Raw genomic sequence first — 109403 nt, 5'->3', positions numbered from 1 at the left:
ACTCAAGCCCGGCCATGGCCGGCGCTGCTGCGTTCGGGACAGCGCCCCCGCCAATCCCAAGTACCGGCTGGCAGAATATCTAGCTTCACTCTTTCTAGAGCCGCGTATGTGAATTCAAGTGACGTCGCATGTGGAATTGTTCTGGGGGTCGTTCACAGCTTTGCTTTGCAACCACCTTCACAGCGCGGATTGGAGCCAATTTCCTTTTACAGTGGGTTGAAATGCGAGAGTCCCAGCTGGGATTTGACGAAAATGTCACACCCAGAATTTTATACTGTACGTCTCCGGCTTTTGGCGAGCGAGACGACAGGAGACGTATGGAAAAGTAAGAAGCGTACTTTGTGGCACATTTCTTTCTCACATTTTATTTATTTTTACGCCCGTACTTATTCCCGGGGAGTAGCATACGGGACTCTTGGCGTGTATGTGCGCACCATAGCCCGATAGCACAATTATCAGTCGCACTGCGCCGACCAGTGGTGCGGAAAGGAGAAATTGTAACAAGGTAGCAAACTGGGCGAGTTGGATAGCATTCATGGTGGTCAACGCGGACCGAAACAACACACAGAGAAGAGAAGAGACGACACAGGCGCTGTGTCATCTCTTCTATTCTGTGTGTGTTTCTCTATTCTCTTCTCTGTGTGTTGTATCCGTTCACGCTGACCACCATGAATGCTATCCAACTCGCCCAGTTTGCTACCTTGTTACAGTTCATTACTAGTTCAACGGGCTCTTTTACATGTGTTAACCTCGACTTTACTAATCCTGCAGTAATGTCTTCGATCATCGCTGTGTGCGAGTGCCGAGCACGCGTGGCATCTTGGTACGCGAAGCGGCCGTTCAGTGCCTGTGTCATTTATTCACTTCTCTGTGTGTTGTTTCCGTTCGCGCTGACCACCATGGAGAAATTATAGGCATCATCCATCTCCCATGATCATCGTCAAGTGGACAGCATACTCCGCCGAGGGCATCCAGAGACAACTATTTCCACGGAAACACCAACGTCCCTTTCTTAAAAGAGAGATGGTTACAACACGAAGCTTTCACTCATGCAACCTGAGTCAAAGTCAAAGTCCAAACTACAAACTGCCTCGATCGTGTGGCAATGGCGCGTCCAGACAGACGTCGGTTACGTAACGTTAGGGACGCAGGTTCGACTACCACCACGAGAAGCGTTTATCTTGTTGAGGCGCTTGATGCGCCTTCGCTTATCATCATCATAGCTTTGTGAAACATGTTAAGTAAAGTTAGCTTTCCTGCAGTGCATTTTGGTGAGGGGACGATCGCCATAATGAGACACATAAATCTTCGCTTTATATACATAAATAAAAGTACGCTTCCTGAATGCAAAATCTTGTTTTCCCGCATTAGTACTCTTTCTGCTGTGGTGCACCCTTTACAGGCGAGAAGCGCGCGCCAGGTACCACAAATGCCAGTGCAGCAGCCACGCATGCTACTTGAGGTGTAAAGACCGCATACTATAATAGCGAAGCTGTCTAAGCTTGAGGGACGTCCGGTGGCATAAGCAAAAAAGTACCACAAAAAAAAAATCACGCCATATCCACGGAATGAATGATGATAAGTGGGGCGAAGCTCGAGAGGGGGAGATCATCGGTAACCGTAACTCTCCCGTGAAAGTTCGCCCATTACATCATTAAGAAAGACGTAAGACTGTGTGCGTACATTGTACAAATCAACTTTTATTTTGTTCTTGTTCGTTTGTTGTTGTTGTTGTAGGGTTCGTGAGGCTGCAAGCAAGCGCTCGTATCGGCAGGCAAACCCCGATGCAGTGAGAGCTCGCGAGGCGGCTGCAAAACGCATCAAGCGAGCTCAGCACGAAGCTGCCGACGCGCGGTTTAAGCGCGACTTTCTAGACGAGATGCTTCGGCCTCTCTTTCGCGCATGGCGGGATCCTGTCGGCGAGCGCGCGCTGCCGCCGTCCTGCGCGCCCTGCCGCCGTCCTGCGCGCCCTCCGCTCCGCAGCCTTGTCAACAACCACCTCCTCCATCCGGTGACTCGTTGCGAAAGAGGAAGCGCGTCAACAGCGATTGCCTTTTATAGTGTCAGTCACGTGCGAGTGACGTCATCATGACGTCACTCACACCAGCGCCACCTGTGAGTGAGTCATCGAACTAGGCAGTCACGTAGCGCCACCTGCGAGTGAGTCATCGAACTAGGCGGTCACGTAGCGCCACCTGCGAGTGAGTCATCGAACTAGGCGGTCACGTAGCGCCACCTGCGAGTGAGTCATCGAACTAGGCGGTCACGTACCACGAGACACAAGGGTCACGTACCACGAGACACAAGGGATGGACAGACCCACTGCTTTAGGAGCTTCGCCCCTAAAAGGCTCACGCGGTACCTCCGGGCGAGGAGGGACAGCGCGAAAGCAGCGCGCGCCAGATAACAGCAGAGGCCCCGCACTAGCCTCCCGGCATAGCCTCCCACCAGGGCTCAACTGTAGTCGAGTCCAACTCGCAGCAGCGTCGAGAGCTAGCCTTGAAGTCGGGCTCAGCTCTACTCGGGGAACGTGCGGCATAAAATAATGTGCGCGGGCGACACACAGCGCCTCGCGACTCCGCGCCGAGCACATTGTTTAGGCTCACGCAAAACATGGGTCCATCGAAGAAGTATGTAACTCCCGACGGTGAAGAAGCGCAACGCGAACGCCGTCATGTCGCTGTTCGAGAACATTTTGTGAAATCCGGCTAAACTTGGCCTCACCCTTCAACACTTAGCGTACCCTAAGAACGTAGCAAAACCAAACAACGCTTAACAAACTGGAAGAAGCCAGCTCGACCCCCGGGGTCACTGTTTCTCCAGCCTTTCACCGCTTGTGAAATCTGCGCCTTTTTTTAAGTGCAGAGCACTTTAGGGGGGCTCGCCTTGTCGTCGTAGCTCGCTGTAACGGTCGATGTCAAACGACTGCCGGAATCAGGCGGTGCCGCGAGATAACGGACCCAAGTAGAGCCCGGCGTTCTGTCGTAGGTCGTCCCGCAGAGGGTTCGAAAACCAAGCGGATGAAATAGGCATAACAGTTGGAAACTCGTGAAATGCTGGCACTTGTCTTGCATCACCCCGTTGTTTAGCGCAAAAAAAACTTTAGGTATATTTATTTATTTATTTATTTATTTATTTATTTATTTATTTATTTATTAGATGCGATGCTTAGAGCATCTCTTGTCGGCGGCCCTGTCCTTCCTGCGTGCGTCCGTTGTTGTCCGCAGCCACTCTCCAGCTCTCCTCTCCGATAGCGAACACTCTCTCGCGAGGGGCGTTGGATTGGATTCCATTGGCTTGGCTTGGCTTGGCTTGACTTGGATTGGATTGGATTGGATTAAAGTGGATTGTGTTGGATTGTGTTGCGTCATAGCCGCGGCAGACGCACTGGCGCCGGGCGTGCCCAGGTGAGAGCGTGTGCGGCCCAGCGCGCTCTCACTCCACCGGTGGGCAGCGCTGCGCGCGGTGCTGCGCATGTGCAGTACTTTCTCTCTCCGCGGTCTCCTCTCCTTCGGGCGCGCTGCGCATATAACCGGTGTGCCGCTCTCCGGCGGCCTTTAGGTTGATGGTTGCTCTCCGCTTGCGCTTGAACCCCCCTCAGCGTCGCATCACACCAGTGTTCCCGCGAGGGGAGGTGGGCGTAATTTTTTATTTATTTATTTATTTATTTATTTATTTATTTATTTATTTATTCTGCAAATCCCAATTACGAATTATTGCAGGAAGGGCACATACATTGTGAAAGGACAAGATTTATACAAAGGGTACTCACGTCACAAGTGAACTATTACATTAACGAGTGAGACAAAACTGACAGCAATACATTTTATGACTACGCCAGTACCATACCAATTATAACTACATCAATACCATAGGACATCAATACCAACTAGTACTGAAATATATATATTTGACGCAAATGTATTTGACGCAAAATATACGTAATTAACCGGCAGCACCCACCTTCATTTAGTTCAGAACACTCGTTGGGCTGTTTTTCGCCATAGTAAGCGAAAAAAGTCGCAGTGCAACGCCGGCACGTGCGGGAGGAAATGCAAGGACAAAAAGAACAGAACTCCCGCTGGCGCTGTTTTAGGCAGCGGCCGCGCGAGCACGAGAAGGCGGGAAATTTGAATTGCTTTGGGTGGTTGCAGGGAGTGGATAACGACGCTGCAGCCCATTATGCTGAATCACTTTCTTTGCACTTCCGTCAGCTTTCACGTTGAGTGGAGCGGCTTTGATGATTTTTTTTTGGTGGGTGAGGGGGAGAGGGTCCGTTTTGTTTTATTATCGCTGTTTTTCTTTTTCACTTTTTGTCGTTTCAACGAGCGCCTTCTCGTTCCCGGTGTTCCTACGAGCTGTCTTGCCCTATCGGCTACCATCTGTATTTCTCCGTCGCCCGAATCACTGCTCATTAACTTCTGCCTCAACGCAGGACTACAAGCACGTCATGGAGCTCCTGAAGCAACTTTGAACCAAATCTGCACCGCCAGCATGGCAGGGATATGCCACTACGGGTGATGAGCACCGTGGCTGAATTAAACCGCAACACCAAAATTTCTGCAGAGTTTTTGTTTTTTTTCAACGCGAAGAATTCAATGTGTGCCGGTGTTTTTGTCCTAATAATTTCATCGTACTTAAAAAGTAGTCTTTGGTAGCGAGTGTCACAGTGACTATCTGTTAGTGGAAATCTCATCAAACACTGCCTGCCTGATTTTCGCCGAGGAAAGAAATTATCCCATTGACGCAACACTGTTTTCGAAACAAAGGATTGACGAGAAGGATAAATGTAAGCCTGCATGCCACCACATATCTTGTATCTTTTTATAACGCCTATTCGCTGCGTCTACTTCGCGTCTCCGGCAGTGAATGGCGATCGCTGAGGGTGCGCGGTGATTGTCCTTAGGGTCCGACTCTAATATCCGGTCTACTCCTCATAAGGGGAATTATTCGAAAAGCAAAACACGATGCGTAATGCGTAATATTGAAGCTAGTGTTTTTTTTTTTTTCTCTGTCCCCATGAACTCGAGGGCAACGAGGCAGCACACGCCGCTTCCCGCGCTCATTCCCACCGGGCCGTTTCACACAAGGGACGTGTGCCCCATCTGAAGCAACCCTTAACGGGGCCATGCAGACAAAACACGTTTGGTTCATTCGAAAGATTCCCCGTTAGAATCATGCTGATACCACTTTTAACGCACACTTCGCTCAAATAAGCTATATAATTAGGAAAAAAGGGAATGGCCATGGGACCCACTAGCTCATTTTCCGCTACAGAACCTATGATGCCATATTCCAACGACCTCGCAAGCCAACGACGACTGGGCATGGATGGCCGGCGTGGACCAGGGCATCCCGGACTAAGGACGCCTTCCACAGGGTGGGAGCACTAACATCAGCCCCTCCACTCAGATCATCAAAGTTTATTCATCATCATCTCCCCATGACGTGCCTCCTTGGCGTATTTGCTCGAGCTAGCACTTACAAAAAATGTTGAATTTTTCTCTTTATAATCCAGATATTTCCTTGTTAAAAGAAATTCCTTTCCACGAGGAGTAGCCAAAACGACTTGCAGAGTCAACAAGTGCTCCGTAAGCGTCAGTTTTCCTTGTGTGTCGTCTGTTGCGCGAAGTATTTTGAATTGCATGACAGCGATCATGCGCCGACTTACATTGCAGTGGATGGGCTCTCGGGCTCTCGTCCCCAGCGTGTGATTTGCTCCTCTGACTGGGAGGCATTTAAAACTGCGGTGGAGGAAGCCGTGGACTCGGTGAACTCATATGAAGCCCTCGTGGACACGATGTCAAGAGCTCGAAAGTCAAGCAGCAAAGTACTGAGGCTTCCGCATAGATACAGCGCCGCCGATTCGGAGTATGAGAGGCTTCGCGCGGTGCGTCGAAGAGCAGAAAGACGAGCGCGCCGGACACAAGCGCCTGAAGATATCCGTGCGTCAAGACGAGCCCAGAAGACGATTCGGAGGCATATGAATAAGCTCGCCAAGCGTGAGTGGGAATCCTTCTGCTCCAAGCTCGACCTCCGGAAGCCGCTCTCCAGAATATGGCTCTTGCTCCGAAGTTTGCGGACCCCGCAGATTCAACTGCACCTGTTCAAATCCATCTCACTGAGCACGAACGCCAGTGACCTCCAAGTCGCTGACGCCTTCTGCAGGAGAATTACTGCAACGCCAGCAGCTCTTCTTCCTCCACACTCTCCCCCCAACGAGGCATGCCCAGGCCCGGTGTCCCCAATGGACGAGCCATTCTCCGCGGCAGAATTTCTCTCTGCACTGGCTTCTGTAAAGAAATCCATCTTCCCAGGCCCGGATGACATCATCTACACAACCCTCTCGCATCTAGGTGAAGAGGGAAAAAGTTGCCTCCTGCATGCCTTCAATCTTTCGTGGGAAACTGGTCGTCTAGAGCCAAGGTGGAAACACGCTCATCTTGTCCAAGTCCTAAAGCCAGGTAAAGTTCCCACCGCCATCCATCGAGTCTTACCGACCCATAGCGCTCCTGAGTTGTGTCGGGAAACTGAAGGAAAAGATGGTGCTGCTCCGCTTGGACTGGGATTTGACCATCCGAGATATATACCCGGCACGTCTGGTTTCCGTAAGGGTCGTAGCAGCCTCGACAACATCATCGCCCTTGCAAATAGCATACGAGAAGCAAAGTGTCGGCAGAACATTGCTGTTGCCGTGTTCCTCGACATCAAGTCAGCGTATGACTGCGTCAAGCATGAAGCCATCCGCTCGGCGCTGAAGTCTTTGGGCATCAGGGGCCGCATGTACGCATGGCTATCGGACTACCTCTCCGATAGGTATGTGTACATGTCTACCGACATGGGCGACTCATCGCTACATCAGGTGACCCGAGGTGTTCCCCAGGGTGGGATGCTGAGCCCTACACTCTTTAACATTGCCGTGGTTGGCCTGGAGAAATGCGTGACACAGTCGGTAGAAATCTCTCTGCACGCCGACGACATCTGCACATAGAGTTCTGGCCGCTATAGGCGAGTGTTACGGTCAAGACTGCAGCGAGCAATTGACTCCATTGCGGCATTTCTGGCAACTAGAGGATTAGTGATTTCAGGAAACAAATATACTGCGATAGCCTTTACAAAGCGTGACCTTACGCGCTACGGCCTCACTGTTTGAGGGACCGCAATTCCATACGTCCCGACCCACAAGTTCTTGGGAGTGACATTGATAGTAATCTCACCTGGTTGCCTCATGTTCGCCACCTCAAGGACAAGATTACTTCGTTCGCCCGCATATTCCGCATGCTCTCCACCAACACTGGCGGTTGTTCAGTCAATTCTCTTCTACGGGTATAAAAAGCGCTTTGCGTTGGCCTGAGGAGTTACAGCATCCCTGCTTTGGCCCCTCTGTCAAAAGGAACTGTCAAAGCGCTAGAGAGCATGCAAGCACAAATCCTGCGGGTCTGCATTGGTGTTCCAAAGACAACCTCTACCATCGGAACGCTTACAGAATGCAGGCAGCTCTCACCACTCGCTCTAAGCACGCAGGAGTTGCTTCGTGCGCGTCTGCGGATTGTGGCAAGACAGCGGGGCCATCCTCTAGCGGCAAGCTGGGCCAAGTAAGTGCGTGAATTTCTGCCAAAGGTGTATCAAGAGCCTGCTCCTCCTGAGCATTCGCCCTGGATGTTCCTGCCCATACCGGTCACTACTACTGTGCCCGGTATCACAAGGAAGGAGCATACTCCGGCTCCCACACTAAAGTTATTCGCTCTGGACTACATTTCGTGGATATACAGAGACCGCACTTATGTGTACACTGATGGGTCGGTGTCATCAACATCATCCACTATCGGGGTGTGGATACCGTCAAGTACCACCATCAGTCCATGCTCAGTCCCAAAACGTCAACAACGGCTACCAAGCTTGCAGCTCTGAGGGAGGCTTTTGCTCATATCGTCAAGCAACCCGCACGAGAGTGGGCCATCTTCACAGACTCAAGGGCTGCCCTTCAATGTCTACCGTCTTTTCCAAAAGACCAGCTTGTGTCTGAAACACGCGCCTTACATCTACAAGCTCTACAAGCGCACCATCACATTGCAGTTCAGTGGATTCCAGCCCACTGTGGGATAACTGGCAATGTGAAGTCGGACATTGCTGCATCCGTTGCGCGTAAGCGTCGTGCATCGGCAATAGCTATACCATTCTCCAGGAAAGATGCATCTGTCCTTGCATCCAGCGTGGCATGGAACATGCAGCATACAGCCTGGGATGATGTATCACGTCATTACGCGCCGCTATCTTTCATCGATTCCAACTGCAAATTTAAAATGCCACCAGGTCTCTCCAAGCGGGTAGAAGCAATTCTACATCGCATGCGGTTGAATGTCGCATACACGCGCAACTTCCTCTTTACGATGAAACAAGCTACGTCGCCACTCTGCCCACACTGTGATGTGCGAGAAACCTTGCAGCACCTGCTCTGTGAATGTGCTCGATTCAGTGCTCAGAGTGTCCCTCGCAGTGGCTTTGGGACTGCCACTTTCCGTGGACATGCAGCTCAAGGACGTTTTGGGACCATGGGCTTGTCCCAAACGTGCTTTGAGGGCTACCAAATCTCTGATAGAGTAACTGCAACACACAGGTCTAGACCAGCCGCTGTGAATAACTCGCCGTTTCTGTGCGCATCAAGTTCTTGAACATCATGCCATCAACTACATCTCGACAGCAACTAGCGTAGCAAGTTAGGCGTTTTAGCTCAGCTAAGGTCGCCAGACTTCATTAAAGATCGTTCTCTCTCTCTCTCTCTCTCCCTCTTACTCACCGCAAAAAACGCGCAACGAACAGCCGTGAGCCTTGAAGTTGTTTATATATATTTTCCAATTTTCTACCTTGGTGCTGCGATGGTTTGGCTTTGTGTACGTGTTTAAGAACCGCTTTCTTCCTCCCAATAAAGCACCTGAAGCCAATAGGTAGACCTTGGAGATCTCTTGGTGGCCAAAAACATAAAAACGCATCAAAGTGTTTGTGCATCATATACAACCATTATAACACAGAGATCCGTCGTTATAACCAAGAGAACCTTTTAAAGAGAAGCTCTCAGCCTCTCGGTAATTATATCCGCGCGCACAACGCACTGCAGCAGAGCCAGCTGCTTTCTCTGACGATAATGATGATCGTGAAGTAAGAGTATCAAAATTAAAACGCTTCCCTGTTAGCCTCGACGACAGGTCCGTTAGGCCCCCTCCGCTAAAGGTTGAAGTGCAGCAGAGGGAGGGGGTGACACAGGCGTGCGACAGCGTGACGTATTTAGGCCTAACCTCATGTTCAGATGTGAATGTCGACAGCCGTTACCCACAGCTAGACGTACGATGCGAATGACGTTGCTGTGCATACCGCAATGTTCTTAGCCTTAGGACGTTAGGCCTAACGTCGCATTTTGAGGCTTGAACTTTGGGGCTCGAACCTTGAACCGGCATCCACTCCAAAAAGAAATATTGCGCCCCTCCGCCTTACGAAGATGATGGTTAAACGCGGAGCTTTCTCGTGATGAACTCCTTCGTTGGCCAATCCCACACTGCGAATATGCGCTGCTCTGGAAGTATGCACTACATTTCTGGAATAACCGCAGCAACTCTCGAGTATGCACTCCGTAGGCCTAACATTTGGGTTTGGGGTCTACGACGTGAGTTGGTACCTTCTGCTTGGACAGACCGTATTTTGGAGCGTACAACCCGCACCAAAAAAGGGCCCATCTCCCCGCGAGGGGGACTCGAGTAAATGCGTCGCATAGGGGGTGGGTTTATTGCGTTCACGTTTAGTGTTTGGAGAGTTGGTGGTAGTGAATGCGTTGTATCAGCAGCTTCTTGACGTAGTTTGAATGAGTCAAGGATATAAGGCGCGTTCGTAGCCTTTCATTCTGTGTCGGTTTTGTGGCGCAGTTGGAAGAGCACCATGTACCTCGCGTTCCGCCCACAGGTAGTGAATGCGTTGTATCAGCAGCTTCTTGACGTAGTTTGAATGAGTCAAGGATATAAGGCGCGTTCGTAGCCTTCCATTCTGTGTCGGCTTTGTGGCGCAGTGGGTAGAGCACCATGTACCTTGCGTTCCGCCCGCAGGGTCGTGGGATCGAAACCAGGAGCCGATAAGTATTATTTTCTTATATAGTGTAGGGGGAGGGGTGCGGACCTGTTGTTGAGAGCGAGGAGGGTAGCGTGATGCGGGAGAGGAGGAGTGGGAGAGAGGGCGCAACTGGAACGGCTGTTGCGGACGCCAAGGCACGCCAACGCCGACAACGCCGGGTGACATCGTGAGTGAAAGAAATGCTCTGCATTTAAAACGCGAAAACTTAGTGGCAAAGTAGGGGTGCGGATAATACGCTGGGTTTTCCCTTTAGTGCAGCTTCACGGCAATGCGCGTTGTGCTGTGAAGCTTCTACGCAGTAACACTGACTACGCCTTCCATGGCGGCGATTGCGCAAAACATACAAGGACAGGGAAGAAAAAACAAGGACGAGCGCACTCTAACTTATTAGTTAATTGTGACTCTTGCCTTGCAGGCAGTGTATTCTACTTGCTAAATACGGTCTTTCTGTCTACATAGTGTGTGATGTGTTGCTTGAGCAGTAGCTTTGGTGCAGCCTTTCGTGTATCAAATGTGCGGACAATACGGGAAGATTTTTTTTTTTTTTTTTTTTGCTTTTCCGGTGGGCTGAAAGTGGGGGCGCGGATTATATGCACGGGTGGGTTATTCGCCCCGAGCACGAACACAGTCGGCCCCTGGCGGCGGCGGGACGAACCGCTCCTAGTGTGGATGGCGCTCTCGCGTCGTCTGCCTTTTCACGTTGCGTGCGGCGGAAGACGCGTGCTGCACACGACAAAACAACCAATATGTGTGCTCGTTTGGCAGTAAGCAATGACATAGTTACCTCTGCTTGCGCATTTCCTCTAGAAACGTAATAATTAGCGGCCGTTGCGGGTTAATGCGCTGGTTTAATTCCACGAAACATCTTCGCCCTGGTCACCGCTTGAGTGTGAAACGTGTTATAAACATTGCTTCCACACATTGCACTTTTCTTATTGTTGAGTGCAGTCGTCTGCCGTTTCGGGAACGTCGAAGGGTGCTTTTTGAAGGTGGCGGGGTGATTATTTAAAGGATAAAAGTTTAGTACGCGAAGCGGGTAAGAAGCGACAAGACCTGTGCATACGCGTGCAAATTCCACACCCTTGTAAAATTGCGCTGTGTCCTTACAGAAAGAAGAAACAAACAAAACCATTTACACTGCACACGACCCGTGCGCTATCGCCCGTACATTACCGGACACGTATTTTACACCCGCAAGCGCCTGTGTGATCGAATTCTTCCCGTACTTTTTCTAAAATAAATATCATTTTTGGACAGCGTTGTTTATACTAGGAGGAGGAATAAATATTTATTCAACTGTATCGAGTTGCTAATTTTACGTATTATTTAAAATACGTTTCTATGGATGCGCAAGAGTATTTAGGGGGGATTTTTCGGCAAAATTAAGCAGTTGTGAGTTTGCGTCTGTCATGTGGCATTTCGTGTGTCATTTTCATATATATCATTTTCAAATCCGACATGAATCACCTTGTCCAGGAACGTGTCTCACTCAGCATAACCAAATGCCTAATATGGTCACGTCTTAACCTCTAGAGGTGGACCTAAGTTTAAAGAAAGAGGAGAAAACGCGCAATAGAATGCACGTTGTTGCCCACATGTGTGAGGGGTGTGTGCCATGACTCTTTTTTCCCACAATGCTTGCTTTCAATACAATTTTGAAAAAGGCGAGCCACAATTCCTGGACAATCCCAGACCAAAAGGGGGATTAATCAGTTTTGAAAATACGTACTGCTTTTTCACCGCTACAGAACACGACGCCTAGTGTAGTTTCGATTGTAAGTAATACTGATAATCATAGTCTGGCTTTTCGCGTTACATGCGTTCTCTTCTCGCTGCTCTTGCAACGTTGGCAGGAACCCCCCCCCCCCTTCCCGCCCTTCCTTCCCGAAAAAAAACTAAACGGAATTTCATTTTTTTAACCAATCCTCAAGAATTAAATGCCAAGACAAATGCGATGTTCACTTTACAAAACGAAGTATTAATCGGGAACCCGTTGCGCTGATTCGCAACGAGAAATAAAAAGGAAATGTTTTACTACATCTGCAACAGCGCAACCTCATTTATTGCCATCTTTAGGGTTCGTAAGCGACCTTATACGCAAGAATGCAAACACTACTCGCTGTTGCAGGCACCTGTTAGATTTTAAAAGGAACGCAAATGGTCAACAGAGCAGCCTTAACAGAAACTTTGTGCTCACTGTGAGGTCCCAGAAGCTTGGTTTGCACACTGTAAACCTGCTTGTCACTTTGCGAAAACCTAGCTAAACATGAGATGCTGAATGTACTGCGTGCGTTGACAATTCAATTCGCAAGTTCACTTGGGACGAAAGCCGTAAATAAGTGATCCGAAACCGTTATTCATCAAACCTTCCTTCAGAGTCCTCAAAATTTCATTTAAAAGACCCGTTAGAGCGGTTACATTTATATCTCTGCGCTGATCAAAATTCAGTAATTTTATGTTGCCTTTTGAACACACAAAAAAATATCGTAAGCTATTAGAAAGAATTTCGGGGCAGTTAAGTAGTGTTACCATTTCAGGGCATCCCACAAATGCAAGAATGCGTCATGCTACCAGTGAAAGCGATTGAGATTGCCGTTGTAAACTGAATTTCAGAGATCGAGGCTTCCTGATTTGTTTCTATTTATGCTTTTATTAAAGGCTTAAAGCCATAGTCTGGAAAGATCGAGCTTGCTACGAGCCACAACGTACAAGTTCATTGTCACAATTATAGCCATTCTGAGATTCACGATGAGTCGTCGCTTTTTTGGCGTAGTAATGAAAACTGACTGCCGCTTCCATGTTGTACATTGAACGTTGAGGAACCGAACGACAGCATACCACTCTTTTTTGCACCTTTCGTGCGCACATACGGCGGGAAAAAGGCACGAAGCGCGCCCACAGTGTGCATTCTTATGGGCCGCTCAGCGGAGTATCCACACTAGCAGCGCGACGCTGTCGCCACCTACATGTCGAGCTCGCGGCGAATACGGGCGAAAATACGGTAAGCAGACTAATTGCGATGGTGATAACGAAGAATTTTGTTCGTTTTGTTTCGTCAGACAAGAACGCCGTCTGCGTACAAGCCTGCTACCACATGCGATCACATGGCGTTTGAGGTGACGGCGGGATGAGTGAAGGCGGAACTGCCAGCGTCTCTGCCATCGTCGAGGAACTGGCCCGGGCAGCCCTCGACGAGCACCAGCAGCAAAATGAAGACACCCGTCTTCATTTCACCGAGGTGACAAACGGCAACCACGGCGCAACGGCGGCTCCTGCAGATTCAGGGCCTGAAGATGTCTCTCGAGCACCGACCCGCTCCAGCACTGCAACGACTCCCTTGGACGGGCCTTGGCGACGTCCTCGAAGCCTTCGTGTCGTCGTCGCTTGACCTCTCGTGGAGTGGCGTTTTTCTTCGGCTCCAGCTTGTACAGTTAAACGTGGATATAACGAAGTGGCCGAAAATTCGCATGCAACCCCAGGCTGCATGTTGCCAGGACAGGTCACTAGCGGCCGACCAAGTCGTCAAGCGCTGTGTGCCTTAGAGAGAAAGACTGCGCTTTGTGAGGAAAGGAGCCAAGTTTCTGTTTGTAGGTGCGGAGAACCTTAGGACCGCACAATGTCTGTCCGCGTCCGTGCGCATAGCATTTACAATCGCAAAAAATCACACAGGCACTGGCAGGATTCGAGCCTGTGTCTGGTAGACCAGACAGAGTTAGTGTCAGTCGTCTCACCCATTGGACCACGACCGTGACTTAGTACCCGACAGTCAAACAGCTTACTCCCTCGCCTGTAACGGTGCAAAGTACCTTAGGACCCCCCAATGTTCGTCCGCGTCCATCCGTGCGCACACCACCATCGAGCGAAAATCAAGCGAAATTCAATTTGAGATGTGATTTGCAGTTTCAATTTAGGGAATAATCAAGGCGCAAATTGGATGTTACTCGGGGCGCAACTTGGATGTCATTTCGAGTCCCTGTACTCCGCACCCTCGCCGTTTTTTTCCCACCAGTTTCCAGGGATGAAGACGAGAACAGTACAGCGGCCAACTAACAAGAGGAGCCCGGGTTCTCGTGTGCCAACTTCTCACCATTTTCGACCTATTTCATGGCCGTGGCCCGCAGCAAGAGACTCCTCATCTAAAAACGGCGCAGCTATGGTGACTGGGTGGTGGTTTCCCAAAGGTGAGCTGACGTTTTTATTTATTTATTTATTTGTAAAAACTGCAGTCTCTTTCGAGACTTTTGCAGGGTAGGTACCGGCAGAGTCCTTCAATGCTTTACTGGTCACGAAACTTCGGCTCTCGGTTCATATAGGGACCGCGCGCGCCGCTACAGGCGCCACCTCCGCACGAAGGTCATCCAGCCGCCGCGCGTGCGGCGTATTGGCCAGCTCTTGGCGTGCAAACGATCGCTGCTTTTGGTGTCTGCACGCTGATTAACTGCGTTTTTTTTTTCGTAGTTAGCGATGAATAGTCCGGTTATTGTATTAATCACCTTCCTTCAATGGGGTTTTATTTTTCGAAATAAGTTACCGTAAACTTCGGCCGCGAACGGCAACGGCTTCTGTGTGCTCTGGCACAAGCGCTGCGCCGTCGTGTTTACGGATTTTAAATCTATATTGCTTCTTTTCTTACAGCAAAGTTGTAAATACCACACATACGGTAGCTGTCTAGTCACGGACCGCTGCGGGCCTATCGATAATACAATAAAAAAACTGAAAGAAACCAAGTACGCGTCGTTCAGACTACGCTTAATGAATCCGTTTATTGCTCTGGAATGCACAGAACGCTAAAAGAGATAGCCCAATAGTATTGTCGTTTCGATGAGTGTGTACATACTTGAAAACATCTAAAAACGCTGCAGAAACGCGAAGGATCAACACACGAAGAGATACAGGGTGTTTCAGCGAACACTTTCAAAAATGCTTAAAAATAGGCTCTTCGAGAAAAAAAGAAATCCTCTTCAGAAGGAGATTGCTAGCTGCGGCGGACGCCAGATAGTATCAAGGGTGTGCACATTAGTTAGGTGGGTAATTAAACTCTACTAATGAACTTCTTAATTAGCGGAGTTTGGTGGTTGTTGGCAATGGTGATTTTGTGGCCCCAGAGAAGGCGATTTCATATCAGTTTTTAAAACAACGAAAAAGTTGGTGTTTAAAGCCCTGTAGCGTGAGGAAACCTGCCGTTGTTTTCCGCTCAAAAACGAAACTCGGCGCTGAAGGAGCGCTAAAAGTCTTGAGCGAACGCAATGTCGGCTGGTGACGTGTTTCAATGAATGTGGCGGCCAATTCGAAATGTAAGTGCAATTTTCCCTAGCTAGGAAGCCTCAGCAAGCAGCCACAGCCGCGAAAGCCCTCCTCGCCCAGCAAACAAACCTTTCCTTTGTCTGATGCGCTTTCTAACACACAGCGATTACAAACGAACAGCAAATAAACCTAACGAAAAAAAAAAGGGAACGGATGGTGACGTTTCACATCTTGCACGTCTGGTAGCCACGTCAGATGTGGTCGAGACAATAATAAAAAAAGAAAAGCAAAACTGTCACCAACGCCCACTAGGGCTGTCGAAACGGGCGACCGTGTTGTGGGCAATGGCTAGCCTCTTTCTTGCGCCTACCAACGAAACAAAAGATAACGCTAGCCGTGGTATAAGGTGAGCGTTGATCATTGAAAAAATACAAGAGGCGATGGAGTTGATATCAGCTGATTCCCTAGCGTGGGGAATCACCAGAGCCTTTTTCAATTGGGCGACACAGTCACTGCAACACGTCATCAGCGGATGTTGCGTTTGCACTAGACTTCTGGCGCACCATGTGCGCTGCGTTTCGGTTTCATGGGGAAAAAAAACTTGACTTTTGCGGGCTGCAGGGCTCTACAGAGTGCATTTTTCTTTGCTTTAAAAACTGGTCCGTTATCGTCGTCTCCGTGGCTACAAACTCGCCATTGGCAATAACCACCAAACTTCGCTAATTAAAAAGTTCATTACAGAGTTTTAGTTAATTAACTATGTAATTCGCATGTTTCTCATAACTTCTGACGTCCGCCGAACCGGATAGCTTGTTCCTTAAGAGAATTCCTATGTTTCTTGAAAAGCCTACCTTCAGGAATTTTCGAAAGTGTTCACTGAAACACCCTGTATATGTTGCACCGTGTGTCCTTCCGCTTCCACGCTTTGCAATCCTTGCAAAAACAGAAAGCGAAAAAAGAACAATGAAAATGATTTTGTCACACGCAACAAAAAATTTCAATGTTACGAAGGGAAACAAAACAGCGTGGTCCAGCGTACAAAAATTTATTTTTTTCGCGCTGCGATGTGCAGCACACGGAGGAAACAGAATATTGCCACGTAGCCAAGAACGACGCAAAGCTTTTCTGAACGCAGCGAACTAGCGATCTCCTGCACTACAAAAGACTAGAATAAAACACAAACGTCAAAGAAGCAGTCCGCAGTGTGACGTGAACAGATGAACGTAGATAAAGTGAGTTGTGCGGAGTTTGCTATGCATGCATTACTCTTGGAACGTTATTAATTTCAGATCCATGGAAATGGGATCGAGTACATTGTCGGAGAAACAAAAAATCAATTTAGCGACAAGGTATCAAACAATATTGCCCGACGGGACGTACGACAAAAAGAGCAAACGGGCGCTCTGGTTGAAACGGCAGATAAGAAACCGGAATCGGCCACGCGCGGTTACAAAACAAACAAAACGAACCCTAAGGGATAATTCGCGGAAATATGAAAAGTAAAACCACAAGGACGTCCCAAAGCTTTTTTACACGCGAGCCTGAGCGCAAGGTAATACAAGTTCGCAAACAGGCAGTGAAGCACCGCTACAACCTGACTGATATGACACAAATCCAGCTTTAAGGGGGGACGAGGGTCTTAAAACTAACTTTTTTATTTATGGGTAGAAACTTATGAAAATTTGCACACTGATGTGCTTTTCTCTGTAGATTTCAAATATGCAATTATATTTGAGCTGGTGCTGTTAGTTCAAAAGTTATCATACAAAGTCTAAACCGCAATTAGGTAATTTCTTACGCAGCTTTAATGAACTTTCGCATTGCATTTTGTCGCTTTTAATTACATGAATGGATAGCCAGAGAGTTCCCATACCCGATGACATTCTTCGTTTTTCTCTAAAGTCACGGCATCCTAAAAAAATATGTCAAGTACACAAAATGGCAGTATTGGATATTTTGGCTCATCAAAATAACTGCAAGTCATCATTTATGCGTAGCCTAAACAGAAAAACTAAGAATGTCATCGGCTGCCTCAGGCTGTACTGAAAAAAATGGTACCAAGATTGACCTTATGAAGCAAAAATAAGTTTCCAAAAAGCTGCGTAAGGCTGAGGGAAGTGACCAAAAATATGAAACTGAGAAAACTGCATTTGAAGTTTGGCCATGTGTTATGAGATGAACCATCAGTAGTGTAGCTTCAAAATTTCCCAGTAACAAAGACATGTTCTTCCCATTTTCAAATCTGTCTTTGGATTCCAAAAATGTCAACTAGAACTGGAGATACAAAAGGCCAAGTAACGGACCCCAACAGGAATTTAGCAAAATTTATCGACTTCGAATCTGTTGGCATTTTGTTAGCGTTGTGAAATCTGGTGGTGTCTTGCTGGCGTCGTGAAAACTGCAACAGTCCTTCGTGAAGTGCCATCATCAATTACAGTGCACTGTGGTACCCAGAATATTGTGTACGGCAAAAGTGTGAGGGTGAAACTTGGTTTAGGTGCCCCCCTTTTTTGTTCTTTGGTGAGGCTATTTCATTCGCGGTTTTTATGCTGGAAGTTTGAGAGGATACAGGGGTGGGACACTGCGCAGTGCGTTTTCCCCAAATGCATCATGTTGTTGGCCCTCAAAAGAGTCTTTTGGGGAAAATAAATGTAGCTGGAAGGCAAACTTTCTTGGCCTCAGGGGATAAACCCATAGACGCCTTTTTCCTTCAAGCCGTGCATGGTGCGGCTATCTCCATCGGACATCACGGTTGTGTACTGCAGCCCATTCTTGGAGAGCGAGCGCTTGAACATTATCAGGGCTGCCTCTACCTCCATGCGTCCTGCACCACAGTCAATGTTTCGCTGACACTCATGGTCTGCCAGCCAATCTTCGTAGCCCTCATCTGAAGCTTTGGGTCTGATGGTGCAACCTAAGCAAAAGTTAGAGAGGACTACATGATCAATCACCAAGCCGGTGTACACTCCAATGATGCAGCCCACTCCAATGTGTGACAACCGTCCCTTTGTCATCCACGTGCCATCAAACATCACATCTATGTTGTTTGGCGGCAGACCAAGGTGTACAAGTCCTTGATGGCACGCACACTATCAGCTTCAGAGGCTGCTGCAGTGTCCTCGCAAACCTGAACCACTTTCCTCAAGTGCGCTTGGAATGTCTTGTGGTGCAGGCCTCTGTGGGACAAGTTCATACCAGCACAAAAATCTGAAAGAGCAGTCACCCCCTTCCCCATGCTTTGAATACTTTTCAAAGCCCTCATATTCACTTCAAAAAGAGTGATATTGCCAGATCCTTCGGTCCTTGGCGAGGAAAAACGTTCCACACGGTGTTCACAAATCGAGCACGTCACCTCGAGCTTCATGGCGAGGCCGTACTGCCGGTCAGGCTTCCTCAAATCCGGCGCCGCCAGCCCGCACTTGCCGCACCTGACGTGCGCGAAAAGGTCCTTCAGCATTGCAAAATCCACTAAGACAAAATCTGTGCCGGATTCTTCCTCTGAGTGCGCCAAATCCACTTCAAGGAGGTCGAATTTCCGCTGCGTTGCTGACTTAGTCTCCGTTCCGCGCTTGACCTCGTCCGCGTGTTCCGTACGCGCGGCGATCTCCTCCGCCGTGTAATACCTCGTGTCAAGCCGGCAGGACGTGCTTGGACCAGGTATGGATTCCGGAGGTGGTTGGTCAGGTGATGGGGCAGGCGAGGCAATACGAGGCGGCGAACGATTCTCATCCGGCGGAGTCGAGCGGCCCGAAGTCGCACCACGCGACCTTGGGATAGGCGGACGACGCTTTCGCTTCCCGTGCGCATGAAGGGTCGTCTTCTTCAAACGTACGTCTCCTGGCATCATTCACGAAAGTACGCGATGGAAGAATTAGAAGAAACTGTAAAAAAAAACTGCTCTAAGCGAGCGCTGCGCCAGAAGAGCGGACTCCGTCAGACGCGCGTAGCAGACGCCATGATGGCGACCGCCATGACAGCAGTCGCGCCGACCAATGGGAGGGGTCGTATGGCGAACTCAAACCGCGCGCGCCCGCTCTAGCCAATCAGCGGCCGAGAAGGTGCCTTCGGAAAACTGGCAAGGCCGGTCGTTCTACTCAAGCGACGCCATTTTGAGATATCGCAAAATGCGCACAAAGAAACAAGCTTCAAAACAAGACCAAGATGGCGGCGATCGGTCGGCTGCTTCGCCCGCGGGGCGCGCGGGAATTTGAAGCAACTTTTGCCCAATTCTGGGCATTTCGTGGCCCTCGAGGCGTTTCAAAACATGATTTTAGAGTATTTCCAGATGGAATTTCGCGTTGATATTTTGAAGGCAGGTGCTTGAAGGTACAATAATTCCAAAAATTGGATTTTCTCAAAATCGATATTTTGGCCATTTTTGACCATTCTAAGACCCGCGTCCCCCCTTAAGTTAGCCTTGTACAATTCTAGGTCCACGATGCTCTCAAAAGGGTACATTGCATTTTCCATTCTCACACACAGTGCATTTCCACACACTGTCGCACACTTATAATCGAAGCTGAAATCTCCCGTTGCTTGCCTTGGAATGGCGCCCCTCCATTTGCCACACAGCTGCCCGTCGCTCGGTCAAAAGAACAAGCAAACATTTTCTGTTGTATTGTTGTACAAGGAACGACATCCCGGGACGCAACTGATGTTCGACATTGTCGTTGCACTACTTAAGTCGCATCACAAGAGCGCGATATGCACGTTACATTTTTTTCCCGCACAAAACAAACACAACTCGTCGCGGCTCCGCCGTTAGAGCCAGCGCAACGCCGCCCGCGGAGTGACCTCAGTGAGAGGGTGGCGCCACCGCGCGGCGGCCAAACGCAGCATATGAAGCTCTCCCATTGAGTTACGGAGCAGTTTCGTGACCAGTAAAGCATTGAAGGACTCTGGTACCGGTAAGTAAATACAAATACATGCAAGACAAGGCAAACAAACAATACAACACAAAATGCGCAACAATAAAAAGACATATCTCATTACAAACGCTTTTCAAATGAAGACAATGACTGCTGCGTAACCGCTTTGTTAGCGAGATCGTTCTATTCAACAATAGTTCGAGGGAAAAAAGAATATTTGTAACAATTATTGCGAGGGCTCAAGGGGGTTATAGAAAATGCGTGGTGGCATCTTGTGTTATAACCGGATGAATATTTTAAAATACAAGAAGTGTCAATGAAGTAATGCGCTCTAATTAATTGAAGGAACAACTTCAGGCGGCTAATTCGGTTTTTTTCTGGGACAGCTCAGCATCCCGCTTTGTTCAAGGAGAGCTGATCTTGAAGTGCGCCCATATGAATTGTCAAAAGATCTTACAGCCTTTTTTTGCAACCTTTTTTGGGCCTTGACTGGGCATGGCAACCGTGTCTGGGACAAGTGGGCACTGCTGTTTGAGAAATGTCATTGGGTGGCATGGATTCCAGGCTTTGGATGCTAAACAGACTGTAAACGTTCAGATACATGCTATGCACCTACAGGGCCTTTGGCATTGTAGAGCCATTTTGGTGTTGCACTGTGTTGCCATATCACTGCTGTCTTACGGCTCTAAATGTGAGCTCTAAACTTGGGACCGCTGCAGAAGACTAAGCGTGTTGTGCACCAGATTCCGCTACGTTGCAGCGAGGTTTATGTGGGGCAATTTGGCAGATGCCTGAACGAATGCTTAAAGCAGCATAGCTACAATGTTCCTAAGCAGAACGGGGGCTTTCTTGATTTACACTGCAGAACGTGTGGCTGTTCTCTCCTCGTTGAGAAGTGTGTTGTTCCCAATGTGCGCTGCTATTTCCTGTACCTCTCAATTTCCTGTGCCTTGCAATGCGTTCCGTGAGATGTGCAGATCAGAGGCTTTTGTCTTAAATGTGTTCCAATAATAATTCTCTCCACTTTGTAGCACAGACTATTACTGCTAGCAGCAGGCTTTAAGCACTGATTGGCAGCGTGCCAGAAACTTGGAGGGTCAAAGAAACACAGTGTGCTTGGTGGTCGCATTTTCCCTGCTGAGCACTGAAATCTCGTATAGAAGGGGAGGATCCTTTCACATCTGTCTGTCTCGTCGTTTCTTCGCATCTGTCTCATCGTTGTTCGCTTTTTCTGTCCTCGTTTGTAGCGCTCGTTTTTCCTTTCACATCCATTGCAAGATCTGTTTTAGCTGTTTACTTTATAGCCTTTAGCTGTTTTGCAAAAACAGTAGTAACTCTCGAATCAAGGTAGCTGACATGGACGTCTTCAAAGAGGCACGTTTATTTTCTCTCTCGTTGCCAGTGCTTTCATATCTGTTTGTTTCTGAGAGAACTTACCAGCTCTTTTCTTTTTTTTTTTTTTCGAGGTTCCCTCCCACTTGCAGCTACGGCTGATTCTGCGGTTTATCTAGCTCGGTTCTCAATCAGTGCAGCTTCAGCTGTGTCTGTTAGAAGCACAAAGTCACTCAAAAGTGTCGTTCACCTTTTCTTTTACTGACTGCGGCTTGGTTTCTCAGATGTCACCCAGTCCTTCCCCTCACAGTCCTGTCACGATCACTGTTAGGGGCTTGGGCTGTCGTCATCTCCTGTCGTCTCCTGTCGTCTCGTGTAGTCACGGTACTAAAGCACCGGGACACTTGTTTTCCAGTGCCTCGCGCTAGAACGGTTCGTGCTGCAAAGACAGGAGACATTTACAGCAAAGCTGTATACCTCTACCCCCCGACGGCTTCATCTCTGTGGGCAAAAACGCCAAGGTGCCAAGAATACATTTATATACACTGCATGCTTCGCCCCTCCCCGGGTTTTCCGTTAGTGGAGATGGCCCGGGAATTTTTCCTTTTCACCTTGCCTAGGGCCTCAACAGGGTGGGCTGTGTTCCGCATTCAATGCTTGTTCCGTTTCCCCATCCCTGTAGGGAGCATCCTCGTTGCGGAGGCTTGCACTGCCACATTTAATGTAGTACCGTGCGTTTCAAGTGTGACCGAAGTGTGACGACACGTAGACGAATGGGGGTGATGCCTTTGGAGGTTTTTTTTTTTTTTTTGAGTTTGCCTTACGGCATAACAGTTATATATACAGTGTCACATTTGTTTCACGCAGAAACGTCAGCAGAGACCGGTACTGAGGGCACCAGATGCCTTTAGAGTGACGATGATTGCAAGGTATTTCTTCCTGTCCACATCTTAGCACCTCCTACTCAGCTTGATCAGAGCTGCCTCTCGTTTGCACTGCATAACTCCTGCACGTCCCCTCTATGCCTTTGTGGGTCCGGGACAATACCCCATGCGCGGTTCCTTCTGTTCTGGATGACCTTGGTGTCACAGTGGGCCAGTGTACAACCACTTTAATATCCTCACCAGTTGTTCTACAGCATTTTGTTTTACTGCCGGAAAGCTCTTGCAAGGCAAAGCCACCTGGTGTGCAACGGTGCGTTGCAACGGTGCCAGGTTTTGGGGGCGGTACATTTGGAAGATCGGATCTGGAGTTTCTTACCCTCAGTGAAGGGGGTGTGGCGAAGATGGTTGTGATCTTTTTATCCTAGTATCCGTCTGGTTTGCACATTGTACCCTACATGCTGAGGGTTTGAACTGCTCCAGGTGATCGGAGACGAAGACAGCTTTGTGGCTGTGTCGGACCGCGATGAGAAGATCCAAGTGTCGTGCTTCCCCAGCGGCTACAACATCCGCACTGTCTGTCTGGGCCACAACCAGTGAGTGCTCGGGGTGGTTGGGGGGGTTTGGGTGCCACTGTTCGGGCTGAGATCTGCCTCTGTACTTGCGTGCCCAGCTTTGTGATCTCCCTGGCGCTGTTGCCCGGTCCTCAGCAGCTCCTGGTTTCCGGCTCTGGGGGGAGTGCGCCCGATTGGCTGCAGTGCAGGCAGCAAGGGTGGGAGAGGGCGTTTTTAAGGGAGCCATGAAAGCAAAACACAACTTTGGCTCAAACCCTTTCACAGCCAAGTTTTGCTTATGGCTGGCCCTCATTCCCCACCAGGTGTTTTTTTTACCCCCCGAGGTTTATTCGGTGGAAATTCTATAGGCTCGTAATGCACTATAATGCCTTACAGAGTGTGTAAACACCTTAGTCAGGCTTCCCTTATCCAGCAGAAGTGTTGTACAGAATACAAACAAATTAAGACTTTTCTGAAGTTGAGTAAACCCTGCGTTTTGTCTTTTTTATGTATGGATTACACACTGCTTTACTGCTTCTGATCGTTTTCCTCTTTTTTTTTCTTCTCTGCTCTCGTTTCTTTTCACCCTCACCTTTCTTTTCTTTCCTTTTTTCCTTTTTCTCCTGCTGTAAGTTATAGCATCCTGACACTGGCTTCTGGGTACAGCCCGACAAGCCTTTTTGGCTTGGACTGACCCGTCATGTACAGAGGGCAACAAACTTGTCTATAACACAGGTTTCGTACTTATAGCGTTATCTTGCCTCAGCCACAAAGCATTTGAAGAAAACTATTGCGTCATTCTGAAGTCTTAACGACATATTTTGACCTCGACGCTTTTTGTGAAAAGGTTGAGTATGCAGTTTTGACAGGTAACTAGTTGAAGTTGAACTCAGTGTTGCACCGCTTGCACTTGTGTACGCCAGATGGCGCTAACAATGTATACTTGCGGCCGGCGTCTGGTAACTTCACGCGGTCGTAGGTATACGTAACTATGAAAATGTTACCGCACGCTTGTTTGGGTCAAGTTATTTGACACAATTTGTGGCATTAGTTGAAGTTGTCCCCTTCTGTGTCATTACTGAGCGGGGACGAGAGTATCGCCGCTTTCGTTCGATCGCGCTTGAGAAACCAGGATTCAGTTCGAGCGGGATCGAGCTCGATCGCAATTGAAACTTCCGTGTAGCATGCGCACGATCCGGATTGAGCTCGATCCGGATCGACTCAATCGCGATTGAAAGTCCCCGTGTGACAGGGGTATTATAGACAAGGGTGTTGCGCACTGCACTGTACTACGACAAATAAGAACGTTTATTATTATTATATTTATTATAACACTTAACTATTTACAAAAGTAATTACCTGCTAATTGGGAAGTGTTGGGAATTTTACAGCTCATTAAACCTTAGTGGCACCAGTAGCTGAGGAACCATTTCGAATGCCCATTTCAAAAACCAAATTTTAATGAGCTGTAAAATTAGTTCCAAGTGGTGCATCAGAAAACCGATTCTCTTATTGCACTCATCCAGGGTTCATATTATATTGGAAAATATAAAGATTACAGTTTTATGGCTAACACTGTTTTGTGTATTGTTCCTCCAAAAATGGCTAATTATCTCTAATTATCTTGGTAACTAATTGACTGACTCAAAAAATACTGCCATATTTGAAATCAGCGAGAAAAAAAAAGCAGCAAGACTGACGAGGTTTACAGTTTACTTAAAAATTAAAAGAATTTGTTTTAAGAGCCACGTCCCCCCTTAAAGTCAACAAAGTGAAGACAACAGGCTTCAGACTAGTGTGAATGTAGAGGTCGCAAGGATCTCATTCTCCTGCCTTGAAGGGTCACCAGATATAATTTGAAAAACACTAAAAAATCGCCCACAAATCCAAATCTGTTGACTTTAAGTCAGCAGACTTAAGCCAACAGGCTTAGTCAAGAGACTAAGCAAACAGCCTTCATACTAGTCTGTTGACTAAATTAACAGTTAGGTCTGTCGACCAAGTCATTGGACTTAATCAGCAGACTTAGTCAACTATTCCCCTGTGGCACAGCACTGTGGAATTCGTAAAACGGGTGAATCGCAGGAAAAGGCCAGCAGTTACTTCTCTGTAACCTCATATGTGCATGAAACTTTAGCCACTTTGTGCGCACTATCAACAATGAAAAAGCCCCAGGAACCGCACACGAAGTACTGCATGCTGTGCAAGATGTCATGTGGACAGTTCATACAAGTTGGTGTGGCAGGTGGATAAATGGGTGCCTTTAGGAGTGCACTCCCTGCACAGTGCGCTGGCCAACCACTGCGTTAAATAGAAATGCTATCCGAAACATTACAAAGCCTGGTGTTTTTGTGACGTACGCTCCTGTGAGCTTTGCAAGGTGCTAACGTTCTGTTGCACTCTTCGAACAGGAGATTTCACATTCAGCGGATGAAACTGTGGGGTGATAAGAGGTACTAGTCATGGTCCTCTGCACCTGTTGCCGGTCGCCTCAAAAACAAGCCTGCTTGGCCCATCTTGGTTTTTGCTTGCATAATCACACTGACAATAGCTTACGTCACGTTTTTTGTAGTGTAAGGAGGCTTAGCGCTTAGAATGAGAAGACCTGCCTATAAACACGGAGACTACATTGCAAGGCTGATTAAGGTGTTAATCAAAATATACCACAAAATGCAACCTTCGTGTGAAGTTTGACCTTGGAACGGAGAAGTGCTTTGCTCAGGAAAAATTTATTGTCGTAACACTCTGTGTTTATTAATTGTCAGTGCTGGTCCCTGTTCTTCGTGCTGTTTTGCAAAGATGCACAGTCCCGCTTCTATCGTTGTCATGATTGGGGAAGGTGGTTGTAAAGGTGTGGGTGAGTCTGTGCAGCCCTGACGCTGGTGGTGGTGAAGAGACGATCTCGCCCACTTACTGAACACGCCGTTGCAGGGTCCCGGAAGTGCTTCTTCTCTCCTGGAACGAGCCCGAAGCCGGCTGGAGTCGGCTACAGAGCCTGGATGTTCCCTGCCCACCGGACGATGTGGCCTTTGAGGAAGACGGGCAGCTCTGGGTGTTGCTCAGCAGTCCAGCTTCTGTACAGCTCTTTCACCGCCTGGCCGGGGTGCGTGTCACTTTGCACTGCTGGCCATCTGGAGGGTTTTCTTTCCCTACCACTGCACGCAACTTTGCACGAGGGGAGGGCTTTTCACACACGGCAGCTTAGGGCAGTGTATTTTTGTGGAATAGCCCACACAAATCATTTCTAAATCGAAAGAGTAAAGTTAGCATGCAGTCCAATCCTGCGACAACAAAATTCACGAGGTGAGTACATACTTTGTCGTGGTGGAAAGGATTGGTGGGGGGGGGTCACGGGCTGTACCAACAAATGAAATTTATTTAGGAAAAAGTAGTGTACATTTGAACCCCTTTACAAGAGAAACTTACCAGGGAGCAGTTTCTGTCTCTTATATGAGATGTCACTCATAAGCAGGGAACCATGTTAATTCACCAGCTGATCAACCCCTGTGGGCACCGTATGACTAAAATAAGCTCAGAAGCATGCTACAGCATGTTGCAAAAGGTTTACTGTAATTTATGTTTTGCCCCCAGAATTTATAAAATAATTCTGAATCTCTCCGTTCGCTTCATGACAGTCTTTGCACTGTTTTTTACGACAGCTTCTACAAGCTTTCTCTGCTTTCCCTGTTTGTGGAAGGTGAATTGTAAATGTCAAGTTCACGAGCCTGATGAATAGCCAGAGCACACAGCTTATCCTGCTGTGTGCTCTGGCTCAGGACTCGACATCTGCAGCGCTCCTTGATTGGGAGCTACGCGATTGGGAGAGCCCACTGCGCACTCCCGGTATTCTTGGCTTGCGCAGAAAGCCCGGTCGCGCTCGAAACGCATGGTCGTAAGCTCCACTTCTGTACGTTGCAGTGCCATTGGCAGGGCTCCTCGTCATCCTTTCATAGCTGACTGAACCACTGTGTGTTTGTTGAAGTTATAATAAATAGCTACTGTGGGCATCTGTCATCATCCCCTTTGATTCCACAACGCACGAAACTGCAGTCAGTGACTGGTGGCACCACATCTAAAGGTAAAATGTCTGTTACAGGCGAGATTGTTGAAAGCGATTCAAGGACAACTTGTCCTTTATAATCAAATATCTTCTACATCCGATGGCTGTTAGAGGTCAATTTAATGGGAAACATAGGGTGGCCATCCATGTGGGTAAATAGTGTCTCTTATTATTATACCCAATTGCCTCTTACATCCATGCGTCATAGAACGAGGTTCAACTGTATTAACAATAAAAACCAAGAAATTGACAAAGAACTTTCGTTTTGACCTTCTCGTTGTTTCGTTCATCGTTGCTTTTCGTTGGGGACATTGAAAAATGGCGTGTTGTCGCAGTGAGAGCAGACATGAAAGCTGCAAAAGGTTCGTGCGCCAACAGAAACAGAAAGACGATTATCTGTAGTAATAATCTGATGACGCAAAGTTGATGACCTCGTTAGTATATTTCACAAAGAGTTCATCCCCCCTCACCTCCCCAACTCAAAAATTTCGCAAGGGGTACATAGCCCCGTCTGCGTGCAATAATGCTCTAAAATCTCGGCGTGAATGTGCATTAGGACTGGTTGGTGAGATGAAACCGCTGCCTGTTTGACCGCAGGGCTGTTGGCAGCAGCGGCAGGAGGCATTGACCGAAGGCCGTCCTGCTTGGACGGGGCTACTTCTGGAAGACGTCAGCCAGGCACTGCGTGGGAGCCTCCAAGGTGCTGCCCTTGCCCCGTCACTTTTCCCGCATGCATTCTTGTTCCCTTTGTGCAAGGATAGTATTCCAAACAGCACATTCAGGCAGGTCGCGGTTACCAGTGACGGCATGTGTCATCCTGATATAGTTAAACCCCCAACTCATATACATAATACTAGAACTGGGTGAATGCACCTTGTAGGGGGTGGGGGCAGGGGCTTGGTTCTCGAAAAAAAGACGTGAGAAAAAGCCTAACTGAAACTTTGCTCATCTTGAGTCGGCACACAACAGGGCATTTTATGCGTTCAAACCCAACGAAAGTGAAGCTTGTTCACTGTCACGTCCATTTTAATGCTTTCGGCCAAACTGTTGCGTTCTCGAGCACATTCTCATGCTGTGCGTGTTCGCAGCTTTGGGAGCGAACGCAATTCTCGCTGCAGATCGGAATGACTGCGCAAAATTAGAATTGGGAGGTGCCGGGAATCAAAATGAAATTGTTGAAGTGACACAAGAAAGCCTTCAAACTTCTTGTGGAAAAAAAGTTTGTGCAGCTGAAGCACCTATGAGGAGGGAGGAATTTAAAAAAAGTTTGATTATCCTGAATGCGTGCGAAAGTTAGGTAGAGTCTGGGGCACATTTAGGATAATCAAACTGTTTTGAAATTGCCCCCACTTGCCCTAACGCCAAATGAAGTGGAGTTAAGTGAATTAGGGCAAGTTGGTATTAGGTGGTGAAAGGAAGGGGATTTGGCACTGACACCATGGTGGCAGGGCCCTGAAAGTCAGGGTGCGGCCTCTACACATATTTCTCAAGTGGTTTTTTTTTCTTCTGAAATGTGGCGTCCACAACTTTGGGTGCACAGCCCTTGCATGCGTTTTTATGTCGTAATCGAATGTGAACCCCACCTGCTACAACAAGAACATTTCAAGGAATAACAATAGCGTGCAAAATATTTCTGAAGTGGGAAAGCACCTAAACGTTGAAAAAAGGGACGCAAAGATTTTAGTTCGTGTGTTCTAGAGACTGATGTATGATTGCATTAAGGGAATCCCCATTCTGTCCCTTAGCTTACTGTGCAAGTCTTTTGAAGGAGTACTGACACGAAATTTTCGTGTTACGTTTTTTTTTGCTGCTATGGGTGCCTGTTAGCCCACTCATCACAGAATCGCATATTAGACGGTGAATCTGTAATCCTCTGCCCCAATTCCCACACCAGCAGGCGTTCCGGTGTCCACCCCTAGGTGTGACAATTTACGCCTGCTGGTGGCCTTTCCTTTCCTTTTTCTTGACAATAAATTCATTCATTCATTCAATCACAATGTAAACAATCATTTACGGCGTCGCTTATTCGTGTCAGTTTCGGTTTCGACAAAACGAACACCGAGCGGCTGCCATGACAGGAGGTAGCACCTCACGTCACCATTCTTGTCGCACCGCTGACGGTCTGGATGGGCGCGCGAGCGAGCGCACGCACGTGCCCAGACCGGCCGAGGCTTTCACCATCCCCACGCGCCCGCGGGCAGCGCGACGTCAGTCCCAAAACCATGACGTGTACACACGGCGTAGCAGCACGCGCCAACCGCAGCCAGCACGTCGGCCACGTCACGGGAGCCCCGACATCGGCAGTTTGGGGCAAGGAGCAGATGATGTCGTGTCAGTCCGCTCTGGGCTTTCTCGTGCGGGCAGAGATTAAAATGGATTTAAAATATGTTATACTGAACGGCTACTGTTGAAACTTGCTGGGAGATATCTCCTGATAAAAAGGAAGCATCTTACGTAGTTATCCCAGCTTTGAAATTTCGTGTCACTACTCTTTTAAGAAAACCACTTTTGGGCGCCAGACTATTTTGAGGGTTGCAAAGAAACATCTGGTAACGCTAACAGGATGAAGGAGTAGCTTCTGTCATACCCAAGCATAGCTGAGCTTCTCTACTGGAATACACACTGGATCGCAATAACAACATTGCACTGTTGAACCAAAAATGAGTTCGGAGTACCAACTCGCCCAACTTACTGACCTCTTGTTCAACAGCGGTCACTTTGTCACTTACAACCACTGTAGCAAAGGGCATAGAGTTCTATACTAATATATACAAGAGGGACATTTGGCACTAATGTCCAGGTGAGCTGCACTTTGGTGAGGTTGCCATCAAGAACCACGGAGAAGCATTCCATCGTTATGCTTTTGACCACACTGAAAAGTTGTCCGTGGCTGCAAAAATCTCCAATATTATAGTTCAAAGATTATTGAAAAGCTGCTTCATTAATATCAAAGTGGAGCTCCAGGAGAGGTCTTTGTCAGGGATTATTTAGAAGCTTCACGCAAGGCGAGCAACAATAAAATGTCACCCTTTGTTGTTGAGTTTGGGTCACGGTGTTTTTGGGTTCAAAAGCGAAAAGTAGCCGTGAGGGTATTTTAAGAGTTTACAAAGCTGTCCCCGGAACTCTTTCCACTTTTCTTTACACCTTAACTTGACTAATGGCAACACAGAAATGTGGCTTTACAGCAGGGCAAGTTCTCTTGAGTGAAACTGCGCTTAAAACAGGTTCCTTTAATTTTTAAAAGTCAACTCTGTGAAACTTGCCAGTCTTGCTGCTTTTTTTCCCATATGCCATTATTTTTTGAGTCAGTCAATTAGTTACCGAGATAATTAGAGATAACTAGCCATTTTCGGTCCAACAATAGACAAAGCAGTGTTGGTCATAAAACTGTAATCTTTCCATTTCCCAATACTACGAACCCTGGTGAGTGCAATGAGAGTCGGTTTTTTTGATGCACCGCTTGGAACTAATTTTACAGCTCTTTAAACTTTGGTGGCACCAGTGAGAAGGAACCATTTCGAATGCCCATTTCAAACACCAACGTTTAATGAGCTGCAGAATTAGTTCGAAGCGGTGCATCAAAAAAACAGATTCCCTTATTGCACTCACCAGGGTTCGTAGTATCGGGAAATTTAAAGACTACAGTTTTATGACCAGCACTGTTTTTTCTGTTGTTCCTCCAAAAATGACTAATTATCTCTGATTATATTGGTAACTAATTGACTGACTCAAAAAATAAACGCATATTTGAAATAAGTGGGAAAAAAGCAGCAAGAGTGACAAGTTTCACAGAGTTTACTTGAAAATTAAAAAGAAATTGTATTAAGCCTTAGCCACTCTGCATACAACACTTTTTTACCGTCAGTGTTTTGCTGAGCACACCAGCTTAGGGTTGCCACCTTTCCCCCAAAAGAAAACTGGGGCAGGGGGGTGGAGGGGGGTAATATAGAAGGTTGAATTTGTGCTGAAAAACACACCACGTTTTTTTTTTGTTTTTTTTGCCATGCAATGCCGGTTATTGTAGCATTTTCCTAGTGAGAAATCAGCATAAAATTTGTGCAGAAAGTGACTAAGAGATCTCAAAAGAAAATGTGAACGTGATTTTGTGGAAACACGCGACGTATTTTCTTTGCTTTTGTGTCTTTGCGCAGCTTGTCGGCACATATTTATCGTCGTAGTTGCTGAATTGACGCTTATAAAATGCCGAAACGCTCATAATCGTGGCCAGATGACCAAAAAAATGGCAAATGACGGGTGGTTTTAGGTACGGACCAGCAACCGGCCCACTGTCTAAAAAACCGGTCGGGCCGGTCAAAAACCGGCCAGGTGGCAACCCTACTTCAGCTGTGCCATGAAGCATACACACACGAAAGGTGGTGTTTGGCGAACTTATAGCTAGCGGCAGGAGCCAAATGTGTTTGATAATATGACATGCATCAGCATAGGAGTCAAACACAAAATACGGGCATTTAACAGGCGTAAGGGTGACTTTAGTTGCAAGTCCAAGTTGTTTGCCACTTTAACATGCACCAATATTCATCATGGGGTCCCCCAACCCCTCGTCCAAGCCTAAAAGCAGCTCCCACTACACGCATGGTTGAGAATCACTGCTCTACGCCAAGGAGTTTTTATTTTCACCAATATGAAGAAGCAAAACAAAGTACCGTATTTACACGATTGTAGGTCGACCCTTTTTTTCAAATATGACAATCCAATGTTGGGGGGTCGACTTAGAATCGAAATCGAACCGTTTACCGCTAGTAACGGCAAGAGAAACGAGAAATCGGGGGTGCTACGAGTTGGGGACAGCTTTGCACCCTCTTTCCCATGGTTATGGTCTAAAGCGTGAACCGCATAAGGCGTTTTGTGCTCGCGAAAATGCGCCGCGCTGACACTGCCGCGAATGCCACCCGCGCGCGCTACGCGATCGGCGGCGGCAACATGGCGGCGTCACCAGCCGCGAAGAGGTGCGCGTAGCTTCAGCGACCGCTTCTAACCGCACTTTAAGATATCACTGAAGGCACAAACAAAGGCGTTTGAGCAGGAAAGGAGAAATGTGGTCGAAAGCGACACTAGCATCATCCGCGCCGCCACCGTGGTAAGCCTAAACATCTCCGGCGGCGCCAGCCAGCTGTCCCGACTCCCGAGCGCTTTCAAACTGCCGGCATGAAGAGGCCGCCACCCCAATGGGAGGCGCGCTCTTCGTCAGGCTTCTCCCACTGCCGCGCTCGTCACGCGTAATACCGAGGTAAAACGTGTAGAAGCTGCCGCGCGCGCGCGGAATCGTTGACGCGGGCGTCGCCGCGCACGAATCGCGTGCAAAAACGCGTCAAGAAGCGTTTTATTCGTCTCTAATAAACAAAATGAGTATTAGCAAATCCCTTGATTCAATGCGCGGCGCTAACGTAGCCCAAATCATATCAGATTGTTCAGTACACTTCCGAACGCGATGGTGGGAGGTTAGTCGCTCAAAAGAAATCGCGAGCGGCCGCTTCCGTCAGCCGCCATGTTTGTTTTGGTATCGCGCGGCAGTGGCCGCTGCCGGTTGCTTCGATGGTTGTCATCTCGCAGCGAATGTTTTTTCCCGCTCAACCCAGGTCGCATGGTTATTCCGGGTGCCTATACAAAAGCTTTTCTTTTTTAACAAATACCGCGCATACCGCGAGCGCACCACTCTTGTGGAGAGCCGCCGTGTGGGTCGACGGAAAAGCTTCTCTTTGTGATACGATTTTCTAAGCGGCGCTGGCATTTTTTTTTTTTTTTTTTTTGAGAGGTGCCATTTTTGGGGGGTCGACCTACATTCGAGTCGACTTACAATCGTGTAAATACGTATGAATTAACCGAATGATGCAGTTTGAATGGAGCGTCTCCTAAATGCATTTACAGAACAGCAGGCCAACCGCCATTTTGAAGCTTGTTTGAGTAAACCAGAATGACGAATTATCAGAGTTTGAATCATCCGGAGTCTATTGTAGTTGTAGAACAACGGTTTGGTCAGCCAGACCTTCCCCAACAGATGTCGGCCGATGGCGGCCACTTGGCGAGTCTCAAAGTCTCTTGTATTTGTCCATTTGGACCGCTCAGAACCACTCCAAAGCAGCCCTAGTGTATTTCATTTTCCCATAGAATTTCCATTGCGAGAGCAGTTTTTGGCTGTCCAGGAACTGCTCAGGGGTGGAATTCTCTTAGTTCTGTCCACTTCACGTCCATTTTCAAGTGAGCTCTGATTGGCTGAGACCCGGTGATTAGGTGTGACATAGCAGTTTCTGCGCCTATCACTGGTCAGCGGCTTTGCAAGTGCACCTGTGTCACAACTGAAACATACACGAAACAGCCATTTTTGGAACAGACAAGCCCAGAATTCCGGCCCTAACTGGCGAATAAGAGAGGTAATCAGTTTGTGCCGCCTGCAATCACGCCACACAGAAAAGAGTCGATGGAATGCCCTACTAGCCTTTATTTGTCCACAGGCGAGCCCACTGCCCGCAGTGGTTCCGCAACGAGCGCAGCTACCAGGAACAGAAGAAGCGGCGACTGGCCGAGGCGGCGGGGCCTCTGAAGCGGGCGCGGGCGGCAGCTGCCCCACTCAGCTGACCTCGTCCAGGAAGGCTTGGCAGCTGCGAAGGCACTGGCGGTACACCTCTTCAAAGCCCTGGCTCCCTTCATCCTGCACAGCGAAAGAACGGTGGCAATAAAGGAGTATCGCTGTGATGTCCTGGCTACTGTTTGTGTGACCTGTCGGGCAATTATGACATCGTCATGCTCAGCCTATTGGCTACGAGGGCAAAGTTCAAGCGTCGTTAAAGACTGCGTTGTAGTGATAACAGTTATACCAATTTAATTACAAAACGTAAAAAAAAATTGAAATGTTAAGGACAACAGATAAAGCAGCCACTTTCCAGCAATTTTTCTATCGTGTTGCAGAATCTCGTTTGTGCGACTGGCAGGTTTGATCGTACGACATGAACGTTAAAGCACTGATAACTATGCATGAAATATAAAATTTTCTCAATATTTCTTGCGTTTTTTTTAGTCAAGAAGGTGTCTTGTGGCTGGAATAGAGTTACCAAAGGCTAGTTCTTTCCAAACAAACAAAGCTGCGTTTTAAGGCGAAGCTGTTAGCATATCGTAACTTTTTGTGTCTGCAGTTAAAAATGCAAAGAATTTGCCAAGCGTGCGCACGTGAGTACGGGCCTTGCGGCGACTGACTGGCAGTTAACAAAACCAAGCGCGTGCATGTCAAGCCAAGCATACCCACTTAGGGAGATTGGCCAAAATTTTCAAAAAAAAAAAAAATTCAGCAAAAAAAAATTCGTGGCAACGCTTGTTCGGCAGGAGAAAGACATGTCATAGCGTACGCCCCTTCAAGGTGATGTCCAATGATTACACTTCCAAAAAAATTAGGAAGCTCACACTTATAGCAACAATGATGGAGTAAAGGTGGTTGCGGCAGTGAAGAAGCAGCAAATCAACTGCAATTGTGAACTTAAACCTTCATGATAGTCGTGATGGCTGCATACAGCTCTGCTACCTTCAAGCGTTAGTGTGTGTGAACTTCCTTCATTTTTTTGTCTTCATCGGCCATTTAATTCATCCCTGCATTGAGTGAACACGCCTTCCCCTACTTCCACTGCCATCTCTTGGTATCCGCTCTGTGACCCTGGCGGTCCCCCAGTTGTCATACTGCATGGCCAGCCCAAGCCCATTTCTTGTTCTTAATTCGGGTTATGGTGTCTTCTTCCCTAATCCAACACAGGGAATAGTTGTGACAACATACAGGTATCTTATGTGGATGAAAGGCACATGTTACAGATACCCAGGAGGTCAAAATTTAATCCGGAGCCCTCCATTGCGAGACGCCTCAAAGCCCAGAGTGCATTAACCTCCATAATCTGAATCTCTTTCACTGGTAGTCTTGTGCCCGCAGCGTGGTCAGCCTCAAAGGTTTTCGCCCCCTTCCCTTTAAAAGATTTATTTCGTGTGTGTCATGTACGGACTCACCGCCAGCTGTTGAAAAGGCGGGAATAAAAACGTGCAGCACTAGAAAGCGTAGCCACTCTCCCAGCACCAAGCTGAGGATGTGCCTTTTTGCTTATATCGCCAGGGGCAGTTGTCAAGAACGGCAGATCGGAAGTGCATGCATGCGTGACCAGCTACCAGAAGAAGGTTTATTAGCTCGTAGCAAGACAGCTGGTGATGTTTTGAAGGTCACATGCACACTCACGTAGTACGGGTCCCGAATGACTTTCTTCCCCTCGGGGTCATAGCTTCCCAGCAGCTTAATCTGTGCTGTGCTGTCAGACGGCGCGAGGTCACGCAGGTCGCTCATGTTGTCCTCGTCCATGCCGAAGATGTACTGGAAGTGCCGGAAGTCGCTGCTCCTCACCTGGGCAAAGCAGGAGGAACAAACATGGCACTTTCTTTTCGCACAACGGCAAGGAAACGAAATGCATGTCTCAGCCCCGTCCTCCTTCGCAAAAGACACAAAAACTTGCAAAGATTCTGCACTTAAAGGGGCCATGAAAACACTTAAAGGGGCCATGAAAACAAAATACAAGTTTGTTTTATTCGAAAGATTTCATGTTCTAAGTGCCCCAGCACTTGCCCGGAAGCACACGATGCTTTATTCACTGCGAAATTAATCAATTTAAGCTAAGATTTTGATTCTCACACCAAAGCGGGTGTTTGAACGACGTTTGCAATGACATCAAAGAACAGGTCTTTTAGCTAAACTTGGTGTGGAGCGGAGACTCCCTTCACTGTTAGTCAACTTAGATGACCCCACCATGCCGTGGCAAGCGGTTTTCTGCCTTTGGTTTGTTTGTGGCCGTATTAAAATATGGCTCGTTTTTGTTGATGGAGAAAATAATAGTTTTGTGAAATATGGTGCTCACCCGACAAATATGGTCACGTAAGGTCGCTTGCGTCAATCGGCCAGTGTCGTCTGAGACAACCCCAAAGCCTCGCAGTGCTGTGCATCTAAACTAAGCATAGTGTGCACAGTACCAACAGCAGTACGCATCGGCACTTCTATGTTTACGTGTTCTTTCGTAACTTCCACTGTTTGTCCCACCATTCTTACTGCTTTAAAAAGAATGTGGCCTAAATTTACGTGCAAATAGCTCGTTCAGCAAGCTTATAAGTTCTGCCTAATTTGCGTTTGCTTTTGCTGGCCTCCGCAAATTGCAGAGCTGGCTGGTATGACATCATAGGTTCTGTTGCAGGAAATAAGCTAGTTGGTCGCATGGCCATTCCCTTTTTTCCTTATTATACCGCTTATTTGAGCGACATTTACGTTAAGAGTAGCGCCAGCATGATTCTAACGAGGGAATGTTTTGAATTAACCAAACTTGCATTTTGTCTTCGTGGCCCCTTTAAATGGGCCGTGAAGATAATAAAACTTTGTTCAGTTTGAAAAAAAAAAAAAAAAACTTGCCTTTAGAAACTCAACTCAGCTGACTCCATTCCAGCCACGAGAGATGCTTTTTAAATTAAAATGGAAAAACGCAAGAAATATTGATAAAACGTTCAAATTTTGCACCAAACTGGGCTAGAGAAGTCTAACCACAATCGCCCAGCCATGTTTCTTGGCGTTGGCTTTGGTCGGTGGCCGCCCATCGCCCACACAAAATTCCGTGACATCACGTAAAAATCGCCGGAAAATGACTGGGGAGTTGCGACTGCTTCATCTGTTTTCTTTGATGGCTGGATTATTTGTTTGAAGTTTCCGACACAATTTGGCTCACTGTTATCAGGCCAAAGAAGCCTTTTTAATGAACCAATCCTGTGTACGCTGTCTTCGTGGCCGGTATAACAGTGCGAATGTCTTCATGAACGTCTGGCAGGTTCAACTTACGAACATCGGGGAGCAACAAGGCAGCAAGTCCAGCGTGGGCCTTGAGCAAAACGTCTACAATCATGTTTCTTGATAGCGTAACACAGCATATCAACACCTGGGCTATATACAGGGTGTCCCAGCTATCATGCACCACGATTTTAAAAAAAGAGCAACAGCGTTACTCTAACAAAACCTAGCGCATAATGTCTCCAGTACAGTGGAGTAGTGGCCAGTAATTTTTTCTTTAATGAGACTTAATTAATTACAGTTAATTATCTAACTCGAGAAGTACTGCCCTAATCATTGGAGTGTCAATGAAACACTTGTAGGTACGCACGACAGGAATCTAACTGCAGTATTTTCAGCGGTGAACTAATCACGTACTCATTTATTGCGACTGATAAAGAAACCCCGCAAAATAGAAAAAATACCACGTGATGCTGCCCCCACATGCATTGTAAACCAGCGCCCCCAAATAAGTTGATTGAAAGCAACTGCTTTGCCCGTCACATGTCCGAAAAGACAGCGCATCACCTTGATAAGGGCCCGCATGGAAGGAGCTGCAACAGCAAGTTTCGCAGGGCGCGTGTGGGAGGTAACAGATAAACTCGGTTGCGCTTTCTTCTTTCTGTTCTTTACTTCATTCTGGCTAACTCAGAGGCAGCCTGTCTGAGGGCACTGCATAACGAGGCGTGCGGGAGCGCCGTCACGTGGCATTTTTTTTATTTCACGGTGTTCCTTTATCAGTCAGAATAAATGAGTACGCAATTAATTTGTAGCTGAAAATACTGCAGTTGGATGCGTCTCATGGGTACCTGCAAGTGCCTCATTGACACATCAATGATCAGGGCAGTACTTCTCAAGTTAGCTAATTAATTACACTTAAGGGGGCACACTGGTCTTAAATCAAAAAAGTTTATTTTTACAGTTATGATGATGAAAATTGAGGGGCTTATGTAGTTTTTCATTATGATTGTAGATATAAAGTTTGCTTTTGTTTAAAATGACTACATTCAAACTCATTTGGAATTTGATATTTGACTTCTTGACACCTCTTGTAAAAGAACTCCTGGAGGGATGCAGCTGAACAAGGTACAGGTGAACTGTGCACAAATCAAGGAGTGCAATAAGACTAACAGAATCATTCTATCTGGTCTGTAGCAGAAGTTACGGCCGTTTGAAGATTGGGCTGGGAGGGTGGGATCCAGAAAAACCGGTTTTGCCTTCCAGGCCCAAACTTCAAACGGCCGTAAATTCTGCTGCAGACCAGATAGAATGATACTGTCAGTCTCATTGCACTCCTTGATTTGTGCACAGTTCACCTGCACCTTGTTCAGCTGCATCCCTCCAGCAGTTCTTTTACAAAAAACTGTCAAAAAATCAAATATCAAATTCCAAATGAGTTTGAATGTAGTCATTTTAAACAAAAGCAAATTTTATATCTACAATCAGAATGAATAACTGCAAACGTCCCCAAACTTCTATTATCATTCCTGTAAAAATAAAGTTTTTGATCAAAGACGCCGTGCCGCCGGTGCAGGAGTGCCGCACGACCGCATTTTTTCTTTCAGAGCCGGGTACGCTGATTGGCTACAGCATTTAACGGGGCCCACCAATAGCGCAGCCGTACTGTTGAGAGCTTCGTGCGTCACACGGGTGCGTCACAAGCACTCTGTCGCACGTCAGAGCGGCGCAGTGTGGCGGCAGGGAAACGGTAGGTGAGCAAGGAAGAAAGAAGGCACCTTTGTTGCGTGTTTGTGTGGCCCCTGCTTTACGCAGAGGCGTAATATTTGGTATACATTGTCGTGAAGGGGTACTCTAGCGATTGCGCGATTAAAATGGCGACCTTCAGAAACCTATTTAGGGCCCCTTTAAGTCTCATTAACGAAAAAAATTACTGTCCGCTTCTCCACAGTACTGCAAACATTATGGACTAGGTATTCTTCGAGTAACACAATTGCCCTTTTTTAAAATTTTGGTGCATAATAGCCCGGACACCCTGTATATAAGATGCATTGCATTAGCAGCTTTCAGCTAACCTGAGCTACTGGTCTTCTCGGAGTGTACATACACAAGCGCCCGTGCATTTGGCCACCACAAGAAAGAAATCCAGGACTGGGACACCTATATTCTGTTTCTCAGAATGTGTGCAGTTCAGTGGATGATACACTGCAGTCAAAAACCCACCCGCATCAGTGCATCTAACTTGCCATGACGTTGGTGGGCAGCGGCTGAAAAAGAAAAAAAAAACGCGACTATAGGCGCTGGGGCCTTTCAGTTCCACCTGACAAATGGAGGGAGCACCTCCAAGGCTCCAACAGCTACTGTTGTTGTGTTTGCTGAGCCAGTCACTGTGGAATGTCACAGCAAGTTAGATGTGCCGATGTGGGTGGATTGTCGAGAGCAGCGTAGCATCCACTGTACTGCTCGCTTCTTGGAAAACAAACTATAGCTAAGTCACGGTTGGGAAGGCTGCCATCAATCAATACTAGCACGCAATTGCGAAAGCAAGCAAGGGTTAAAAAATTGTAAAAATAAAAAACTTTATTAAATTCATTTCTAGTTAAAACATTGAATGGCTGAAATATTAAGCAATGGTCTCTTAAACCAAAAAAACACGCTGCGTTAAGAGGAGACCCTGAACGAAACCGCCGAATCATAGTAGCGGCAAACCAATTTTCCTTTTCGTTGGTGATGCTGACTTGGTGCTGCAGTTTAGCACCCCTTAAAGCCCTTAAAGGGGATGTAAAGACAAAACAAAACTTTGTTCAATCTCGAAAAAGAAAAAGAAAGAAAGAAAAAATTCCGTCGGAAATATTGAAAAACTCGCACGTTTTGCACCACACAACGTCAGCAGCGAATAAACAGAGGCTGGCACTAAATACATAGTTATCAGTGTACAACTGCCCCTTAGCATTTCAAGTCAGCTTTGGTCGTCAGCTGCCTATTTAAGAAACAGGTTCTGCAACTCATAGAGACCTCACCGCTAAAAAATGGCTGGGGAGTCGCCACTACTTTATATGTTTTTCTTAACGTACCTCCATTGTTTGTTGGAATCTTGTGATAAAATTGGTATCACTCCTATTAAGACAAAGTGCAATGAAAAGCAGTCCAAACATGCACTTTGCCTTCACGACCCACGCTGCGTGTGGGCAGGCTCCACCTGCCACCCGGGTCCACCGCGGTGTCCATAGTCACTCACCAGCCGTGCCCGGTGGTCCATTTCGACGCGGTGATCCCGCATGCACTGGATGGCCCGCTCGTCAGGCTCCTTGCCAATGTGCCACTCCCCCGTGGCTGCGCTGTCCACCTCCCACTGGGAAAGACGGGATGGGCACGTTACTCGAGCGGACATTTGGGGGGGGGAGGGGCCCACCAAAGACCGCAACTCAACCAATGCACCATCCTAAGCTATGGACCGACTGGAACAAGAATGACTGCGTTTGAAGCAGCTGCGCATCCACAGTCACACTTGGTAGGTAAGTTGGAGCTAAAATATAAATGAACACTGGCTCTGGGGGATTGGCCAACGTGAACTAACACCTCGTGCTGTAAGATGGGTGAGAGATAGGACTGGGCCGGAATAAATGAGAAAATTGTGAAGAAAGGAATGTAAAAATTTTGAGAAACAAAGAAAAAGGAGTACAAACGTGAAAACAGATAATGGGCATACTTAACAGAGTGTGGCTAATTAAATGTTCCGGAAAATGACTGTTCACGTGGATGCGTTTTACGAACATTCATGTGGGCTGATATCTGAACCACATCGCACTTCAGCAAATTGTTACAGCAAGGAAGAAACAGTTGTGAGGGACTGGCCTAGAATAATAGTCCATGAACCCAAACCTGTTCATAAAACATACCCACCTATGACACATGCCCACGTATACGGCACTGGCCTAGACTAATCCATGAACGAAAAGCCTACTTCCACCACATATTTATGGTACATACCCACTCAATGGGGAACTGGCCTAGAATAGTCTGCAAGCAAAACCTGCACCTTACACACATTTACTTACGCAGGAAACACTCGTGGGGGATTGGCAAAGAATGAATAAAGGTTCTACGCAACATGGTAGGAATGCCTTCCTGCTCTAGTATCATTACTGAAGAGCATGCATGGGGAATGGTAATGTTTCACAGTATAATGTTTCGCATCAACTGAACCCTGTATACAGGTTACGCATAAGCAATAACCCCTCCCCCTCCCCCCAAAAAAGAAACACACACCTTTGGCTCAAAAGAGGACAACTATGAGGATGTCTGCCATGCAAGCGAAAGCAGTCATATATATACTATACTCGGTTACAACTCAAGAACGGCACCACCTCATGTAGTGTATCACTCCGCCAAAGCGCCGGACCCGTGACGTCAGTGCATGCGCATTTTGAAAGGGGTTTGCCATGAATGCGTGATATCGTCTGCCTTGTCTCACGCAGTTTGTTTGTCGTCACTGGAGTCGTTTGTAAGCATATTAAGTCCAAAAAATCACGGGAACGGCTCACGCCATGTTCAAAATATTCCCAGTAACGCCCTACTTGCGCAGCGCGGGGAAACATCCGGCTACGGTGATAAGGCACAGCGGCAACTTCCGGTGCCGTTCTTAAGTTGTCACCGAGTATATACACCTCCAGGCACACCAAAGTGTGATATTGAGAAGTTCATGACCTTGCACATTGCAGGGATTAGCTGTGATGACACTGTCCCTTGGCGATTTCAAATACTGTAGACTAGTGATAATTCAAACTTTCAGTTGATTCAAACAAATTTTGACATTTTGGTTGGCCCGCTCCAATGTATTTTAAAGCCGCCTAATTCAAACTGCTGTATCGCGTAGATTCAGTTAATTTGTACTTCTTGCTTGTCCTTGCCGGAAAATATTTGCTGCATTAGCCGCTTCCAGCTGCAAATTTGCCTCCTTTTTTGCACTAATCGTCACAAATAAAGCCTTTTACCTGTATACATGTGTCAAAGTGAAACCACACGCACCAACAACAATGCCCAGTTGCTGGCATCAAAAACTTTCTTTTGAACTCTCATGCAAAGATAAAGGAGTCATCCTTTCGTGATTTGTTTTCATATTGTGAATTATATACAGTGAAGTGTTATATATGTGAAGTATTATATATCTGAGTGTTTCATTACAACACAAGTGGGTAATATTGCTCAGAGTCATATTTATGAAAACCTCTGATAATACAAGCTTCTGATAATTCGAACTAAGTCCTGGGGCCTCTTCAAATTGGTATTATCGAAAGTCTACTCTATGGTCAAACATGGAGTAGCCCATTGGCACCTCGAAGTCGTTTGAAATTTCTTTGCATCATTTTCTGATTAATGTAATCAGCAGATTCAGAGATATTCCCCCTGAAGAAAAATTTTCCTACCTGTAAAAAAATCTTGGGACACAACAAGGCTGACCTCTTCTGCTGTGTGCCCCATACCTCGGCCAATTTCAGTGACGTCTATCTCTAATTACCTCTATAAAGGGTGATCGGTAATATTTATGCCTAATGTATGCATGGCAGAGATTTCTCTAAAACAATTGACCGTAGCCAGTCAGGTCGCTGTCTTGACAGATTACATCAACATCACAATGCTTGTGAGCACCGTACACTATAAATGGAAATTTGGCCGCACATGCCGAAAGTTGTGGTTGTTGGCCAGAATCTGAAAACACAATAACCTTGTTCTGCTCCAAAGACAAGGTAACGTGCAAAGCATTTGAAGCTTTCACAATGGTGTCAGGGGTAAAGGGGGAGTGCGTGAGCAGCAGCTCAACCCGGCTATCGGTGTCTAAAATTGGCTTCATGTAACGTCTTGCTTTTTTCAGTAATGTTTCTTTGTGTACGTGTGTTTTCTATGTTTTATGTCACATATAATCCTTCCTTTCATGAAAACAAACAGTTGATAGTTTGGGCTTCCCGTCGTCTGTTCTTGTTCTTCCCGTTCGTCTTACGTCTTCGCGTCAAACAGCGCGCCTAATCATTTCAAAATTGTGCTGCTCAGAAAAAGAAATTTTTTTGTGATGACGTGTGCCGGGACTCCACTCACGCCTGCTTGTCTGTGGAGAAAATTGTGGGCAGACAATAGTGGGTAGACGTCGTCACGCTACCCCAGTGTGCTCGAAAATGACATAGGTAAGAGATAGAGCTGCCAGTCGCTCCAGAAACAGGTACCAACTCCTCGATTTCCAGCAGAGCAGTGCGCCCGACAAGCAACTACTACTTCCCACAACCGCGCACGCATGGAATGTACTCCGACGGAGTTGGAGGAATAGTCAAACACCAAGCTACACTTCCGAACCTCAAGAAACGCGATTCAGATGGCCAAAGACACGGCAACTCTGCTGTCTCAGAAAGTGAACGACGTCTGCTTTGTGTACGTTGAGGCAAATGAGGTTTCCAAGTGCGGTGGCACAAAAATGGGAGAAGGACGGGCAGTGCGTGCGGCCCCGGCATTCAACCCTGGCACATGTGGTGCTTAAGTCATACATATCAACAACACACAGTGTAAATGGTCTGTGCCCTTCTGTGGAAACTAGGGGTGAGCAAATATCAAATTCGGCACTGCAAATCAAATAGGATATTTTCGAATATGAATACCCTTGCTTTAGTGCTTAGAGAGCTTCTAAAACATAGCCGCAAAAAAATTTAAAAAAAGATAACTTAAAGGGGCCATGAAAGTTGTATACAACTCCATTCAATTTGAAGGAACTCCAGTCCAGCCGTGGAGTTGAAAGAGTTAACAACGATAAAGTTCTGTTAACAAAAAACGAAAGAAGTATTGAAAAACTTTCAAATTTCGTGCTAGTGACACAATACGGGCAAGAGTGATGCAATAGAGGGCAGCACAGAGAATAGAGTTATTGGTGTGCTAACTGCACGTTACCGGTCAAGTAATACAATCAAACAAAACTATAGATGCCCAAACTATGATCACCCAGCCCTGTTTCTCAGCAGGGACGTAGTAGGTCGCCAGCTGCCAATCACGTAAACAAGATTCTGTGACATTACAGGAAAATCGGCAGAAATAGGCTGGGGAGTTGCCACTGCCTCACATGTTTTCTTCAATATCTTGATTATTTGTTTGATGTTTGCGATAAAACTGATATCACTGTTATCGGGACAAGGCAGTCTTTCTAATGAACTAAACTTTTGTTGCATCTTCAGGCCCCTCTAATCAGTCGGGACTTTATATACCTGAGTGGACATGTGCTAGTGCTTGACGAGAAAATGAAACAAAGAAGGTTAGATGTCAAAGATTAAGACAAGATGGCAGTGCAGCGGAAATAAATTTGGCATATGGTGCGGTCTCTAAACATGCTGTGACTGCAGGAGGCATGTTATGTCCTCTGTCACACATAGATGAATCACAGAGGATGTTGGATGTTGTAGCTATGTAGCCAGCGAATACCAGCGAATACCTATGTAGCCAGCGAATACCAGTACCGGTACATTGGATGCATCCACTGGTGTATTCACAGTGGTACACACCATCATGGAACAGACCAACTTTGAGGGACAGACACTACCGTTCTCATGACGCCGTTGCCATTTCCTGCTCATCAACTGTCTACTTATCTTTCCAAATATGATGATGATGGTTGGATGTTAATGGCGCAAGGCCAACTGGGGCAAAGAGCGCCAAAACAGTGGTTAAATATGAGAGGTGAAAACGTACACACTGAAATCAGTAAGCAAGAACAAAAGTAAAATCAATAAAAGACAGTGAGGATGGCTGGTGTAAAGGGCCAGGTTGTGATGGTGCGTGGTATGAAATAAAGCTTTAAAAAACTACGCGTGATAGGAAATGAGATGTAAAAACTTGATGTCACTGAGAAACTTAAAAGTGCGCTGCACAGGAATCACGGGATCATCCGCTAGAAAGAGTGCTGGGTGTAGTGGAATGTGTTGTCTGTAGAGTTGAGGGAAGTGCTTGCGTCTTGTTGTCTGGAGTGCTTTGCATGTAATGAGGATGTGAAGTACGGATAGGCCCTCCCCACACCTGCTACACAGGGGTCTTGGAGATCCAGTGAGCAGATGGGAGTGTGTCGCGTGTGTGTGGCCTATCCGTAATCTAGCTAGGGCAACTTCGATGAATCTGTTGTGTGAGTCACTAGTGTATTGTCCTAAGTGTGGCTTTATTATGTGTAACTTGTTGTCTGTCTGTGTATTCCAGTCGGCTTTCCATGTTTTGCGAAGGTGTTGTCGGATGTGTGGCTTGAGGTCAGTGTAGGGTATTGTTGTTATGTCCATTGTGTTTGCATGTGCAGCAGTGGCGGCCATTTCATCTGCGGTCTCATTCCCCGCGATTCCAGCATGGCCTGGAACCCAGCACAGGATCAGTTGAAAATTATTTGCCTATATTGACATTATGAAATTAAAGACAAGATTGACAATGTGGTTTTTCCTGGGTCTGTGTGAAGACAATGTACGCACAACGCTCAAAGAGTCTGTGAAGATGACGGACTTAGGAATTTGTTTTTTAAGAATGTGCTGAACGATGAGTAAGATGCCATATGCTTCTGCAGAGAAGATAGTGGTGTGTACACTCATGGTTCTGCAAGCAATAAAGTTGGGACCATGAGCGGCGCACGACACTGTTGTTGAAGTTTTCGAGGCATCGCTATAGAATTCGGCACATTTATATTTATCCTGAAGCGACAAGAAATGCTGCACAATCGCAGCTCTCGGAACCCTGTTTTTATCTATTTTCATGAAAGAAACATCACAACAAACAGGCTGCAGTTGCCATGGTGGTATAACGTCAGAAAATGATGATGATGTACAGACATCTAAAAACCCAACGGAAATACCTGAAGCTTCCTCTCTCACCCTCAGAGAGTAGGGCAAAGGAACAGATGGACGATTTGAGAATAGCTGGGTTGTTGATGTATCGTTGAGGACAGGTTTAAAAGGATGGTTATTGAATGATGAGACCTTAAAAGCATATAATAAATCTATGTACATTCGTTGATGTTCCAGGCACCACTTGTTACTTTCAGCGTACAGACTCTGGGCCGGGCTAGTGCGGAACGCACCACACGCAAGGCGCAGGCCCAAATGGAGAACTGGGTCAAGCATTTTTAGTGCTGTTTTTGATGCCGACCCATACACAACACTACCGTAGTCTAGCCGAGACCCGACTAAGGCGGTAAAGACGCGAAGAAGGAGTTCTCTGTCTGCACCATACGACCGGTGGGAGAGGACTTTGAGAATGTTTAGTGTTTTCAGGCATTTATGTTTAAGTTGTTTGATGTGTGGTATGAACGTGAGTTTTCCATCAAATATGACACCCAAAAACTTGTGCTCCTTTTTTACAGGGATAGAAGCGCGATGAAGGGTGATCTCCGGTTCTGCCTTAATCCCGCGCTTGCGGGAGAACACAACACAAGTACTCTTTCCAGGGTTCAGTTTAAAACCGTTTGTGTCTGCCCAGCCAGCAAGTTGGTTCACCCCAAGCTGGACTTAGCGTTCACAAACTGAGAAGTTACAGGACTTAAAAGATATTTGAACGTCATCTACATATATAGAACAGGAAATGGTTGGTGGCAATGCCTTTCGAAGTGAGTTCATCTTAACAATAAACAGTGTGCAGCTCAAGACACCGCCTTGAGGGACGCCATTTTCCTGCACGTATACATTCGAAAGGGCACTGATAACCCTCACTCGAAAGGTCCTTTCCGACATGTAGCTACTGAGCGTGTTCAGCATGTTGCCGGAAACACCAAACGACTTGAGGTCACACAAGATGCCGTACCGCCAGGCCGTGTCATAGGCCTTCTCCATATCGAAGAAGACTGTTATACAATACTGCTTATGAATGAAGGCATCTTTTAGATATGTTTCCAATGCAACCAGTTGATCATTGGTGGATCTCCCAGCCCTGAAGCCAGCCTGGCAGCTGTCGAGAAGACCGTTGTACTCTAAGAAGTACATGAGTCTCCTATTGATCATCTTCTCGAACAGCTTACACAGGCAGCTTGTGAGGGCGATGGGACGATAACTTGTGGGAGAGGAAGGGTCCTTCCCTTCTTTCAGAAAGGCCACTACGATGGCCTCCCTCCATGACCCTGGGAGGTGCCCCGAAAGAAATATTTTGTTATAGAGGTGAAGGAGGGTTTCAAGTGTGTCTGTGTGCAAGTGTTGAATCATAGTGTATGTAATGTTGTCTGCGCCTGGAGCTGAAGGTTTACAAGTACTAAGTGCGATCTTCAGCTCATGCATTGAGAAGGGGGTGTTATAAGATGAGGTCGACTTATTACTGTCTCTCAAGGACTTCTTCTCACAGGATGTTTTGTGTTTTATGAAAGTGTTGGTGTAGTGTGCTGAACTGGACACATGTTGGAAGTGTTGTGCGAGTGTGTTAGCCTGGTCTTCCATTGTGTCCCCTGTTGTACTAACCAGGGGCAGGCTGTGTGTCTGTTGTCCTTTTAGTTTATGTATTCGTGTCCATACTTTTCGCGTGTCAGTGTACGAGTTGATGGAAGTGAGGAAGGTGCGCCAACTCTCCCTTTTCGCCTCACGGCGCACTCGCTTCCCAAAAGCCTTGGCCCGTTTAAACGAAATGAGATTATCTGATGTGGGGTACCGGCGAAGGACACCCCACGCCTTGTTCTGGGCCTCTCGCGCCCGCCTGCAGTCCTCATTCCACCACGGCCTCCTCTGGTTGCGCGGGGCACCAGAGGCGTGGGGAATGGACTTTTCGGCGGCGGCGAGGATGTGCGCTGTGACGAGTTGGGCGGCTTCCTCCACGTGTAGGTGTTTTATGGATGTGTGGTGTAGTTGAGATGTTTGTGTGAATGTGCTCCAGTTTGCTTTTGATTCATTAAACCTTTTATGGGAAGATGGACTGCATGGGCCTTTACCTATATATGCTAGGGAAGTGGGGAAATGGTCACTACCATATGGGTCAGTGCCCACGCCCCACTCAAGACATGGAAAGAGAATTGCAGAACCAATAGCCAAGTCGAGATGTGAGTATGTATTATGTCCTAAGTTATGGTATGTAGGCTGCTTTTTGTTGAAAAGGCATGCTCCTGAAGATGTAAGAAATTTCTCTATCAGGCGACCTCGGGCATCCGTTCTGGAGGAGCCCCAAAGAGAGTTGTGTGCATTAAGGTCGCCTGTTAGGATGTACGGTTCGGGCAGCTGGTCGACCAGCGCCTCGAAGTCAGAGCTGGAAAGTGCATAATCAGGACGAATGTAAATTGAGCATACCGTTACCAACCTATTAAAAATTATTGTGCGTATTGCTACAGCCTCAAGGACGGTGTTGAGAGTGATAGGATGGCATGCTAGGGATTTTCGGGCTATTATGGCTACACCGCCCGAAGAGTGTGTGCAGCCAACCCTATCCTTTCTGAATAGCATGTACCTATTTAAGAAATTTGTGTGGTTGGGATTCAAATGCATCTCCTGAAGACACATCACACTTGGCTGGTTCGAATGCAATATCTCATGGACATCATCAAGATTTTTAATGAGGCCTCTACAGTTCCATTGAGTAATATTTTCTCTTCCCATTATGGAGATTTAGAAGCTACTGAAGTCTGTGTGTATGTGTGTTCATGTGTCTTTCGGGGCTGTTACTCTAGGATTTGGCTTTTTGGGCCTTTCTGCTGCTGGCTTGGGCGTCGGAGGCCGCTCCTTGCGCTGCGTTGCAGGCAGGAACGGCCCGACATCCATCTCGTCGTCGGATGTCCGAGGGGTGCCCGACGGACCGGGCCCCCCGGACTTGGCCCCCCCTCGGGAGCCCTTCGTTTGAGCCGCCACCGCCGAGGGCGTCCGGGGCACCAGAGGTGGCACGGGCGGTGCGGTGACGGTGGGAGCCGGTGCGGGGCCCGTGGTGTCCATCACCTCGGTACCCTCCAACGGACTGGAGGACGGGGAGACAGAGGCGGGAGCGGCACCGGTCCCGACAGAAGTGGTTTGCACCACAACCGCTGCTGCCTCAGCAAGCGGCGTGGTGCCGGGTTGGGCTGCGTGAGGCAACCCAGCGGGGGGCGGGGGCGGGACCAAGTCTGACTCGCGGTACTGGGTCCCCGCAGAAACCAGACGCCGCTCCGCCCCCCGGCGAGCTGCGTCGGCGTACCTCCCCAGAGGGAAAGAGGCGAACCTCTTCCGCGCCTCTGGGAAGGTGATGTTCTCAGTTACTTTGACATTGATGATTTTCTTTTCTTGTTGGAATTTCTCACATTTGCGGGAGTACGGTGCGTGCGATCCCCCGCAGTTAACACAAGTGAAGGTGGTGGAGTTGCAGTTATCTGTCGGGTGGTCCTGTGCGGCGCATTTCGCACAGGTCGTTTTGCCGCAGCAAGAGTTGGTACCGTGCCCGAACCGCTGGCATTTGAAGCAGCGGCGCGGGTTTGGTATGTACGGTCGGACTGGACATCGTATGAAGCCTGCATTGACCGACTCGGGGAGCGTTGAGCAGTCAAATGTCAAGATCAAGTGTTTCGTACGAATTTCGGTGTCATTTCGACGCATGATTATCCTTCGCACTGCCGTCACGCCCTGATCTCGAAGGCCATCGAGCAGATCTGTCTCTGTTTCGTTCATCAGGTCAGGATCGGAGATGACGCCCTGGGAACTGTTCAGCGTGCGGTGGGGTGTGATCTTTATGTCTGTATCTACCATGCGGGTTTGTTTGAGGAGGTTGATAAATTGCTGCCTGTTGTTAATTTCGACCAGGATTTCCCCTGTTCCGAGTTTCTTGGCTTTGTAGGATTTCCCTACAATGCCCTCAAGGAACTTGGAGATGAGAAAAACAGACTGTGCAGTGACGGGCTTTGACTTGTCAAGAGATTCCATTATTAGAAAGCGGGAAAAATTGTCAGGTTTTGGAAATGTCAACTCTGTCAAGGGAGGAAAGGAGACTTCGGTGCGGCCCCTTTTCGGGGGCCGATCACGTTTATGGGGGGTTTTGAATTATCCATATAGCATAGGAAAAAGCAGGGAGACGGGGGTACTTTCTTTTTTGACCTTACCCTGGTAGCCAAAGAGGTCCCGGAGCTCCCTGCCTGGTAAACAGACAGGGAGCCCATCCGCCGGAGCTTGACCTGGGCTCCGACGGCCACCGTTCGTGGTTTCTAACCCTCCACCTATAAACACATCGCCACGGTTGGATCCAGCTTATGTTTGGGGGCTCGGGGTCCGCGGTACGCCAGTACCGTCACCAAGATTGCTCAAGGTGCCCCGTGCGGGGTATCTTTCCAAATAAAAACTCGTGGCAATAAAAAGAATTCACATTTGTTAACCTATCCCTTGTGGAATATTCCCTTGAGGGGGTCCTTAAAGGGGCCCTGAAAGGCGTTTTGAGCACACTAAATTGACTAGCGCAATCGTTAGATTGGGTCGTCAACATCATCTAATAATAATAATAATAATAATAATAATAATCTTTATTACAGGAAAAGTACACATTATACATTCCAGCCCACATAAGCAGCGATGCTTGTGAGCGGGCTTCATCGCATTTCATCTGTGCCAAGTATTACTCTTTTACGCGCAGCGGAAAGCTCACACTTTTGTTGCAAAGTTTGTCGCTTCTTTCTCACCCTTTCCTTCGTGTTTTTGGACGCCGCCATCTTCACATGTCTACATCATCGATTCCCAGATGTTCGTCATGAGCTAGACATCCTGCTATTGGGCGGCTTTTTCACGCACTTCCGGCAAAGAGATGAGTCGTCTGCTCAGCGTCGGCTCGCTGGCTGATCTGCCAGCGGAGTGCACGAGTGCTTGGACATTTTACGACAAATGAAACAAGTGTAAACAAACGCTTAACCGTTTGTGTTGAATGCAACAGGGCCATAACACGACATGAATATTCTCTTACTTGAGTACGTTCCGTAAAGAAAACGTTGAAGCCCCGTGGCACTTCTTTCTTGCAATCGCAGAGAACGCCCTGAGCCGAATGCCCGGGTTTGGCGCATACATTTTATTCAACTTCCAAACAATCCAGAGATGCGTTTCGAACGAACACAATTGCGTCACAACATGCGTTGCAAGTCCGAATCGCGATTGACAGACGATGGGTTGCCTCCTCCTGCCCCTCGTAAATTCGGCACTCACCTCGCGCGCGGTTTGCGGGGACGAACAGCAAGTCACTTAACTCTGGCGCACAAGCCGAGATGGCTTTTAGCCACACACACTGCACATACGCCATGCGAGGTCGAGTCGTACGCCGCTTGAGAAAGATAATCCAGACCATGGGAAGCACTATCCACCCGCAGAAGCACGTCGCATTTCATCGCGAAACAAAGGCGTCCACAACACACACACCATCGCCTCCTGTAATGCCAAACGCATTTCGCACTTCCAAATGGGAGTGAGTAGTATGCCTGCAGTGCCCATATGCCGCGAGGTGGGGCCCCAAGCTGAACCGGGATCATGCAACCGTAACTGACTTCTAGAGCGGTTTGTGCCTTGTTCCTAGGGCAACCGATGTTTGATATTGTCAAAGAAATGGTGCTCGCTTCAGCGCTAGAAAGCTCAGAGCCGCGGAGGAGCACGTTTTGCCAACGTTGCCGCTCTCCACCACGCGTCGCCCCAAGCTGAACTGGCCTTTTGTGCACGGGTTCTGTATCGGTTTAAAATGTCTTTTTCACATGCCGCCGCCAGGAATTACCACCGCCACAAAATAAGACCCGGCACCAGCGGGGCCACATCTGATACGGCGCTTTTTGGATAAACAGTGCGCTGTGCATCCAAGGGAGCGAGCGCAGGATCCTCCCCGTGCGGCTGCGAGTTCGCCGCCGATAAAGAGTCGCGTGCCGCCGATAGCAAAGTTCTGCAGCAACGTACACCGCGAAAGGGCAAGGCCAGGCCGCCGCACACATGCAGCCAGATTTTTCGTTCGCTTTTCCACCCTTGAGCGGAGAGCGGAATTCATGGTGTCAACAAAGCTTGCCCGTAGCAGACGGCCTGTGTGAGCAGCGCAATAGCGGAAGTACGTCACCACCGAGAAGCGCAGCATCATGGGAGGGAAGGCTCGCTCGCCGTCAACAGCGGAGAGTAAGTTGAAAGGAGGAGGAAACGTGGCGCGACGATAATACGCGGTTTTTGATTTACGATTTCTCAGCTAATACTCATCGCTTCAACAAAATTTTTGCGGGAGGAGATTGCTAATACATTGCTTTATTTGGTTACATGTACATCCACGCATCGGCGGAAGGTATTTCAGGACCCCTTTAAAGAAACAAAGTGGTGATGTGATGTATAGAGGTGCAACATGCTCGCCATTCATTTCCCAGCAACATATGGCAAGAGCGGTCTGTTGTGACTTTAACCCAACCAGCCAAACTGCTGTTGGCCACTGACTAGTCACAGTCACCGTCAACTATTGACTAACTATTCCTAGCTTTTCGGGTGTTTAATGGCTGAGGCGACATGCACAATGTCATGTAATCCTACCTGAATGGCAAATGGCTTTACACACGACATCGTTAGCTTTCAACGCAAATGGCATTTCTATGCCCGCTGTGTCGATAGCATAGTAGAAGGCACCATTGTTTACCACTCTCCAGAAATAGTGTGCGAGGTATATTAAAGCGAACGATTGCCTTGAAAAAAGTGAGTTTCCAAAGCGTAGAGCAGTGCTTTACGTGTGTGCTGTGCTAAAAGCAACCTAAAACATATCACTCTTCACAAAATATACGCAGAATTTTATCGCACGCTGTGTTGACAGCAACCTGAAGCAACCCTCTCATAATTGTGGCTGCCCTGAAAAAGCGAGTTCCCACAGTGAAGTTTGATGAGCCATATTCCAGAAGCAACTCAATGCATTGAAATTTCCAGATAAGCAAAATCCGTAGAAATATAATAGATTGAGTGACTGTCTTAGAGAAGGCTAGCCAGTGTAAAAATAAAAATTAAAAAAGCCCGAAAGAGTTGGAATTGGAACTTTTTTGGCAAAAATCATCTCAAGTTATAGACTGTTAATCATCCTCTTAAGTTATAAAGAAGGGTAATCAAAAGTTAAGTTAAATCAGAAAGTTCGAGAAGTCAAAAAATCAGAAAGTCAAGAAAAAAAAATCGAAGTTAAATAAAAAAGTTACATTACAGAAGTTATATTAATCACCATCTTACGCTATTAAGAAGTTAAAATTATCTTAAGTTATAGACAAAAATCATCTTAAGTTATAGACTGTTTACAGAGTGGCGGCCTGGGCGCAGCCATGTTGGACGGCGTGACGTCACTCGCCACGGCTGGCCTTCAAGAAAGCGTTTGTCACCGTGGCCTTCCATAGGGCCGGGGTACATCGGCAAGTGCGGAAGTGGCTTTATTGGCGAAATGTTGAATTATTTTCGATTGTCGCCGTGCATGGACTTATTGGACGACAAGATTGGTGCAAACCTTCAGAAACTACTTAGTCCCAAAAAAATGGCACATCAAGCTTATTAAAGCTCTGTTCGGATTGGCTCCCACTGCCTAAGTTCACGCATTTCATATGTGTTTGGCGGCATTATTTCTAGTTCTATGTACACAGCAACCATGTGGATGAAACGGCTTTGAGCCGCTGGTCGGACCACTTTTATCCAATTAGCATGTATGGATTCGTTTGCACACGGATCAATAGAGTTGGAAATAATGTTGAAGCTGCAGCCTCCAGCGCAAGGCAACTGCCACTACGGCTTAGCTCTGGTTGCGTCAACGTGCATAATAGAGGCCTGCAGTGCGACGAAACATACGCAGTGTTTACTGAAGCCAGGTTTCTGCGCTCATCACGAGTAGGAAGTATGGGTTAGCGACAGCTCCAAATGGCAGGGCTCCAGGGATGCCGGCAGGGCAATGTCATTTTGTTGGTACACTTTAAGTAAAGTGGGGTTAGATAGTCTACTCCGTGTCCAAGGTGATATGCACTAGTGAAAACTAGAAAAGAAACAGGGCACCCGTGCTCCGATCAGCTTAAACAGCCAAGCTGACTTGTTTCGCTGTGATGACACGCACACATCGCATAAACACAACACGAGGCATGCTTTAGAACAAGGGCGAGGCAGATAGGTGGGCACTACACTACGCTTCCCACCAGGTTTTTGTTACGGCCTGAAAAAGTCGCGCTTGCCGATGTTCTTCGAACAAAATTCTACCGTTGGAGAAGGGCAATGCAGCGCAGCCAGGTTTCCATGTCGCGCTAACTGTGCGGAAAGCAGTGCATTGCGAAAGGCCCCACACACAGACAGTCTTTGTGAAGTTGCGGCCTGTGAGACTACACTTTTCTGAGCACCACGGCAGCCTACGGCGGAAACTTAAACTGTGCTAAAGGCCAGTCATGGCGACTGCGCCGCTAGCGGCACCTGTTGAAGGCTAGCCCAACTGCTCGCTGTAAACGGTCTGTAATGCCGACGGCGAGAGGCGTGAACTTATTCTGGTCTGCTCGGTATACACCAGCGGGTGCGTTCACCGCACCGGTATTGACGTACACCGGACACGTCCAACGCATCTTTAGACTCGCAGTGCCGGGTACTTTCGGCGTATCTCCAGCATCGTGGGTGGGATTACGCCCCACGTACCTTCAGACACTTCGTGTTTAATAATACCGGAGCCTCGGTTGCATCCCCGTTTTAGAATCACCGCTGCCAGAGAGAAAATTCACCCGGCGATCTACCGTGTGCGTTTTGTGCTTACTTGGTTCAACACTCCCCGCTCCCGCGCGACATGTCTGAAGACTGCCTCGGCGATCGGAGACCGGCAGATGTTGCCTGTAAAGAAAATAGGCAGTTAGTAGCCATGAAAACGCGACAAACATGTTGTTCTGATGTGCTGCTTACTTACCGAGGCAAACAAAAAGTACAGATTTCGAAGGTGCTGCCATGTAAACAATCTCAAAACGTTGATGTAAACTGCAACCGCTGGAGTTCCTTTTCCGGTTTTCCCGGCAACGAACGCGATGCATCTTGGGATCGCACCCTCGCACCCATCGCACCTAGCAGCATAGAGGAAGAAAATTCTTTCCTTCATGCCTAGCAGCTTGAGCTTGAGGCATAGAGTTTCTTAGTAAGTATACTGTAAGAAACTTTATGAGCTTGAAAAGCTTGAGGGAGGCGCTCTGTAGGCTAGGTGGCGCATGCCGTTACCCCGATTCAAAGAAGAGGGAAGAGGCCTTTGATCATCATCATCATCATTATCATCAGCTCCATACGCTTTGGTAGTTTTGGTTGTTTTGGCATAGAGCATGGGCAAGAGAAATTTCTTTCTCTATTGTTTTGGCACTATGTTTAGGCAGATTCTTTCCTCCATGCTTTGGCATAAAGAAATATTTCTTTCTTATGGCCGCAATGGCTTTGGTACTTAGCGCGTAAATGCGCGCTAATTGACAACGCGCAGTCCACGTAAAACGTATGCCGAGCGTCGAGGCCGGGATGCTCTGCACGTAGACAAAGTTGCCCGCGTATTTCGTTTTTGCGCGACCAGTGTGCGCCGTGCTCTCCCAGATGGCCTCGTACTACGACACCTCTGACACTGAGACAACGGACACCGACTCGCCCCGCACATCGGACACCGACGCATCCGACACACGGAACAGCGGCACGTTGGGCGAGCGGTACCTTGTCTCAATTCGCAACGCAGTAACGACTGACACCTGGGAAGGCCAACTGGATTTTGCTCGAGCCTGCACCTACCCCGATCAGAGGTGCTGGCTGTGCACAGAATTGACCCCATGGAACCAAGCGATGCACGCACTCGCGTTCGAGCTAGTCGAGCTCCAGCCAGGAAAGCTCCGCCTTCAGTCAGGGCAACACGGTTACGGAGCCATCGACTGGGACCGAGCGACTGATGCCGCAAAAGCTTCGTTCCTGGTATCGTGGCTTCTTCAGCACCACCTGTGCATCGGCGAGCTGAAAGTCGCTTACGGCGTTTACCTAGGCTTTCGTGAGAAAGCGACACCTTTTCCCATCTCTCTGCGGCCTGCGGCGGGGAGCGGCTTCCGCCGATCCCTTCGTGTTCTTGATCTCCAACAGGACGCTAGTGCCTGCTTCGACACCATTGCGGGTGTTTCGCGCGATTGCTACGAACTTGTAGACCTCGATGCCGTCGCCGGACTCGAGAGTCTGAAGCTCGACTTCACCTACATCAAACCCAAGTTCGCCGCCGAGCTGGCGATGCTGTTGCGACGGAACGCGGGCTCCATCAAAAGGTTTGAAATCAACGACGTGATGGTGCCGTGCCAAGTCAACCGCGCGCTGCGCTATCTCTTCAGCTGCGAGTCGCTCACTATCTCTTCGTACAACTACGGGTGCGACTGCTTGCGGAGTGTGAGCTCGGTGGTGCGACTCTTGCACTCGTCGACGGCCCTGAAGGAGCTCAGTATCGCTCCCATCGCAAGCCGGAGGCAGGTGGACGCCATAGCGAAGGAGCTCGAAACCAACACCAGCCTGACAAAGCTCAGTGTGCACATGGCGAAAAAGAGGTGCTCTCCGGAGCCAGTGTTCACCGCACTTCGGGCAAACGCTACGTTGAAAGAGTTGCGAGTCACGTATTGCCGCATCAGTGAAGAGTGTGGACAAGCTTTGGCATTGCTGCTTCGGGAGAACACTGGCCTTAGTCTCCTGCACATCGGGGATGTTGACATCTCCGAATTTTGTCTGCTGCAGTTGGCGGCCGCCCTTAAAGTGAACGCAACTCTGGAAACACTCCACCTTTTGAGTAGAATGCTGCCGACGAATGGAATCGCGGAACTTTGCAAGGCGCTTCTTATCAACAAAACGCTGAAGAAGCTTCTGTTCAGCGACTTCGAGTGTCCCCAAGTGTTCAGGTGTGCAAACTTGGCCGTGTAATTTTGGCCGCGGGTAAAGCTTCTTCATCAAGAAGTTGAAATCACATTGTAAGATGCGTGTCGCCCTGCCGTAAGAATTGATAATGGATGTGCCTTGCACGATTAGAGCAACCATGCACTGTTGCATTGAAATGTGTGTATGAGCTGCTGATCAAAGTCGTAACTGATGCAAAGGTCTAGCTAATATTCCAGAGGATCGGAACCAAGCTAACTGGAGTAATTGAGTAACTAATGATCAGTTCTACATCGACGCTGGAGCAGGAGCATTGAGATGCATGCTTGACTAGCGCTGCAAGAAACGATTAGTTTACCATTTGCTGGTTAAACTGAGATAAACTGATGAAGTAATCACAAATCAAATGTGTTCGAACTGGATTGTATCAGGCGCAACATTGCAAAGTGCGAAGAGCATATTTATACTCATCAAACACTGTTTGACAAAGGTCATGGAACCAATAACCAGATGAAAAGCTGTAGTAGTACGCCATTAGAATTCCAGTCTAGTCATTTGGTTTCACACACAACAGCTGTGTGCTTGTAAGCTAATATGGAAAGGGGCACCATTAACTAAAGTGGCCTGCCCTACAAACAAGTTGAATGGGCTTGTTTAACCCTTTGAGGGTCACGGCCGTACATTTACAGCATCGGCAAACACTTTCGAAATGGTCAGTGACGTACATGTACGGCATTGCTTGTATCTTTAAAAAGCGCGCCTTTTTCGCCAACTTCTCTTGCTTGGCATGTGCTGCCACACTTCGGAAATATGTAAAATTTTTTTCTTGCGCCGATGGCTCTTCTTTTTATTTTTTTATGATTTACTTCAGCGGCGCACCGGCTATCGTTAGCGCATCCGCTAACGAGGGGGCGCGCTGGGTATAGCCCACCTGGCGCCCAGGTGCCTCTCACTTCATGCGCCTGCCACAGACCAAGGTCGCCTGCGAAACTGATGAGGCTCTTTTCTCCTTTTTTTTGTATTTTATGAGCGGTGCACCGTCTATCGCTCCCGCATCCAGCCGCGTGCGCAGCGGCTGGTTTTGGTATTGTCCTCCGGGCACTTCCCACTTTTTGCGCCCGCGAAATGATGTCTATCTGATTTCGATTCACTCAAAAGGTGCCGGCTTGTTACTTTCTCGTTTTTATTTAGAATTTTTCTTGTGTTACTCATGAATAAACCACATATATGTAACAACACAAACGATTTTTTTTACACTTTATGGTCATCCCCAAAAAATTACGATAATTTTTTCTCGAAATAGATTCATCCGAAGAATTTAAATCAGCAATAAAAAAAAATCGACCCTGGGGGGTCGCATTTGGCGAAAAAATTCGACCCTCAAAGGGTTAAAGTGAGCTTAGCGAACTGAGCGTTCAGATAAACGCGCTTATTTAAGAGAAAGGTGTTAGCCAGATACAAATGTGTAAACAATAATTTTATTGTGCACCTTAGTAGAATGTAGATTGGGGGCTCAAAGATGCTGGAAGGACAGATAGGTGCGTACACCAGACGCTGCTTTCCTAATTTGTCATTGGCAGTGGTACCTCGACCACTTTTGCTATCACCAGCATGAACAGATATATTTCCACATCGCAAAGCGGCTTTGACTGACAAGTTGTAGCAAAGCCGGACTGATCAAAAGTGGCCACGATCGCAAGCCACCCTTGTCGCAAAGCGAAACATTTTCCCCTGTAGGAATTGCTGAAAAGGTTCAAAGAAAATTTACAATTTTCAAACAACAGATGCAAAAGAAAAACACGGTTCACTTCTCTGTGCAAGAGTGCGTAAAACACACACTTGTCAACCAAGGAAGATAGCAGGGCAAGGCATTTTTACTGAAGTGCATTGAGCCTTTCACACTCAGCAATCTGTTCACGGCTGATTAGCCTTGGCAAATCCCTTTGCGATTTCCCTCTGCCTGGTTGTGAGCCTTAACTGCCATTGCCGCTGCATTTAAATAGCACCCCACTTTGTACCCTTGTTATGCACGTGCCCTTGCTTGTGCTAAAAATCTTAACCCTTACTTCACGTAGTATACGCACTAGTTTGGCTTGCCTGCCAGTCTTTATGGGGCGCTGATGTGCGCTTGTTGAATGTCATTTGGGTCTACGTTGTGTAGGTGAACCTACTTAATCTATAATGTGACAATTCAGTGCACGTTAGAATCTGTCGTGCATATCGGCTGTCTTAAGTAGACAAGGCCCGTAGATACCCAGCATTACACATTAGTGGGTTACCAGCAACATACGAGTCGCACACTTGTATGTCTGAAAAGCAAGAAGAATTTGGAAATGAATAATCTGAAAATGCACTGGGCTGTTGGTGTTTGTGGATAGTAACTGATCTCTATGTTTGGTCAATCTTCCAGGGTTGCCCTGGCGAGACAGCTTGCTCAAGATGACTGCTACGATCGTGTGCAGCTGCCCTGGACAGAGCCCGATCTGCCTGGCTTGACAGCCGCCCTGACTTCCTCCTTGGCAGCCATTGAAAAGCTCCGCCTGCCTGACATCAGCCGCTTTTCTACGACTGGTCTGAGGCAGCTCTTCGACGCCTTGGCCTCGAGCAAATGTGTCCGTACTCTGAAGGTCTGCATTAGGGGGGACCCCGGAGAGAAGGGCACCGCGCTTTGTGAAATGCTAAAGATCAACCGATGCATCAACAGTCTCGACCTGGCCATCGAAAAGGACGAGTGCAAGTTTGTCGAGGAAATTTGCCACGCCCTCGCCGAAAATGCAGGCGTCACCAAGATTGTGCTCAGCATTGACCACATTTGTGAGTTGGAGACAGTGACGGCCCTTTCCTTCCTGTTGGCACACAATAGGACGGCCACCAAGTTCTCTTTGCATTCACCGAACACTGTTTATGACGAGCTTGTGGACGAATTTTCTTACGGAATGCTCTGGAACAAGACGGTGGTGAAGTTTGGGTTGGTGCGAAACTTGTTTGGCGAAGCGGCACGTTTCTCCTTCTTCGAAGCAGTGCGCAGCAACCGGGGCGCGCTGAACCGAGCGGTGGACTTTGTCGTCTCACCAAGCTTAGACAGGCAGTGTGCGGAAGGGTTCGAACTTTTTAATGGGAAGCCCTGCCTGCTCAAGCAGCTGAAAAAAGTCACTGGAAAAGCAGAGCCTGAAGTGCTGCTGGCCGTAGCTGTAGCCGAGCGCTACTTGCGGGACAACTACCTCCTCATCGCGGGCATTGTGCTCCATTCCGTAAAGTGCCACCCAGCCGAGGCTACCCAGGTGGATGCTCTCAACAAAGACTGCTGGCTTGCGATTGTGCGTCATCTCAGGGTTGCCGATGTGCTCAACTAGTTTCTTTTCCTGGTTCACTTGTTCATTCAGCCTGTGATAGACAGTGGAATCTGTGTCTGCTGTTTAGTTTGGCCTTGAAAGCTCGCCAATTGGCCACGTGTTTTTGTTGCTCAGTTCAGAGCCTGACAAAGTTCGCTGTTGGAACAGACACTCGTGGCTTAAATTTTTTTTATTCAATGGTTTCTGCCATTGAACACTGTCAGGTTCGGTGGTCAATAATAAATAAAAGAAGAAACTGAGGACTAGTTTCTTCGAGGAAACGAGACTAGTTTATGATAACCCGAAACCCAAATCAAAATCACACAACGGACAGAGATACACTAAAGAACAATAGGGAAGAATAGAAAGCTAGACAATAAGGCAGAAACTAGCGAGAATGCGGCAGAGCAAACGGGCAAGTGTTCAACAAACGGGAAACAGTTGAGGTAGGCAAATGGAAAAGGTCACAGTACGTGTTCGCTGCTGGAACAGGGTTGTCCCACACTTCCGAGAAGCAGCGCTGTGGTGTTGCGATGTCCAGGCGACGTGTTGTGGCCGCAGCGGTAGAAAGCGCTCCGGGCTCCCGTCGTGCAGTAGCTGACGCAGCTGTCTTGGGGCGTCGTGGTCCTTTACCGATGTCCGGCGAGACGACTTCCTCGCGGAGGAGATGTTCTGGAGGTTGGGCCTGTGGAGGACCTCTTGGGGCACGGCACGGGTCCGGTCGCCCGACCGCCGCGCATCCCGGTCACTCTCCACGCGTCCCAGTCTCTCTTCTCTCTCATGTTCTTTTTCGGACTCTCTTCCCTGCCGCCGGCCGCTGTCGCTGGAAGCTTCTCATTCCCCGGTAGCCGGTGGGAGCTCGTAGCGTGGTCACAAGTGCTCGACGCCGCAGCAGACTTGGCGGAGCGTCTCGCGTGTGTCGTCTGCTTCGTATTTTCTTTTCTTTGTCTTCTTTTAACAGCGCTTCCTTTATGTCGTTGCGATTTCTTCGCATGACAACACCCATTACGTCAAAAAGCGGTGTCTAAAATATATCTTGCTGTGAAGGCGTTTTTGCAATTAATGTTCTAAAAGAAGTTTGTGATATGTTTAGTTCTTGCTTCATGTTTGATATTGGCATCTAAGGTGAACGCCCTGTTAAACAGTTGGCCATTAAAATGGTGTGACAAATTTTCCCGTTCAAGGGGCCAAAACGACAAAATACACATTTGGTCCATTAGAAAGAGTGTTTTGTTTTGGTAATAATGCTACCAATTTTATCACTAATGTCAAGCAATCGCGATATTACGGAAAACAGATGAAGCAGTCACTTTCCGTGATTTTTCTATTACTTCCCAGAAATTAGCATGATTGGTGGGCACCGATATGACTGGGCTGTTGTAGTGTGCCACTGTAGTGAAATAATTTGTGCTGACACTGCCACCAACGGCCACTTTTCGCATTTGATGCGACATATAAGGCTTTAGTCTTCACACAGGCCCCTGCCAAATCGCAGGTTGGTGAATGGCAACAGTTTAATACCCGTGCCACACGTACACAAAATGACATTAAGTCCTTAATGCCTTAAAGGGGCACTGACACAAAAATTTTGCATCTTGTTTTTTTTGTTGCGATAAGTAGCTAGTGACCTACTTATAACCTGTAGAAACCTCATTTGCTTCAGCGTGCGACGGTTGTTTAATTAGAGGCATTTTCAATGCGGCCAGTCGCAGTTTCGGTTTCAGCGAGTGCCGCGAAACGATGGATTTTGTGGATTTTGTGTGAACAAAGCTGACCACGTGACCGTCGGAGGGATATCACAGAGCAGAGCCGCCGTAGCACTGTCGAATCCGCATCGACGGCAGTTTCTGCGAATGCCCCCACGTACTGATCTCGTGAAGCGCTTAATTAAAAAGTGACCGTGGATGTGACGCAGGCGCTGCGAGTGCAAATGCTACCGCGGCTAAAGAACGACGCGCGACGCTCGAGACGGTGGGTGGCAAGACGCGCGCTGGGAGCAGCCGGCCGGTCTGCCTACAGGTCCGCCTACAGATGTGTTCGGCTCAGCACTGCGGCTGATATTCGAGTGCCGCTCTCGTAAGCGGTGCAGATGACAATTTTAGATGCAGAGCATCTTATAGCGGCGGCCTGTCACGCGTCGTCGGCGCGCGCCGTCCGTCCGCACCCGCCAGCTGTGCGATAACGCGCGCTCGTACCCTCCTCTCCGCGCCGTCTGTGCGCCGACGCGCTTCTCCCTCCGTGTCTTCACCCCGCCAGCTGTGTGATAGCGCGCATGCGCGCCTCTCTCCTCCTCCTCTCCACGGCAGCTGCTACCGCGCGCTCGTACCCTCCTCACCCCTCCTCCTCTCCACGCTGTCTGTGCGCTGCGCGCTTTCCCTCTGCGTCTCATACGCAAGCTGTGCGATAAGCGCGCATGCGCGACTCTCTCTCATCCTTCTCTCCACGGCAGTTGCTTTATATACCCCGTGCGTGCGCCGCTGGATCAGTTGCTTCTTCGGTTGATTTGCGCAGCGCCGTCTCGATGTGCTGAATGGACGCCAACGAATCTGCCAACGAACTGTCTGGCGCACCTTCAAACAGCGCCAGTCAGTCCGTTATGCTCTGCATCCTCACAATCCCCCTCGGGGAGGTGCGGGTATTTTTTTAATGCAACCCGCCATCGCATCATTAACTCCTTTCTCACGTAAGCCACCATGGTCGGGACTTCGGGACAATTTCGTGCAGCGGTAACAAGCTATCACTCGAGCTACCTGCGCCGGCCTGGGCCACTTCGCGGCCGTGGCCGCCGCCTGCACAGCGACCGTGCGGCCAGCTCAGTGAGCTTTTCGTGCCTCCGGCGCGTTTTCGCATCCAATGGTAATAAACAGTAATAGAAACAGAGTGCCTGGAATCGCTGTAGAACTTTGGTCGCGGCCAGCTGCCCGATTAGCTGACGAAATCACGGCGCCTCCGCCGCCAACGATCGGGTCGTTCGTTCTCGAGAGCAGAAGCTCCGCCCTCCGGCCCTCCGATTGGAGCGGCGAGCCGCGCGAGCCGGCGCAAAACGCCGGTAGTGCGGAAGCGGCAAACACAAACTCGTGACGTGTTTGGATGTTGTTTATTTACAATTGCGCGTGGTCCTCTGCTGGCTGCTCGGTTGCGTTTCGCACACTTCAAAACTGATTTTAAATATGTTCTAGGCTGTATTCGCCGCTGATATTTTGCAGATGATGTATGTGTGTTCCCACCAATCTATCTCCGAAGTTATCTCGCCTTCAAAATTTTGTGTCAGTGCCCCTTTAAGTCTGAATGCCCTTAATTCGCTGCTACACGCAAAAATGCAATGCCATTCGCTCTAATGTCATTTTTGGTTTAAGGAGTTCCGCACAACTCATTCACCCTCGCGACCGCCTTAAATCTGCCTACTCTCGAACGCGATGAGCACCAAATGAAACCAACAAAATTCTCAGCACCAGAGTGTCGACGCGGAAACGTAGCTGAACTTCGAAATGAGAAGATTTTTTGTGCACTCTTGATGGCAAAGTACTCAAGAAGTTGAAGTTCACTAAAATTGCGGGAAAAGGCAAAACATCGTGTGACTCGTCGTTTTGAATTTTTCGGATTTATCTACCGCTGGCAGGCGACTGCATAAATGCAAACTTCGCGTACACTACGATAGACAAACAATGAATGCAATGTTCAAGTACAGCACACGATGTCAAGATACAACTCGATCACACCTCATGCATACCTGAATTTGCATTCTGCACGTTTAGCCCGTGTCTATCGGACACTTTCTTAGCTGATCCTGTGGCACTCTTCGATTCGAGAAAGTCCGTATCCTAATGTCGCGCGAGACGACAAACTCCTTCGCGTCTTCTGCGATACCAGGCCCACAAAATTGCTTCGGTGTCCGGGCCTTCGTCTGGCGAACGTCGGAGCGTCTAGAGACTTGGCCTTCCCTCGCCTTTCCTCGTGGTGCAACTGACTGGTACTTCTTTACACCTGCCGGATGTGTGAAATGCCGGCACAGACGTTTGCTCTTACGCTCGAGATCAACCGTGCGCTCATTCTTCCGGCAGTTCATTTGCTTGTCAAGGGGGTTATCGCCATCCTCCAGCTCCGCATCACCTGTACGATCATTGTCCTTCGAGGTCTGAAGTGGTGCGCTTTCGCACATATTTGGGGGCATTTCCTCCTCGCGGATAAATCCGCCTCTTCGCTTCCAGAGATATCCTGGCCTTCCTTTGCCTCCTCAGTTTTATTGCTAAGGCCACTATTCTCTTCTCTCGCAATTTCCTCATCTAATAAGGATTCCGCCTTCAACCATTGTATTGCGAGTCGCCTTTTTGGAATCTCAAGTTCAGCTTTGCGTGCTTCTCCTCTCGCTCCGCTTTCACTCGCTCCCTTTCGGCTTCTGCTTGGCGGGCTTTCTCTTCTCGCTCTAACGTTTTTGTTTTTTTTCTTTCTGCGCCACCCACTTCCGTAGTTCGGCCCCTGACAGGCCCAGCTGGCAGCCCAACGCTACAATTTTCTCCAGATCCATCATTGCAAATTTACCGCAATAGACACGATACTCTAGCTTACAGCTAGGTATATGTCGTAAGAGAAAGTTAACGAGGGAGTGCGGCCCCACCTTGCACGGGGACCTCAAACTTGACCGCAGTGTCGGTCTCTGCTCCTCGAGCTGTCAACTACGCACACGGCGCTAGTCTGCCCAGCGAGTTCGCAGTCTCGAACTGGGTCTTCATGCACAATAAGTGTGCTTCTATCCCCGTCTTTTGGAAAGACAACGAATTTTGAACTGTTTCTCGCATTTGTATTCATTCTAAGTTACCTCTCGTTTACGTTACATGCCATCGTGCTTGTACAGTGTTTTGCCCAGCAAAGTTCGCATCGGACTGTCTGTAGCTGATTTTGTGTGCCCGGGGTGAACAAATTTTCAACCAAATGAGCGAAATAAAAAAAAAAGAGCTCAACATGAACTTCGTCAACCATCCAGCGTGCCTGGCACGCACACGGCGCACACAATGCCGGGTGGCTTAAAAAAGTAAAAAACAGGTCAAGTAATGCTCAGAATGACGCTTAATTTCCTCAGTGAAGTTCCTGGAAATGAAAACTCATTTGAGTTGAAAAGAAAATTGGGTACATTTTGGTGTTCGGGGGAAATCAAAACCATGGTCCTCTGGAAAGTGACACAAGCATGCTCATCGCAAATGCACCACAGATCAGCGACTCTGCTGAACCTAGTGAGTGTGTTATTGCATCGTTTGACTTAGAAACCTGTGTTTGAGATGGGCAACAAGACCTACATGAGCAATTTCAGCATAATAATGACAGAGGTAGCAATTAGGAAATAATGTTCTAGCTTAATGTCTTCTTTTCTTGGTGATGCAAACATGGGTATGTGCCAAGTCATGGTGACCAACAGAAGGAAACGTATAAACGGAAAAGGATAACGAAATGATGCATTAGGCAATCATCAGCACTTTCTTGGGTAGACCGAGAAACTGTTTTCACAGTTATTACATCAAAAAGAATGCTTAGGTAATTTTAAGTTTACTGATGCATGTGTGAGGGCACTATCCATTTTAAATAGATTTTTATGATGTGTGGTGCAGCAGTTTGAATCCGACTTTGAAATTCTGAACATGAATGTGTAACGCACAGAGATATTGCTAAAAAGCTTTTTATTTTATGCATGGCTTGCAGCCTTTCTTGTTATGTTTGGTGAATGCTGAGGAGGAAGTGGGTAGAAAAGAAGTCTAGAAACTTAATGCATGGTATCCACCAAAGGAAACTTGTTTTTATGTATTACTATTTGTCATTTTTCAATGTCCGTAAAACACAAATACTTTGACAGTACTACTCCTCAAAGTGTGTTTCCATTCGAACTGGACAGTAAACAAACAGTATTTGCCCGGAAAGTTTCAAGTGTTGGCACATTACTAGATCTGCTGCTCTGTCATCTTCTGCAGGCATCGCCTCGCTACCAGGGAAAAAAAAAAAGCAATATTCAAATAAAGAAAGTATACGTGCGCAACATTAATCGCACCGGAGGTGCACGAATAAATGCCTGGTGCAAATCTAAATCACAAACCAGGATTGTTTGCATCGGACTGTCTAACAAGACTGGTCACTCTATACATCGTGTCAGTCTCACCAACTGCGAACAGTTTCTTGTATATAGTGTATATAGCTATAGCGGGAAAGTTGTATATAGCTATAGTGGGAAAGTTTGGGCACCACTCCCTTCCAAAAATATTTTTAAAAAAATATTCGCGAATCAGAATACGTACGTCAGCATTTGTGCCTCGCCACTGAATACAAGCAATAACGTACACACAATATTTCGTAGCATGCTTGTGATCTTCCGGAGCAGAAGACACCCACACACACACAGGGTGCTAACAACAAACCGCCTGCAAGCAATAAAGCTTGGTTGTTAGTCAGCGCTGTGTGCGCGTCTTCTACTCTGCGTCCCGTCACTTCATGCTGTTTCTCGCATTTTAAAACCGTCTTTGGTCAGGGAAATTGGCCGTGATGCGCGCTGAAATGCGGTCCCTTTAGACTAGTCTGAGGTGAGCCTGAAAAACCCCTCAAGGTGGCATTCATGACCGAAGACGCGAAGGCGTGCACCCAGCTGTCTCCTCCTTATAATCCTTAACCCCCTTGGGCCAGAAGCCTCGTTGTCAATGAAGACAATTAGCAAACACACACACTTTATTTGCAAAGCTGAACATGTGATGAGCGCTTGGCCGGTGGAAGGTTGGACCCGCTCCTGCCTCTCTTTATGCTCTCCTCTGAAAGAAAAGAGAAAACGCAGAAAAGTGCATGAACAATAATCATGAATACTGTGGATTACATTCGAGAAGGGCACCGGCAACTTGATGATTCAAACTTTTATGAGCGCCTTGCGGAGGACCCCATGATTGAGCACACCAAAATCGTAACTGCGGTATTAAAAGATCTCTTGGACGGGGGAAAAATAACCTCCAGTGAGCACAGTTTAATGCGACCAGTGCAACCCCGTCCGGGCCGATTTTACATGCTTCCTAAGATCCATAAAACTGGCAACCCAGGGCGCCCAATCATATTCGGCATTGGCACAATCATCGAACCCATATCGGGGTTTGTGGACAAGCTAAAGGCACATTCCCAGTGTCCTGGACTCGTACATAAAAGACACCACGGATTTCCTCAAAGTTATTTCGGATCTTTGCGTACCAAACGACTCGTACCTAGTAACCCTTGACGTATCTTCCCTTTACACAAACATACCCCATGACGAAGGGATAGCCGCACTAACCAGCATGTATGCGCTCCATAATTAGCCAGATACCCCAGACTGCCATGTAGTTGCGAGGTTAGCGGCCCTCGTCTTAGAACTAAATTCATTTTAATTCAACAATGAGTACTTTCGGCAAGTTAGTGGAACCGCCATGGGAACCAAGATGGCACCAAGCTACGCCAATCTGTTTATGGGGAAGTTAGAGGCCACATTCCTGTCTGAATCCCACTTAAAACCCCTCCTGTACAAAAGGTACATCGACGATATCTTTTTTATTTGGACCTACAACGAGGATGAGCTCCTCCACTTCATCGATTGTTACAATTCTGCACACCCGAACATCAATTTTACTCACACCTACTCTCAAGAGAGCATAAACTTCCTGCATGTGACCGTGAAAATTAAAAACGGTGTACTCATGACAAAGCTGTATCGGAAGCCGACGGATCGCCAGCAATATCTGCATTACCAAAGCGACCACCCACGTCACTGTAAGAATAGCATTCCTTACACCCAGGCCCACCATTTCAAACGAATCTGCTCAAAATCGGAAGATTTCACTACCAACGCCAAAAATTTAAAAACCATGCTGGAGGGGCAGGGGTACCCAGCGCGTGTAACTGATGACGCCATAAAAAAGGCCGAAGCACTCAACCGCGTGGACCTAATTGCGAACCGTCCCCCACAACATGACTTACAACGAACAGCACCAACTTTCCTAACGTAAAAAACATCTTGAAGCGGCACTACAACATTCTCGAACAAAGTGAATGCCTCAAACGGGCGTTTCCGTCCGTTCCAGGCGTCGTCTACCGACGATCCCGGAACCTCAAAGACGCACTCGTGAACGCAAGGACAAATTCATTGTCCTCGCATAATGAATGCCGGCCATGCCTGAAACCGCGGTGCCTTGTCTGCAAGACAATGCAACACACAAGCACTGCTCAAAGCTCCAACTCAGAGTACTCTTTAAAAATTCGCGGGAACATGACGTGTGACACTTCCAATGGGATTTATTTGATTGAAAGGCAACGTGTGTCGAATGCAATATATAGGGCAAACAGGGACCTCTTTCAGGCTCCGGTTCAATAACCACAAAGCGCATGCCAAAACACGCCCGACCCTGCCCCTCTCCAGACACCTCAGCCATCCAGATCATTCTTTCGATAAACTAAGCGTCAAGCTCTTAGAGACGGGGTTCAGGTCAAACCGGAACGAGAACAATGTGAATCATACCTCATATACCGATTCAATACAATCAAAAAAGGTATGAATGAGGACCCAGGCACACTTGCAGCGATTAAAACATTGTCATCTACCTAACTGTATCAGTGGCGCTGTGTGTGTAGCCGGAGCCGGATTCTCGAAATCACATGCGCGTGACCATTTGTTCAGTGGATTTTTCCCACTTTGCTGAGGTCTTTCCGTTTTTGTTTTCGTTTTTCTTCCTTCGCTCCTTTTCCGCTTTTTGTGTTCACTCCTATCCTGCTTTTTTTTTTACTCTCTCTTTTATAATATTGCGTTATAACTTTGGAAACCTTTTCTAAATCTCCATCACAATCTTACAATTAGGTAATCTTGCTTAGTGCCGGTGCTGTTTCAGCAATAACTTCTGTTTACCTTCTCCCCAAAACACGTGTTCAAAAATTGGTTGGAAGATTTGAACGTTTGGATATGGCGCATAACCCGGAAAATAAGCAATACAATTCTGGGGTCTGCGTTATTACTTGAGCGAACATATCTTTGCCGCTGTTATCACTATTCGCCCCCGCGGACTGGTTACATTTTTGACGGCTTGCAAATCTATTTTTCCCTCCCCTGCACCTACAGTCGTCTTCTAAGCCCGGCTACCAAACCATCGGGGTTTATTTTCTCCGTTTTCCCCTCCATCCCCTTGAGCAGCTTGCAGTCTGGTTCGGCTGTTTCCCCCATCCACCCACTCAGCGGAGGGGAGACACCAACGACGCACCGGTTGTCGCTGAGCTGCAAAGTGGCAGCTCTTAACAAAGACCTGAAAACTCGGCCTAGCGCCCCGTTCTCGGAAGGCGTCCGTCCGGCGAGGGAACGGTGGAATGGTGGCAGACCGTTTCCTTCTGCACGACCACAAAATGTCCTTTAATTGCCTCATCTCCGGGAATGGGCCCATAAACGGGCTGTAAAATGCCTTGTTCGCACTTTCCGAACATATGGCGGGACACTCGCTTTCAATCAACGAAAACGCGACCCCTCCGAGCGTCTGGGCGTTTGCATAGTGACGGCTAGCAGCGGAAGATATATTGCCTTCTCTCCTTTGTTCTACAACCCCACTTTCGGACGCTGTTGAGCTTTTCGCGTGTCCGCCACCACTCAAATTCCTGTTCAGTGCTCTTTCTTCTCCCTTTCTTCCTTTTTTCCCCCCCCACCTATTTTGGCGTCTCTCTCTTCGTGGTTCATTTTTTGTTCACTTTTCAGGAAGATTCCCACTTTGTGTTTGTGTTATTCACGTATGTTTGTGCGTGGTATCGTTGGCCATTCGTAAACGCGCTTTCCACTTTCGACATGTATGCTTTCTTCCGCAGCGACCGAAGCCATCATTCCCATAGAAGACTTGTCTCGAAGTCGAAACGTCGAAATAAGCCCTCCGCTTTTGCTGTTACCGAGGTTTCTTACGCAAAAACCAGCCGCCTTAAGCCACGTCGCATGGCTGGCATAAGCTACAGACGGTTTTCGGTCAGACAACTGTGCTCTCTCAATATCGTTTTGTGTCGAGACCGCTGCTGGCAAACGTGGTCGGTGAACAGCACGTATTTCTTGCTGCAAAGGATAAACTTAAAGTTGATTTTAACTTAAATTTGATTCTAACTTAACTTAAAACCACCGAGGTGATTTTAAGAGCTTAGACTGCTTATTCGGATCATATTTGGACAAAGAAAAATTTGAGTGCAGTTGGCCTTTAAGAAGAATATTCCTGGTGAAATAGCAAGCCAAGCCATTATGACAATCTTGCAAAGTTCACTGCCTTCGCTTCGAAATTATTCGAATGAGGGAACTATTCGCTTCGTACTCGCTTTAACCACCATCCGCGCACGCCTAATAGGCACCCTAGCAGCGCTGTGGTACACTCGGCGTAAAACTGGTGCTTCTGCCATCTGAAGCACCGCACATAAAAACCTCCAATAAGCCAGGAAGGCATCCCAGTCACACCAAATCAAGGGGAAAGGGAGGATCTTCAAGCACGGACAGGAAGGAATATGCTGCTGGTGCAGCTTGAAAATCATGAAGCCATCGTAAACCTTGAGGGCCGTTTTCTCAAAGGGGCTTCTTTGTTCTTTGTTGCTCGAGGAAAGGATGGCATGGCAACCACTGGACGGATTTAGGCTGTGTCTGTTTTATTTCCATCCCTGAAGAGTTCTGCAGGACAAGACAGCCTTGGATTTTCACTTTATAGCATAGTTACTATTTATGTGGAATTAATGGCTAGGCCAATTGTATCCTTCAGGGTACAAGTGAAAATGTTTACTGTACAAAAAACAAACAAACAAAAAAACAAAACGAAGCGTGCAAGAAATTTTTTTTTCGAGACTGTCTTGCCCTGTAGTGTTCTTTTGACTACAATTGAAAAATATCCAGAACTTCCTACCATGTGCCAATACCTTGAGAGGCCTTTCAAGAGCGGGGAAACATGAAAATTTCTGTAACACGAGACAACTGAAGGTACCATCGTGAAATTACAAATTTCACCATTTGGAGTGCTCTCCGATGTGCCTGCCAAATTTCACCACAATATGCCACAAAAGAAAGAAGTGCACTCTGATCCCCGCGTCCCCACTTGAAGCTGCTTGCAGGTGGGGCTCGCAGAGTGGCCGACTTTCGGAAATAAATTTTCGGCTTTCGGGCAATTCTCGTGCAGTTTGCGTTTCATTCCCGCAAAAGCGAATCTTCTGGCCTTCCCTGGCGGTGTTGTTATTGCGAGGGATTCGACTGCATTCTACTCCTAATGCTGGGCCACAGTGCCAAATGCAGTGTGCCCACAACATGTAGTCTAGCGTTCAAGCACGTGATATTGCGACCTTTGGAAGCACTTTCGGGGCCCCTTGAAAAGTACAACCGCGGGTCATTTTGCCATAGGCACGAGAGGGCGCTGCGTGTTGCACAACTCCACCCTTGTCCCTGAGCACACAGGACACAGCAGGAATCCCTGCATGGGGGGGACTGCTCCATACATGGTGCTGCACCTGGCCGCCAAGAGGGCACCTTGCACCGCGGAACTGCACCACCGGTGAAAGACTGCTGGAAGCCCGTTGCTTTGCCGACACACCCCCGGCATTTGGCCTTCTGCGGCGCAGCGGATACTTGCTGGCAGGAGACTGTCAGCTTCATGGGCAGAGCTGTGGGACATCCCTTGCACAGGGAGGCAAGCCCGAGGGGCCTTTCTTAGGTTACCTCATAACTTCTGCTGCTGCAGTGAATGCAAAACGCATTAGCAATGCCTTGCCAGAGAAATACACTGGTATTGTGAGCACGCCGGGTCAATTCCTTTTGTTGGTCTTGGAGGCTGTTGGGCAGTGCTGATTTTTGCTGTGTTGCTGACGAGGCTTTTGTAATTTAATTTGTCTCCACAAGGCACATTCTTTTAACCTGGGTAAAGAAACGGTGGCGATGGTAATGAAAAGAACTACTCACGCAGTGCCACAAACAAAATATTGGGATCTCACTGGGTGCCTTCCTGGGCTTGCCTGACAGGTGCGAAGCAGTATGCACACTGCCCGCCAGCCACCCACCCCGGGGGAGAGGGGATAATTACAGGGGCAGGGAAGCAAGCTTTCCATTCGTGCCCTGAAAAGCCCCATTTTCCCTGCTGTGCGACTAAGGGAAGGGAACTCGAGCGCTGGGGGAATGAAGACGGCGCCCATTCTGCCGTCGCCAAGCGGCAGCCCCCAGCTGACAGTGGTCTGTACCACGTGAAACGCAGCTACTCCTCCATCTCCGCCGGTTGAGTGCTCCTTCCGCATGGGTAAGGAACCTTTGTCTTTGAAGCCAGCCAATGCCAACCTGGATGCTCCGTTGCTGCTTTGGTGTAATGAAGAGGTCCCGAACACTGAATTGCGCAGCCAGGTAACTTAACTGCCCCTGACCATTTTCCGCAAAAGTACTGAGCCATCCCATTCATTAGCCGAATAATTTTGGCCTCCATGCCAGGATCTCGTGACGTGGGGAACACTCTTCCCCAAAACGTGTGACGGGGGCGAACACACATTACCACAGCACACACACACACAGACATCGCTGCTCGCGTCAGAGCTGTTGTGGCTCTGTGTGCCGAGCTCAGCCGACCACGAATGCAGCGTGGCTGCTCAACCAGCTTCGCATACGGCAAGGGCCGACGACTTTTTTTCTCTCGCGTTTGATTGACCGGACTAGTTTCCACTCGAGACAGAGCCCCACTTACGGTAACAATGCAAAAATGGAGCTCGTGCTTGCCATTCGGTCCAACTCTATACAAGGCTTTGTGATCAACAAACACATACCGTCAGTTCCCGCAACGGCCTCTTCCACTTCCTCCAGGCCGGCCGAGTGGGGAGCAGCCCGGCTTGCCTCCGCAGCCAGGGCCGGCAACATCTTGCTCCGCGCCACGTGGCCCTGGATCTGTGGACAAGCCAAGACCGGTACAAGCTACATTTACACGTCTCGCTTTCCCCCTCCCCCTCTACTTCACGGCAAGCATTTCATGCTCGGCTGCTGCGGCAGCCCAGTGTTGGCAAATTTCTCGCATGGCATGTCCCGTTTATGCCAAACACACGACACGGAAAACAGTAACTGCGTCTAACTTTGCTTACGCCTCGTCTCCTCCTCCTCTCTCCTTTTTTTTGCCTGCCCAGAGCAGCTCCAAGCAGCCCGAAACTGCTCCCACCAAAGTCCTGTGGGCAAGTACAATGCGGAGCTGCTTGGAGCAGGGAAAAAAAGGAGACCAAACAAAGACCTCCCCTCTTCCATGAAGGCCACAGCACTGCATGGGCCCCTTCATTCGTCACGACCAGGTTGATTATTCCCTCACAATGCAGCCTCCCCACCACGTAGGCTCAAGCATCCCGTTGTGCTTTCTTTCCCCCCTCAATTACATGCCCTTGTGTGCTTTCTTGACAATCTGCACCGGCAGCCTCAGCTCAGCCACCCATGGAGTCATGGGCTGGTTCCCCAGGTGTGGAAATCCAGCCCCTCGGCTGATTTGCTTTCCCCCACGTGATGCGAAGTCTGTCGTCCAACTGCACCAACAAGCTCCATTGTGGGCTACCGTGCTTCACACCTCATGCGCGCAGGCCCAACACTGCTTTCGACCACGCCACCCTTGCATAAGCTATGACACAAACATTGTGTCTGTGACTCTTTGCAGGGCAAGAAGGTCGGTCGTCCCTGGCAATGCGCCTGGCCATGGTGGTACTTGCAAGTAAAGACTTCGCAGTCCCCGTTGTCCCATTACCCATTCGAGGGGCCCGAGAACTAACGTGGGAGTGGTGAGCACTAAGTGCCGGTCAGGCTCCTAGCAACGCCCTGCAAGACATGCCACAGCTTGCACACAAACTATGGCAAGCACAAGGAGTGAACGGACTTGTGCCAGGATGCCGCACGGCACCGTTCTCTGGCGCTCACCGTCTGCTCGATGCGTTCTAGGTCCTCTTCGTCCACGCTGAACTCCTCCAGCCTCAGCTCAGTCTTCGCATGGGCCAGGGACCCAGAGTCTCCAGTTTGAATCATCACGAGCGTGTTGTGGCCCACCTTGCGTTGAGCTGCCTGCAAGTGACCGCAAATGCTCAGCTTGCCTCGTGCACGACAGCCTCAGTTGCAGCCTAGCTGAATCAGTTCGAATTGCAAGTTTGCAGGCCAAGTTCTGACAAACGAGGCATCTTTCCTGCACTGGCACGAGGTTTAAGGAGCCTAACAGTCTTGACAGCGACCGAAAGGCAGCTTCATCGAATCACCAACGTCTATGGAGCGTATCCAAACCCGCCGAACATGCCCCTTCGTGCCCGCAAACTTTGGCTCTTCTCAGAGTTTGCCCCGCTTTTGATGCGGAATTTATTTCTGACGTCTCTTGCGGTAAAAAAAAAAAGACCCTTCCTATCACACGACATAAAAGTTGTAAGGCCACCTGCACTGAAATTTTGCACTCGTCAAATTCACTTGGAGCGTGCAGCACGCGCCCCCAAACCAACAAGGGCATGACTGGTGGCCCCATAAGATTCCCTGTCGGCCAGAAGCATTGAAAGCAGCTCCCTAGCAGAGAACGCCACAAGATCGCGCAAACAGCCACAAAGTGAAAGTGGCCAGCCGGATGCCTGGTCCGCTAGCCAGCCAGGGGGACCGGTCCAGATCTGCTGGGCATGCTTCTTTTCTTTTTTGGGGCTTCCACGCACACGTGCGGACAGCTATTCGCTAGCCAGCTGCTTTGTCGCGTCCACTTGGCCTTGGTGGCCACACCCGTCAATTTCCGCCTCGAAATCGCCAATTTCCACTCACCAGTTTGCACCGTGCATGCGCGTATTTCCGCTGTGACACCTTGCGACTTGCAGTCTTTTTTAGACCGACTACATGGAAAAGGTTCTCAAGAGGTCAAGATTTTCTGCACAGTGTGCCTTTAATCTTGGGGCAACTGTGATTATTAGTCGTGTAGCTCACAGATGACAAACTACATAAATGCCCCTAATGTGACTAAATTTAGCCTGTAAATACGAATAGTCTTACTTGCCATATCCCCCTTGAGGATTTGTAATCGTGCAGCAGTTCACTGGTCAGTGCCAATGTGTGCTTCACATCGAAGCTTCTGTGTGGCTGGAACCTTGATTTTGAGTGCACTCTCAATGTAAACAGAGAAAAATTAGGACGCACTCCTCCCGAACTCGTCACTTCTCCTCGTGGGAAGAGAAATGACAGAGTGGCTCAGGAAAACCTCGATGGCCGTTTGCAATTTGCCCACAGAGTTGTTGCCATTTCACAATCAAATGGCAGGCAGCTTTGGTAGACCCTCCAATACAAGTGTCAAATAAGATAATGGAGCATTTGACTTTCCCCACGAGCTGTAAACAGCCTTCAGGACAACAGCTGGAAAGTGCTCGGGAAGCGAGAAGTGTCACACTGCCTTACACCATCGCTGCTTTGCGACTGGACATGGTAGATAAAATGACGATGGTCCCTCTTTTGGGCACATGCTGAACTCAGCCTCAAGGCCTGGCCTCTGCTCTAACGTGCCCCAAGGAGCTTGCAGAATGACGAGGACGCGAGGTAAACAGAGTAGAGAAAACATCTTGTGGGCAAACGTCTCCATGTGGCAGGGTGAACACACGGTGGTGTGCACTGGATCCAGGAAGAGAAGCTTGGACAGCGAGTGAGAGGCCAGCAGTGTCCCCCGATGGCTGTTCCATGAACTGAAAGTAGGCGGAGACTCGCTCGGCAGTCTCTTGTGACCTCTGCCGCAGATGGATGCAAACACAACCCACTGAGTATTGCTCAGTCCGTTACTTTGTTTCCTAAAAGGAGAGAGAAAGGAGCAGTAGCACTCACGTGGACGGCAAAGGCGTAGATGATCATGGCCTGGCAGAGGCGCTCCACAAGCCGCAGGTCTGCACATGTCCTGAACAGGACAACCACTTTTTTCTTCTCCTGCTCCATGAGAATCTTCGTGAGTGCTGCCATTTTCAGCTCGCGTCTGCAGACGAGGTAGCCCTGCAAAGGTAGTGCAAGTACCCGTGTGATCGGAGAACTCCAAGGTTATCCAGTTACACAGTAACTGAGCATGAGAGACAAGGATGCCAAATAAGGCAGGGCAAGGTGAACCGGCAAGAGAGCTCCATTGGTGTTGCAGTCTCGCTCAAGCGATGATCCATGTGGCGCTGTGGCGCATACTCCCATGGGGACTGGGTGGTCGAAATTAAACAAACCTTGGGGATACCACACTTGCCTTCGTAGTACCCACGAGCCCATTTATAACGAATGCTCGGTTACAACGAACAAATGCGACAAGACCGTCACAGCATGCGTTGAGGCAATGGCATCTTGTTTCAGATATAATGAACTCGCCTACAGCGAGGGATCCACCACCACGCCTGGCGTTTCTAACTGCATGGGGAGTACCCTTTTCTAACAGAATTGATTGGGGGATAAAAAAGAGAAAACCGGGGGAAAAAAAAGTGTACACAGGAAAGGACGTTGTTGCCGTGGGCTCTGCGTTGGCCCCCAACCGTCTGCAGGCGGATGGGGGAGGACAGGACTGAAGAGGGGCGATTTGCACACGGTTGACCACTGGCACTGTGCCAACACCTGTCTTTTGTCCAGGACACATGAACAAAAATAGCTACACTCGACTTTTGGCAGCCCGTAGTCATGCTCACTCGCGCTTTCCTCTCCAGCTAGGCCGAGAAGAGGGCTGACATTGCACCCTGAAGTTGAAACGCTTGGAGTGCCACTGAGGTGTCATTGTTCTCTATGGACAATTGTTCTCTATGGACATTGTGAAGGATCTTATAGAAGGAACCGAAAACCGGGACCAGGTTACGAAGTACGATCTGTCGTACAATCTCTGCAGTTGTTAGACAGAGAGGAGATGCCGGGCTTCAAGACCAGTGCCGACGCCAGGGTTATCACATAATATGAAGACATAATACGACATAATCGACCACGGGCCAACTCGACCACTGTGCTGACTCTGATGTGCGACGAGTGTCCCCTCGTACGACTCAGCGATGTTGGCCGGGCTCGCAAGGTCGAGCTCTGCGTAGAGTTGCAAAACTGATCATGTGGTTTCTGCACAGTCACCCTCTGCGACGCGCGAACAGCTGTGGGTGTCAGTTTAGCCTTCATGTAGCTCTGCCACGCTTTGTTGTGCAGGCCGGGCAAAGAAATGTTCACCGACGAAAGCACGTTGTTAAATGCCGTTTGCTGCTTTCCAGTCGACTGCATAGCGCGCGCGCCCAAAACACTGATGGCAAACGGCTTCACCTTGCTCTTGCCGTCAATTCGCGGCGACCTCCACGCCGCCGACACGTCCCCAGACTGCACACACTTAAAGGAGCCATGAAGAGAAAACACAAGTTTGGTTCATTCAAAAGATTGTCTCGTTAGAATCATACTGACACCACTTTTAACGTAAACTTCGCTCAAATAAGGTACATAATTAGGAAAAACAGGAATGGTCATGCGACCCACCAGCTCATTTCCCGCAACAGAACCTATGTCGTCACATGAGCTAAGCTCTGCGATTGGCGGAGGCTGGCAGAAGCAGACGCAAATTAGGTAGAACTTACAAACTAGACGAACGAGCGATTTGCGCTTAAATTTAGGGCACATTCTTTACAAAGCAATAAGAATGATGGGACAAACAGTGGAAGTTATGAAAGCACATGTAAACATAGAAGTACTGATGCGTTCTGCTGTTCGTACTGCGCACAGCATGCTTGGTTTCGCTGCACAGCACTACGGGGCTTGGGGTTGTCTCAGACGACACTGGCCGATTGACGCAAGCAACGGTGTCTTATGTGACCCCATTTGTCGAGCGAGCACTGTTTCAGGGAACGAATATTTTCTCCCAGAACAAAAACAAGCCAGGTTTAAATGCGGGCAAAAACAAACCAAACGCTTGCCACGGTATGGTGGCGCCATCTAGGTTACGGAACGTAAAAAAACGCGGGAACAAACCAACACCGCTGTACAGGGTGGAGACAACCTTTGAATGGTCCCGTGCCGCCGCAATTGGGCCAACGGGCTCAACGCGTTATTCTTTTCGTTTCCCACGAGACCTAGCAACGCGAAACAGACAATATGATTCAAACTTCTTCAGTAAACCGCGTTGCGGCGATAATTTTAGCGCGGTTTTGACACAATGACTCGCTTCGGCGGCGAGCGAGCAACCGAAAATGGCGGCGCCAGCATATACGTGTCTCTGCCCTGTACGGCGGATGCGTGAATGAAGGTATTCTAGGCTGCAGAGCGGTCGGTTTCAGTGATGTCACTTGGGACCACGAAAACGCACGACTGAGCGGGAAAATAAAAATTTTAACCTAAATTGTTTAATTTCTCAGTGAATAAAGCACCGTTTGTATCCGGACAAGCGCTGGGGGCACTATAAAACACGAAATCTTTCGAATAAAACCAACTTGCATTTTCTCTTCATGGCTCCTTTAAGCACTAGGTTTACGGCAAGGCCGTACTCCCCGTCCTCCTTGCCGATTTCCACATCACTGGAACACAACTTGCATTTCACCACGCGGATCAGTTCGTTCAGCTGGGTCAAACTGACGATCCCAAACCTTGTGTCGTCCAGCGGCGTGGTTGCAGCGTTGTCTAGCTCCGGTTGAAGAAAGCTTGTGCAGCCGCACCTCTGCCACTTGTAATGGGTGCTTGAGCGGGCAGCGGAGGTGCTAAGCCTACGTTATCAAGCGCGTCATCACTAGTTCCAGAGGGTCAGTTGCTCTCTCCTTCATCACTCCTCGCTGGTGCGGAAGGGCCTCCGAGATTCTCGAGCTTGGATTTCTTTTTCTCTTCACCGTACCGGTTCTTCGTGCGGGATTTTCTTCCGGCCTCCCACATCGCACACGTCGTAGTCAGAGCCCGAGCAATATGGCGCCTGACTGCGCCGACAACGGTGTGGAGCAGATGACAGGCGCCGCTGTCGGCCAATCACATCGCGCTGGCTAGTCACGAGCGCTCGCTGGCGAATAGGAACACGCATTCTTGCTTTCTTTGGCGCGCGTTTCCTACTCTACCACTGAGCGGGCAGGAATTGCAGTGGCGGGAAATTGATGACAGAAGTCCCCTCTTTCAAATGAGACCGAGATCGCTGCGATACCGCCCGTTGCGCAGCAGTGAGGGATTATAGAAAAATTGTTATTTTGGCATTGGAATCTCGAAGAATCGAACCTGCACGGCTTTTATACGTAGCCGTTACTGCTCAAGTACCGGCTTCTCGGAGGAAAACTCGGCAAACCGAGAGAAAAAGCCCTGCACATTTCAAAAATGATGCTTGTGAAAAGTGCGCATTTTATGGCACCTTTTCGGCCCCAAAGACCCTGGTCCCCCTTAATTGGCTTTCAAACTATACCCATATCCGTTACCTTGCTGCAGTACAGGGCTTTTTTCATAGTGAAGCGTCTTGGCCGCGTAAACCAAAATTGGCACAAAGATTGAACACGGATAGAAGAATAAGTCTAAAAAATTGCAACTACCTAGCTTGTTTAGATTAGGAGAAGAAAGGGGCCCCACAATTGGGCAATTCTGAAAATTTTTCCCAATTTGGGAATTTCTGTTAAAAGGAATTCGCTCTGCAAGCCAAAGACGAATACGCTAAATCATTTGAGAGTATGCAAAGTCTTGACATGGAAAGAACTAGGGCGACAGCTGCAGCAGTTGTTTTACAGCTGTAAAAGTTTCCAATTTTCTGTGAGCCGCTCAACGCGCAAGTGACCCGAGCCGGCTTTGGAGATTTTTTGAGAAAGGGAAATTTTCTTTCTTTTCTTTTTTTGCCCGAGAAAACTTCCGATACGTTTTTCCCCTGTGCACAAGAAGCTATGTGTAACATTTCTTTCTGGTTCACCTTGCGTGCCGCCTCTAAACAATCCGCGAGAACCAAATCTTTCTGGAGCCTCAATTTGACAAAAATTGGATAATTCTGCTCGCTGAAGCGCGGCTCCCCTTCCCAGTGGCTAGTGTAATACATTGGTACGAAGCTGCACGATACAGACAGTGCCGCTACCGCGACGCCTCAAGATAGTAGGAAGCCTTCTCTAAACTGGTGCCAAAATATTCTGCCAAGACTGCCCCGTGCACTGCTGGAGCCCACATATGAAGCACTTATCAGCCAATGCACGACTGTCATGTGACGTGGCTGTAGCCTCCGAAAACAGCCAACACCCTTTAACAGTGCCACCAACGAAAGGGCCCCGGCTATCCCATTCCAAGAGAAGCATCTGCCACTTTTCTCCCCTGAGGAAAGTGCCCTAAAAAGCAGCGCTGAAGTTGAGCACTGAGCGAACGCTTTGCACAGCTCGCCTCCGCACCCAGTGCTCAGAAATAGTGCTCCAGTCCTTGAGCCCAGTGCCTAAGAGGAGGCACCTGGCGCCTGCAACCAGCAACAGTGAATACAGTCAAGAGCCCATGCTCACCTGGCCAAGTCCGGCTCGTCCTGCTCCACCGTGTTCATGAAGAGATATGGCTCGCCCCGCAGTATCATTCTGAAGCCTGCCTCACTGTCTTTGAATGCTCCACTGGACGTCACAAAGATTTGCTTCCTCTCTGTAAGCAGAGGGGGAACAAAAAGCAAAACCTCTGCGACTGCCCTCGGACCCCGTCTCTGCTCTTGTGTAGCGTGTTATCACTGGTTCTTTTCTGAACAACATGGACCCGCAGGCACAGATACCAGACACCAAAGGCCGGGTGGAATTTCGCTTCGGAGACCGCGCCTTCTGCAGCCCGCCCGTCCACCCTGGCTTGACAGCCAACGATGCATTGTCAGCTGAGAGAAAAACGCAATTAGAGCTGGCATTTCTCCCGCTCCTTTCCCTTCCACTTTTCCACGTCCCTGGAAGGTCGTCGCCAGCTCCCTGAAAGCCTGTCCTCATCGGCTTCCAATGCTGCCACAGCCAATCAGGAAGGGCGGAGCTTTCCGCGGAGCTTCCAGAGCTTTCGGCAGAGCTTTCCAGTCACGGTTTAGGATGTGCCTCCACCTGGTAGCAGGTGTTGGAAAAAAATTTCGCGCCTGCCCCGTTTTGGGTCGATCACGCCAACTGCACCGTACAACTTTTGGCTGCGCTTGCACGCAAAGCGAAACATTTCCGTGAAGTCGAAACTGAAACCCAGCCCACCGCCTGGGATGTGGCATCAAATGCTATGCTGCGTTCTCGGTGTGCTTTTGCGTCTTCTGAAAAGCGCACAACCGTCGAAGTTCCCGCATGCATTTGCTTTACCACTAAATGTCCCTGCTGTCGCTGTGTTGGTTCCAGAAAACGCTAGGCAAGCTCCGCAAACCCCGCTCCACCACACACTCACAGTTTGTGCTGTCAACAGTGGTTGTCACATGTCTCGATTTTTCGGCGTTCGCAAACGGTAGATTTGTAATCGCAACACCCTGATCTGCCGATGCTGGCAAGCGTGCTTTTGCACTTTAGTGTCCCTTCAAAAGGATGGCTCACTTGTGCTTAAATATGTCACGCATGCCTCAGGCATTCCGTTAAACAAGGCGCGTGCTTGCATTTTTGCTATCGAACAGCGGTCAGAGTGCACGCTGAGCAAAACAGCTTCTTTCTTCGCCCGTGTCGACGAAGGTACGCCGCAGACAACGCCAATGAAAGCGTGTTAGAAGGTCGAACTGATGCTGGGCCTGTTTGTTCTACACATGCAGCTGTGCTCGCCAAAAAAGGTCGACCAAACAAAAGTTAGCCTCCAAACAGCCACAACTCCTCAAGCGAATATTCTATTTTCTATCTGTTTGCAATGTGAAACAACACGAAAAAGTTCACAAACTTTTGGTCATTTTGCATCGATTGTGGCGCAGCGGCCAGCACCAGCAAACAAAACCCCTATGTGAAGGCGCGTAGTGCCTCCGGCCATACCACTAAGCAAAAGCAAACTTCCACAACCGCTCACGGCCTTGGCGAAACTGAAAACGCAATGTTCCAGCCAAATTTTCAAGCACGGGGCATCATGGTGGTCGCATCTTGCGACACAGGACAGCGCTGCTGGTAAGCGAGTTTGGCGCTCAACGGCGCAGCTGTTCCACCCCTGAGCTGCTTCCTTTTGTTTACTAAGCATGTTCCAGTGGAACGTAAGAATTTTCCAATTATTCGGCTGCTCGCACCATAGAGTTTCTTAGTAAGTATACTAGAGAGGAAACTGCGCCTCGTAAGCCATGTCGTCGTGGGGGTCCATGGGAAGACCCCCCTTTTTGTCTTGGGCTTGGCATGACAATTGGATTCTTGAGTGGTTTTTGGGATTTGCTTTCTTCACTATGCATTAACACGTTTACGAGCTACCAGGAAGCTGAAATCCTCCCGTTTCTGTGGCAGCCGTGTTCAGTGAAACAGCAGGCAATGCGTGATCGCACCTGACGTTGCTCATGCCGCAGTCGAAGGACGTATGACCGAGCGGGTAATCAGCCGCCGCGAAATTTGTAGCCGATGAAAAGAAGAAACAAAACGTACTTTGACGAAGACAAGATACGGCAGATACGGGCGCTTGTATGTGTCCTATGTTGTCATCGTCCACGCCTGTTTAACACGCCACGTTTTCGTCTTATATCTTGTTAAACTAGCTGGCGGTCAGTGCACCGGTTCACCACGAAGGCAACGTTTTCATAGGCACGCTCAAAATACTTTCGAAACTCTTCAAACAACCTATTATTTGAAATAATGGTAAACTAATAAAATCAGTCTCTAATGAGTTATACCCCCCAAATATTAACCTCGTTCGTAACTATAACCTTGGCCTGCGGAATAGCAGGCCCAACCGTTCCGGCAAAAATACGCTTTACTTCCTTTTTCCTTAGTTTTAAAACAGCCTGTTTTTATTGTCCACTTACATAATTGCGCACTATTCTTAATGCTTTTCTGGCACTTTGTTTAAATTTGCGGTCACTAAAACGTTTCAATCCAAGCCAATGATGAAAGTAAGGCGAGCGCGATGTATAATGGCGGTCCATGACGACACAGACGGCCTTGATGTGAGCCGCATAGACGCTAGCGCCAGGTTCCTCTCTAGTGTATACTGTAAGAAACTATGCCTGGCACCGTATTTCTCGCTACCGCTGTAGCCGCCTGCTACAACATGTGGTTCTGGGAGCTGGTTTACATAGTTTTCAAGCTCCCATTTGTGCAGCCTCCACATCATTCTGGAGTTCCACTGCCTCAGCTGTGGCTGATCTCAGTAGAATAATCGAGTGGCCGGTGTTTTGTCCGTCTTTCCGTACGTGGCGTAATGGGAGAACAAGGTTGCATGCTTACTGTTCAAGCAGGTTTCTCGGAGATGCACTGCCTGTGGCACATGCTCCCACCGCCACTGTGAGTACTAAAACCTCCGTTGCTCGGACCAGGCTCAGCTTGTTAGCCACCAGAGCCTTTTCCAGGAGGAGACAGACGCCTTAAGCAGCTCGGCATTTTTTAACCAGTTCCTTAGGAGTTTGTACGCTGCAGGGCTATGTGGCGATCACACCGCCAGTGCTTCGCTTGAGCCTCTCCGCAAGGCCACAGACCACGCTGTTGAAGTTGTGCGGGCTTTTTCATGCTTCAGCCTTCTCTTTTATTGTGCGGCGCACGTGATTCGAGCAGCACGAGTGTGCCAGGCAAGAAGCGAAAGCCAAAGGCTGAAACGCTAGACCAGAAGGCGGCTTTGCTAAAAGCCACCTTCTGAGCGGGCACGAAGCTGAGTGAGCCATTGTTCGCATCAGAAACATGCATCAACATCCAATTACGGAGTTCCTTGCAGCAAGATCTGTTGGCTTGGAATACCAGTTGGTTATTTTCAACTGCAATAAAGTAGCGCGGTGACCTTTGCTTTTTCTCCCCAGAATTGTGAGATACAATTTCGCCTGCTGTTTGTGTTGGGCAAGTACAATGCGCAATACTTGCAGTTAATGCCCGCTGCGGCTATACTAAAATATTGGCTATATCTTGGCCCCCCTTGACCCTTTTCATGATGGGGTTTAAACGTACCACTTTCTGGGGCTGCCTTGATGCAATCAAAATTTGTGTGATGCACCAACTTCTCCGATGCACTCTCTCCGCTGAATTCACTCATCTTAATCGCGTAATCTTTTAAGCTAACAAAGTGTGAAAATAGGCAGAGATTTTTCAGGCCTAGTGAATGTTCATTACTCTGCTGCCGGAAAATTCAATATTTCTCGTTTCTACCAATTACGTAACAGGTGTACAAATTCCACCAATCACACCACGTCATTTTTAAACAGAGGCACAGGCAACACTACACGGTTGCATTCATTGCAGCACGTTACGCAACTCTGCAGGGATATGGGGAAGTCTCAGTCAACAGGCGAATGATTACTTGGGAGGAGGCTCAGGATCTCCTTCAAATCCTTGGCAAAACTGCCGTCGCCAAGCCGGCCAATCTCTTCAAAAACCACGACACGGAGGTTTTGGTACCACAAGTTCCAAGAACTCATCTGGAATGGAAAAAAAAAGGGAGGGGGGTGATGAAAAAATATATATACATATAGTATTAACACTACCTACAGTGCTACACAGCACGTTCACATAGCCCACGAGATTCCCAGGTTACATGTTTCGCACACAATTTTCCAGTTTCTCAGGGAAAACACACCTTTGTGACCCCTGGTGATGTGTTACAAGTATTTTTGACAAGCAACTGTTTTCATCCAGCATCTCTTCCTAAAATCTGCGCAATCAACTTCATAACCCGTAAAAGAACGGCTTTGCAATTTCCTCGGCTTAGTTACTTTCTGCCGCTTGTTGAAAGCGTGACTGCCTGTAGAATTAAGGACGGAAACATTACGGGAAGGAAAAAAAAACACAAAGAAATGCTCCGAACGTTGTAATGCAGGTCGGCCAACGGCAACGCAGCAATGTTCTTAAAGGAGTACTGACACCAATTTTCAGCGTCAATATTACAGTAAAAGCTCGTTAATTCGAACTCGGTTAATTCGAACTGACGGTATGGTCCCGGCACAGGCCTGTATATTTCAATGGGTGGAAACCCCAATAATTCGAACGCGTCGGTATCCAGAACGGTTAATTCGAACTGGGATCCCCTGGTTTCCATCGCTCCACGCAGAACAAGTCGGCCCAGAGTGATTACAATGTGTTGCAAATACAAACCAAACCAAATTTACCATAGATGCAAAACAATAAAATAGAAAAACAATAGCGTAGCACGCGCGCTACGCGACAGCTTGTTTCGCTTCCGCACAGGACTGAGAAATTAATTTTGTTCGCTGTTCGAGCTCCATCGACATCATTTATGAAATCATCTGCCACAAACGTGTAGTAGCACCTTATTCGCGGTAACGAGTTCAGAGGTGGGTTTGTGTGTTCTGTCCGCGCATTCTGGTGTGACGTCCATTCATTCTAGCGCCCTCCCTCAAATTCGAACTTCGCTTAATTCTAACAAGTTTATGGGCCCCTTCGAGTTCAAATTAACGAGCTTTTACTGTATTGCACACTTCGCTTCCTTTACTCAAAAGAATACACTGGCTGAAATATGAGCGGCCTGGGCCGCGAAGAACACATTTTAATTGGATCTCGTTTATCGCGCTGAGAAAACAGCACGCAGAGCAGCACTCAACAAATGGACATCAGCGCGACATCATCCCGTGGTAGCCAAAAGAAGTGACGTGAACAACCGCTCGTCAAAAACTCGCGACGTAACTTCACGCGCGCAGCCCCGCGAGCGGCGACTAGCTGCCCAGAAAGGCACTGTTGGCAAAAATAAAGCTGCACACACAGGAAAGGAAGCGATAATATAGCCCCGAATCGCCATAGAAGTCGCCCTCGGGACTTTTATTGAAAGCGGTCACCGAATTTCCGCCGCAATGGTAGGCCTAGCACCTTCAGGCAGCTCAGCCGTTCAGCTCCGGCGGTTGCGCGGTCGAAACAACGCCCCCACCGGCCTCCGCAGTCTTTTGACGTCCGCACAAAGCGGTGAGGTCATGCCAGGACTCTGTCATAAGCGCCTTTCGGGCTGAAAGCGCGGGAAGTCGAAACAAACGATTTTCAGGGCGTTCAATCTGATTAAGTATCGCCCGCTGAAGTATTTAAAGTGCTGTGTCAGGCTCGCCAGACCATTAAGCATCAATAAAAGCAATAAAAATGGATCATAAAATTTTCGTGTCAGTACTTCTTTAAGCTGAACGCATTTACATCATTAATTTCTCAACGTTTAGGCTTGCAAAGCAGGCACAGCAGAATTATTTTTTCAACAAGCCACAACTGCTCTACGGACTACCGAAGACGCAGAGCAATTCTAATCTTTCATTTATACCCAGCCTAGTGGCGGAAGGTGAATAGGCAGAAAATACCCGCAAAAAGATGTTGGTGTGTCAAACACGTCTAAAGGGGCACATGGGTCTTTGGGACCGAATAATTTCCGAAAGAAGCATTTTTATAGATATCACTTTTTTCTTGGTTTGCGCAGTTTCTCCTTTGAAAATTCTGCACATGGAACAGTACCAGGTACTTATAAAAGGTGCAGACGCCCGACTTCGGCAAATAAAGTAACTATTTCTTTACAATCCTCCCCTTCTCCACCACAAGCGCCATCGCAGCGATCAGAAATTCTAGACGTACATCCCAGCATGTAGTGCAGCTAGGAAGATCACTCGTATTACAGGGTGAAGCCGAATATTTGAAACTTGCAATGTTGGAAACAATTGTTTAATCAGCGTTACATATTTGTTTAGCAGGAGTACTTTAAAGATGGACTAATGCAAGCTTGCATGACAAAAAAAAAAAAAAAAAAAACAAGCTGCTTCCAACATTGCATTCCCCACAACTTCGATTCTAATCACTTCTTGCTGGCAGTTTTTTCTCGGGAAGTATTTTTTTCCTATTGTTCTCGGAAACAATCTAGAACAAATTAAACTGCAAGAAAACTATTTGAAATGGGCTAAAGAAACTGCAGAGGTGCCTGAGGTTTCGCCAAAATTAGTTGGAAAGCAACACGGTCTTTGAGAGCCCCATCCACTGTACTACACGAAGAACTTTGCGCCAAATTCAGTGGCTCTGCGTGGAATTATGTTCATAACACATCGGAATCGCCCCTGACAGGCACATGCATCTTCGCTTCGTCTAACAGACGCCGTTACAGGCACAGCGCTCCAGCTCGCCACACCCCAGTTCTTCCTTCAAGTCCCGCCACTCCACAGCACAGGACGCAGGGAGTGGCTCCCTGAAACTAAAGCACGGTGAGGCCCTACATGCGACTTACTCGGTCTATTAAGGCCCATGATGGCTTTTTTTCTACCAAAAGTGCTGCAGGGAGCGAGAATGCATCAAGCGTGCGGTTATGGCCAAACTAGACTGGAGACTCCTGCCGGCGTGCAAGGCACACGACAGTGATGTGTGGCATTTCGAAATGCGACAGACTGTGCTACGGCTAAGTGCCAGACCATCACTCCTAGCGGCAAGTGTGCCGTCCCAGCACAGTAAACGGCAGAAGCAAGCCCTGGGATTCCCAATTGGACACACCGAGACGAGGGCGCTCAATCGGCCACTCGTGAGTGCCTGCCCTCAAGAAAACGACAGCTGAAAAACTGCCTCCAAGCATCCCGGTCGTGCACATGCTGCTCACATGCATGCGCATCTACACTGTACATGACGCCCCTTTCCGCCACGATTGAGACAGCCACTAACATACCTTCATCACCGCCAGGAACTTGGCTGGGGTGGCAACGAGGATGTTGTAGCCACGAGTGGCGACGTCGGCGTCCTTTCTAGCTGGGCTTCCGCACACCAAGTATGCGCCTGAGATCGCGGTGCCCTTCAACACGACATCCTTAATCACCTCGTAAGACTTGATGGCCAGCTCCTTCGTAGGCGACACAAGGACACAAACTGTTCCCCGCAGTCCGTCCAGACACAGCGTGCTTAGCATTTGGGCAATGTATGGGCAAAAAGCCACCTTGCTTCCGCCACCGCTCCCAAGGCAGGCCACATCCCTGCGTGAATCACAAGTGCACACTCGTTACAAGAAAAAAAACCCTCTGCAGGGCAACCACTGACCGCAAAACCTCCGTGGCAGCTCTCTCAAAGTTTCAAGAAGTTTGCCAAGACAGCTTGTCAGCCCCCCCCCCCCCCCCCCCCCCCCAACATCCTCCCTCCAAGACCTGGCAAGGCACCCCAAACACGATACGCGTGTACACATGCGTGCAGAGCCGTCTCAGGGATGTCTGCGTGCAAGCGTTGTATCACAGTGAAAATGGTAACTGCCCCCCAAGCTCAAGCTTTACACGCGATCAGAGCGTACAGATGTCCTTTCAGAGGCGTTGGCATTAGCCTGGTCCTCGAGTGTGTCCCTTGTTGTGCTAACCAGGGGTCAGCCCTGGGTTTGCTATCCTTTGAGTTTTCGCATTCGTGCCCATACCCTGTACCTCGTGTCTGTATGCGAGTTCACCGACGCTAAGGAAGGACACCGACTCATGCTCCCACGGAGATTTTGCCTTTTTGAATAATACGATTGCCCGATGTGGGAGACATCGACGAAGGATACCCCAAGCCTTGTTTTTGGGCCTTGCGCACCTGCCTACAGCCCCTTCTCACCTTACATCAGGCATTAGAGGCCTCTGGAATAACTTTTTGGCAAGGCCAATCTGAGGACATTGAGAGAAAATGTCAAGAGCTGGGCGCTACACGAGAAAATGAGGCTGCGCACATCCAAATGAGTAGCCTCGACAGCAGTGGCTCGTCGCTAGACAGTCCAGCAACAAACCAAAAAATACTGCTCCTAAAAAAACACATTACGGATTTCGTGCGGACTTGTCTCGGCTCGTGAAAACATTCCAAGTTCTTCCAAATTAAACAAAGTTCTATTTTGTCTTCACGGACCCTTTAAGTGTGACGGTCACCCGCCGCGGTGGCTCAGTGGCTAAGGCGTTGTGCTGCTCAGCACGAGGTCGCGGGTGCGATTCCCGGCAGCGGCGGCCGCTTTTCTGATGGAGGCGAAAAGCAAAAACGCCCGTGTGTACGGGATTTCGGCGCACGTTAAAGGTCCCCTGCAGGTGGTCAAAATTAATCCGGAGCCCTCCACTACGGCGCGCCTCATCGCCAGCGTTGCGTCGGCGCGTTAAACCCTACAATCATCAATCAAGGGTGACGGCCTTCACCAAGTGCCCGCTCACCTGCATCTCCTTGTACAAGCCATAGTGCATTACCAAATTGTGCGCCACCGACAGTCGCTGCGGCCCGGACCTGGGAGTGGAAAAAAAGCAGCGCACGTCAAACTCAATCGGCGAAAGCACGCAGAACATGACCGAGGTAATTCTAGTTTCTCATTACCTCAAAATGTCTGCTTTCTCGACACCGGAACTCGCGTCTTTCTCTAGACGATTGAGTTGCAGCATATCAAGCACTTCTCAATAAAGCGGGGACACTTTTAGGACTTGGGACTTTGTAAAACTAACTAGACATACTAAAAAGTAGATTATTTAGCGGTTCTAGTACGAAATATGCGCCGCGGTAGGTGACCGAACAGCCTTTCCAAAATCCCTGTTTTCGGAAGTTCCAACTTCCATGCGACTCGGCAAATGAAAGTGATGTCACGTCCAGAAGCCCTGAGTAGTTTGGGCAATTCACTACCGATCTTTCTCGGCATCGGCGGCGCTTGAGGTCGTCCTGGTTTCGGGACAAATAAGAGAGGTGCGCTGTTGTCGTGGCTTTCGGGTCTGGCAGTGACTCCTGCACTTACCGTAGTGAAAGTTCCCTACGTCCGGGTCCCAAAAGTACATCACACTTTTCTTGGACATTACGAAGACGGCAGCTCCATAACCTCAACATGACAACGACTACAGAACAGGGAGGAAGGAGACCAGCAGAGACCAGGGAGGAACGACGCTGCCATTGACGACGACAAAACAGGCGACCCGCAGCAGATCATATGGCAGCAGATAAGTTGTCAAATCACATAGGTAGTAATTTTTAGTTGTTTTTATTATAATAAAAATTAGGATAATTAAGTTTATACAATTGTTTATTACGTTAATGTTTTTGTAAGCTTCGCAGCAAACGCTTGGCTTGTTGGTTTCGCGCCAAATTTAAACTTACGTAGGTTACCTCCATAGAGAGAGAGAGAGAGAGAGAGAGAGAGAGAGAGAGAGAGAGAGAGAGAGAGAGAGAGAGAGTGTTTATTGAAAAGGAGAAGAGGTCGGCCTGAGAAATTGATCTTGGGCCTGCTACTTCCCTCCGGGGGGAGGGTACTGGGGACAGAAAGAGAAAGGAATGAATATGGAAGGTATGGGAAATGACAATGAAAGCGACAAATGAACTATGTACAAGCAGTAAAACCAATAAACGTCTCACGTACAACGGGGCGCTGAATCAGATTATTACAGTTCACTTTTCAGCAGATGACTATATATCATCTATTAAAAAAAAAAGAAACTGCTCAGACATTATTTTGCAGTCTGTTCAATTTTGCCGCAACCTAGAGGCGAGAATCCAAAGAGGAGTCACCAAGAAATGTAAGCAGGGCTTTAACGGCTAGGCTTTGCTTCCTGTTGTCAGCCCACGGGCCCAAATCTCTTGTTCAGACAGAGGGCGAGTGTCCAAGCGCAGTAAAGCTGTCTCAAGGTTCATTCGCTCACTAGAGTGCTTTGGACAAGCGCTAAGCAAATGTTCGAAAGTCTCAGGACAACCGCACAGAAGGCAGTCTGGGCTGTCCTCTCGCCCGATTGTGTGAAGATACTTCCGAGTCAATGCTACTCCTCCATAGAAGTTGCTGGTCAGGTAGGTCAGGTAGGGCTGTTTTTGGTGGGTGGTGGTCGCGTGAGCGACGGCGAGTGCCTCTGCTGTGGGAACTGGTAGCTGCATGCTTGTAGGTGGCTGCAGTGGCGAGATGGCCGGTAGAGTCCAGGATGACGAGGGTGGTGTGTGAACCGTTGGTAGTATGGGCGATATCCTTGTAGCGCGTTTGGGCGTCGGTTTCATATCGTCTTGTGCGCGTTACTAAAAAAAGTAAGCATGAACACAGGGATTGGTTCCCCAGGAAACGTAAATGCATGGGCGTGAATCACACACATGGCATGCCTCTTTAACGTCGCCTCTAACTCCAAGATTTACCGATGTGAAAAAAAGTTCGTGGGGTTTACCAACGCTTTGCAAGCCGCACCGCATCAGAACGACAGAAAGCCATGCAGACCTACGCTGCGCTGAAAGCCACCGGCATTCCACTGACGAGCGGTTCGCCACGGGCGGCGCTGTTCGCTGAAGCGACGGTGGTGCCATACAACGGTCGACCGGTACGTCCCTATAGGGACCGGGCGGCCGTTGTATGGCGCCACCGTCGTTTCAGCGAACAGCGCCGCCCGTGGTGAACCGCTCGTCAGTGGAATGCCGGTGGCGGTCAGCGCAGCGTAGTTGTGCATGGTTTTCTGTCGTTTTTCTGCGGTGCGGATTGCAAAGCGTTCGTAACCCCACGTGCATTTTTCAGATCGGTAAATCTTGAGCGTGGATGTGACGTTTACGAGGCATGCCTGTGTTATTTACGCCCATACTCAGTATTTACAAATAGCAGACGACGCTCAATGCGCCAAGCTGGAAGTCAAGCTGGAAGTGAAACTTCGTTGCTTCATGCAATTTTTTCATGCCTGCATGCAGTTTCGCGAATCGAGGAGTATATTGCCGCTAAATGCTCCCACAAAGCCGGTGTGTGCAACCGATCTAGGAATGCTGCGGCACTGGCCTTTGGCAGTTGATGACGAAACGGCGTCGACGTCGTGCACAAGCGAAATACAAAGTTGGGGGGTGTCTTCGAAGATTTACCTCAAAACAGAAATTGTGACGGACGACGCTTCCGTAACTTCATTACCTACGGCTTAAACGTGTTTAATTTCACAGAAATGCTCTTACTACAGCCATCGGGAATCGTTGATAGAATAAATACCGCATGATAGTAGAACGTTATTGCTTGTCGTGGAGAAGCATTGCTTTACAAGAATTGCAATGGTTGCTGGCTAGTTGGTAAATGGTTTTTCAAAAACCAATTCCTGCGTGGCTGAAGGACGCAAGACAGGAGGACAGGGGGGTGCCCGAAACCTGTACTCAGCTTCACAACTGAATGCTGCGCCCCAGCCGAAAAAAACTGGGGAAGACCAATTGGTACCTGTCCAAAACACCACTGGAACCAATTGGAGACCAATTGGTTCCAGTTGGTTCCAGTGGTGTTTTGGACAGGGCCAATTGGACCTCCCAATGTTTTTTTTCGGCTGGGGCGGTCGGTTTACAAGCTGCCACCTGCGCTTGAAAAATCATGCACACCTCCGTCTAACGACGATGATGGTTTATCGCAAAGCTCTATCGTATGGATTTCCTTGGTTGCCTTCTGGATTTAAACTTTGACTAGTTAAGCGTCGAATTTGACCAGCACACAGTTTGGTCTTTTGATCGCAGCGTCTTTGACTGACCATTTCCCATTCGATTTCGCACGAAGAAAGCTTTGTGTTCAACCATCATAATCATTACACGGAGGGCTAGATTATTTTGCTGTTTAATTTTGAACTTCCATGCCCCCTCTCCAAATCTAAACTTTTTCCAGCGTGTCGGAAATGTGTCTGTGGTGGAGGACTCGGGCTCATGCACCCATATTTGAGGCAACGTATCGCGCGTTTTTGGTGTCTTCGCCAGGCATTACACGATTTTTTAGGTACTCTGTAATTAATACTTAAGCATTAAAAAACACCGGCTGATGTTAACACTGCCACATTTTTTAACTATCTTTGCCAGCCTTTATTCTACGCAGGTGGTAAAACGGGAAGGGGAGGAGGGGTGGTTTGCAGCTTGGGCTGTTGAGTTGATGTATAACTTTGGGCCTTGATAAAAGGACCACCACAAACGTGAGATTTCCACTTCGGCTTTAAGGCTCCCATGCTGTCACAGTGTCGCTCACCAAAACCGAAGGTACAAAGCTCACGGTTACAGAAAGTGTAAACTACCGCAACATTTCTACAACTACACGGTAATCCATCTCGTATTCTGGGGCCTTTCTATTTAAAGCACACGTATCGAGGTATCCCAGTGCTAAGGCTGGCGTGGAAACCGTAGTAATTGAAACCAGTGAAGATAATTTAAAGTGGTAGAAATGAATTCTAATATTGCTAATAGTTTTATTCCTACTCAGATAGCGCGGAGCCAGGCACAGTGCGCTGCAAAAAGCGCTCGTGTCAATGTAGCCCTTCCCCAACCTTACAAGCATCCAATAAGTTTGCGTAGCCGTTAGTGCATTTAAGAAGAAAATAATACTAATAATAGTAGTTTTATTCGTACTCAGAACGTGTGGAGCCAAGCGCAGGTCGCTGCAAAAAGCGCTCATGCCATTGGCGGTGAGATGTTTGAGTGGCGCCCCCTGGCTCTGACGTCGGCTTAGGGACTCGCGCCGCTGTCGTCTGCTACACTCCGCTTGTGAGTGGTAGCAGTGTCTATGCTAGAAATCGCCCGCTTTGTTGGTGTAGTGCATTAAAAAGCGTATTTCTAGTGAGTCAGTTATTTTGCCAGCTTCTGACGCATTTGAATAATTTGAAGCTGTGTCCCCCACTAGTTTGCAACACACAACGAGATAGAGAACTTTCTTCGGAGCATCGGTCAGAAGATCGTGTGTAACTCGTCCTGTCTAGCTTATTCGCGCAAAGATCAGCGGTCAGAGCTCCTCGATAAGTATCCAAAATCTGTAGGCTTTCCTGCAGTATTTTTGAGATGTTCTTATGAAGACTCAACAGTCTAATGCTACGTACCAAGCAGCGAGCCCACACGCACATCGCACAGCAGGAAATAAAACGGCAGTCTTCTATTTCTTTCGTTGTTGTCTTGTATCAGATGAATGTTTCTGGTTTGTTTTTTTCTTCCCAACGAAGTAATTTTTATGCACCGTCACAAACGTCTTATTAGGAGGTTTGGGGGTGTTTGGGAGTCTCACATTGTGGATATTTCCTTCATTTTGTATGGCATACATTCCCTTCTTCACAAATTGGCTTTCATTACGGCTGCGTGCAAGAATGTGCATAACCGCAGCGTGCTTTGTTTATTCACATGCAAATACAATGAGAAGGTTTGTGCTACGCCACCGCGATCGCGCCCCAGACAACGTTGTCCACAGTACTCGAAGGCGGCTTTTGCTCCGAATTTCTATCGTATCCATCGTTGTCATAACGAACTGACTATCAACCCGAACAATGATGACATGATTACGGTGTTGAAGGCCTGAAATACTCGCCAACTAACGCAATAAATAGTATACCTGCACATATTACAACAATCTAAACCGATGAATATTTCGAAGCAGGTCTTTATTGCTTTCCAACCCTTTCAGGCGCAAAGAACAAATCCTATTCCAGACAGGGTGGCGTTCTATCAATTGAAGAAAATTACTTTTACTCTCTTGTCTTGGTCTGAAGACCTGGCCCACTAACCAGCTCGATTTCATTGTTAAATAAAGTTTTCTACTCCTCCTCCTACTCCTCCTCCGGATCATCTTGAGTACAGTTTTTCTATAACGCATATCCGAATATCGAGAAGATATATGGCTTTGGAAACTGTACCCAAATATCCCTTCAGGTCTGAACAAACATAGTGTTATTGTATCTTTAACGTAGACGTGACTCGTTTCGCTCAATAAACCTGCTACTGGTTAGGAGCCTGGTATAAAACTAGCACGCGCCTATATACACAGTGGGTTATTTGGAACTCAATAACCCACAGTTTTTGTAGTCCATAGTGAATGTCGGCATACTTTCATGCCATCACAACGTAAAGCAATGCGATACAATACTTTGGAGCGTTCGGCAAGGTTTCGAAAACAGTTTTACCTAACATATGATTACCGGGAATCGTAATGCTTTCTGCCAAAGCCAACAGTCCTAAAGGCCTAGATTTCGTTTTGGTCTTCCATTTTTACTTTTGTCGGTCATGAGCAGCTGACTGTTCCCTTTGTTCGAAAGATTGCCTAATACAGAAGCTTACGCCTAGTTCCGACTCTTCGCGCTTCGCACTGGACAGGCTTCGCAAGCAAGGGGACGACGGCGGCAATGTTTCTTCCGTAGCGGTATCCAAAACTAAACTTTACCTCACACCATGAGCTCGTGTATGCGATTTTAAGCCTATTAATATGATAAAATTTACCCAAACGCCAATTCTGGTGCGGACGAGCATCAGACGTTGACTGAGCGCAAAGAAACAGCAGGGATAGCGAGCCTGAGTGAAGCAGACGACAAATGCGAGAATCCCTAAGCTGACGTCGCAGCGCCGCCCGTGTTCGCGCTCACCGCCAATAGCAGCCGGTACCCAACTTTAGACGCGTACGACAAGTTTACGTAGTCATTACTGCATCTAAGAACCCAACACATCTGTCTAGACTTCGTTTCATCTCACATATCTGCGCACAACGCCACCAAAACATACAAAGCACCGAAGCAAACACGACAAAAACAACGGGAGGCTGTGTAGTCCAATGCACCGGCTCATTCCACTGACGAGAGGAGCGCCGAGTGGTGGCGCCACCCGTCCAGCTGCCCGGTCCCTATACACAGTAGCGTATAAGGGGAGGAACGGCTGGAAACGCTGATTGGTTAACAGAAATCAACGCTCAAGAAGGCGATCCGTCTCCCTAGGCGACCCAGGGTGCCTAGGGAACCAAAAAAGGTCCCCAGAAAGGTCCCTGGCCGTACGGCGGCGCCACCGCGCTGCGGCCGCGGCCGACCGGCCGAGCCTGCCGGCACTGCCGGTTCATTCATTCGGCTCCGGTGCTTGCGGCGGGCGGTTGCACGACGTGCTGCTCGCCGGTGCCCACTTTTTTGGCGCGAAAATTGCTTTGTCATCGCCCGTCGGAACGAAATCGTGGTTCTGCAGGAAATCTCAAGGTAGCAGTACATATTCCCGGCAACAGGGTTTTGCCCCCTTTCTTATTTTTTTTTTTTCCAGCTGCAGCAGGTGCACGACGTGCTGCTCGCCAGTGCCCCTTTTTTGGCGCGAAAGCCCATCGGAACGAAATTATGGTTCTGCCGGAAACGCACAACAGTCTCAAGGTAAGCAGTACATATTCCCGTCGAAAGGGTTTTGCTTTCATGTGTTTTGCCTTTTTTTTTTTTTTTCAGCTGCAGCAAAACGTGCCACCCCATGGCACGCCGTGATGGTTTTCGCGCGCTGAGCCTGAGCCGCAAGGACGGAGGTAAAGTAAAGCCTGCGCAGCAGCGATCTGCTAAAAAATGGACGTTGCGCGTGAAGCTGGTGGCCGTTATCTTTTCTTCTTTTCAAGGTGCAGCACGTGGCGATCCATCGGCGGCCGCAGGGGACCGCAAGAATCCAAAAACCTAGGACGGAGGTAAAGTAAAGCCTGCGCAGCAACGATCTGCTTAAAAATGGACGTTGTGCGTGGACCTGGTGGCGGTGATCTCTTGTTCTTTGCAAGGTGTAGCACGTGGCGTTCCATCGGCGGCCGCAGGGGACCGCAAGAATCTAAAAACCAAGGACGGAGTTAAAGTAAAGCCTGCGCAGCAACGATCTGCTTAAAAATGGACGTTGTGCGTGGACCTGGTGGCGGTGATCTTTTGTTCTTTTCCAGGTGTAGCACGTGGCGTTCCATCGGCGGCCTCAGGGAACCGCAAAAATCTAAAAACGAAGGTAAGGCACGCTCTGCTGCTGCAAACTGACCATGGCATTGTGAACGAAGTTTTCTTTTTTTTTTTTCTCGCGTGGAGTTGGTGGCGGTGATAATTCTTCTTTTCAAGATATAGCACGTGGCGTTCCCTGAGCAGCCCCAGCAAAGGACCTCAAAAATCCGAAAACCAAGTTAAGCCACACAGCAGCCCGCGCTGCTGGAAACTGTCCTGTGTGTACACAATATTGTTTTTGTTTTATTGCTTTCCTTCCCTTTCAAGGTGCCACCTGGAGTACGGCTATCACCGCAGCAACTGGTATTACGCGCAGCAAAATTCTGGAAAGCAGGCTGAAAACTGGCGATTTAGGCAAAGTGGCACTTTTGTTTGGCGTGACCACAGAAAATTCTGCCGTGTCGTCGTCCAGCGTGGCAAAATTTGGACCTGAAGAAAATCTGCAACAATTTCGAGCTAGGTAGCAGGCAGCTAAAAGCCGTTGATTTACGTAAAGTGGCATCTCCTTTTGACGCGTTCACAGAGCAAAAATCTGCTTTGTTTTTGTCCGTCAAGTAAAAATAATTGCGTATCACGAGAATTAGCATAATAAGAGTCGGAATGAATTTTTGTGTTTGCTTGTTCGGTGTACTTGAGAACAATAAATCTGTCAAGTGCTTATCTGTGGTCTTTCCTTCGTGGTATGATGAGCCCCACTGGGCGTTTATATGTTCCACATATAATTATGACCGTCAAGAGGCAGTTCACCCCCGCAAGGACTTGTGGGCTGCTGCAATGCTTTTTTTTTTACTAATTTAATTTTATCAACAAACGAGCTATTGCGCTTCCGTTTCTATCCCATGGCCCCCGGCCAGCTCTATATGGGATAAACATGTCGGAAAAATAATACCAGCTGCACTTTATTCTGGCACAGAAGGATGGCGGCAGGCATGCTGTTATTGTGTGAACTTCATGCTAGCATTATGGCAGAGCTATCAAATGAAACCAGATGCCCCACTGCAATAATGCAATCAGTTGTTGGTGGCTTGCAACTTCACCTAGTCCCTGTGGTGTCCCGAACAGAGCACGAAAACGTAGCTGGCAAGCCCCCCCCCCCCCTTTATTTAAATTCTTTTCTTGTTTAATAAGAGGTTTTCATTGAACCGAACCTAAACCATCATCTTGGTGCACAGCCTAGCGGTACTTCAGTCGCAACACGTACCTGATCGTGCAAAGTGCATGCCACACAAGCTCATAGCATGTGGTTGTTGCATTGACGACTTAAACACAAATCGTTAATTTAGCCATCTGTGATGAATGCAGAATTGGCAATGTTTCATAGCACTGTTTGACATAGAATTTGCAAGCTTCGTGTTATAACGAGTCTTTGGGAAGCTTGCCATTAAATGACCTGCCATCAGATACAAAGATGCATGACTGAGTATGCTAATAACTGCAGAGGAGCATTTCTAGCCAAAATGCTTGCATCTGCCCCTATAACCTCACACCTCTCTTTTGTTATTAGTTTTTAACACTGAGTAGTCGACACCCTCCTTCATGTGTTGTGTTTTCATTCCTGCTGGCACATCGCCAGGCACCGTGCCCCAACAAGGGCAGATTAATGTTGTCTTGCACACTCCGAAAAGGCCAACCTGGCACATTTACTGGCTCCACTGTCCAAATGCGATAAGAAGTGAATGCTAAGCATCAATGGAAATTTACCCGCCGCAGTGGCTAAGGCGTTGCGCAGCTGAGCACGAGGTCATGGGTTCGATTCCCGGCCGCTGCGGCCGCTTTTCTGATGGAGGCAAAAAGCAAAAATGCCCGTGTGCACGAGATTTCGGCGCACGTTCAAAATCCCCAGGTGGTCAAAATTAATCCGGAGCCCTTCACTACGGCATGCCTCATCGCCTGTGTTGCGCCGGTGCATTAAACCCTTCAATCAATCAAATCAATGTAAATTTTTTGCGGTATCACAAATTGGCTTTCTTGAACATTCACAGTTGAGCACTGCCTGCTGTTGGATGGTACTTTTAACAAAGATAATGTTGATGCATACTGAAACACAATGCTCCAGTTCTGCTGTAATTATTGAACAAGTAAAAGGAGTTTTGGGTGATACAGAACGCCCAGGCTGACATATCTTGTCACTGACAGTACAGTAGGCTCTCAATAACTTGAAGTCACTTAATTGGAAGTAATGTGCTGGTTCCGGCAATTTTACATGCAATTCAACGGAAGAAATTGCTTGATAATTTGAAGCTAGAACCCATTATATTAGTTAATTGGAAGTTATATTGAATAGAAACATCAAGGTGACTGTCATTTCTCGATAAAAAACCATTTTCAAGTGTCGAAACAGCGCCCTAATTGTTCTCTACTGATGTCGGTGCCATCACAACTAAGGTAGTGCACTGTTGATAAAGCAGCAGGCTAGTTCAGACTCTCGCCAATGTTCACATCTCTTGTGAGGCCCTCAACCTTCTTTGTTTCTCACAGCACTGTGTGAGCAGTTAGGTGAACATTTGAGGCTTTGATTTTAGCGATAAGTCTGCACTATCACGACAACCCATGACATATAAGCTCGACTTCACAACAAAAGTCAAGATTCTGAACGAAATGAAAAAGAGAACGAGTTGCGGACTAATGACAATGCTGTTCATTGCAGGTGCATTTTGTTCAATTGAATTGTGGTCCCTGTGGACTTCGTATTATTGGGAGTCAACTGTGCCTTCAAGCATGAAAGCAGTACTGAAGCTGGATGTTTGCTTCTAGGTGTGCTCAGACAATAAAACATACAACATATGCGTTGTAAAACACCTATATACGCTCTTTGACTAGAGCTTCTTGAGTTCAATTATCAAATCAAAACTTTATTTTATAGGAGTGAAAGTGAGGGAACAGGAATTACGAGAAGGCACATTGACTTCTAATTTTTGTTCATGTCACAAGTATGTGATGCTTTCTTCCTCAAGTCATTGAACATGCATTTTATGTGCATTTCTTTTCTTTCTGAATCTTGAACTGTGAGGAGACTTTGTCCATGACTGCTGTCTACGAGAAGGGTCACGCACCCCTTAAGCCATCAATGAATGGCTTTCTTGCTTGGCTCCCTTTCACCGTATAGGGATGAACAAGTACAGAAGTGAAAGGAAATCCAGTTTTGGCCACGTAGACGGGAATCTTCCCATCTGTTTTTCACATCCTTTCAAGTCAATACAGCTGATTCTGGAACTTCCCCCGTGGAATCGTTTGCCGGTTAAAAAAACGTCTTCTCACACAGCTATCGACAGCTGAAACAGTCGAAGAGGCTGAAATGCCTAGTCTCAATGCAGCATGCACAACTTTAGGCTGTTTTTTTCTTTTCTCTTGTGATGCTGAAGCATTTCTGGCTATCGTACTTATCAAAAGGTTAAATTTATGCCTCTGCATCCGCATGTATCTCTTGGTACCAAATCAGAAGGGGGATCATCCCATTCTTTACATGAGTATTGCACTCCACACCGAATGATCTCTGTGCCTCATAAGAGAAGGGTCATGATCTCTCTGCTCATTCTGTTCATCACACTACCGATGAGCAATATCAAGAGAATTCCACTCTTCACATAAGTGAGGAACAAGACGAAGCACCATTGTCTACCACAAAAAGCAAGATCCTGCTCCTCAATTCCTTCCTTGATCATACTAGCAAGGAGTTGGGTAAAATGCAAAGTCCATCATGAGGAGCAGTTCAACTCTTCAATGGTCAGCCTCGAATAACAAACACAAGGCAAGGAAATGAAGGGATGATATGCACCATGCAACACCGTGCACGGCTGTTTTTTCTCCTTTTGTCTGAGTCTTCAAGCTGACTGTCGTAGATTCAACATGCAACAACTGGCTCAGATTCTTCCTATTTGATGCTGAGAAGGGAATCCCACTCATCACACGATAAATCATTGTTAAACACCACTGTTCATTAAATGAGAGTAGCATCATGATCCTGCTCTTCAATTATGATCCCCAAGTTAATGAGTAGTAGTAGTATACCTCAGACCGACTAAAGATGTTTCTTAACTTCCTGCCTTTTTTTATCCTTTGTATATTACAATTTCTTATCTTTACTACCTAGTTCATCATACAATTGTTATGGCCCAAGACATGGTCCTTCACAAGTGGTTGCAGCTGTGGAACCGCATCATTCACAATAAAAAAAAAAACTCTGACGAAAGTGGAGCAAGTTTAACAGTACAATGAAGGTGCGCAAATGCTGTTTAATTGCCTATTGTGTAAGTGCTGCAACGGTGCCTTCTGTTTGAACTCAAACTGGCTGGAACTTAATTGTAACATCAGTGTTTGGAATTACTTCTAATGAATGGGAAATAAAAAATGTAAATATGCTAACAATGCTGGTAAAAAAGTTAGGCTGCTTTGTCTGAGCATGACAATTCCTAAAGCTAATATGTGTAAAATTAATGGGCCAGGTGTTATCCCCCAGCAAAATCTATCTGCTGGGACCATTTAAAACAAAACTAGTTCCAATTTGGACCCACGTCGTTCAGATGCTTGTTTGACCTGGTGCCTGGACTCCCAGACGGAGCCATTTTTAGATGAAAGGAGAGCCGGTGACTCCTAAATAGTTTGGACATCGAATGAACCGAGAACAGGGACAGTTGGTAGCATACAACAACCACCGCTCCCACCGATTTCCAGAAAGTCGGCTTCGCTTCGTGCACGAATGCATCGATCGGAAGCTATCGCTCGCTCATCGCTCGCGACGCTTATAATGTATTAATAATGACACTGTAACTCACCAACCTAGCCTCCCCCCGTCCTCCCTCGTCTTAGCGGTGTGCAATGCAAGCTTTTTATAAATTCAAAAAGCGTCTGGACAGGATGATCGAGTTTGCTTTGTTCAGTTTAAATTTCCTTGACTCATTTTGAAGCTGATGACCTTCATTGGTCGCCGTGCATCGTAATTTCGATAGGTATAACCAGTGTACAGAATACCGCCTTCATTCCTAGCTATTAGGTGAAGAAATAAACTATCGCCTCTGGTACTGGGGGCGCTGAGTAAACACACGTGTTTTAAGCCTAACGCAAAAAAATGAATAATAACATTTCCGTTTCTGCATACATCCCACCCCAAAGGAGCGTCAAGCGTGCTCTGCACATCGCTTTCCAAGTTTTGAGGTTCCTATGAGCTGACACGACACTTTTCATCAGCATTTCCGACTTTTCGTTAACAAGCACGGAGCGCGCACGTGTTTGCTTTGTATTTTATTCGATTGCCTCAGCAAAATAAGCCCCAGTTCTGCATAATTCTTCTATTTTTGGGGCGAAAGATGAGCCGTACTACCGGCCGCTATTAAAACGTGATAAAAGGGCCAGATGGCAAAACATCAGCATTTCAAAACATACCTCAGTTACCAACGTACATGCATGGTTGCGTATATATTCCTTGAAATCATGATACGAGAGTTCGTCCCATGATGCACATCGTGGGGCTCAAGTGCACCAAATACAATTGCAGCAAAAAGAAAGCTCCAAAATCTTCTACTCAGATAAAAATAAAGTGTAAATGCTAAACGGTAAGAGCTAGCTTAAAGATGCATAACTTGCATTCGGCGTTATGTTTGAACATGAGTGGATTAATTAGGAAGTTTCAACTTAAAAAGTGTGCTATATATGCTTCTCGCTAGCTATTTTATAAGCTAATTCAGTTTAAGGCACAATCTGTGTGCTTTGTGGATGTGTACTTGATTGTTACCTCATCCTGTTTATCCCACTGATGTCAGCAAAATGCGATTCTCTATACATACGAAAAACTATGCAAACAATTTATAGCAAGGAGGACTATATTATAATCCTTGTAAGATAAGTTTGATTAAAAGCACCACGATTCAATTTGCTAATTTACAGACAAGGGCAGCTATGTGCAAATGCTGCTGCTCTATGGATCCATAGAGCAGCAGGTTAGGTTAGGTTAGGTTAGGTTAGGTTAGGTTAGGTTAGGTTAGGTTAGGTTAGGGAACCACCTGGGTCTCTCACCACAGCAAATCGATCACTGTCACCTATGGATGTGAGTAAAAAAAGTGTAGAGGGGGGAGGCAAACCGAGAGGCACCAAACCCCCTGTGTTACAAAAAAAAAAGACATGTAATAACATAAATTGCTTCCCTCTTCACAGGGAACTGATACAGGTGCTCTGTGCCACGAAAGCTACCAGATTACATTTAAACAATGCTACAGTTATTGCAATATTTTGCTTTTATTTAGAGGTTTACTTATTTAGACACCATTTATTTGAGGTACGTAATACATGAATACATGTTCAGGTATGATGACATGCACTATCAGGTAACGCGTATGAAAATGTGACCGCAGTCTTGGGATCAAACTAAGGGAGTTTTATGCGATGAAGCCAGGTACAGGCTATGAGGCATGCCACAGTAAAGTGCTAGAGATATCGCAGTATTGGATGACAACTGTACTGTTGACCATGATGCATTATGCTTTTGCTGAAATAGGTTCGCACTTTTTTGCTGAGTTACTTTCAGTTAGTCCATTAACTGATCAATCAACCGAACATAAACTCAGGGGTTTACTGCCTTGAACATATAAGTGAACTGTAGAGTTGATTTTAAGTGAGTTACTCTAACTGAGTTAGAATTGATTTTAAGTGTGTTACTTCACACAGTATTTTTGATCAGTGCACTACGTTCCTTTTGCACAGATGTAAAATATACATTGAGATCATGATCTATGAAGCCAGTCATGGTGAATGTGCTATGAAACTGCAGTCATAAAATATGCCTTATATTTTATTTGCATACATTTCCCAGTACGGCTACTCAGCATCTGTACATATTCTGAGTACGCATTTGCTTGATATAGAAGGCATAATTTATAATTTGCCTTGTAAAGTCCCTAAGAAAATGGTACGCCGCAGAGTTTCCTTTAAAAATTCTTACAATCTTTTAGGATGGCCATAACCACCATCATGGGGGTATTCTCAATGACAGTAAGACGTTTCTGCAGGGAAGTGTTATTTCTGAAGAATGCAGCAGCATAGCGAAAATAGGAAAACACTAGTGCGACTCTAGACGATACGAAGCTCATAATATTTGTGTAAGTTTCCCTGAAAGATGGCCCTCAGTCAGCAGTGATGAGCTTCCAATTTTTCTCGACAACCTAAACTCTCCTGTGACGCTGCAGTAAAACTATAATTGTGTGACAATTCAGCTTCCACTCATCAGGATATTTCAGACTAAAGCCCCTACTTTGAAGTGAAGCAAATTGCACTTTTCTTCTGGTCAGGCATGAAGAGAACAGTATATATACTCACTCATTTCATATGCAAGTATGAACTGCACTGATCTTCCATTGTTTGCAAAAATGTGATTGCCGTCTTCGGATAAAAAAGCCAAGGTAGTTTTACACGCTGAAACTAGAAATGGCTACAGGGAATGCCATAGTGGATGCTGGGAAATAGCACTCTTCGATGAACTCTACTTCTGACCATGTGTTGATGATCTTTCCTAAAATAGGTTCGTATTTTTGCTGCCAAGGTTTTAAGTTACTTTCACTTAATCCATTTGTCAATAATGCTATACAGTGTTCAAAAGCAAAAAATTCTGTTTGAAGTTTCCCATTTGTGGCACACCATTCTTCAGTTGGATACGCCCAAGGACACCGCAGGTTTTTTGCTAACCAATCAGTTGGTTTGTATTTTTTTTTCCACTCAGGCCAACAGGAAATTGTAAATTGAATAAAAGAATTCTATTTGTTCCCAGGACTTCGCTTAAACACATGTATCACCAGCCATTTATAGCATGGTGCAAACTGAAATGATTAACAGAAGTCAGCACGTTTAGAAGTGGTAGTGCACTGAAAATTGCACTTGATGGGAACAGGATGCGTCTTTCAGTCACAGTCATTTTCAGTGTAGTTTTCTTTTTTGCTTGCAGCATGGCTACATATTCAGTGGCTGCAGGTTTGCATGAAAAGTAAACAGACACAGCTGTCAAAAGATGTGGACACACTTTATTATTGAGGGTACATGGGTATTGGGTTCAGACCTTGAAATTTATTTATACTCTAACAAAGAATAACTTTAGGCAGTGCCATCCTCTTGCAGTCTTGCAGGCAGTTCATTGTACCCTTGTTTGCACAACGCCAGCAATCGCAGCATAGGCGTCTCTGCACTCCTTCCCGTCATGCTGCAAACCTGTAATGTTGAAAGGAAACAAAATACAGGGTACCCACAAGTGTTCTGTAATGACAAGCTTATCATTCACTGACAAGGAAACAGCATGGGTTGCTAAGGCATTTTGCTACAAAAGGCACTGAAACAGGGCAGGTTTCATGCAGTACTATTGTGGACCCATAGAGCACCTTCTGTAAGAGCTCGGTAGTCGTGTATACGATGCACACCAACGGTGGGATCCATTTGTGTACTTCTTTCCAGACGTGCCAGGCAGACAGGCGAGAGATAATCGAAGCGTGTAACATTTGAAAACTGGGAGGCGATTGTGTTACATCGCCAGTACTTTGTGACAGAGTTCGCCTTCTTAACCAGTACATGCCGCCAAACACAAGTGCGGCATTGAACTTGATGTTCCTCCTTTATGAAACTCTGTTATCAGTTCGGCAGTGGTCCATAGCTGAAGTATCATGTGTGTCAAGTAAAAGGCTTTACCAGTGTTTGTCATATGAGGGGGGCGGGGGGAGAAGGGCAAGGAAGTACGTTCAAGTGGAATGTGTTCCATCTCTTTTCTTCTGCTGATGCCAGCGTTTATGTTTAGTGCACATTCCACAAAAAACTAGTTGCGAATCATCACTCGACTTGTCTGCTTCGTTCGTCCCAGTCTTTTTCGTGCTGTTGTTAAGATGACACATACCAACTCGCCCAGCTCACTCCTCTGGATATGTTACGGTTGGCTATGCTACAGCTAGTAAAATATGAGCAACCACACGTAAAGCCATACGATAAAAAAGCTTTCAAGGTGGGATTTACTGCAATAACTTCTTGTGCAAGAAGTTACTCCGGTAAGCACTCAGAATGATAAAAACCAACTTGATGTGGATAAGCAGAGTCCAATCATAGTGCTGTTGCAAGGGCAAAAGTTTTTGGCAGCAGGCACACGAAATTGCAGAACCAAGGAGGAGTACATGTACATCTCAGAGCAGCTCACAGGCTTCCGGCAGCACCAGGCTGCGATGAACTCCATTGCCAACGTAATGACAGAGCTAGAGCACACCCAGACTACCAGGCAGGTGACAGCCCTTGTGCTACTTGATGCAGTGGCGTAGCCAAGGGGGGGGGCTGATCGGGCTTCAGCCCCCCCCCCCCCCCCCCCAAATTTTTCCGGCCATCGCCATGCTGCCTGTATCCTGTATGCCTGGTACGTCGCCTGTGAACAAAGCGGCATATTTTCGAAAGTGCCACTAATGGCACTTTCCACGAAATGCTACGAAAATGCCACGAAAGTGCATGTCTACCCTTCGCATGGAAGGGAGCCAAGTCCGGCCGTGACAAAACGAAGCGCCTGAGGGGTGCGAACCGCTGAGGGATGATTTCGGAGGGGTGCAGCCCCAAAAGCGACGGCGCCTTCGGGTAAGCTCAGCGCACAAGACGCCAAAGGCATGCGTTGTATCCCTTTGTGCGAGACATGCGGCAAGACTGAGTTGTTCTCAGCAGAGGAGATTGACTCGTCCGGGGAAGCATGGAGTGGTCTGCACCACGGTCCGCACTAACTCGCGGCGGAAAAAAAGAGGGACCGCCAGCCATTGATGGTTGAAGACTGGTACAATGCAGGCCCGAAAGGGAACAGACGATCTTTGTATGTTAAGCAGAACAATGTGCAAGCGGCAGTGGCTGATCACGGCCGCTCCCTCTCCTAGAAAGGGGGAGATCAAGTGGCCGTGGGCACACATTCAAGACTCGTGCAAGGTAACTGAAGAATGCGATGGGCTACGTAATGGGTGAAACGTGCAGTTTAGCTGAATGAATGCCGTGCGCGGGCAGAGGGCCTTTGCGATTGAGACACACCGCAAGGTACGCCCCTCTTCCTCGCGTCAGCCCTTCATTCTTCCTTTTTAACGTTTCTGTCGAGGCCCGGAGGGTTTTGTTGGAGTGGGCTCAGATTGCGCGCACTGAGTGTTGTCCCCTTCCGATGGCGATGTTGCGACAGTCAATTTCACCCCCGCGATTAGGCAGATTTGTTCGGCAGTATTCTCCCCTAACCTAGGAAACTGCAAAACAGCGGGTCGACAAAAAGGGCTGCTGCGGCTCCCCGAGCCAGTTCCAGACTTTATCCTAAATGTGAAGGCACGACGGTCACCAGCCCTGCCACAGGCAGACGGCGTCGCGACAGTAACAACGATCAGATGGCCATATTCGACCTCTATCACAACTAAAGCACCTCCGTTGCGTCCACGATCGCTTTTTCCCAGGACGGCGGCTGCCCAGAGCAGTGTATATTCAGGGGCCGGAGTCACAACAGCGATATCGAATAGTAAGTCATTTTCTTCCAGTGACTAATCCTTACATGATCACTGATGTCTTTTGACGATGGAGGTTGCATTGTACGTTAAGTTGTGCGGTGCAGATCAATTATGCATTCTTTGATATTTAAATATTCACTTCGTAATATTTACACGATGCCACAGTACCTTGTGTCTCCGAGCTAAAAAATGTCTATCTTGTTTTATTCCGAATGCAGTATTTGCGTTTGAATTGGTAATTGAAAGCACCCACGGTGGAGCGGATAGGCGACTTTTAATGAGGGAAAATGTAAATTCAAACTCCTGTAAAGGCCCAAATATTTTATTATGCACGAAGTTGGAGAGGATTACTCAGAGTGTATCGGGACAGCGTAGCATCAGTACATGAAGAATGAAATATATATTTGTTCTGGCTGCAATCCACTGCTACACCCAATTTTAAAACCATAGCAGTGTGCGCAGCGCAAGTGAAGGACTTTCGTACTGGTGGCAAAGAAGAGAGGGAGAAACAAACTTTTGCTGAGCCCATTTCAGGTGACGCTCGCAGGCGTCAGACAGGGTGGAACCCTATTCACGAGTCCCATATGAGTCCAATAGCTCCTGGCCCCTGGACGCGAGCTCTTGCTGCGTCGACAGGTCGGGGCTGGACATCAAGATCTCCCATCGCTCGGGTAGGGGGGATGCCTTTCTGGTAGAATTTTCCTTTAACACTTCCTGGCCTTCTTTGAAGTTCTGTGGGCGCAGGACTATCGTTCTTTCAAGGCTCAATCGGTCGTGCATGACAACAGAATTTCCTAATTAAATAAACGGCCACATACAACAGGCCCTCTCAAGAGCACCAGCACACCTCCGCCAGCCTCCTCCCCTCACGCCCCCCCCCCCCCCCCCCCCCCCCACGCACACACATACACACACATGGGTGCGCGCCAATGTGATTCTTCCCGGATCCACAACTGATACATTCTAAAATGTTGCATGAAGCACATTTTGAGCAATCGTCAGCATTTCTTAAGTAACCGAAATAACCAAGGAATTATCACGGTAAACAACTTTGCAATTTTTAGCCAATCTATCCTGTCGTAGCCTGAAACCATGCTTTAGTTTGAACATCACGGTCGCTGTCAACCAAGGAAATAGTTTAACTGCGTCATTACTGTCCGTTTCATGCTAAAGCATGGTAGTCTTTGGTCTTTCTGTATGCGGGGCCATGCCAATACGCATGTTTTCTTGGTGCACTCCGGGAAACAAAATGCTGACTTTTTCGGGCATCGCACCATGCCTGAAGGTCATGCTGGCTCTGCACAGCTGCCCAATCCTCCGTTTTCTGGTGGACCAAGCAGATTTCAAACATAATTGCCATTTCCCGCGTCTGCAACGAAAACTACAAAACTTCTGTGCGCCCTATACATTCCAGAGCCGCCCATGCTCATGAACTGCAAATACTTTTTTTTATCGTTTAGCTTTAAAACCGCAGTGTGTACTCGGCTGAAAAATGACAGCGCACGCGTCAGCTAAAAAGTATGTCCTTTCATTAAAGTTTGAAACCAAAATGTAGGACCGCATTATAACTCTTTCATCAGGATCTCACGACAAAATTCAAAACGTAGCAATATTTTGCTCAGCTTGCACAGAACATGCCTACCCGCAAGAGTATGGTCAGACATCGCCGTATTTGCGTTATTATTTTTTCTTGCTAAATATAAAGTTCGATACAGCATTGAATGGCGAACTTTGCAGTGACCTTGCTCTACCTCATCTGGGAGTGGTAACTAAAGGGGGTGGCTGCTCCAGAAAAGGTATAACTTGATAGTACACGCCTTCAGGCAGATTATAGGGCATTTATGCACGAAGCATTGAAAACGTGACCGCTAGGAATGCAACTATTTGAGAACACCAAGCTCATTACAGCAGACTCTACATTTGGGTTGCGCAGAAATGGTCAACCAGATTCATTATGTTACAAAGCACAAGCTTCTCCGCCCCGATGAGACTCAAAACAGAAGCGCAAATTTAAACTGGCATGACTTAACAAATGCCGATGGCTGAATTATTCCGCTTTGTGTGTGGACTAATATTGCCAGGTTCATGTAATTTTTCGCCCTTAACAGCGCTGTTCTTGCGCGTGATAAGATCAAATGATAAGATCAATGAAGGCCCTCTAAAATCGCGCAATCATGTTCCTTGGCGATGACTTAGGTCGTTGGGCACCAATCATCCAACAAGATCCTGTGCTGTCATAGTGAAATCGCCGCCGGAAAGTGGGGCGGGGATTCGCCATTGCTTCAAATGTTTAATTTTAATATATCGATAATTCATTTGAAGTTTGCTGTACGACTGATATCATTGTTATCGAGACAAGGCAGTCTTTTTAATGAGCCAAACATGTATTTTATCTTCATAGCCTTTAACC

The 109403-nt window shown here is 47.8% G+C and overlaps 4 protein-coding genes and 1 long non-coding RNA gene across 9 annotated transcripts; 3 read left to right on the top strand and 2 right to left on the bottom strand.

Moving 5' to 3' along the window:
- Positions 1–13243: 13243 nt before the first annotated feature.
- On the top strand, positions 13244–33664 carry LOC144166695 (uncharacterized). The gene is made up of 6 exons (XM_077696210.1): positions 13244–13354; positions 14280–14297; positions 22925–23037; positions 25927–26098; positions 27653–27755; positions 33526–33664. The coding sequence occupies exons 1-6, from the start codon at positions 13244–13246 to the stop codon at positions 33612–33614; spliced, it is 606 nt and encodes a 201-aa protein (XP_077552336.1). The 3' UTR covers positions 33615–33664.
- On the bottom strand, positions 33493–54831 carry LOC144166703 (low molecular weight phosphotyrosine protein phosphatase-like). The gene is made up of 5 exons (XM_077696218.1): positions 54675–54831; positions 54528–54601; positions 40096–40209; positions 35280–35441; positions 33493–33722 (listed from the first exon to the last, which is right to left on the bottom strand). Exons 1-5 carry the CDS (start codon positions 54793–54795, stop codon positions 33642–33644), a joined length of 552 nt encoding a protein of 183 aa, XP_077552344.1. The 5' UTR covers positions 54796–54831; the 3' UTR covers positions 33493–33641.
- Positions 54832–55054: 223 nt separating this feature from the next.
- LOC144166701 (uncharacterized) lies at positions 55055–60247 on the top strand. Its single transcript, XM_077696213.1, has 2 exons — positions 55055–56655; positions 59040–60247. Exons 1-2 carry the CDS (start codon positions 55334–55336, stop codon positions 59980–59982), a joined length of 2265 nt encoding a protein of 754 aa, XP_077552339.1. The 5' UTR covers positions 55055–55333; the 3' UTR covers positions 59983–60247.
- A 6360-nt stretch (positions 60248–66607) lies between these two features.
- Positions 66608–89775, bottom strand: LOC144166702 (putative ATP-dependent RNA helicase pitchoune). 5 transcript variants are annotated; one of them, XM_077696217.1, is made up of 7 exons: positions 89621–89775; positions 89055–89124; positions 84248–84365; positions 75767–75928; positions 73859–73999; positions 72739–72856; positions 66608–66743 (listed from the first exon to the last, which is right to left on the bottom strand). In XM_077696217.1, the coding sequence occupies exons 4-7, from the start codon at positions 75896–75898 to the stop codon at positions 66664–66666; spliced, it is 471 nt and encodes a 156-aa protein (XP_077552343.1). In that variant the 5' UTR covers positions 75899–75928; positions 84248–84365; positions 89055–89124; positions 89621–89775; the 3' UTR covers positions 66608–66663. The 5 variants fall into 5 exon arrangements, 4 of the variants coding, with proteins under 4 accessions (XP_077552343.1, XP_077552340.1, XP_077552341.1 ...); XR_013321732.1 differs by lacking the exon at positions 66608–66743 and adding an exon at positions 87575–87875; XM_077696214.1 differs by lacking the exons at positions 66608–66743; positions 72739–72856; positions 73859–73999 and adding exons at positions 74006–75672; positions 87575–87875.
- A 5675-nt stretch (positions 89776–95450) lies between these two features.
- LOC144166700 (uncharacterized) lies at positions 95451–97608 on the top strand. Its single transcript, XR_013321730.1, has 3 exons — positions 95451–95777; positions 95839–95942; positions 96012–97608. It is a non-coding gene; the product is annotated as an uncharacterized LOC144166700 (long non-coding RNA).
- Positions 97609–109403: the final 11795 nt, after the last annotated feature.

This window comes from Haemaphysalis longicornis, unplaced genomic scaffold (assembly GCF_048455015.1).
Source record: "Haemaphysalis longicornis isolate Haplotype H1 unplaced genomic scaffold, Haemaphysalis longicornis Haplotype H1 scaffold_184, whole genome shotgun sequence".
NCBI lineage: Eukaryota > Metazoa > Arthropoda > Arachnida > Ixodida > Ixodidae > Haemaphysalis > Haemaphysalis longicornis.
Note: the sequence above shows the minus strand (reverse complement) of the source record. Positions and strands in the feature narration are given on the sequence as shown.

What these genes read in the sequence shown, in the direction of transcription:
- LOC144166695 (XM_077696210.1), top strand. Translation starts at nt 13,244, where the DNA reads ATGAGTGAAGGCGGAACTGCCAGCGTCTCTGCCATCGTCGAGGAACTG. An exon ending in TCTTTCACCGCCTGGCCGGG is followed by an intron (nt 26,099 to 27,652) that starts GTGCGTGTCACT and finishes GTTTGACCGCAG; the next exon opens with GGCTGTTGGCAGCAGCGGCA. An exon ending in ACTGCGTGGGAGCCTCCAAG is followed by an intron (nt 27,756 to 33,525) that starts GTGCTGCCCTTG and finishes ATTTGTCCACAG; the next exon opens with GCGAGCCCACTGCCCGCAGT.
- LOC144166703 (XM_077696218.1), bottom strand. Translation starts at nt 54,795, where the DNA reads ATGCATCGCGTTCGTTGCCGGGAAAACCGGAAAAGGAACTCCAGCGGT. An exon ending in TGTACTTTTTGTTTGCCTCG is followed by an intron (nt 54,602 to 54,674) that starts GTAAGTAAGCAG and finishes TTTTCTTTACAG; the next exon opens with GCAACATCTGCCGGTCTCCG. An exon ending in TGGACCACCGGGCACGGCTG is followed by an intron (nt 35,442 to 40,095) that starts GTGAGTGACTAT and finishes TGCTTTGCCCAG; the next exon opens with GTGAGGAGCAGCGACTTCCG.
- LOC144166701 (XM_077696213.1), top strand. Translation starts at nt 55,334, where the DNA reads ATGGCCTCGTACTACGACACCTCTGACACTGAGACAACGGACACCGAC. An exon ending in GAGTGTCCCCAAGTGTTCAG is followed by an intron (nt 56,656 to 59,039) that starts GTGTGCAAACTT and finishes TCAATCTTCCAG; the next exon opens with GGTTGCCCTGGCGAGACAGC.
- LOC144166702 (XM_077696214.1), bottom strand. Translation starts at nt 89,077, where the DNA reads ATGGCTTGTACAAGGAGATGCAG. An exon ending in GCTTGTACAAGGAGATGCAG is followed by an intron (nt 87,876 to 89,054) that starts GTGAGCGGGCAC and finishes TGATTCACGCAG; the next exon opens with GGATGTGGCCTGCCTTGGGA. An exon ending in GATCCTGAGCCTCCTCCCAA is followed by an intron (nt 75,929 to 84,247) that starts GTAATCATTCGC and finishes CTACCTTTGCAG; the next exon opens with GGCTACCTCGTCTGCAGACG.